The 109,452-nt window shown below is 38.8% G+C and overlaps 4 protein-coding genes across 7 annotated transcripts in view; 2 read left to right on the plus strand and 2 right to left on the minus strand.

Moving 5' to 3' along the window:
* LOC113053991 (mitogen-activated protein kinase kinase kinase 1-like) overlaps nucleotides 1–9,862 on the minus strand; it is a 50,572-nt gene extending 40,710 nt beyond the window's left edge. Inside the window, exon 1 of one of the 2 annotated variants that reach the window (XM_026219188.1) lies at nucleotides 9,453–9,862. In XM_026219188.1, the coding sequence (XP_026074973.1) occupies nucleotides 9,453–9,823 (371 nt within the window). In that variant the 5' untranslated portion in view covers nucleotides 9,824–9,862. The remainder of the gene's footprint in view (nucleotides 1–9,452) is intronic. The other variant, XM_026219186.1, reaches the window with a different exon arrangement.
* A 27,332-nt stretch (nucleotides 9,863–37,194) lies between these two features.
* LOC113053992 (ankyrin repeat domain-containing protein 55-like) lies at nucleotides 37,195–51,466 on the plus strand. The gene is made up of 11 exons (XM_026219189.1): nucleotides 37,195–37,731; nucleotides 38,662–38,781; nucleotides 40,216–40,346; nucleotides 40,520–40,629; nucleotides 41,092–41,152; nucleotides 42,068–42,196; nucleotides 42,937–43,121; nucleotides 43,268–43,435; nucleotides 48,894–49,531; nucleotides 50,629–50,718; nucleotides 50,996–51,466. Exons 1-11 carry the CDS (start codon nucleotides 37,692–37,694, stop codon nucleotides 51,262–51,264), a joined length of 1,941 nt encoding a protein of 646 aa, XP_026074974.1. The 5' UTR covers nucleotides 37,195–37,691; the 3' UTR covers nucleotides 51,265–51,466.
* Nucleotides 51,467–54,013: 2,547 nt separating this feature from the next.
* On the plus strand, nucleotides 54,014–75,793 carry LOC113053994 (interleukin-6 receptor subunit beta-like). Of its 2 annotated transcripts, XM_026219194.1 has the most exons (17): nucleotides 54,014–54,159; nucleotides 56,671–56,745; nucleotides 56,827–57,123; nucleotides 57,677–57,815; nucleotides 57,922–58,097; nucleotides 58,178–58,332; nucleotides 58,781–58,934; nucleotides 59,521–59,597; nucleotides 59,715–59,928; nucleotides 60,424–60,612; nucleotides 61,743–61,847; nucleotides 61,934–62,083; nucleotides 62,158–62,298; nucleotides 62,440–62,536; nucleotides 63,496–63,577; nucleotides 74,432–74,523; nucleotides 75,467–75,793. In XM_026219194.1, exons 2-17 carry the CDS (start codon nucleotides 56,691–56,693, stop codon nucleotides 75,510–75,512), a joined length of 2,169 nt encoding a protein of 722 aa, XP_026074979.1. In that variant the 5' UTR covers nucleotides 54,014–54,159; nucleotides 56,671–56,690; the 3' UTR covers nucleotides 75,513–75,793. The 2 variants fall into 2 exon arrangements, with proteins under 2 accessions (XP_026074979.1, XP_026074978.1); XM_026219193.1 differs by lacking the exons at nucleotides 74,432–74,523; nucleotides 75,467–75,793 and adding an exon at nucleotides 66,000–68,241.
* LOC113053993 (peptidyl-glycine alpha-amidating monooxygenase B-like) lies at nucleotides 71,593–106,579 on the minus strand. 2 transcript variants are annotated; one of them, XM_026219190.1, is made up of 26 exons: nucleotides 106,477–106,579; nucleotides 103,728–104,080; nucleotides 101,459–101,579; nucleotides 99,320–99,377; nucleotides 98,077–98,164; nucleotides 94,920–95,011; nucleotides 94,669–94,752; nucleotides 94,362–94,410; nucleotides 93,877–93,944; nucleotides 93,637–93,717; nucleotides 93,444–93,520; nucleotides 92,557–92,660; nucleotides 91,446–91,642; nucleotides 91,241–91,291; nucleotides 86,076–86,378; nucleotides 82,471–82,600; nucleotides 81,617–81,730; nucleotides 81,309–81,381; nucleotides 79,253–79,463; nucleotides 78,872–79,075; nucleotides 78,481–78,599; nucleotides 77,634–77,730; nucleotides 77,189–77,242; nucleotides 72,793–73,068; nucleotides 72,650–72,712; nucleotides 71,593–72,399 (listed from the first exon to the last, which is right to left on the minus strand). In XM_026219190.1, the coding sequence occupies exons 2-26, from the start codon at nucleotides 103,817–103,819 to the stop codon at nucleotides 72,221–72,223; spliced, it is 2,985 nt and encodes a 994-aa protein (XP_026074975.1). In that variant the 5' UTR covers nucleotides 103,820–104,080; nucleotides 106,477–106,579; the 3' UTR covers nucleotides 71,593–72,220. The 2 variants fall into 2 exon arrangements, with proteins under 2 accessions (XP_026074975.1, XP_026074976.1); XM_026219191.1 differs by lacking the exon at nucleotides 86,076–86,378.
* Between the last annotated feature and the right edge of the window lie 2,873 nt (nucleotides 106,580–109,452).

Genomic DNA, 109,452 nt, shown 5'->3' on the forward strand with positions numbered 1-109,452 from the left:
CAATGGTGCTGACGGAGCTCAAGTTTCTTCTACGGTTATGAACCACATATTCACCTCCAGAGCTCTTTCACACCGCTGGACTGATTCAATGATTTCTAGGTCACACCGACATATTTCATGTCTCAAGGCTTTCGGTTCATTTTTAGGATTTCAGAGAAAACATTTGGTGACAACAGAAGTTACACTTACAGTTAAACAGTGCAATTTGTAAGATTTCATCTAGGATACACTCGACAAAAACAAACTGAACAGTGAATTATTTATTCATTTGTGTTCTACTTTGTGAAAATAAACCGAAATTAAAACACCAACACGACAAGTAAAAAGAAAAGTACATTAACAAGGTCTTATCAAAAGGATATTGCGTCAGAATAATATACCAAAAACCAAGTGCAAATTATTCCGAGCAGAAAATAATGAGTTTGAGTGAGACACGATGGAAATCAAAACAGCTGCCAGTGTGAAATATCTGTCGTCCACATTTCCTTTGGTTGAAACCATAATACCTCAATTTCTGATTTGACGTAAAGCTAGGAGTAATCTTAAATCCATGCTAGCACAACAACAGACCAGCGTGCAACAGAGCACAGCAGGTTACTGACTGTTCCTCCGTCCAAACACAAAGTGCAATCTGGAAAATTGCATGTAAATGTCAACTATTATCATACCAATCCACATTTGTGAGGTATGAACCAACACTACATTTACGAACTGCAATATTTAATCATATTTCGATTACACAGAGTTAATGCACTTAAGTTTAATGTACATAACTTTCTGTGCAAAGCATTAAATGTTCAAGAAATTAGCTCCTTTCTTTACTTTTTTTTTACTTCACAAAACCTGTGTCACGTGACCGTTACGGGCGACTCTTATGAAATCATAAGGATATGAAAACGCTTGTTTGCTGAACATGATCACTGAAACAGACTGCAGAGAACTGCTCTGAGCTCATTCGTTTCATATTCAATGGACCGCATTCATTTAAAGACTGTTTTTGGGAATGGGTCTTAAGATCTGATTCTAAAAATAATTAGACAATAATTTATTTATTTATTTATTGCTGCATGTGGTGAATTTGAACACATGCTTTGCTTTAAAGCACCACTGTAACTGGCATTAAAGTGTGATTTATGATGATGAAGCAAGCGGACCATGATACACTTTTATAACAGTAATATTTCTTGTTTTTATTCATTTTAATATTCAATAACAAAAAGGTACAGTATAGAGATACTGATATAACACTTTTAAATTAAATGATGGGGAAACGGTGTAGCCGCAAAAAAAAAAAAAAAAAAAAAAAAAAAAAAAAATCCCAAATAAATAAACTAATTAGCAGAATAGATAAACTTGAAAACAGCTATAATTTGAACTACTGAAAACCATTTTTAAACTATATTTTGCACGTTATGGTTTTATGGTATTTAACTTTGTCTAATGTTAAATACCAATTCAACATACATTTGACGACTTGTATAATTGCAAATGTTGTAAAACGTTTATAGGTTAATTGAAAATTAAATAAACTTTCTTAACATATCTTAAAAGTTCTCATAACTTTTAAAGCTTTTAAAGATTTGGATGGTTTTGGATCCAGTGACTGTCCAAACCATCTGGGTTTTATTATATTTAACGCATGCTTCCATGTTTATTTATATAGCAGACATATAAAGGGCTATATTTTCCTAAGTAACCATGCACTTCCAGTCAGGGAGTGTGGGCAAGGTCCAGAGTAACAGGTCAAATGACGAGTAACTTTTTGACCCCGGTTGTGGGTGGAGGTCTGTTTACAGCAGATGTCCATGGGGTAACGAGGTTACTAGCTCTAGAGAGGACAGCGGTGACAAAGACCAACTACCAACACAAGTCCTTCTCCATTCAGCATCCAGAGAAACCACCAAACACTGAAGTCATTAAATCACTCTCCACCAAGCAAGGGCAGAGTCTCAGGGTAAAGGACAATCCAGATTAAACAAAAGACAACGGCAGAACAATGTCCCTGTGGAAGCATGGCCCAGGACAGACCCTCCGGATGGACACTGGGAGCGCGTCATGCTAACATCAGACGAACTGAACTGTACTTTAGCTACAGGGAGACAGGAGAAGGCCAGAGGGATTGTGAGGTGGTCAAGAGACACTTGTCCCCAGAGCTGGGATCCTCCTCATTATAACAAAGCGCTGGCGTTTCACAATGCTTCTCTTTGTGTCGCCTCCTAAAGCCCATGGATTCAATCAACTGACAGTCAATCCCAATTTACAGGCCGAATCAAGTTTCCCGCTGATGGAGGCTAACGAGATGCTGGGGAAATCGATAGCCCTTTCTCATGCCGTTACAACACACAGGCTAGTATCAGGGCTCTACGCTCACTTTTCTTTTTAGGAGCATTTCTCCTTCTAAATAAAAAAAATTAAGCACCACAGTCACTGAAATATTCAATCATGTTCATTCATAAACCAAACACTGCCGTGCTTGCTAGGAGATATGATTTATTTGCTCAGCTGTGACTTTGTTTAAAACTATTTTCATTGACGAAACGGAGCAAAAACTAGCAATAGTGTTGTAGGCAGACAACGCAAGTCACTTATTATTTGCTTATTGTTTAATGAACATTTGTATTACTATCACATTTGCAAACTCTCTTAATAATCACTGAACAAAACTCTGGTGCTTTGAGTGTTGAGTGGATCCTGATCAGCATTGCGTTCAAGGAATCAACAGATGTGCCGACACATTACTCGACGCTGCAAAACATGCGAGTGGAAACCTTTAACACTTCCCTGATCACAAACATAATCATGCTGATTGAGTCTGTCACACTGGTGCTCCTAAATATATTTCATAGTCACATACAGTAGTTTTCAAGCGCACTGTAGAGCCCCGGGTGTGCCTACAGACCTCATCTACCGAGGTGGAGACTGGACGGTGTACAATTAACTCCCTCCAAACAAGGAAACCAAAGGGGACTGTTGCACTCGGACCGGTTTAGAGGAGTCCAATTCCTGGTGTGCAAAACTTCTGAATATGAACACAGTGCATTCAGAGAGCGGTCGCACGTGGTTTAAGACATCTCCTTTGTTTCCGAGTGCGTTTGCTCATACTGTGGGGGAGTTCGAGGGTATCTCGTCGAGGCTGTTGTTTTAACCAGTAATCTAGGCCTCATGATGCGTTTACTTTTCACATGTAATCTCCAGCTTGCCTCGTCCTGCTGTTAACTAAACAAAACCTGAGAGGAGGGGGACCCTGTGCCTGCAGACAGGGCCTAATGTGTATGGAAATATCCGGGCCTTTGTGTCCGGCGTCCAGGCGTGATCATTCAGCTAACCCTGGGCTTTAAACACGCAGTTCCTGGTGACCGAGGAGAGGCCTCCGCTCATTAGACAAAACATGCTAAAACACAATATACAAGCCGCAGAGACACAGCGCTACAACACTGTGCTGGAAACTGCATGAAAATTACTATTAAAAAATGTTTAAAATGGTGTGTTTCACTCTGACTTTTCAAAAGTAATGATTCTCATGTTCTCTTCAGAACATAATCTACTGGGCAGGGGTCTGTGATAATGGGAGCCTTCTCAGTGGCGCACGAGATTCGGCGAGGATGATGTTGCCTTTTAATGTTTTTGTTAGTATAGATCCAGTTGAACCCACAAGATGCGCCGCCGCTGCATATTCCTTTCAAAACATTATAGAAATATAGAAGCTCAATGCGGAGTAGATATTGTTTAAGTTAAGACCGAAACCAATGGAAATTTAAATTTGAATAAAATGAGAACTACACTTTTTTTTTTTACTTTTATCCATCAAATTAGCTCATTTCAAATTTGACGCCTACTACAGGTCTCAAAGTTAGCACTGGGGCTACAAAGGGCTGAAAAGGCAAGGATTTTTTAAAGATTGTGCTGGGAGAAAATCTAGCAGCTAAGTTAATTGACATCAGGTCTGTAACATAATTAGCTATAAAGGAATGTCTAATGGTATATACACACGCGGGCGTGATGGAGAGCGTTTCTGAAGACACAATGTGTTCTGGTGTCGCATGAGCGTGACTGGCTAGCATCTGCGCTAGGATATTTGCAGAAGGCCATCTGATTGGTTAATGCCTGCATTGGCGCTTGAAAAGTTTAAAAGTTTTCAACTTCTGCCGCGTGCAATGGACCTGACGCAGTGCAACGGACCCACAATTCATTTCGCCAATGCTTGACATCACTCCATTAAAGTAAACAAGAGGCACTGACGCCAACACCTCGTGTGAATGGGACATTAGAGAGGCAGTCTCCCAGATTAAAGTTAAATAAAGCTCATTTAAAATGGACTGTCTCAAAGTGGAAAAGTGATCTATGGTCAGACGAGTCCAAATTTGACATGCTTGTTGGAAATCACAGATGCCGTGTCCTCCGGGCTAAAGAGGAGGGAGACCTTCCAGCGTGTTATCAGCGTTCAGCTCAAAAGCCAGCATCTCTGATGGTATGATGGTGCATAAGTGCATACAGTATGGGCAGCTTGCATGTTTCGGAAGGCACTATGAATGCTGAAAGGTTTTAGAGCAACATACGTTCCCCTACAGACAACATCTATTTCAGGGAAGGCCTTGTGTATTTCAGCAGGACAGTGCAAAACCACATACTGCAGCTATTACAACAACATGACTTCGCTGTGGAAGAGTCTGGGTGCTGAATTAGCAGATCTTTCACCTAGAGAGAACATTTGGTGCATCACTAGACAAAAAATACATCAAAGACGACTACAAACTCTTCAGCAGCTGGAAACATTTATCAGAATGGTGTCATTACAATTTGTGCCAAATATATTTTTGTATTGTAAAATTGTAATTGTATATACAATTGCAATACATGTGCTACATTTAGTTTATGATCAGCGCAGCATCTTCAAAATCACAATAGGAGAGATCTGGTGGAGAATCTAGTGCTTACTACTTTTTAATGAGGATGGCGTGGTGTCAAATTAAGTGACACTAAACACTTAATTTCATTTGCGCTTGCAGAAGAGACACTCTCTGCAAAATATTTTTTTTAATATACTAATGCTGTAGTATTAGGAAGCAGGTTTTAAACACACACTTTCTTGTTTTTGTTTTGGGGCTAAAATCTTCAGATAAGCGTCTTGAACAACCACATGCATTTACAGTTGGCTGAACTGCATCTAGAAGTCTTAAACAACCTCCACCTCTTCTTTTGCAAGTGGTCAAGTGTAAAAACATGCACACTGAAATGCTCAATATAAATGCAGAACTTAATGCTTTAGGAGACTCTTTACAGACTTACACTACTAATGTCAAAAATTTGTGACTAGGGGTAGAGTTGTGACGGTGAGGAAATTTCCCACTGGTTAATTGATGGGTGACAACACCGTTAATACTGGTATCATCGCGGGGGTGTTCCCCCTTTTCTTCTTTAAATTAGCTTGTAAAAGCAGCACGCGCATTTTACTTTACTCGCCAGTGTGTGAGTTGGAGGCTAAGTGAAAGTTTAGCACAGATATATTTCCACTCGCCAAACACTCTCGGATTGAATGCTGCAGAGTTTCACTCTCCGTCAAGCGGTGTGTGATATTTTCCAGTTCATATAAATGGATGTGCAACACACCTGTATTTGACGTACCGTAAACTCTAGTGTAAAGGCGCACAATGCGCCGTCGATTTGTCTCGCACACACACACATAGAGAGAGAGAGAGAGAATTGACATGTAAACTATATACTTTGTTGTATTTTCCTGTCAAAATAACGGCATTCCTTTGGAATTCTTCAGCTTAAGAACTGCCGGTTTCTCCGCTAGTGGGCGGAGCTATTGTGCAAACAGCAATCTCATTGGCTGGCGCTCACCTATTATCATCACTGTATTGATTTCAGCAAATCAGTTCGAGCGAACGTACACAACCTGATTAAAATCCATGAATTAATCTTTAGCGCGTTTTATATTGTTCTTATTAGTAGAGTTCGTATCATTTTCTCATCAGTATTCTTGTTAGTTTTTTCCCAATATTTTTTCTACAGAAACACTGAATGACCAAAAAAACCACCACCACCAGTCCTAAGTTCAGTTAAAATGACTAATATGCATCCATACATGGTTACAAAGTTTTAATACTAATTACTAAAGTTCTATCATTAAATAATACTTAATTATTAAAATGCTTGACTGACTGATGTTAAGAGTGTGTTTTCGGATATTAAAAAAAACTGTGCCATTTTACAAACATAATACATACTAATACACACACACACACACATATATATATATAGCAGTCCGGTGAAGAGGCAGAGCTGACAAAGAGAAGAGAATCACAGTTAAACATAATGCAGATCATTCTGGTAATAGGATTCATTCTCTTCTGTGTGTTTTCAAAACACTGCTGGAGTTCCTGTGTATTTGAATTCACATGTAAAGAGCACGGTCTCATAAATGTACCTCAGTTCTGTCCCTTTTATATTTATATAAACCTTCGTTTCAATACAAGAAGTTTCCTCAAACAGAGCACCTGCATTCGGTGTGGATAGGCCTTCATTCAGAAAGAAATGTACATGCCAGTACAGAAAGTACTACAAGAATGATAAAATTATCCTCTATTGGTACAGCGCAAGTCTGCACTAAAAGCAATTTTAAGATGTTTCACATTTCACACTCAAACATCAGTGAGAGACTCCCTCAGCGAGTGTTTAGGACACCCCATACTGTACAGATCTTTATTTTAGCCGGCCGCGCTCTCCCACGAGAAGCTATATCTGTCACAATAAAGCTCCCGAGGACCTCACAAGTCTTCGAGAGTCTTCTTACATTTCCAACAGGAACAGTGCCGTTCAAGAGCATGTGTGAGAGCGCCAGCTCAGCACTGAAGTCACTTCGGCCGCAGATGTTGGTCAGGAGCTAATTTGAGGGTTAGAGATCTGACAGGCCACTATTAACAGAGAAAGACCAATGAATCACATGCTCTTTATAGGACACGAAAAAAACTTTAGATACTAGTTTAAACCAGAATGTGTTACGTAATCCCACATTTGTTTTACATGCTAAGAAAGCTAGGGCTCAAAGTTTCACAAAGTCAATCGTTTTTTTACTTCAGAACTTTACCAAAGACTGTAATTTCATTAAAGCTGAAGCATTATTATTTTTTCTTTTTCTCAACAAGGCTGCATTTATGTAATCAAAAATAGAGTAAAAACTGTGAAATATTCCACATTAACTGTGAAATATTTATTGCAAATGTATAACCGTTTTCTCTGTGACTCCATGTTTAAAAAGTAATTGATTCCTGTGATCGAAGCTGTATTTGCAGCATCACTGCTCCAGTCGTCAGTGTCACATGATCTTCAGGAGCAACACCAGCTGATCTGCTGATTAAGAAAAATGTGTGATCCAAGTTCACTATGATCATTTTTTCAGGATTCAGCCTTTTATAATGCTTTTGTAGCATTATAAAAATATTTACTGTCACTTTTAATCAATTTAATGTGTCCTTGCTGAATACAATGGTTAATTTCTATTACTATAACTGTAGTGCACATACACACAATATTTCACCATGAGATGTGTTTCAAGCATGGTCTTTATGTAAAGAAGTTCTCTCTTGATCTTGACACAAAGCCTGTTACATGATCTTTTCTAGAGGCACGATCATCTCCAGCATTGGACCAGCTGTCTCTGCTGAACGAGTGGTCGAACCCCCGCCACATCCGCCGGGAACGCAAACAAATTAATTACGAGCTGGGAACACCCGATGAAAGCACACAAACTGTGTCAGGCCCACAGGAGCCTCCGGTCCCGGGACACACCGGACAACCCTGGAGCACACGCACACATTTCACAATCACAAGCTCGGACTGCAGATCTGCTGAGAGACATGAAGCACTTCGGACCACATTCACAACTGACTACTGGAATAAATCACATCCAACACTTTCTGCCCAAAAAACTAAAACAAAACAAGGACTTTGGAAATCATCTAAAGCATTTAGACTTGGAAAGTTTGCTGAAACAAATGTAAACAAAAATCACAAGGACCTATTTACACTTTTCGCTTCGTGCATTTCCTCTGATCCGGACATCAGATGTTAAAACTTTTTCAATTAGACATCAATGCGTTTCTGCAAAAAATATATATATATAAACCCGATCTTCAATTCCCACGCTATACGCAAATTTAACAGTTGAGGGCCAGATGCATTTACAACTAGCTCCTGAAATGGTTTGTACAATCAGACTGTCTAATAGAAAATTGGGAAACCTGTTCGAAAACAACCATTTTATAAATATATACATTTTTTGTTCACCTGGTGCCAATAGTGGCATATAAATGGCACACTTTAACACGATCAAAAACAGCTGAGGGAACACTGAAAGGAACTGATTGGATCTCTAACGAAAACGGTTTCAGCGGAGGAGTCGTCCGACTCTTGTCCTCCAGCAGGAGAACATCTGCTTCCCCAGCAGTGTCAGAAACAGACGCTTCTCAGCACATTCACACAGTGACTGATGCTCCTGTTCTCACCTGAGGGGAAGCGGCGGGAAATTAATAACTCTGTGACGTAAAACACAGTGTGGAATCACTGCAAATCCCTACATGGCTTATTTAAGAGAAATGCACTAACACTGGAAAAACACCCAGGCTCATTAACATGTGACTGTAATCTTAAAAACACTTTTGTCATATATGTGCTAAGATATCACTCTCAAAATGACACTTGCATGTGTCATTTACTCATTATAGTAAATAATAATATAGGAAATGGCAAGTATTAATACAAAATATCAGTTTTAGTAACACAAGCATCATCATGGAAAACACAGCCCACAAAGGCATGCAGTTTCTCTCTTTTTTTTTTTTTGCAACAGTTTCTTTAGGTTTCAGCTTCCATTCATCTATCATTATCTGTACATTGTCAAAGCCTGCATCTCATGTTGCTCTCGAAGTCTTCCTTCTGAAAACTACTGCCACTCAACCTGCTCTCAGCTTTCTCACATGATCATATTCACACACACACACACACACACACACACACACACACACACACACACACCATGTGTCGAGACTGGGGCTTCAGAAACACACTCAACATGAGCGGAGTGCATCATTACAAACACTGAAGTCATCGAGGGGCGTTTGTTTGCCAGTTATGCTTTTCAAATAACTTTTTTGTGTTTGTCAAAAACAAAACAAACCAAACTGTGAATTTCAAAATAGTTTAGCTTGACTTCAAAACAGTTTCTGATCAGCAAATACAAAGAAACCGCATGAAGAATTTAAAGTCACCTGCTTTATGACTGTCTCGTGCCACAAGACTGTATGACATTTTCTCATACTTGCGTTGCAACATTAATCGTTCACACACACACAGAAACACACACACACTCAGTAATGACTCTGTCAGAGATAGCGTTAAGTTAATTCAGTTTAGTAAAGTCTCTCCAGAATCGCGTCTGTAGTTATTTGTACCTGCTGTGTGAGGCGCTGGGGTCCGCAGCAGCCGCTCCGTGTTCAGCTCTCGGACTCTCGCTGCTGCTCCTTAAAGAGCTCCTCGTCCATTCCTGAGCACTATGGCACAGATGAGCGGTCTGCATCGAGCCGGGACCGGACACCGTGAGGAGGTGCAGCGCTGCGGTCCCGCTCTCGCATTTATCCAGATCCACACTCCTCACCTTCCGCCTCCACTGCGAACTCTCCCCGGCATTTCTCTTCACTTTCCCGCTGCTGATCGAAGGTGTGGAGCCGCCAGAACTGTCCTGAAGTCCGTTCCCGACATTTGTGCCGCTACTGGAGTCTAATAATCCGCCTAACGACGACGTCCGACTCCCCGCCGTCGCCATTTTCTGTTCTGAAGTTTTGTCACTTCATAGATTGTATGAGAGAGAGGGAGTGGCGGGAATATGGGGGAGGACGCGAGGGAGGGGCTTCCGGATAAATAGGAGGGGTTATCTACAAAAGTGGGAGGAGCTAAGGGAGTCCTTCGGGAACTTACCTACGTGCACGGCGTCACATATCTTAAAGGGGTCATATCATAAGAGAAAAAAATGTTCTTGGTCTTCTGAAATAAATAGCCTATCGAAGACTATGAAAATATATAATGAAATGCTGAGTTTTAAAGACAATTTGACTGCTAATCACAGCATGTATGTGTGCTCATATTCCAATCAGTTAAAGACTGTATACGCTTTCTTATGGGCTCATTCTAAAATCAGATATCCTCCTACAGTAACACATACTGTAAGCAATGACTATTTAGAGTTAAGCAGGGCCGTAGCTGGGGTCAGCGGGGCCCCGGTGCAGGCTGTACCAGTGGGCCCTGTTTGAAATTGTTTATTTTATATGTTCATTCTATTTATTTATTTGTGCTAACTGCACAATGTTTAAGTTGTTTCCTGTTTGTAGGTGTCCAGGTACAGAAAACAAATAATTAAATATAAAGTAGCACGGCATACATAGTCTTCATGGTAAAAATTTTATTAACAGTCAAACCAAAATGTATTCAGACACCTTCAACATGTCTTACATTATCACAGTTTATTTGCTCTAGTTTATAAAATGGTAATAAAATATGACAAGAACTCAGAGTTGAACTGTCAGAACAAATTAATCTTGATAATGTCAGATAACTTAGATAGAAAGATATGTAATGGATTACAATCAACCAAAGATTCAGACAACTGTAAGTACTGTATGACAATATTTAGACAACTATCAATACTTTGTTGAACAATTACCAAGCAATGCTTAGTTTTGTTCAGTCTGGGGTGTGAAAAGGTTGCATTAGCAATTCAGGGGGGAAAAAAAAACACATAAGCAAAACATGGTGAGTGTCTGAATAATTTTTGGTCCCATTTTTTTTTTCTATCAATTTCACTAGTAGTCCAATGTATAAAGATTTTTTTGGGTATAATATATCACAGCTTGCTTTGTTTTGCTATACTCTCAGCTAAATTAATTATAGTGTCCTGCACCTACTATTAAAACGTAAAAAATATATATTTCTTTCATTTTCTTGGATTAACATTTCAGCAGCTAGTAGCTAAATTAGGCGAGGTCACTTTAAGAGACGATGAAGCATCCAATATAATACACATCCAATATTTTTCTGAACTATTTACTTTCACTTAAGACATAACCAACAGTTTTTTCGAACATACTTTCCAAGACGGATATTTTGACATATTTTTTTATGTTTTTGTCGGTACAAGACCAATAAGAGGCAAATTCTGTGTTAAAAAAGTGTATTGAGACGCCTCTCTCTGCGTGAGCCCTGAACGCCAGAACACCGTGGTGCTGAATTGGGCTTTTTCACATCCTTTTCTGTTTGTTTAAACTGCGATTTGTATTTGTTTGTTCAGGTGCAGGAGGGAGTTCGAGAAGAACTTCACAAAGGAGAGCTCGGTTTAGTGTCAATGTCTGTGAGATGCGGCTCTGAGACTGTGAGATGCGTGTGCAAACGAAAACAGGGCGCGAGTTGAGATTTTCCGTGTCTTGTGTTTGAATGCTTTAAACTCTTTTGAATGTTTAAATTGGAAAGTGGTCAGGCTTTAAAACACACGAAAATGATAAGCTTTCATGACAACACGCAGCAGTGGCCTGTCAACTGTCATGATCGTCTTTTTAGGCTTAGCTCAGCCAGACGGTTGACATCGCCGAGGGCCCCCCCCCTCGGCCGGGGGCCCCTATAATCGTCACCACCTTTCACCCCACTTGCGACGGCCCTGGTGTTAAGCAACACTTTTCAAACTCATTAGCCATTGTAAATGACCCATCTAATTACAATGAGCAATGAGAAGTTAGTCATTTACTTTAGAATTATATTTTTATTCCTATACATCAGAAGAAAGAGGTGATCTTGTTTCCTGCTGATATAAGCGTCATATGAAAAAGGAAAGATGCTTATAGCACCTAAGACTGCACAGATTTTCTGAAGCACTCAAAATGTAGGTTTGTTCAATTTGCTATTTGACACTTATGATGTCTGGCTGCAACAGTTAGAGATTAATAAACAATTTCAAAGAAGTGTGTAATTGCAAAAGCTATCTGACCCTCAAACCTGCTCTGGCCCCATCACTGCTGCAATGACTTGCAAACTCTAGAAACATCCCTAAAATAGGCATATAAGCAATAATATGAAGTTATTTTCAGTGCTTTTTAATTAGATTTTTTAACTGGAGTTCATGGAAATGTCCACACATTTAATGGATAATCCTGGAGAAAATTACTAGTACATTTTTTTTTTTTTACTGTGATTATTACAAGCGTTTTTTTTTTTTTTTTTTTATCATGGATTTATGCACAAATGCATTCATTTTAAGGGTAGATCTGACCTTTTAGAGGGTTTTTCATCTCCCATGGGAAGCCTCTACTCTCTTTCTAGCAATTTGGCTTACAGTCTTCATTGTTCTGGCCCAGGGCAGAAAGCTATGTAAGTCTGTATGCAAACAGTTAACATTGCAAACACTGTACATCATTTTGTAGATACAGTAGATTCTTGGCTTTTTTCTTCTTCTATTTCTTTCATGTAAAAAAAAAAAAGTTAAACTGATTTGATCAATAATATCCAATGATTTATCTAATCATTTGACTGCATTACACTTTTAAAAAAAAAAGTGCTTTACTTTAAATTCAATAATGGAAAATCATTGGCTGTAATCATTAAATCAGTCATAATTCATCTATTTTTCAAGTCAAATCAAGTCAAATCTGCTTTATTGTCAATTTTTCTCCACATGTACAGCACATACACAAAGAGAAATGAAATTGCGTTACTCTCAGACCCTTTGTGCATACAGATAACACAAACAGTAGAGCCTAAAAATACAGATAGATACAGATTAAATATAAAATACAACTATACAAATACGGGCATGATAAAAAAAAATAATAAAAATATATTTAAATAAAGCAGCACAAGGCACATGGCAGATAGAGTGCAAACCAGTGAAGTAAACAAACAGTGCAAATATAATGATTGTAGTGCAAAAGAGCATATTCAGTCTGATTAACGTGACAAAGGGATCAGAGAGCGGTTCTTTGTGTTAACTGACTGAAGAGGATATTATAAATGATGTCAGTTAAATGCTGTGTGAGGTAGTGAGCAGACCAATGCTGCACAAAGTAACTGGTGCAGGTCACAGTTCGTTGTAAGTCTGATTACCTGCAATGCAGAGGGCTTTGCAGGTGAGACAGGTTCCATACATAAATGTCCTGGAGGGAGGGCAGAGAGACACCAATGATCTTCTCAGCTGCTCTCACTATGCGTTGAAGTGTCTTTTGGTAGGACGCGTTGCAGGCGCCATACCACACAGTGATGCAGCTCGTCAGGATGCTCTCGATGGTGCCTCTGTAGAAGGTGTACATGATGGGGGGTGGGGCTCTGGCTCTTCTCAGTTTGTGGATGAATTAGAGACACTGCTGTGATTTCTTGGCCAGTGCTGTGGTGTTGTCGGTCCAGGAGAGGTCCTCTGTGATGTGCACACCCAGGAACTTGGTGCTGCTCACTCTCTCCACAGTCACACCGTTGATGGTCAGAGGAACATGCTGAGCATGCACTCTCCTGAAGTCAACAACAATCTCTTTCATCTTCTCCACATTCAGAGAGAGATTGTTGTCACTGCACCATTCGGCCAGGCAGTTCACCGAGCTCCTGTAGTTTATAAAATCGCCATCACCTGCTTACAATTGGAGTGGCATTTAATAGACAGAGCCGTAGATCGCTGACAAGCTACACCATATTGCGTTCATTATCGCAGATGAATCGCCTTCGATAATGAACGCGATATGGCGTAGCTTGTCTGAGAGATCTACGGCTCTGTCTATTAAATGCCACTCCAATTGTAAGCAAGTGATGGTGATTTTAGCGGTGATCACGGAAGCAGCTTTACTGATTAGATGCGCATGATCATATCGTTAGATATATCGCCCAGCCCTAGTAGTTTGTCTCATCTCTGTTGCTAATGAGACCCACTAAAGTTGTGTCATCTGCAAACTTAAAAAAGAGGTTGGAGTTGTGTGACGGTGTCCAGTCGTGTGTCAGCAGAGTGAAGAGGAGGGGGCTCAGCACACATCCTTGGGGGGCCCCAGTGTTCAGTGTGATGGTGCTGGATGTGTTGCTGCCGACCCGTAGTGCCTGAGGTCTTCCAGTCAGAAAGTCCAACAGCCAGTTGCACGGTGAAGTCTTGAGCCCCAGCTGGACCAGTTTGTGAATGAGCTGTTGAGGGATGATAGTGTTGAATGCTTAAACTTAAGTCTAAGAACAGCATTTTGACATATTAATCTTTTTTGTCCAGATGTCCCACCCAAGCGGCAACCTCCTGCTCTCTCTTGTGAAGCCCATACGGAAGTGGCTTAAACTAGAGGCTGGCTGCAAAAGGGAGTCCACAAACATATCTTCAGTCCTTTAGTGGAACTGGAAAGGAAGTGCCAGCTAGACAAAACCAACAAGACATCTAGACCCTTATACTCAAGTTTCAGAACCTGTAGGAACCAACTATCACATATTTTGTGGCTCTAAAGAGATGCATGAATTACCAAAAACAGATACTTTAATAAACATTATACAACACATAGCATAAGAGGTGAAATGACAAAAGAACATATAAAAAAGAAAAAGCAAAAAGCAGAACATATTCACAGGGTTAACAAGAGAACTTACTGATAAACAGGTGAACATAATCAGTAACTAAGGAGACTATTAAGGAGACACTGAAGACTAAACTGAAAGAAGTATGAAACCAAGACATGAACAAAAACACAACTACATGAGACAAGATCCCGCCACCAACCAAATACGTGCACTTCAAGAGATTATTCGGTAACACTTTCAATGAAGCCCGTATTTATAGTATATTATAAGGTTATTCTTAAGGCATTATAATGAATGCATAATGCATAAAAAAAAAGTATGATACGTTGTATCATCTCATGAATATTCATAAGAACAGTTTTAATATATTATAATATTTACTTATTTGTGGTTACAGATTTTCAGAGTATGATGATTTATAACAATGAACACGCTGCATCCACTTTTACAATGAATTATACTTCTCATAGTTATAATGTATTATAAGTCTCTTATCTTGACATTTTTCTGATGCTACTTTACTTAAAACGGTCAAAGACCACTTTATAATATTAATATAGTAATATAATATATAATATTCAGTAATAATAATAATATAATTTTTTAAACTTTAAACATATAACAGATCAGATAAATGGGTAATATGTCACATTTGCTTTGAACTATTTTTATTGTAATATCAGTTTGATTATTTTGATGGTACCCTTTAGACAGCTTTTGATAAGTAACTCTGCAACTATATCATCTAGTCATCATTAGAGTATTAGTATGTCTGCTACATTAAATGTGCTAACACTTCAACCAACAGAAAAACTGACTATAAGTGTCTTTTCAAGTACATCAACTTTCTACCATACTAGATTCCTCCATTCTTGATTCATACTAATACTCTCATGAGAGTTATTTGGCATGTAGTTGCAAAGTCACTTTTTGTTCATTAATTAAGGGAACCATCAAAATAAAATATAACCATATAACATTGCATTTTTTCAGTAGGAGTATCAATACTCACATCAATAAATTAACATTAGCTCCCCAGGAAACACTCAACATCTAACCAGTCACAAGCTGTAGTAAGATACTGTGCAGATCTTAAACAATGTCAAGATATGATACAGTCCATTACACTGTAAATGAAGTAGATTTAATATGGTGTTCATTGTGTGTTATAAATAATCATACTCTTAAACTTATTTTAAAAAAAGTACTGATGTATTATAATTGTTATGATTATTCATGAGTTCATATAACATGTTAAAAAAATTTTTTTTATATTTTTTTATAATGCTTTATAATGCTTTATGCATTCAAAGTGTTAATGATTATTCAAATGTGATTATTGAAAATGTACTTTAAAGTAAAACTTTTAAAATAGATATTATTACAAAAGTATACTTTTGTGTTAAGAAGCAGTCATGAAAGTGTACTCTAATTACATTTAAGTGACCTTTTATGTCATTTATATTATATTATCTGCTTTTTGTTTTAAGAAAAAAAAACCTTTTTTATTTGAAGAACACTTCAAGTACACATTCAATAAGTTAAGAACACTTCTTTTTCACAAGAGTATAATGAGAATACAGATAAGAACTCCACATTATGGAATAGACCACATATATTTGGAAGTTAAATGCATTTTTTGAGGGTTTAAAATTCATGTGAATTGATTGAAGTGTGTGATTGAATGTTTTGTTTGAATTGCAAACAGTGGAAAATCACTGCAATCAACAAATTATTATTATTATTTTTTATTCATTTATTTATTTAATTTTTTTTAGCAGAAGTCCAGTTGGTTGAATATGAGCAAGCAGAGTATTAGGGTGAGGGCTGCTGGAAGGAAGCAATTTCCTCTTCAAGTAGATTGACTCTAAAGCGCTATTCTTAGCCAGTCATGCTTCCTGCAGCTTCTGCATTTCCCGCTCATGTTGCCCACAACACAAAAAATGAATGCGTCAATGTGTGTAATGTCAGCACTAATAATTAAAGATGCACCGGTTGCAGTTTTCTTGGCCAATTCTGATTTTTTTTGTAAGTGTGATTTTTAAGAAATGACTCGCATGCAAACAAAGAGCTGTCTTGACTGCCATGTTTAACACACTTATTACATAAAAGACTATATCAATTTTCAATTCCATATTTAAATATATATTCATCTACTGTATGGGTAAAATACAATGAATACACAACATTTGCATATACATATTATATTTACATATTCCTTATTCTTTCATTATACTTTAATTTGTATTTAATTGCACATTGGCGTTTTTAATCCAAAGTCATCACAAATCCACTTATCATTCTAGCTCTTTGGTTGAAAAAAACGTATACTATAGTAAAACACTATGTTAATCCTTCAGCAGGTAATTAATCATAAGGGGCAAATAAACTTAATTTGGAAGAGTGTAATTTCTGCACCACATACATCTTCAAAAAACAAACAAAAAAAAAAAACAGTGTTTTGAAGCACGTTCTCTGACAGCAGGTGTATGAGCCCAAAGACATTGCTCGATGATGCACACAAACACACATAGATTTAGCGCTCAAACTTCATTTGTGTTTAGGTTATTCGCATATTCTTAGCAAGTCAAATTTGAAAATGCAGAAGTGCACATGATATTTGAAAGCTACTGCAGAGAGAAAGATGCACTAGGCACTGATTTACTTGATTCAGTTTGCATTGATAAAGACTGCATGAAATAAAAATTGACACATTAATGCATGACAATGTTCTTAATGCATGATAACTTCATTGTGAATGATTCATCTGTTACTAATGCATCTTTTATTTATTTATTTATTTATTTTTTAAATTATTTTTGTATTTTTGAATCACACAGCACTCCAACAGTTCTGCCACAGAGTATCCATCTGTTATGATCTGATGTGAGTGTACACATGAGTGCTACAAAAAAACATTCAGTGGAAATCTTCCTGTGGAATATGTGCACCAATGCAAAAAATATAAAAATAATAACAGTGCCTTTCCATAGATATTCAAAGAAATGGGGGCCTGTTTTGTCAAAGACAGGAAACAGCTTTGTGGATAGACATTATTGTTTCCAGCTAATGAAAGGAAAAGTGTGACGCAAATAGCTGTGATGTGAATCTAGGCTGGGTGGGTGGTGTACTGTAGGTTTGTGAAGGATTGTGCAAAATTGCACTTGGATAAACTGGACCCCTGATGAGTGAATTGTGACTGTAATATCAGAGAGAGGAATGAGACTCCTGCAATAGGGCTAGCATTACTAAAGGATTCACAACTAAGAAATATAAAATGTGCTCATGTAAATATAAGCCAAAATTATTTGTAAGACATGTATATCACATAATGGTAACACTTTAGTTTAGGGACCAGTTCTCACTTCTAACAAGTTATTAGCATGCATATTACTAGCATATTGGCTGTGCATTAGTTCTTATCATTCTGCATGACCATATAGATCACTTAACCCCATAATTTAACTTAACAACTACATACTAACTGGCAGCAAATTAGAAGTTTACTGAGGCAAAGGTCATAGTCAATAGTGTGGATATACAGTGTGAGCCATATAATTACATGTCAAATCATTGAAATGCACTAATATGACCTTGACTGTAATGCTTGCTAATATAATATCTTTAGTTTTTCGATATTACTGTTTAATAAGTTAAGTGAATAAAAACACTGGAAGGAAAAAGAAGGCTGGTCTTGTTTTGAATAGCTGTATGAAGGTCCAGACACAGACCTCACATAGCAGCATGTCTGAAAGATTCAAGCGACTGTGAGAAATTCCTGAAGAAAACTTGTCATCACCATGCACTTTTGTAAGTTTCAAAGCCTGGATGCAACAGCTGGACGGCATTCAGTGGTCATTTATTAACATGAGCACGGAAACTTAAGTCTCATTGAATCTGCATGTGAACTTTTGTGTTTAGAAGTGGTACAAACATGTATTTTCACTTTTGTTTGACTTTGAAGGAATAGCAAACCATGGTATTTTACAGGGTTGGATGGAGCCACTTGTCACTTTAATCAGACGTAATAAGCTTTTTTTTCTTTTTTTTTTGCACTGAAAATCTTTTATCTGCACTTTTGTTCACTTCATTGATTTGCACTCTATCTGCCATTTGCCTTGTGCTGCTTTATTTTATGTCTTTTTTACATTCCCTTATTGTATACAGTAGTTGTATCTACATTTTATATTTGATCTAGATTTTTAGGCTTTAATGTTAATGCTATCTGTATGCACTGGGGTCTGATTGTAACGCAATTTCGATTCTCTGTATGTATGTACTGTACATGTGGAAATTGACAATAAAGCAGACTTGACTTGACACAAATTGCTGCAGTTAAATTCCTAAAGTAGCTGTGGAGCCAAGAATGGATGCATGCTTTTGTCTGTTCTCTTTGGCCTTTGTGTGATGTGAGTGTTTTACAAAGTGTTAAACTGCTAAATATTTAACACAATGACACTCAAAACCAGATGATGCTGGCTAAACATGGGTATAATTTACACGTACTACATTGTCACAATGAAGAAGGGACAACTAAACCAAGCACACTGAGAACCTAATTACATAAAGTAAAATGAGCAACAGGTGAACATAATTAGACCAACTAGCACACACAAATAAAGAAACTAGCGTTGTGTCCGTAATCGTGTACTGTCTGAGTAGGTACTACTTTTCAATAAGAACTTACTTCCTGACTGTTTAAAGGTATGTTTTCTATAGTATGAATATGGGTAGTATGATTTAAATTCGGATGTACTATGCTGACCATGTTGCCCTTTCCTTCATCATTTGACAGTAAAGTGTCCATTGACAGCGCACTTCAGAATCACACCAGAAGCAGTAAGTCATCTGGGCACTTTTTTCACCTGCTGTTTTTCAAATATTATGAATTCTGACATACAGTACTACTACTGTTTTTTGTCTTCTATATAGGAAGAATGCGATTTACTTCATTCGCAGTTTAGGTCAGCATCCATATGCAAGGAACAGAGTCAAAACAAAACACAATGAAACTAAGCAGAACAAAAAACATATTCATAACCCGTGTATTCTCTCATTAAACTCTCTGCCAAGACCACACAATACATATTGTTAAAAATGTGACATATAGCATGTTTACGTGCACTGTTGTTCACCACTAGTGCAAAAGATTCAGTTATTTTGATATCAGTTTTTGTTTAGCTTTTATTGAGGTTTACTCAGTTCAGTTTGGTTTTTAGATTTAAGTTGAGTTATATTTTAATTGAATGTTAAGAAACCCCATTTGGGTTTTCATGAAAACTATTATATGAGCAGCAAGGTCTGTATTGAAAGCAATCTCATGTTCATTTTGTGTCAGAAAGCTTTCTGTGGACATACTCTGGTATTTTATGGAATAACAGCGGTTGCTGTTTCACTACTCATGGAAATAAGGCCATGATGAGAGAAGAGTAGAGAACTGAACTCCTGCAGGATCCCATGTCCGCATGTGTGTGTGTGTGTGTGTTCAGACTAGAGAGCTCAACAGTACTTGATTCTTGTTGTATTTGTGTATATTCCAGAGCTTGATTGTTTTTAGTCCATCAGTGAATTAACTGAAACAACTGTGGTCGCAGAAGAATGCATATTGTGAATGAACCCATATGGCAAATATATGAGCAATTTTTTTGGGTGGTGGGGGGGGGGGGTGATTTGTATGTATTTAGAAATACATCTTAAAATCTATTCTTTGTCTTATGGGAATGCAGAAAAGGTTCATTTCAAAGCACTGGTATTCATCTACTCCCACCAGGGTTTCAGCGCAGTGCCTGGTACAGCGAGCCTCGTCTCCCTCCTCCTCCACGAGAGTCTGGTTCCCAAAACAACCAGAGAGAGTATGTGAGGCTTTACAGCATATACAGTGGCCACACATCACTGATCTACAGCTCTGTACAGCTTTTGACAATTGCTAAGATGCGATTTCTGGAACTATGGCTCCTTTTCTTTAAACTCTAAACACAAAACACCAAAACGCACACACGACAGGAGGAGGCTATAATTGTGCATCACATTTGCTTACAGTCCCACACACACACACACACACACACACACACACACATACATAACATGCAAAACGTCACACATTTCTTCCAAACACTTCGTTCAACAGTATTTTAACTGTACTCAAAAAGGTTTCCTTGCATCTTAACTCTATAAAATGCCACTATCTTATATCTTCTGTGTGTTAAGTGTGCAGACTCACTTCATTTTATCTTCATTGAATATCAACATTTGTGAGATTCAGTCATCCAAAACAGATTTGAGATTAACTAATAATTTTATGACTCTGGAAAACAGTGACGTTGTAGTCTGTTGAAGAATAATATATTTCTTTCTCGGAAAATTAAGTTTGACTTATGAGACAAATTATTTATAAGTGTTTTTACGCATGGGCACTGTGTATGTTATTTGATAAATGAATGCATTATTTTGAAAGCCAGTTTTCCAATTGCAACACTAGCTGTTTTGAATGATGTGTCTAATGTAGTGAAAAACGGGTTTGAAAACGTTTGTTTCACAATATTGCAAACTGAGAGTAACTTAATATCATGATGGTGCAGTACTGGTGGAAAAGTCATAATTCCTCAGATTTCTGGGAAGGTTGAAGCAGTTTTAGCACGTCACTAAATGTTGAGTAAATAGAAAGGGGATCAGTGAAGAGCTCAAGGGCTGGTTGGGTTTAGGTGGGAACTACAATTAATCAGCTTTAATCACAGCGGTGGGGAGATTCAGACACATAGCCCACAGACTGTGTGTTCTTTTGCCTCGGCCAATTACTAATCTTATCCAACCGGTCCAAACAGATTTATCCCAAAACAAGGGCCATGTATGTCAGGAGGCTTTAATTCCAGCAATCTTCAATGACATCATTGTTGAATGCAACAAAAGGAGCTTTTTTTGTGGAGTTGAGTGCTGCTGATAAACGATTTCTGCTGATATGAAAAGGCTGAAACAGTCTCAACAAACATTACGATCAGAAGATATAGCAAATGAGCAATATTTCTGCATTCAGCAAGTTTTGTCCCTTCCTAGGGGGTTGATCTGGCCTCCTATGGACATCAGCAATGCATTCAGAACTAACTATAATGGAGCTATTATTCTTATTATCCAGATTGTTATAGTTCAAATATATAAAACAACACACAATACACGCTTGGGAAAAAATAATTGAACTTAAGTGTACCGAATGTGCACTTGTAGTGTACTTCAAATATTAAAAGTTTTTTTTTTTTTTGTTTTTTTTTTATGTACCTGCAGATAATATAGTATTACTGTAATAAAATGCCACTTAAATGTGCTTAAAGAGAGTATAATCATAACACAATTTAAAAAAGCGTACTTTGTAATATCAATAAAAAAACTTATACACTCACTTGAGGAGGATACAATTTGTTTGTTTTATAAGAAGAAACACACACAACCTATGATAAAAAAGTTGTGACAAAACAAAACAAATCAAAACAAAACAGGTGTGTTTGCCATTAATTCGGTGTGTAGTAACATCTTTTATTACAATTTAATTTAAGGGCATGAACACTTATTGTGGTGTAATCTGTGAACCTTATTTGTTCAGTTGCAATTATTGTATATGCATGTATTCATTTGGCAGACATTGAAAAGTGACTCACTGTGCAAGGTATGCATTGTTTAAAAGCTGTGATGACTGATGTCACCATTTTTCTTTGAAGCACAAAATGAAAACTTCCTGTAAAAATAACCTTTGCATGCTGATGTAAAACGTGCCTTTCAAAAACATGCCAGAGTCAGATTCTGGTGGTAACGGTGGTTACAGATGTGGCTGGCACTCCAGCTGTGCCTGCAGTGAGGGAGCCCTAGATTGAAAGTATTTGCTTGATTGATTTGATGAATACAAAAATAGCAGCTGCTTCAGTGTTTTGAAACTCCTGGGAGATTAAGTTACAACTTGCATCAGTCTACAGTCTGAGTTTGAGGTTTTGACTTCAAAAGTTTGGAATGCCACAAAGTGGAAAAACTCCCATAAACGTCTGCTTCTTAGCAATTACCTGTTGACACCTTCATTACATTTCCCTGTCATGTCATTTGATGTCATGATCTGTAATCCTTCAGTGAAATATTAATAGATCCCATCTTAAAGGAAAAGTTCACCCCAAAATTAAAATTAGCTTAAAATGTGCTCACCCTCGGGCCATACAAATGTACAAGAGTTTGCTTTTTGTTTCTTCATCAGAAGAAATATTGAGAAATTTAGCACTCAATTGCTCATCGGTGGATCCTCTGCAGTGAATGGGTGCCATCAGAATAAGAGTCTAAAAAGCTGATTAAAACATCACAATAATCCACACCACTCCAGTCCATCAGTTAACAAGAGTACCCTATCCATAATGGTGTTTTCTCCAGTGTAGAGAAATGTACAGATATTAAGTACTGTTAACAAGCTAAAATAGTTTTAAACAAATATGTGGGTGGATTTTGATGTGAGAGTAAACAGGAGATTATAACAGCGTTTTTATGGATTATGGACAGAAGCAACAGATTAAGTTTAAATATCTTAATTATGGATTGGTTTCTTCTAAACACAAAGCTTTTGTCTTCTCAAGACATTAACTGATGGACTGGAGTGCTGTGGATTATTGTGATGTTTTTATCAGCTGTTTGGACTCTCATTCTGACGGCACCCATTCACTGCAGAGCATCCATTGGTGAACAAGTGACGCAAGTGCTACATTTATCAAAATCTGATAAAGATACAAACTTATTTAAATCTTGGATGACCTGAGGGAGAGAAAATGTTAAACAAATGTTAATTTTTGGATGAACTATTCTTTTATTATACTGAGACAACATAGTAAGACATTCAAAGGCATTTCCTGGGAAGTGTAAACACTGTGATTCATGACTTCGGAATTTTGCTTTTGGCTAAATGGAAAAATGAGGACTGCTTTTTTAAGGATGCTAATGATGAAATTGATTCTAAAATTGTGTAATTCTGGTCAAGAGCAGCAGTGGATGCCTGAAATGCTTCAGTTATAGGCATCCAATCGGCATTTCAAAATAAAGCATAATTAATGTGATCTAATTCTGTACTTTGTATATAATGGGGCATTCTTGCTAAACAGTGCTGAATCACTTAACCTTATCATAATCGGGGGGCAGGAGAGGTCAGGGGATCTTTATATGGCTGCTATCACCTATTCATTCTGAGGCCTATACACTTGCTGAAATATTGCTGTGTCAAGATATGTGCTCAAACTCTGCTCTCTGTTTAAGCAAACTGCTCTGGCCTTCTGTTGCTAAGATAGCACCTGTGCTGCTTTTATGGGATGTTGATGAATAACTGGCAAATGCAGTGTTCTCACAGGCACACATAACAGCTTTTATTTGTTCAGCTGTGAAATAAGCCACTGCGGCAGAAAATGGCATAAGATAAAAAGTTACAAAACTCTCTCTCTTTGTGTGTGTGTGTTTGTGTGTGTGTGTGTGAGAGAGAGAGAGAGAGAGAGAGGGGAAGATGTTCATATTTTTAATTTTGAAAAGTATTAGTAGATGAGAGAGGCCGTTATAATTTACATTTAAATTTAAAGGGATAGTTCACCCAAAAATGAAAATTTTACTCACCCTCGAGGCATCCTAGGTGTATATGACTTCTTCTTTCAGACGGATCCAGTCGAAGTTATATTAAAAATTGTCCTGGATCTTCCAAGCTTTATAATGCCAGTGTTTCTGTTCAACAGCTCAAAAGAAGTCCAATAAAGTGCATCCATCCATGATAAAAAAGTGTCCCTCATGGCTACGACAGGGTGTGTGGGTGGGGTTTGGCATGGGGGTAGGGAATAAAGACCTCCTGTAGCGAATCCATGCATTCTTGTAAGCAACATATCAATATTTTGCCCCCCTAGCAAAATATAGGAATGGGGCCCTATACATTTCACACATTTTCTTAGATCAACCTTGAGGTTCCTGTTTTGTTTTAATGCTTGCTGCTGCACAATGGTGCCCCCAACAGTGTCCAATGTTTCTAAATTTTTAATGTACATGTTAAATGGCTTTAAATACATATATCAAAAGCATGCTCACAAATGAGAACAAAACAGCGTTGGATGAGGTGGATTAGAGCCCTGCACGGGCCTCAAAATAGGCCCTAGATCTGGTGTGATAACTTAATTTTTTTCAAAAAGTAGAGACAACTTAATATGCCGTAATTTTTGGCTCGTAAAGGTAAGAGTAATACCTCAGTCTAAACTGTAAAGGGGCCAGTTTTATTTTTATGTGCACTCTCAATATCAACAAAATGTTGTGCTTTTATAAAATAAAGAAAACGATTTCTGCCGTCTGGGGCTTGAACAGGAGAGCCTCACAACGATGAACCTAAATTGCCAACAGGCCCGATTATAATTTGTGTTTTATTTTATAATTGCGTACAATTAAAAAATAAAACACAAATTCTCAAATAGTTATTTAGGTCACTTGTAGTCACTATGTGCTTTCAGATAACTACTAACACTCTGAGAGCACGCAATGTACATCGCAGGAAGGCCTATCTGACAAATCTACAGCCAGTCCCTCTGACCTCTACTACTACCATCTGTATTCCAGTTGGTCTGTTAACAAAGCAGACTTCATTTCTTCTATTGTTACTCATTCTGGTCTCAACCTCATGGCACTGACTGAGACTTGGATTAAACCTGAAGACAGTGCCACTCCAGCAGCCCTCTCCACTAACTTCACTTGTTCCCACACTCCTGGTACGACTGGGAGGGGTGGAGGTACTGGTCTCCTTATATCAAAACAATGGAAAATTGATATTCAGCCATCACCTACAGGTAACGGTTTATTTGAATCACATGCCATTACTGTAACCCACCCTGTTAAAATCCACTTTGTGGTCATTTATTGTCCCCAGGCCAATTGGGAAACTTCTTGGAGGAGTTGGATGTGCTGCTATAAAACATTCCTGAAGATGGTACTCCTCTGGTACTGATTGGTGACTTCAACATCCACCCAGATAAGCCCCAGGCTGCTGACTTCAAAACTCTGCTCGCCTCATTTGATCTCAAGCGAGTGTCTACTACAGCGACTCACAAATCAGGCAACCAACTGGACCTCATCTACACGCGCTGTTGCTCTGTGGACACCTCTTCAGTTGCTCCACTGCACACCTCAGACCACTTCCTCATTACTGCTAACCTACTCCTGAAGCGGCACACACTCCAACGCAGGTCACCTTTCGACGGAACCCATGCTCACTTTCTCCATTTTTCCTATCTTCTATGTTTTCATCCTCACTTCCTGTACTCTCTCAGGTTTCAGCTCTGGACACGAACAGTGCTACAGACACTCTTTGTTCCACTCTAACCTCTTGCTTGGACAACTTTTGCCCACTGTCGTCTAGACCAGCATGCACCACCCCATCTGCCCCCTGGCTGTCCAAGGTTCTCATTGAACATCGCTCTAAACTTAGGGCTGCAGAGAGGAAATTGTCACGTGCGGTGTTACAGGAACGAGAGAAGGAACCAATTGCAGGTAAGTATGATTTATTTAAGGGATAATCCAGAGGGGTAACAGTCCAGGCAGGGGTCGAAACCAAAACATCAATCCACATAAACAAGACACGAACACAAGGCAAGACAAGGCAAGAATTGACGGACATGAATAATACTCTGACATTAAACAAGGACTCCGTAACACAGACTAAGACGGACTGGGTATAAATAGACAGAAGGATAATGAGGGAACAAGAGAATGGTGGGGGACAATCAATTACACAACAAGGAGGAAGGTGACCAAATAAGGGAGGAGGAAGTGATCTGGTGACAGACACCGTGAGCAAGAAGGACATCTAGTGGAACCCCAGGGAACAACAACCCAGACACTGTGACAGTACCCCCCCCACTACGGAGCGGCTCCCAGACGTTCCATGACAAGACACAACACAGAGACCAGGAGGGAGGCGGACAGGTGGAGGCTCAGGGGGAGGGACGGAGGGCCGAAAAAGAAAAACATGGGGAACAAACACCAGAAATGTAAACATAAAACAGGGAGACCAGGAGGGAGGAGGACCGGAGGAGGTTCAGGGGGAGGGACGGAGGGCAAGACTAACTTATGGGAACAGACAGAAACAAAACAGAAACCAAGAACACCAAACAAAGTCAAAGGAGGGCATGTTGAGGCGCCCACCAGGGCGGAGCAGAGGACCACCACAGCCGTGTGGTCAAAGCCAGAGCCCTCCAGGGTGGAGCGGAAGACCACCACAACTGTGTGGTCAGGGCAGAAGCCCCCCAGGGTGGAGCAGAAGACCACCACGTCCTCGTGGTCGCCGCCATAGTCCCCCAGGGCGGAGCGAATGACCACCAAGTCCTTGTGGTCGCCGCCAGAGTCCCCCAGGGCGGAGCGGATGACCACCACATCTTTGTGGTCGAGGCCGGAGTCCACCAGGGCGGAGCAGAAGACCACCAAAGCCATGTGGTCAGGACGAGGGCCCCCCAGGTCCAAGCGGAAGACCACCACAGCCATGTGGTCAGGACGAGAGCCCCCCAAGGTGGAGCTGACCTCTGTGCGGCCGTACCAACGGGACTACGAAACTCCGGTAACCCCCTGGTGTCTTTACTGGACTCCAGAAGATCGGTGACTTGACCTGACTCTGGAGAGTCAGCGGTGACTAGACCTGACTTTGGAGGGTCATCGGCGACTGGCCCTGGCTCTGGAGGATCATCGGCGACTGGCCCTGGCTCCGGAGGATCATCGTACTCCTGACTCGGCTCCGGAGGATAATCGTACTCCTGACTCGGCTCCGGAGGGTACACTGGGACCTGACTCGACTCCGGAGGGTCCACCGGCACCTGACTCGACTCCGGAGGGTCCACCGGCACCTGACTCGACTCCTGAGAGTCCACGGGAAGATGACTCGACTCCTGAGAGTCCACCGGTACCTGACTCGACTCCTGAGAGTCTACGGGAACCTGACTCGACTCCTGAGAGTCCACCAGTACCTGACTCGACTCCTGATAGTCCACGGGAACATGACTCGATTCCTGAGAATCCACCGGTACCTGACTCGACTCCGGAGAGTCCACTGAATCATGACTTGACTCCGGAGAGTCCACCGGAACCTGACTCGACTCCGGAGAGTCCACTGGATCATGACTCGACTCCTGAGAGTCCACTGGATCATGACTCGACTCCTGAGAGTCCACTGGATCATGACTCGACTCCGGAGAGTCCACGGGAACCTGACTCGACTCCGGAGAGTCCACCGGAACCTGACTCGACTCCGGAGAGTCCACCGGAACCTGACCTGACTCCGGAGAGTCCACCGGAACCTGACCTGACTCCGGAGAGTCCACCGGAACCTGACCTGACTCCGGAGAGTCCACCGGAACCTGACCCGACTCCGGAGAGTCCACTGGATCATGACTCGACTCCGGAGAGTCCACTGGATCATGACTCGACTCCGGAGAGTCCACGGGAACCTGACTCGACTCCGGAGAGTCCACTGAATCATGACTTGACTCCGGAGAGTCCACCGGAACCTGACTCGACTCCGGAGAGTCCACAGGTACCTGACTCGACTCCGGAGAGTCCACTGGATCATGACTCGACTCCGGAGAGTCCACTGGATCATGACTCGACTCCGGAGAGTCCACGGGAACCTGACTCGACTCCTGATAGTCCACGGGAACATGACTCGACTCCTGAGAGTCCACCGGTACCTGACTCGACTCCGGAGAGTCCACTGAATCATGACTTGACTCCGGAGAGTCCACCGGAACCTGACTCGACTCCGGAGAGTCCACCGGTACCTGACTCGACTCCGGAGAGTCCACTGGATCATGACTCGACTCCGGAGAGTCCACTGGATCATGACTCGACTCCGGAGAGTCCACGGGAACCTGACTCGACTCCGGAGAGTCCACCGGAACCTGACTCGACTCCGGAGAGTCCACCGGAACCTGACCTGACTCCGGAGAGTCCACCGGAACCTGACCTGACTCCGGAGAGTCCACCGGAACCTGACCTGACTCCGGAGAGTCCACCGGAACCTGACTAGACTCTAGACTGTCTGTGAAGACCCGAGGTGCCTTGGCTTCGGGCACTGCATCGAGAACGGCCTCAGGCACCGCCTCGGTATCGAGCACCACTTCGGCCTTCAGAACAGCATCGGTCACCTTCTCGGCCTACAGAACATCATCGGTCACCGTCTCGGCCTCCAGAACAGCATCGGGCACCGCATCGGGCACCGCCTCGACCTCTGGAACAGCATTGGGTACCGCCTCGGCATCAGGCACCACCTCGGCCTCAGGAACCTGACTCGACTCCGGAGAGTCCACCGGTACCTGACTCGACTCCGGAGAGTCCACTGGATCATGACTCGACTCCGGAGAGTCCACTGGATCATGACTCGACTCCGGAGAGTCCACGGGAACCTGACTCGACTCCGGAGAGTCCACGGGAACCTGACTCGACTCCGGAGAGTCCACCGGAACCTGACTCGACTCCGGAGAGTCCACCGGAACCTGACCTGACTCCGGAGAGTCCACCGGAACCTGACCTGACTCCGGAGAGTCCACCGGAACCTGACCTGACTCCGGAGAGTCCACCGGAACCTGACTAGACTCTAGACTGTCTGTGAAGACCCGAGGTGCCTTGGCTTCGGGCACTGCATCGAGAACGGCCTCAGGCACCGCCTCGGTATCGAGCACCACTTCGGCCTTCAGAACAGCATCGGTCACCTTCTCGGCCTACAGAACATCATCGGTCACCGTCTCGGCCTCCAGAACAGCATCGGGCACCGCATCGGGCACCGCCTCGACCTCTGGAACAGCATTGGGTACCGCCTCGGCATCAGGCACCACCTCGGCCTCAGGAACAGCCTCGGGCACCGCCTCGGCATCGGACACCACCTCGGTCACCGGAACAGCATCGGGCACCACCTCGGGCACCACCTCGGGCACCGCCTCGGGGACGGCAGTGGTCCGCTCGGGAATGTCCTCCTGGATGGCAGCGGCCCGCTTGGGAACATCCTTCTGGACGACAGCGGCCCGCTCGGGAACGTTCTCCAGGCCTCGAGGAACGGTAGGCGCCCGTCTCCTCGTCCTCCGTCCTCTATGATGGCGAGTCGGTGGCACCTGGACTGGCGACTCAGGCGTTGAGTCGGCCATCTTGTGCTGTGGCACTGGGCAGGCGGCCATTTTGTGCTGAGGCGCTGGCTCAGCAGCCATCTTGTGCTGTGGCGCTGGGTTGGTGGCCATCTTGAGCTGTGGCACTGGGTTGACGGCCATCTTGTGCTGAGGCGCTGGCTCAGCAGCCATGACGTGAACCGTCTTGGGAACTTCTAGGATCCTTGATAGCGTAGCAAAATATTCCAAGAATGAGTCAGCGGCCATCTTGGGCGTCGGCGCTGAGCTGGTGGCCATCGGGTACTGTGGTGTGAGGCTGGCTTCCATCTTGCCTCGTGATGTGAGTTTGTTGGCCATGCACCGCAGCAGCGCAGGGTTGGCGGCTATCTTGTGCTGTGGCGCGGAGCTGGCGGCCATCTTGTGTTGTGGTACTGGGCTAGCGACCACTTGGAGCTGTGGCGCTGGGCTGGCGGGCATCTTGGGTTGTGGCGCTACCATGGTGGGCGTGCGCTTCCTCTCACCTCTCCGTCCGCCATGGTGAGAGGGTGGCTCTGATCCATCCCACATGAGCCCCGGGTCGAAGGAGGCCATGGTTGAGAGTGGTGCTGAATCTCCTCTCGACCACTCCCTCCTCGGCGACCTCCCCTGGTCCCCCGGAAAACCACCAGGCGAGTTCCCTCAAAACCGCCTCTGTCCCGCTCTGTGGCTGGGGATGACGCATGAGCAGACATACCGCTGGTTCTTTGTTTGACGGAGTCCTTCTGTCACGTGCGGTGTTACAGGAACGAGAGAAGGAACCAATTGCAGGTAAGTATGATTTATTTAAGGGATAATCCAGAGGGGTAACAGTCCAGGCAGGGGTCGAAACCAAAACATCAATCCACATAAACAAGACACGAACACAAGGCAAGACAAGGCAAGAATTGACGGACATGAATAATACTCTGACATTAAACAAGGACTCCGTAACACAGACTAAGACAGACTGGGTATAAATAGACAGAAGGATAATGAGGGAACAAGAGAATGGTGGGGGACAATCAATTACACAACAAGGAGGAAGGTGACCAAATAAGGGAGGAGGAAGTGATCTGGTGACAGACACCGTGAGCAAGAAGGACATCTAGTGGAACACCAGGGAACAACAACCCAGACACTGTGACAGAAATGGCATAAATCAAGAAACTCTACCAACCTCTGTGTGTATCAGTCTCTCCTCTCTCCCGTCTCTGCAAATGTCTTCACTGCTAAAACATCCTACTACCACAAAAAAATTAACAGCTGTTGTGACAAAATCCTCAGTACTCCTCTTACTGGACCTGCTGCTTTTGACACTGTTAATCACCAGATTCTCCTGTCCACCCTCAGAAAGATGGGCCTCTCCTGTAGGTTAAGTCCTACCTCTCCGATAGATCCTTCAGTGTGTCTTGGAGGGGTGATGTTTCTAAGTCACAACAACTTGCTACTGGGGTTCCTCAAGGCTCAGTACTTGGACCACTTCTCTTCTCCATCTACATGACGTCATTAGGATCTGTCATTCAGAAGAATGGCTTTTCTTATCACTGCTATGCTGATGACACCCAACTCTACTTCTCATTCCAACCAGATAATCCGACAGTAGCTGCTCGCATTTCAGCCTGTCTGAGTGACATGTCTAGCTGGATGAATGACCATCAGCTTCATCTCAACCTTACGAAGACAGAACTCCTGGTGATTCCAGCTAACCCATTGTTTCATCACAACTTCTCTATACAGCTGAGTTCATCAACCATAACTCATTCCAGGACAGCCAGAAACCTAGTTGTGATGGATCATCAGTAAAGTTTCAAAAACCACATTGCTACAACAACCCAGTCCTGCAGATTTGCGTTAAACATTAGGAAGATTAGACCCTTCCTGTAAGAGCAAGCCACCCAACTTCCTGTCCAAGCTCTTGTTCTCTCCAGACTGTACTATCAAGCCTCTGCAACTGATCCAGAATGCAGCAGCGAGGGTTGTCTTCAATGAGCCAAAAAAAAGCTCATGTTACTCCTCTCCTCATCAGGTTACACTGGCTACCAGTAGCTGCTCGCATCAAATTCAAGGTACTGATGCTTGCCTACAAGATGGCCACTGGCACGGCACCAGCATACCTAAACTCACTGGTTAAATCTTATGTGCCCTCCAGAACTTTGCACTCTGCAAGGGAACAACGCCTTGTGGTGCCATCCCACAGAAGTTCAAAATCACTCTCACGGACCTTTTCCTGTACTGTGCCCAGCTGGTGGAATGACCTCCCAATCTCAATTCGTACAGCTGAGTCTTTACTCATTTTCAAGAAACATCTAAAGACTCATCTTTTTCGCACCCACTAATACTATCACTTTTCCTTTTCTTGTCTTTCATGTATATATATAAAAAAACACCCTTGGCTATGCGTTCGGTACTAGACTAACTGAGACTTGTCATGGTACTTGTATACTGTTGCCTGTGCGATTTAATTGGAGTGCAATTACTGTGAAGACAGGACCAGACTAGAGGAATTAAAGTGCCTATGGTGGTCCTAAGGAGAAGTGAGCTCACTAGGGAACACCCAGGAAAACAGAGACTGACAGCGTGACAGCCTAAGGCAGTTGCCTACCTTTGCCAAAGGGGTAAGTCCGAAACCTGGCCACATGCAATGTTTTCATGCTACTTTCAAACTCTACCACTGAACAGTCATTATTAAATTCATCATACATTTACAGCATTAGGGCAGCTTCAGTAAGCAATGATTATTAGAAATGCATTCATCCAGAAACAATGGCTTTCCTGCATTGATATGACCGCTCTTTAATTCTCTGACTTTCATTGCAGGATTTTGTGCTGCCCTAAGCAGCTGTTGTGCTTTGATGACTGTAGATCATCTAGAGGTTGGCAAAGTTTACTGCAGGGGAAAAGGGCCCTTTTCAAAGCCTCCTTTAGTCTTTTCCTTTCTTTCTCCTCCACACCCAGCCAGCGCTCTCTGCTCCCTCCCTTGCCTTTCTTTCTCTGCCACACAAATCACAAAAAAGTGTCAGCTTCAGGTCAGGTCATGTAAAACGAGCAGACATCAGTTTGTTCTTTGTCTTTGACCCTTTCATTGGTCTGAGGGTGCTGCTATTGAACTACGGTGAGCGTGATTTCAGCAAGTACAACATGTTCCTGGATCAACAACATTCCTATCAACCAATCAGAACTGAGATATAATTTTTCAGGAAATATCTATTTTAGGATTACAATCAGGGTCAGGTGCGTCTACACCCTTGCTGATCAGCTACGACTTCTCACTGATTTTAGGAATAAAGTGTGGGTAGGGCTAGGTTTAGGGTTATGGATTTGGTTAAATCTATATTTTTGGACAGTAATGTTGATCCAGGAACATGTCTTACATGGCAAAAATCACTTTGAACTACAGCAAGCATACAATGTGTTAGGGTTGAGATCCACTCTGAGGAAACTTTTCTATCTTTGGAGACTTCCAGAGGAAATCTCTTCAAATGAAGGGAAATATAAATAGATGAGTCACTTGTTGAAGTAAAGTACAGTAATTTCAGGGATGTCCAATCCTGCTCCTGAGAGTTTAGATCTGACACACATGGCTGGATGATCTGTGATAAGCTGGTTCAGATGTGTTTATTTGGTGCTGGACAGCTTTGATGCTGCTGGATGGTGGCTGTCTGAAAGCAGGACTGGATACCCCTGAGAAAAGGTAATGAGGTAAGTATAACATATGTGGTTATAGATCAGACGAATTTGACAAGAAATGTTTGTTCAAGAATTAAGCCAAAACAAACAGATCAGTGGTTTTCAATCAGATGGGGACCCTAACACACTTCAAGGAGGCCACATGATTTAAAATAGGAAGAAAAAATTTATTTAAAATGGCTAAAGATGAAGAATCATTAGTGTTATTTTTAATGGGTTACACACACTAAGTATTTAATTCTAATTTACATTGTTGTGGCGGTTCTTACTGTCTACGTCACGTGCATACAACACACAAAGGTCACGAACTAGACCAAGCTGGACCAAGGTGAGCCTATGTGATAAAACATATATAAATTAATTTATTTATTTCTGAAAATGACTTTTTTTGCTTTCTGAAATGTAGACCTCATGTCTTCTTCAAAACAGAAAATGCAGTTGTTTTTAAGTATGACATTTTTGCAATAGAGGGGGATTTTACTCTTAAAGTCTTTGAATGATATTGTTGTTGTGGAATATTTTCCTCAAACTTTAATTTCTCTTTGGATGAAGAAAGGAAGTCATTTACATCTTGGATTTTTAGTGTGTTGTTAAAATAAGCAGATTTGTCTTTAGAGCAGGACTACCAGAGATATCTTGGGAGGTCTTTAACCTTTTGGTGAACAGTGGTTGAGAAGCACTGCAGCACAACATCCAAAAACCCAACAATATGGCACTTTTCATACAGTCAGTTTTTGCATGTGACACCAAACTAATGCGCAGGAGTGTGCTTGTTATCAGCCTGTTCACACAAGCACATTAGTGCGTCTACAAGCAAGTGGAGCTAGTGTCTAACAGTCACACAAAAGAAGCACAGCTTGTCAGTAAGAGGCTTGGCTCAATCAGCCAGCCACTGAAAAGGGAACAAAGAGCCAGGTGAAGGTGGCTGATTGAGGGGGTTACACAGTGAAGGACACTCAAAGGAAAATAGGAGCTCTACTTTGATTTGTTCACCATGATCAGAAGTTGGGTTCAGCCACTCGAGAGATCAAAAGTGATTGTTCAGCCTCAAATCTCAAACCCATATGGTAATGAACAGCATGCACATTTCCTTGACAGTGACTTGTGGATGTGCATGTCCTTGAGCAGATAAGAGAGAGGTGTGGAGGGATGCATTAATGAGAAGAGGATGTGTGCTACATCCAGCCACGGGACGTCCCTCCACACACTTCCTGATCAGGAGTTCAGCCCACTCCATTTGGCAGTCACTTTGGAAGTATTTTTGTGATGTGCATCCAAAAACGCCCCAGTGGTGCTGGCACTGCCGTTTCAGAAAATGCTTAGAGAGGGAATATCAAAGTAATTTCTGAAAAACAAGCCTGGTCAGATGCAAGGCACTGGAACATTCCTTCCTTGCTCAACTCTCATCTTCTGCTTTTCATCTGAGGGAGAGAGTACCAGGTAGAGCAGTGCTGATTATATACAACATTTGTGAAAAATGTACAGAAAATGCATTCATTCAAGTTTTTTTTAGCGGTGTGCACAGAGATACCCCTTGTGAAAAAGATGTGTGCTCAAATGTACTGAATATGAACTTCTTCAAATCTTAAAAGTGTATTGAAAAAATGTACTTGCAAATAATATGAATAAATATAAGCTCACTTGTTTTCAGTGCACATTGTAACAGCCAAATTAAACGTTTTGATTTTAAATTCTTAAAGTTTTAATAATCTTTTGTTTACTGTAAAGAAGTACACTTAGTATTTTGACTGTGTTGTTGTTGTCAATGTTGACTAACATGCAGTGCTCAATTACTTGATTTTTACACTGTTACATTTAAATGTATTTTCATGTACTAAATTCTAACTTCATTGCAAATGTGTAATTACAAATATATTTAAATATGACAGTGTATCGATCTATATGTCACTAAATGTCATCTTTCACCATAAATGTAAATAAATAAATAAAGTAATAAAAAAAATGCATGGTGATTGAATTTAATATAAATTCAAACTATAATACTTTTTAATTTAATACGATTAATATGCAATTTGGTGTCAGGAATTTTTTTTTGGATACTCCTTTTTATTGTTCATTTATATTTACCAGATTCAGACTCTCATCAGGTCAGTCTTTCAGGGAGTGACTGTCCAGGAGAATGGAAAATGTGATTTTTATCACAAACTTTCTGAAAGTGCACAGTTGCATGTTCTGTATGCCCACTGTCCGGTCTCTGCTGCTCCCATCCCCCTAAAACACACCCACCCTGCTCAAGCCAGACATCTCCCACACCACTGACATTCCCATTTCAAATTCCAAGCAACAAAAGAGGCTGCCCACAGCCGGCACAGACAAACAGCCGGCTTGCAGTGCTCCAGTGGACACAGGGCCCTTGGCAGAAAGCCACTCACTGTAAAGAGGGAAAGAAATAGATCCCCCTTTTTTGACAAACTGAAGAGAACAGGGGTGAGCACCCCCACCTCCTTAAAGGAATGTGTTAATAATACACTTCATAAAGATGAAAAGGCCTTTGATATGATGAAGAGGGGAAAAAGCATGAACATCCAGTATCTCAAAAGTCTCTTTCCTGTGCACAGTGTGCTCTAGACTCCGAGTTACTGTAAGTGACTGTAAGAAGCACACAGAAGAGGCAAAGTTCACAGTCAAGTTTGATCAAATGTGCTGACAACACATTCTTACATACAGATGATTTGTGATTTTTGGAAGATTTCTTTACTTTTTAAGTATCGTTAATTCCTCATTTGCTTTTAGGATATACTTAATTCCATGGTGGGATTTTAGTCAGTGTACCACCTTATATAATTATCAAAAGTAATGCTTACTCAATGTGTATATTATCCTCTCCTTCTTTTTTTTTTTTTTTTTAAATCATGACATCATGATTCAGTAATTCTGTTTGATTTCATCCGTTTACATACAAATGTGTATTCCCCATAATTGCTCAAAATTCCAGTGTGTGTGTGTGTGTGTGTGTGTGTGTGTGTGTGTGTGTGTGTACGCTAATGAAGGCTTGTTGAAGCATCTTCAGCCGTGACAGCAAATATCAAAAAACATTTACGTCTGACAGACAAATACTGAAATGGTGAATGAAATACTGAGTAACACATTTGATTTAAGGATACATAACATCTCTCGACATTTGATATGATTGGCCTTTATCCTTGTGTATCACACCATCTGCTGGACCAATGAGACACTAAACCATTCACACACACACATCTCTCTCTTCCTCTTCAGGAATGCCCCCTATGACGAGCAGACTGCAGCTGCTGTTATGAATGAAACATCTCTTTCTGTTCTTTGCCGTCACCATCTGATAAGTGTGATTAGAATCACAATCAAACGGTCATCCTGTCGAAAACTGTCTTTATTCTGCATAGAACTGATTTGTAAAGAGCATTACGATGAGGAGGTTGTGTGAGACGTGAGTTTATCTGTGGAATCAGATAGACTCATGATGTCCTGGTTCCCATGGAGACAGGCTGCATGATAAACATGAATGAAATGAAAATATGTGTCAAGCACTAAGAATGTGATTCTGTTTTAACAGATGTTGTGATTAGACATAAACACGAGTACAATAGTAAAGAAGTCAAGTCAAGTCTGCTTTATTGTTAGTTATTCCACATGTGCAGATACACACAGAGAATTGAAACTGCGTTACTCTCAGACCCCCGGTGCAGACAGATAACACTGACAGTAGAGCCTAAAAATACAGAGGAACAGAGGAATGCAAAAATTAGCACATATAATTAATACGGAATAGAATAGAATAGAATAGAATAGAATAGAATAGAATAGAATAGAATAGAACAGAATAGAATAGTGTAAAAATTGCCCCTGCCCCATTAAGCGCCGACGCTAAAGTGGCCTTTCGGTCCGATGTAGGTGCTCCGGATCGCAGTTTACACCCGAGGGGGACCGCGAGTGTGCCCTAGTGACGCCACTTCTCCCCTGCCGCTTCGGAGATCTGTGCACGCGCGCGCGCACACACGGCGTCCAGCAGCAGTCCTCTCTCGGTGTTGTGAACAGCCCGTAGTGCTGTGCTGTCAGCAGGCTGTGAAGAGCAGCTTCTGCGCATGCTCAGTGTGTTTCCCGTCACATCACACAGAGCATCCTCCTCCAGGACCTGATGCTGACACCTGCCTCTCCGGCCTCCGCTTCCCCGTGTCCGCCGCGCTCCCGTTCTTTCATCGTTTCCCTGCGACTCTGAGTCTGTGGACCCGGAGCGGAGCGGACAGACATCATGTCACCGGCACCGGAGCCACTTCAATGAAGACTGCGTCCGTCTGATCTGTTATGGAGTTCAACTCGTCATCTGTATTTGAGCAGCATAAAGGTATACAACACTGCACTACACACACACACACACACACACACACACACACACACACACGGTTAGCGCCGCTAACACTGTTGCCATGGTAATGCTTATCAGCGGGCTTTGCCGTAGCATCATTTGCTCGCGGGATGTGAGGGATGTGAGGGATGTGAGGGATGCCATCTGTTTGTGTTCCAGTGACCCGCCAGAATGAAGAGCACTATGATGATCTGTATCACATGGAGTGAGGGTCTCAATCACAGTGTTTCGTGCTCAATGCGGGGGGTTGTATTCGGTGAGCTGTGTGACGGCAGCTCTGTCAGCGGACCCCCCCCCCCCCCCCCCACACACACACACAGACCACAGACAACATATATAACCTTACACAGTCTATACATATAACCCAGAGGAACATCTGATTTCTCAGTGGTGGCTCAAGCCAGAAGGATCTCTCAGTGGCATATTTAATCTCATCAAGTTGTTTTCCTATCTTCTCATCGGTTAATTAATTCAAAGCATCCAATTGTCGCCATAGAGTAGGCTGAGAGTATTGAAGACTAAATACTCAGATCATTTTGAGCAATAAAAGCTTTTTGACATTTTGGAGTTCAATTTGGGATTTCTAACTTTTGATTGCAGACCTCTAATGAGGTTTTGATTGAGATCTCTAAACAAAGACACATTCTCATCTAAGAGAAGCACTGGTGAAATAAGAGAGCTTCTCCTCTTGACCTGTTAATTTATGAAGAATCACATCTTCATTTCAGTTAGTATGCATTGAAAAATTGTTAATCTGAAGCTGACAAGTCAATGAAAAGCAAGACTAAAGACTCGTATGACACTGACGATTGCCTTTATTCTTCGAAAACCTGACATTTCAATTGATCACCAAACATGCCTTAGCTTACACCAGCAGACGATTGATCGTTTCGATTCATTTCCTCTCAGAAGCTGCGGAGGAGGTTGATCTGAATGTGGTTTACCAGGCAGCAGCAAACGGAGATGTGAACACGCTGACGGCCACGATACGAGAGGACCCGTCCATCCTCGAGTGCTGTGACAGTGAAGGTGTTTTACACTTTGTGAAAATGATGTGCGCTTAACTAGTGAATGTGTACTTCAGATAAACTTCAAAGTGCATGTAAAAGGTATCTGTACTTGCAGATTATATATAATATTAATTAATGTCCACTAAAGTGTTCTTAAAAGAGAGTACATTTTCATGACTTTATTTCTTAAGATATTTAAGTACACTTTCCAAAATGAGTTTGTTTCTTTAAATACACAGATTTGGAGAAATGTAGCATTGCATCACTTGCTCACCAGTGAATGGGTGCCGTCAGAAGGAGCCCAAACAGCTGATAAAAACATCACAACAAATGACAATAAAACAAATGTTGTCTTGTCTGAATCGGGAGAGAAATCTGCACAGATCAAGCACTGTTTATAAGCCAAAAGAGTCCAAAGCATTTCTAAACAAATATTTTGATATCAGTGGACACTGAGAGAAATGTTATATTCTATTTTGGATTCCCTGTGGATTATTGTGATGTTTTTATCAGCTGTTTGGACTCTCATTCTGACGGCACCCATTCACTGCAGAGCATCCATTGATGAGACACTGATGCAGTGCTACATTTCTCCAAACCTTTCATCCATCTCGGATGTTCTGAGGATGAGAAAATTAGCTTTTTAGGGGTCAACTATTCCTTTAATTTTAAATAATTGTTTTAATAATAATGTGTCATGTTTTAAAGAAGTACTTATTTTGATGTGTTGACTAACATACCAAAGCTAACATACTAAAATATGTGAAGAATTTGATTGCAATTTTAACTGCTATTCAATATTACACTTAAAATTTATATTTTGCAATATTTGTAAACAAACATTAAAATACAAAATCAATGTAAAGAAAAACATGATACACAAGTTTCACGTATATTATAGTTTTATATTAATGCTTGTACATGTTAACCATATTTATTTTTTAAGACAACAGGGTTATAAATGCACACGTCCTTGTATATATATAAAGAGGTTAAGATGCTTGATTTTACAGATTTTACATTTTAATTTCATTGGAATTAGCATGCAACATTATATACATTTCACACACAAGAATCTCTTTAAAGTATGCTAACATCTGCTTCTTTTTTTCTTGTTTATGATATTCACATCACATAAGTAATACATCAAATGATGCAGTATGCATCAGAAGAGATGTGCTTTACATTGGAGCAATATTTAGAAACTTCAGTCTGATTAAGGGTGGGGTGTTTTGCTGTGCCATGCACAACTCTAGCCATCCAAACCTCTAGTTTTGCACTGGAAAGAAAGCTAAAGAACAGGCATTTAAAAAAGTACCTATAATCGTTGCCATGCAAATCAAACATACAGCAAATCTGAAACAGAGATAAGCTGCCATCATAAACAGTCTCCAGTAGAGCTGGCCTTCATGTGAATCTGAATGAGAGCTGACTGTGAATGTCTTGATGGCAGGCTCCACACCGCTGATGCATGCTGTGTCCGGGAGGCAGGTGGATACGGTCAAACTGCTGCTGAAGATGGGAGCCTCTATCAATACACAAGACGCCTGTGGACGGACGTCCCTCTCTCTAGCCACATACCTGGTAAAGAAACTCTCTGAGCATCACTGAGGAGCTGCACTCCTTTAAAAGTTCTGTAGGGACCGTGCATCATGTGCGCATTTGCAGTCACCGTCCTAGCTTTGGCTGAATTAAATGCTTGTTTAGGTTTTGAATGACTTGTCTCGTAGTTGGTCTGATGGTTTTATCCTCTGCAGGGCTGGCTTGAAGGCTGTGTGTGTTTGCTTCGCAACGGTGCAAAACAGAACATTCCCGACAAGAACGGACGCTTGCCAATCCATGCTGCTACTGCCGAAACTGACTTCAGGTAACGAGGAAGATAAACAGAATTGGTTTTCCCAAATAGGATAATGAAACAAGAAGTAGTGAGTACTCCAGCAGCATTTTCCTGTGCATCAAGCTGTGTGAACAACAACAACAGATACAGTTCAGCGGAGCTTCCTTCGTCTAACTGTCCAGAACACTTACATTTGACAAGATGACAATCAGACGATTCCTAAAAGTGTTGTTGAGTCAACATAAAATAGTAAGATACTAGTCAACATGAAAACAAAACCCGACCCGATTTACATTCTTGGTGCACATTCCATGTTTAAATTAGTGCAAAAAGGGGGAAAAAAGGAGAAATAATGGGTAAAAAAAGATCAATGCCTCTTATTTTGTACACATTAAAAAAAATTGTCCCTGTTGATTATCTGTTTCATGTTATGGACATGCAAAATGGCGTATGCAGTGTTTATAGAGTAATAATGATGTGTGTTTGTTGAAGGCTCATGGCTGTGCTGCTACAGCAGTCAACACTGTGTGAAATCAATCATCAAGACAATGAGGTGAGTCAGAGCAGAGGAGTTCCAGTTTTGAGAAACCCTTTGAGAAAGAAAAGTGCATGTAAAAGAATTGAATGTGCACATGTAGTTGTCATGGATATTGTGGTTTCAAAATAGTGGTTAAGTTTGGGAATTTTGGAAATAAGATTATTGATTGGATTTCAGTGGATATTTGTGGCGATTTATACAAACTGTATCATATACAAACATAAATAGAAAACGAAAGTGTTTTGTTTGGTCATAAGCAGACATGCATACTAATACATTTGTAAAACAAACAAAAAAAGAAGATTTTCGTCTTTGATTCATTTGTGAGTAGAACTTGTTGAAGTTGTATGCTAACAGAAAACTGGCTAGCAGGTGAAACACAGTTGAGCTAGCTAGTATAGCGTCTTAAATTGTTAGTGAAATGGTGTTAGCTAGCTTACATTTAACATATCTGATTTAGGCTACTGTATAGACACATTTTGATTTAGTGTTTGATAGTTAAACTTTAAAACCATAGATTAAATGTATTTACCCTAGTGATATCATCTAAAATTACTTGACTGAATGTAATCTTTGGGCTCAAATGCAGTAATGTGGCTTCAATCGTCCTAGATTCTAGACGTTATCTGTACAACTGATTGAGGAATGCACACGTTAGAAATTCATCTGCTTTGCAGTGCAGTTTGCATTAAATCTGGTTGTCTTAGCCGAGTTTATGATGCAAGATTTTTTATCCAATGTAACAAAATGTATGTTTCCTGTAATTTTGCAAATGTCTTGCTTATTACCATTCCTGTTCATTTCCATATAGTCCCATGTAAAGTCTCCTACTTTAAAAATTGCTGGACTTTTTCAGCCCTGCTGTAGGAAGTGACAGTTATAGATAGTTGGTAGGGTGCAGCTGTGTAACGCTCTGATTGTAACTGGCAGGGAATGACAGCTCTTCATTGGGCTTCTTTCCATAACCGACCGGAGCACGTGCAGGCCCTGCTGCAGAAAGGAGCCGACCCCACGCTTGTGGACAAAGACTTCAAAACAGCTCTACACTGGGCTGTGCAGGTACAAGACGTCATAAACAAATACATAATTAATCTAAAGCGCTACTTCAGTTTTCTTACATACAACATATTCTACAGCAGGTACACTTCTGTAATGACTCCGGTTATGTCTGTTCAATTAAAAAGTCACACTTTTTTTCTAACCGGGGACTACCGAGCTTCTATCCATCTACCAACAGTTTATCTTTGATATAGTCTCTACTGTAAATGATCACAAATAAGCTTTTCTATAATATGTGTTTGTCTGAGAAGAGAGAGATCACAGAGAGTAATTTAATACATGAGCATCACCATGGGCAATGATCATTTATACAGTAAGCAGTCATATAAAAATAGTCCTTGAGTAGCTTGACTTCATTTGAAACACAAATGCGGTCAGTTTACTGTAACAGATGGGTCAAGACACATTTATGTGCTGTAAAGCTCCACAGACTTCCACATGAATTCAGACACCCATTCCCACCACCGCTTACACGTTATCTCGGTCTATTACAGTAATTGTACTTGTACTTATTACAAGTAATTGTATTTTCATTATTTATTGTACTATGTCTTACCCTGTTTTAAGAAATAATCTTTCTAGATCTCTGTTTAAAAATAAATTATATTTACAATTACAGGCAGGTTGTCATTCTTCATCAAGTAATACAATTTATGTCTTTAAAAATTAATTAAAAAAACGGTTTATATATGTAATTGGGTGTTTATTTATATGTCTCATTGTTTTCAACTCTTTGGCAGAGCGGCAGCCGGTTAATGTGCTCTCTCATTCTCGACCATCACCTGGGATCCTCTGTGATCAATTACGATGATGAGAACGGGAAGACCTGCGTTCACATCGCCGCCGCTGCGGGCTTCAGTGACATCATCTATGAACTGTCTCGCGTTCCTGAGACCAACCTGCAAGCTTTAGATGTGGATGAACGGTACATGTTGTGTTATATTTAAGTCGAGGGTCAACTAGGACAAAACTAGTGTGCAACAGAAACTCATTTACTCACACTGTATGCATTACTAAACTGTGTGTTCATGTTTGTTTCTTATTTTACAACATACTCTGTTTTTGTGTCAGCACCCCTCTTCACTGGGCCGCTGCAGCAGGGAAAGATGACTGTGTGCAGGTGTTGTTGGAGCTGGGAGTGGAGCCCAACCCTCGAGATATTAATGAGAATACACCACTCACGTACGCCATGTACTGCGGCCATACTGCCAGCATCAAACTCCTCTCCACTGAAAACAGGTTTGTTGGAAATCAAGAAGCTGTATTTTAGTTGTCACTTTTGTCAGGTATATACTGACATATCCATTACTTTTTTAAAGAAGCAATGTCCCATCAGAGTGAAGCTACCCCACGTTACCAGTGATAAATAAATCCAAAAGCCCCCTGTAGTGGAGTTTCACAGCACTCTGGAAACATTTATAACAAAGCATCCCCAGACCATCACACGAACATCACTCGTTAAGAATAAGAAGGAAGATCCCCAGTCATAGGGGCAGAATTAAAGCTGGGTGGGGTGGAAATGAATGAGAGTCTAAAAATCAACCAAGGGTTAAAGCCAGGACAACAGGCCAGTGATTAAGACAACCTCTCCAAATGACTAGGCAAGTGTAACGTTGAGAGAACTGCAGGACGTCATAAGCAGATAGAGCAGACCAAAAACAGGGCAGAGATGGAAAGCAAGAACGAGCACCAGGACTGAACAGGACCGGGCCGATGGTGATAGGGGCTGCTGTTGCATGCTTCCCTAGACTAAGGTCAGGGAGGTGTAACACAGAAACTTATGAAAAAAAGAAAGAAAGGAAAAAAAGAACTCTTGACAGACATTCAGGGGCTTTTCTTTTCTGTAACCGCACTCCACAAAAACCACACCAATTTTTGTAATACTCGAGAAGATGATTTATTTGTCAAGTTCAAAAGGAGCGCAAATAAACCTTCAAAAGGGGACCAGGCCAAAATAACAAATAAAAAAGGTCTAACTAAGGGAGGAGTACTTTCTAAACTCACAAAGTTCAAAATAAACAACAAAAGTATTACCTTACTCCCTCTCTAACCAAAAACAGGAGGAAACATGAACATCCACCTCATGATTAAACTAGAACACGTCACGTGTCACCTCACTTTCATGATATACCATTTAAAATCATCTCCATCTGAAGATTTTGCCCCCCACCTGTGCTTCAGAACCCCATCATCCCGAAAGCATCCTATCCTTGCCATTAAGAGCTTGCGACTGTCAACTGCAGCACTGATGAAGTTCGCAAGTGTAGGGTCTAAGTTCTGGGCAGCAGCTTTATGATCCTTACTCACTAAGGAAGTTCATCTGGGAGCTGGGAGTCATACTGATGGACCATTTCATTCTCAACATATGACTTCGACTCAACGGGGTTAGGTTGCACAGTCAAGAAAGAATGAGATAGATCAACAACATCTTGAATGTTTCTTGACTTGGACCGCGCAACAGCACATGCTGGAAAAGCAAGAAGAAACATCGCAGAGAGATCAGGCAAATCGCAAACTACTGGCTTGCTTTCATTTATTGTACTGGGAAAAACATTACCATAAGCAAGGACATTTCCCAGTTTGAGGCTGACATTGTCTATGGGGAACTTTTTACACACACCCAACTGGACCAAGCCCGTAACAATGTCAGACTTCAAGTAAATAGTGTGTAACAGGACACTAATGCACCCCATCTCGATATAAATAACAAAGGACATTCACGCCAGTATATGACGCATCAGAGAAGGGCAAAATGAAGGGATTATAGGAAAAGAGCATATTCATCAGTAAGCACATCCGCATAAGGTTTTCACACTTTTTGTTCATTTTAATGAGCGACAATGTTTTCTGGAACAAAAAATCTTCCAGTAAGACCAATTCTTGCAATTCTTCATAAGTGGTAATCTTACTGGCAAGACACCACTTTTCAAAAAGCGTTTTATTTTCTCTGGCGTATTCAACATAATTTTGTTTGGCTTTCTTTGAACACGATATGTCTCCAGCACCAGTTAATATGCTCCCAACACGGCTGCGTTCACAGTGTCATAGTCTCAATTGGCTCCTCTTGTGCTTTGCCAATGAGGTTAAACTGCAGCAGCAAAGCCCACATCTTTCAGCTAATACAACCTTGCAGCAACACGCTCAAAAGCAAGAAAATAAGAGTCTACTTCTGATTTATGAAAGGGCAGTATTAATCTGACATAGCAACATCAAATTCAGATTTAGACACAAAGCTATCAATAGAGGAAGGTGGTCTAGAACAAGGTACAGGTATCGGTTGACTACTTAGAGTCTGCACTTCTAACTCAAGCTTAAGCAACTTAATGTCACAATTTGCTTGGAATTCAAGATCCCAGACAAAGCAGCTGTGTCTCATGCTCCTGCTTCTATCATGTGAGATCAAGCTCTTTTAGTTGCAAGCTAACATGAGGATCTACTGAAGCTGCTTTATTTGGCAAGTTCAAAAAGTGTATAAGCCGGGTTGGTGATGGCGCAGTGGATAAGATGCATGCTATTGGTCGGAGAGACCTGGGTTTGAATCCACTGTGAGACACCAATGTGTCCCTGAGCAAGACACTTAACCCCTAGTTGCTCCAGAGGCGTGCGACCTCTGACATATGTAGCAATTGTAAGTTGCTTTGGATAAAAGCGTCAGCTAAATGAATAAATGTAAAATGTATAAAGAGGGAACTAGACACTAGACATAACAAAGCACAACTCAGACTGAACTAGACTAGACTAGAGAAACATAGAGAAAGAAGACACAACATAAAACAGAAGATGTTTTATCCTTTAACCAGTTGCCCTACTCAGCCATATCCATCTGGACCACTCCCTGGAGTACAGGTTTTGGGAGAAGCAGGCACATCGGTGCACCTTACTATCCTCCAGAGACGTCTGGAAACAACTGTCCCAACTCCCACATCCAACACATCCACCTCCTCAATGAACTGTCTTCAAGGGTTAGTCATCCTCAAGACAAGAGCCAAAGTAAAGTAGGTCCTAAGAGTCTCAAAGGCAGACTAGGCAGAAGAAGACCACTGGAAGGACCACTGCAACCTGACTGTATTCAAATAAAGCAATGATAAAAATCTAAGCAAATAAACTATTGCAAAGTTTATGAAGAAGCAAAACCTCTTAGAGTCAATAACTGGCGCCCTCATTAGCAGTAATAACTTCAACCAAACTCCTCCTGTAGTAGAGTTACACACCGCTGTGAAGGAATTTCAGCAAAACATTTTTATCAAAACATCCCCAGACCATCCCACTTGTTAAGAATAATTTGTGGACCTACAAGATAAATTGAGATCCCCAGTTGTAGGGACAGGGCCAAAGCTGAAAGAATTTCATGTTGATATTCTCCTCTGAAACAATCCAGACAAGATAGTAAGCATCGCAGAAGTGCAGTTTCATGAATTACCTTGCCCATTGCAAGATCTTAAAGGTAGATGATAAAATAGGTATCTGTTTTGAACTTTTTGGGGAATGGGGAGTCCAATACATAAAACACCAGTTTTTCGTTAGGCTCACCGAAGCAGTGACTAACAAGTGCAGAAGCTGTGGGGCAGAAATAAATAAAGATCCCCTCCCAGCCTGAATCAGCTAACTGAAGAAATCACCACCCACATCCAGATACAATAGCGGTGTCTGATTCGAGAAAAAGCTGATTCAAATGAGTCTCCAGTAAACAACTAACTGATTCAAATGATCTGGTTCATGTGAGTCTTCAGTTAACCATCTCAAACATGTATTGGAAATAAAACATAGGCTTAAAATAATGCCCATGTGTGCAGTTTCTAAATGCATTTCAAACTAATATGTGTGAGGAAGGAGTTATCACTGGACATGGAATCCGTTTGCAAGCTTTTAATAAGAAACATTGTGGTCGTCCAGGCAGGGGTCAATGACAGTGAACACAGCAGAGAAGAACAGGCAGAATGTCAGGGTATCAAGTAGAGAGAATCACAGTCCAATAAACAAGCAATAATCCAGTAGGCTGGCAGAAGTAATCATACACGGGAGACAGACTAAATCAGCAACAGGCAGACAACAGAAATAGTAAACGCTCAGAAACGTAAACAGTAGTAAAACAAGATCTCACAATGAACACAAGAAAGCTGGCAGCTTAAATACTAAAATCCAATGAGCTGCAGCAGGGAGTGCAAGGATGGGGCTCGGAGCGCTAACGGGGCAATTTGCTTTGTAATGTAAGTATATTTACTAGTGGTGGGCATAGATTAATTTTGTTTAATCTAGATTAATCTCACTGTAATCTTGGAATTAATCTAGATTAATCTGGATTAAAATGGCTCATTTGAATTCTGCCCAAAGCATTCAGAATATGTGTACTACCCAAATAAAATAATGATTAAAAGTAACGTTAAGTCTTTGAGAATGGGTTACTCAAGAGAGCTGGTGCATTAGACCAGGGGCTAATCGCCTGTTTCCAAAATGCATCAAAAACTGCTTGAGAAAGCTGTAAACGAATTCCACATTGCACAAGGTGCAAAAAAACTTGTTTCACACATAATCCGTCTGCATTGCGTATGCATTTCGTATTTTTTTACGCACCCATGTTAATGGATTCCAGCGTTCACACGATTGCGGTCCGTCAGTGTGTTCCAGGAGCGGTGCGTCTGCAGCAGTGCAGCGATCGTTCACTTAACGAGTAGAGGACTGCAAACGCGTCCTGTGTGAAAGCACAATGAGTATGAGTCCATGCTGCTTCTGGACCACATACGAAATGCACACAGACTGCATACGCACTGCAGACGGATTATGTGTGAAACAGGCATACGTCTTGTCTTGTTGTTTCCATTGGGAAGCCTCATAAAAAAAATTCAGCTAGGTATACATCCACGCTAAAATATCAAGGTGAAAGTCATCATAGCTCGCGTAGTATAGACCCAGCTCCTAACCCAATTTTGAGAATAGATTAACGGCAATAGTTTTTTTATCGCCCGATAAGAGTCTCCCATTAACGCAGCACGTTAACGCCGATAACGGCCCACCACTAATATTTACGTTACCAAACATTTGTTATAACTGTAGTAAATATAAGTAAGTTTAACGTGTTAATACCAGTACAAATTACCACCGTATTGATATTATAACTTTTACAAATTACGTTATTGATGGCTAAATGAACCGGACCTGTCATTTAACAATTGTTAGCTGTTAATTGTGACCAGTCCTTCCAAGGAAGTATCCTTGACATTAAAAATGCCTTGTGTGTGTGTGTGTGTGTATGTGGTTGTAGGAAGAGTGGCAGGTGCAGGGTGAATGGGAAATGGAGCTCAATGGATATTTGAAGTCCAGTTTGGAGTGCCCTCTGGTGGCCATGACGGGCACTCTCACAAAATGTTTACATAGCATTCTTTTTGATACATTCTGCACTACTACTTCTGTTTTTGCTACGTCACATTTAGTTTTTTCTAGTTTATAAATACTGTTTTCTTTAAATACTTATTAACTATTTTTTTCTAATATTGTTATTATTATTTTCACTTGTTTGCATACATTAAGTACCATCTACTTTAATTACTATTTTAATATATGTAATGTTTTGAGTGCATGACAAGTCCCACTCCTTGAGGTATTTTGAGCAGAAGGATGATATAAAATGTATAGATGTTAAATGCTGGAAGAGTTCCCATAAAGTGTTTTTCAGAACTAAAGATGGCAATACTTTTCACAGGTCTGACTCGAACAGGCCACTGGATTCTCAAAACAGTGACTCTTCCTTACGCAAAGAGGGGAAATTTCGCATGCTGAACCACATCTTCAGTAAGAAGAAGAAAGAACTGCATCCTTCTCAGCAGACAGACTTGAGTCAAGAATATCAGCTGAAAGAAGAGTCGTCTGAGGTGGATGACATCATCACTATGTTCGAATGCGTCACTGAACCCAGAGATGAGAGCGAAAACAGCTCTGCTGTCAGAAAACTAAATAATGAGTCTGAGAAAGTCCACCTCGCTGAGGACACATCCAGCAAGGACCTCCAAAGCCTCCCACCCATACGCACACAGAGTCTTCCTCCAATCAGTCTAGGGAAGTCCCTGCTGCTAAACTCTCAGACTTTGGCCCACAGGACCAGCGGAGGTCATGTGGCAGGACACTTAGCGCACAGGTCGCAGAAGAGCAAGAGTGAGCATGACCTGTTTGATGGCAAAAGTAAGGATCAAAAAGCTGCCGGATCCAGTCAGATACTTACTCACAAAGCATGGATCTCAAGTCCATCTGAACGGCTGCTTGACAAGCTGCTGCATGATTCCTCAAGCCCTTTAGACGTGCTGTGCTCAAATCACACGCCATACATACAGAGAAGTGACCCAGGTGAGATACTCAGGATTGGTAGGTGATTCTTCATTTAGGTCAACATGTGTGACTCCTAAGCCTATTTTAGTCTCTTTACTAATTTTAGTAATCATCTAAGTTTTAAAAGAATGTGCAGTTATTATAATGGCAAATGGCTCTGTAAGTATTACCACATCAGCTACTTTTACCCAGTTTTTTAGGCAGAATTTCACAAATTTGGACTTAAGTGCAATTTACTGTTTTCTGACATTTAATTAGCTTTATTTAAATAAAATGCAGTTAGCTTAAAAAAATTTTGTTACCCAATTAAATGCGACTTAAGTACATGTTAACACATATAGGGAACACACAGGAAAAATTGTTAGCCTTAATGCAGTGTAAGTCGCTTTGGATAAAAGCGCCTGCTAAATGAATGAATGAATGAATGAATGAATGAATGAATTATTTTATTTAAGTACATCTTTACATGTTATTTAACAATTACTTCTGTTGTCTTTGAAACATGGTTAAAGTTAACTGCAGAATATTCTGACAAGCATTTGCGATCAACTAAAATATATGTATTTAAATATATTTGCAATTACCGGTAACACTTTATTTTAAGGTGTCCTTGTTACACTTGTTACATGTGCTTACTATTATGACAATATTTACATGCAAGCAACCCTAATCCTAACTCTAGCCAAATAGTAATGTAGTTAATTAATTTATTTCTCAGTACTTAATTGTATAATTATACAGTAACAAGGACACCTTAAAATAAAGTGTAACCCAATTACCATACACCTCTGTAGTGATGAAGTTACAATATGTTACAATTAAAGCATATGAAGTGTAAAAATTAATATCACACTGCTGGTCACAGTGTAATCGAATGCTTTACATGTGCTTTGGTATGAGAAATAACTGCAATTCTTTAAGCTGCATCAAAAGATTATTAAAACATTTTCAAGTGTTAACACATGAAACATTATTTGTTTCAATTGTATCATAATTTAATGTTTAATTTTTCAAGATGTTAAATAGTCAAGTGTCCCTAATTGAAGAATCATCCAGATATATATCAGTGAATTACTCTGTGAAACGTATAATTTTGTGTCGTCTTCTCTGAGCAGCTCAGAATCATCTTTTACCTCTGAGGGTCAGAGAATCTGCTCTCACACGAAACAGTCTTGCTCCCATCCGGGACCACTGCACTCACAGATGTAAGTTCAGTCCACATATCCTCAGATTTTCCTGCTCCGTTAGACTCTGTCATAGATTATTAGGGCCAGATTTACTAAAAGGGCCATCTTAAATGATCTGAAATAGCAGGTTAAATCTGAAAGCATCCACAAGTTTTTCAGCTACAAAAAAAAAAAAAAAGGCTTTCTAGTGTACTTCAATTAGATTTACAAAGATTGCACAAAATATGATATTGTCTAGGGCTGCATTTGTATTGCATCTTCAGTTTAACAAAACCAGCTTTCATGTGGTCCACAGTTTCCTTGCCACCTGACCAGGTCTCTCAGGGAGTGAAGAAGTCCAAATCTTCTTTAGGAGCGGGTCTGGCTGTACTTCCACCTCCATATGCATCCAAACTGCACCGAGCCGGCGTTCCCCAAAGCCAGTCGCTCGGCTGCTTCCCGACGCCACTGACTGGAGAACCTTTACGAAACATTCAAGTTCTTCCCGCCATCCCTCCGCAGAGAAAACGCAGCCCGTCACAACCCAGAGTCACTCCGACAGTACAAACTGATGGCCTAAAATAAGAGACAACTTTAAAACTGTAATACTGTTCAGCCTTTCATTTCGATCATGAGGATGCCTGTTTCATAAAACATAAGTCTTAACAAGGCTGTTTTTCATACAATTTTACAAATATTGTCTTTTTCTATGGTATGCATATGGTTTAAATTGTAAGCGTAACATTTAAACATGCTTTAAGCTTATTGTTTAATGTTACTATTAATAAAGAAAACCATTGACGTATGGAATCGTAATCACTTACTATGATATAAATGTAGTCAGTATAATAATAAAGTCTTAATTTGATTTCTTTATTTTTATTAAGGCCTCAAAGTATTCCTAAATTTTGAAATATTTACTATAACAGCACTTTTTAACTTAAAATAATTTCACAGTGGTTCCCAATCCTGGTCCTGGGGCTCAACACAGTTTGTCTCCCCAACAAAACACAACTCATTAGCTGAGACTTAAAGACCTGAAATGCTTGTGTCAGATGAGAGAGACCTCCAAACTGTGTGCTGATTTTTTTTTCTCTATCATCATGCCATAACAGTATCACAATCATTCTGATGGCACACTTCTAATAAGGAGAAAGGTTTCTGTGTCTCTCACAGGATTCTCTTAAACATCTGATCTGGGGGTGTGTAAGTCTGGTGAGCCTCACAGTGAACTGTAGTGGGCACCAAAGTCACAAAAATACACAAAACTACACATGATTGCTGTAATATAGGGGTCTCCAACCCTGCTCCAACACACCTGTCTGTAAAGACCAAGTAACCTGACACATTGAGGAACTGCTTCAGGTGTTTGATTGGGGTTGGAGCTCTGCTGGAAAGTGTTATTTCAGCACTGTTTTATCTGGTCCTCCCCAACTTCACACCAATAAATTTGAAATTAACATGTTGGACCCTGCACAATAACAGAAATGCTTCGAAAGTCTTGAGGAATGCAAATTACAGCTGTATTACAGAGGAGAACAGACCACCGAGGACTTTTACATGTTATGACACAAGCTCATGCTCAGTAACATGGAAAGCAGAGCAGATGTACTGTTTGAGATCCTTCAGACAATATACAGCATCATACCTGTCAAGTTTTGGATTTGAAAATAAGGGAAATTTTCCAGCGCCCATTGCGAGCAGTCCCACCACCCCAACAAAGCTCCAGTATCCCTTACATTTTAAGACAGGTGTTATAGCCCAAATTAAAACACAAAAGGGTATATATGAAGAGCATTTATTTAAAGTCTTATTTGCATATTTTCTGTTAATTTAACATTGATGTCTTTACTTACATTTTATTTTAATTCCACACATTCTTTTCATTTCATATTGCTTTTCTTTAACAGTTTTTCTTTTCATTTCACATAACTTTTCTTTTACTCTTTTAGTGAGTTGTTGTACCAATTTGTTGCAGACTTTGCATTCTTTAAAAAAAGTAAATTCGCTGTCCCATTTATCACGGTATTTACACATGGGTTTTGGTTTTTTGGCAGGTGTGCCTTCACTCTCTATTGTAGCATCCATCATCCGTCTCTGTTTTTTCTTTTGTTGTTGTTGTTTTTCCCACGTTATAACTCATGTCATCTGACCTCACACCCCTCGCGACAGGCTACTACAGGTGGGAGTTATCGCGAGACTAGTGACAGAGCTCAGATTGGGAATGTTTTTATTATTATTATTTTATTAATTAATAACGCAGGTAAAAAAAATAAATAAATAAAAATACGGGAGATTTACGGGAAAATACTAATACGGGAGGAGGCGGGAAAGAAGGGTCAAATACGTGACTTTCCCGGCCAAAACGGATACTTGACAGGTATGTAGCATACAGAAACCAAGAGGTAAGGTGTTCCTGTGACTCAGTGGTAGAGCATTGTGTTAACAGCACAAAAGGATGTGGGTTCAATTCCCAAGGAACATACACACTAGTAAAAAAAAAAAAAAAAAAAAAATCGATTTTAAAATTATATTTAGAAGTAAGATGTTATTGCTAAATGAAAGTCAGACCACAGATTAAAGGCACAATGATTTAGTTTATTAAAGTCTAATCTGGGTATACATATTTAATTTCGTTTTATAGCCTATTACTCAGAAATTGCTATTATAAAGGACAAACTTTATTATTATTGGCATTTCAGTGTCAAGTTTTATTTTTATTTATTTAGACGTTTCTGTGTTTTAAAAAGAACAAAAGATTATGCCTAAAACTAAACGGTCTTAAAACTCTTTATGGTCTTAAAACAGACTTTGTGGTCTCTGATTCAGAGTCAGAGCATAGTTGAGTAGATTTGTCACTTACAGTTTATTGTTAGGAAATATTTATGCTTGTCAAAACACATCCTAATCTAAAGGCTTTGCCAACAAAAGCGCAGTAACGCTGGTAAAACACACTGTTTTCGCAATACTGTTACAGTGATAGTAACGTTAAAGCTTCAATAACGCCCTTCCAAGTAAATGTTCATACCGAGAGCTAATTCTGTCACTTATTTTCATTTTGCTCTTTATGCAAATACACTGAAAAGCGCGAGCTGCTATTGGCTGCAATGAGATCACTTTACACTGTTTTCGAGCAGTGGGTGATGACTAACGGGAAAAGTAATGCATTCTGAAGATATTATGAATCACTGGGTTGTTTAAATGACTGACAGCTCTGCCGACCAATCACGAGAGGAGTTTCGGGCCGTCGCTCGTCTTGAGTTTGCGCATGCGCACAATGCTTCAATCTGTAGAACAAACGGTCGTCTTCAGTGGTAGTGAGCGCGCTCGCAGGACGTTCCAGATGAGTGTGCGCTTACGTGCAAATAAAACCGGAAATAGCTCGCAAAGGAGGAGCAGAAACGTTAGACTTGGTTATCCGCGATGTTTTATAAGTGTTCAAATTTACAGTAGCTCATATGATGTGATGCCACTCTGAAGGTAAGAAAAATATATAATTCAAATAAATGTATTGTGCTTTGCAATACTAGTCCAGTCAGTGAATACATGTTCTTATATAAATTATTTTTGGGAGTTTGTACAGATATATTGATGGTGTCCTTGCCAGCGATATAAATTTATTGTAATAATTAGGGTTTTTGCTGTTTTATATTGTTTCATTGAATATAGAATTTTAAGTTGTAATTTTTTTTTTTTTTTTTTTTTTTTTTTTTTTTTTTTTTTTTACATTGTTTTAGCGCGCTGGGTGTGAGAAAAGCGCATTATTAATCAAATGTATTATTATTATTATTATCATGGAAAGAAAAGTATAAATACTATATATATATATATATATATATATATATATATATATATATATATATATATTAAGGTTTAAGGAGGCCACACACATTCTCACTAAAACACCAATCTAGAATGTTTTAAGCTTCAGATGATATCAAGAATCAAAACATTGTAATAATCTGTAGTAGAAAATACTGTATATGACTGATAACTGTAGCACTTTTGAAATCTCAAAACTACATGGGGAAATTGATCTATTATCTAAATTTATATAAATTTATCTTAACCATTATCTATTTACAGACAGATTATTTTGTGTCTCTGAAAAATATTTATCTGTGACATTGTGTCATGTTGACTGTCAAAGTGTTTTGTGTCTATTTGTTAATGGACACATTAATGTATTTAGATGTTTATCTAGACCCTCGGGGTAAGATAGCATTTATAGTGTTGCTATTATGACGTACCTAAGGGATTCACAGACTACGAGAAACTAGATTCTCTGGACTAATGTACTTCATTTCCAAGAGCCATGTCTGGTGCAAACCAGGCAGCATCGCATTCGCTGTGTTGAAGCATGGTGGTGCTAGCATCGCCCTGTTTGGGGTGTTTTTCAGTGGCAGAGGCCGGGGAACTGGTCAGGTTAAATACAGAGACATCCTTAGGAGTGTTCAAAACCTCAGACCGGTTCACCTTCCAACAGGTCAGGGACCTAAGTAGCCCTAAGCAAGTCTCCCAAACCCCTGCCCAAAAAGCTGTCAAAGGTGCCTCAGGTAAGCTCTGAGTCTGAGTTAAAGGTAGGGTGGGCGATTTCAGAGATTTCGCAATCGCTAGCTAGCGTTGGAAGCGTAAGATCCCACCCTCCCTGCAAATCACTCTCCAAAGCCACGCCTCCTCCATGCTCGAGGGGATCGTTGACTGGACGAACTCTTTATGGTCCTACACAGATGACATACATTTAGAGCACTTAACTTATTAAAATTCATCAGAATACATTAAGAGCACTTAACTTATTAAAATACATTAGGAAACATTTAGAGCATTTAACTTATTGATTGCTATCGGGATGTGAAGACACTTTCAACCAGCATAACTAAAAATGTTTTTTTGAACCAAATCACCTAGGGTCTGAATACTTATGTCAATGTTTCTCTCTCTCTTTCTCTCTCTCTCTCTCTCTCTCTCTTATTTTTTATAATGAATTTCATCACAAATCTGTTTTTGCTCTGTCATTATGGGGATAGTGTAGATTTATTTGTAGATAGTATATTTATTCATTTTTTACATTACATTATTGGCTCAAATACTGTACGTGTTGTGTGAAGGGGTACAATAAGTACATGAGTCACGCTTGTTAGTAAATATGGTTCTGAATTAAAACTCATTTTGATATTTTTGGTTGGCATGTAGTACAAATATGAAAGGATATCCAATATATCAGGGCATTTGAACTTTTTAATTAAAAGTCAAGATTAGTTCAGGTTAAAAAAAATTGTGCTGTGTCTCTCCAAAAACTATTGATATTTATAAATGGATAATTCATGGTATTTCTAAAAATAAATAAATACATAAATCAATAAAATTAAATACTTTAACCTCAAAAAATAATTGTAAACAGTTAGAATGCACTTTTTATTTGATGTTTACACACCACATGTAATAATCCTAGTATCAAGTATGTTTTAAAAAAATAATTAATGCTTGTGTTGTAATTTAAGGACGTTTCTCAATAGCTAAATTAGTTATATTTGCATAATGGCAAGAAAATAAACAGGCTGGATTAGGATGGAAATGAGGAGCTAAAGTTAGCCATTGCTCAGTGAGGATTATCTTAAGCGAAAGTGCTGACTTGAAGCTTATTTAGATTTTTTTTAACTATGTTTTGAAATGTTAATTTCTGTAATTTTGTCAACACAAACCAACCAATAGGCTTCCAAACCTTAAATCCTACCTTAAAAGGGTGCTACACCACTGGCAAGATTGGCTTTAAATAAAACATGGCTGTCTGTGCGGAAAAAAACAAGGGAGAAAATCTGAAACTGGTGATACATGACTTGAGAAAACTGAGAAATGGAGCTTCCCTTTTGATAAAAACCTCAATAATGCATCTTTGAAGTTTGATCTCTAGTTTAAAAAAATAAAGCCCTGACGCTGTCTGCCAGATGACACAAAATGTTATTATATCTTTTGATTTCCATCTTTTCTCAGATACCTGACTTTGTGTCACAATGGACACTTCACATCATTTACTCTTACTCTTGATGCTTTTGCACTATGAAGCAGGTAAGCCATGCCACCAGTCCTTCACTCAGTTCACACGTATTGTATTGATGTGATACTCGACGCAGTGTTTTGTCCACGCAGGCTTCAGTCACAGCTGTTTGAAAATCCTCCCAGACTCCAACAGTAGAATTGCTCTTGAGGTGGGAAAAAACTTCACCGCGACTTGTCACCTCCTGGAAGGCTCTGCTCATACCTCAGATAACATTGAATGGACTATGAGAGACATCCCCATTCCAAAGCAGTTTTACCACAAAATAAACGAAACGGCTGTGAGTGTAACTGTTAACATCAGCAGTGATATGAGAGGATGGCTGCGCTGCAAAGCCAAGGAGTCGCAGCCAGACTGTTATATCTATGGAATCTCACTCCATCCAGGATGTAAGTGTCTTCATGCCAAAATCACACGTCTTGCTTTAGAATTAAAAGGCTTGGTTTGTTACTCCATTTGGGTTTTAGTTTTTTTAGTACAGATTTTTGGACAATGTGTTGCTCTAAAACTAAATATTGCTGAATATCCAGTGTATGATATTGCAAGTGTTCAGAGACTGTTGTTGTTATAAGCTTCCGCCTTAGTTTTGAAATTGATTAATGCAATTCAAATGAAACATTTTTCATGAATTCTGTTGATCATCATTGGTTTTCTGATGTCAAATCTGGCACAACAGCTTGTCAAACCATATTTGAGATTTTCAAGCAGAGAATTGTATTCTGTTCCCACATGTATGGCTTCAGAACATTTGTTTAATGTTAACAGTGTTCAGTTTGTGATGCAGTGGTTTATAAAGCTGTTGGAGAAAAAACAGCCCTGCAGTGGGAGGAAATCTTTGCATCTCTCAGACCTTCCCATTTTTGAAACCTGATGCATTATTTACTCTTCAGCTTCAAGGAAACGTCTTGCTACATCCATTGTTTTTGTGTTTATGACTTCCAGATCCTCCACTGAAACCAACGAATCTGTCATGCGTTGCTGTGCAAGAGGGCGAAGACATGTCCCCCAATTTAAACTGTAGTTGGGATTCAGGATCACGAAACCCGCTTTTCGACACAACTTACACCGTTTATGCCTATATGTACGTGTTAGAGCATAAGTATTGATAGCAACTTTATGATTTTTTCATGCAATGATTTAAAATGAAAGACTTGAGTGTTAATTACTTCATTTTCTGTCTTTTTCAGAACTATTTTAAACAAAACATATACAGCTGACTGTAAGCAGCATCATCTTGACAGATACTGCGTTGTCAATCTGGAGCGTTTTCCACATCATGTGCGTTTAAAAGTGTGGGTTGAAGTGAAGAATGTGCTGGGGTCAGAGCGGTCAGAACAACTTCAAAACTATTCAGAGTATTTTGGTATGAGCTCTGCTTTTGAATTAAAAAGGATGCATTTAAAACTCAGTGTGAATGCATCACTTTGTGTTTGTTTTTTGTAGTGAAAACAAATCCACCATTGAATATCCAAGTCCTCACTGAAGATAACTTCTCCACTTCTCTCATGGTTACTTGGGAACCTCCCATTCAGGAGTATGTTTTGACCCTCTCTTATGCCATCAGATACCGCAAAGCATCATCCGATGTTTGGGTCGAGGTATGAGAAAGCCAAAAGCAATTCAGATTTTAACATGGTCAGGACAAAAGATAGCATTTTTGTGTATTGTCAATAATGATTGCTAGTGAAAAACGTGGTGGGTTTTGATGTCAGTGTTCTTTCGTTTGACCTATCCAACATTTTATCTGCTTACCAAAACATTTCATAAGGGCTTTTTCACACTAGATGCATAGCTCCTAAAATGTGTATATAATCAATATCATAAGCTTATGAAGACCCAAGATCAATGGTTAAGCCCGGGTAAATTATGAACAGTGTTAAATGTGGATTCTGGGGTTTAGAATGATCCTGGGTTAAACATTTCAGATGTGAAGAGCTCAAGGGCTTAGGAGTGGGTTCATATTTCAAACAATGGCATATTTTCATCTTGCATATAAAAAAGCAAAACAAAAAAGACTGTTTATTCATGATTTCACGAATCTTTTAGGTGCCTGAGAACTTGACCAAAGTGTACACGTTTAGACTGCAGTCTCTGGAGCCTTACACTCAATACGTGGTGCAGATACGATGCATTGGAGAAAGTCCCAGCAGATACTGGAGTAACTGGAGCGCCGGCGTCACAGGACACACCTCAGAAGACAGTATGAGCTCTGTTATTCATCAAGTGATTGGAAATCTCTAAAAAGGTTGATGGAAGGATCCTAAAATTGGGTTCTAAAACAAATATTCCTTTAGAACAGAGTTGGGGAGCTAGCTTACTAAAGTAGTTAAGATGCCCTTTAACAAACTAGTTAGCTACTCTAACACTAGTAAATCTTTACTATTCCTCGTCTGTGTTGTTTGGAGGAGTTTTATCTCTTAAGGACCACAGAGAACAGGCTCTGTTTCACGAAGCATGCTTCCAATTAAGCAGAGATGGAATCTGAACATATGGTTTTACTCGACTCAGAAATTAACTGGATTTCACATTTGAGAGACTAAGCGACTGAGCAGAACAAGTCAGACTTTACAACACAGAATATAGAGGAGAGTGTGTTTGCTTGCTTGCCTGTAAAGTGTGTGCGTACAACATGACATGAAAAACAGGGATGTAAAAAAGCAAGTTAACTATTGTCAGGCTACTGAAATGCAGAGATAAGTTAGTAACATTGCTGCTTAATTACTTCCCAGCATTCGAAAGATATTGACTCTTATTATTAATACTCATCAGGCATTTTATTTTCTCAGAGCCAGCTAGCGCACCAGATCTTTGGAGAATCATCCGGTCCACTTCTAATAATAGAAATGTGACTTTAGTATGGAAGGTAAATTCATTTTTCCACCGTCCATGTGCTAAAATATCAGTAATAGTGTTGATCTATGTGGTGTCACATAGCTGTTTAGGGTTAGGTAAAGGTTTTCATTGTTCTCTTCTGTTGCAGGCTCCTGTAAAAGCAAATGGAAAAATACTGGGATATTACCTGAATATCTGTCACGATTATGTGATGATTGAAAGCCATAATATAACAGCAGATAACAGACTGATGTATTTGATGAAGCTGCCTCCAGGAAAAAACGCCAGTATTGAACTGACTGCTTACAATTCAGTTGGAGCGTCTCCTAAAGCAACTTTGTTCATTCCAAGATCAGGTGAAGGTATGCCAAAGACTGCAGTGTTTTTTGATCAAATTCAATATCTGAACCCTTCTGTTGTCCTTATCATCATCAAACAAATGAAATGATAGCTGCTCTTTAAAAAAATCAATAATATCGACATTCAAAATAAGTGCACACAGTTCTAGAAGGATCTAGATTTTGGGATATTAAAGATTTTTTTTAAGATTCAGTTACATTATGTTGTGTAAGATGGTCTAAAGCCACTGAGCGCTTTCCAAAACACCTGGAGTACTTCACCTCATGGTTTTAAGAGTGCAAAAATGGGCTTGTTGTGTTGTGATGTGCAAAGTGATATGACATGATCATTTATATTGACCTGAAAAAGTGACCCACCAAATCTGACCCAAGGATTACAGAGGGGTGCAGTGTTATGACAATAGGAGGGTTGAAATAGTGTGTGTGTATGGAATAAATCTGCTTTGTCAAGGCCTGTGAGAGTGAGGTGTAATGTGTGGTGCGTTTGTGATTGAGTAGATCTTCCTGGTGTGAAGAATATGAGCTGGTCGGTGCGTGATGAGAAGCTTCAGGTGCAGTGGACTGCTGTTACATCTCTTCCTGTCGGCTTACGTCTCTCCGAATACCTGCTGGAGTGGGTGACCGTCCCCCAGCTTCAGGCCGGCTGGCAGAGAGTCTCTAGCAAAGTCCACAACACCACACTAAACGGTAACAACTCCAGATCTTCTGAAGCTCTGCTGGCTAATAAACTGGCGCACATGGAATCTGTGCATATTTATTTAGTTATTTATTTATTTGAATCTGCTGATTATTGGTGGCACATCTACAGGATGAAGTCAATATGTTGACTTTAGCCAATTCTTGCAGTTATAAGAATAGTTTACACAGTTTTACATAATTTATTTGAAAGAATTAAGAGTAGTTTCATTACACCGTTGAAGATTAGTAGCTAGTGATTTCGTTTTTAGAAGATTAGCTTTGCCCACACTGTGTATAATAGTGTCAGTCAGTAAATTAGTATGAATTTAGTGTGAATTAGAGAGGTTTCATACGTCTGTATGAAGTATTCCTTTATTTTGCAAGCACAGTTTCGCAAAGGAAGCACTGCAAGTTTTGGTGCAGAGTCTGTTCTTGACTCAATGCTAAAAGTTTAAGTACAACATTCAAAAAAAAAAAAAAAAAAAAAAAAGTGATCCTGGAGCACAAAAGCAGTCTTAAGTCGCTGGGGTATTTGTAGCAATAGCAAAAATTATTATCAAAATTATTGATTTTTCTTTTACGCCAAAAATCATTAGGATATTAAGTAAAGATCATGTTCCATGAAGATATTTTGTAAATGTAACTTAATTTTGATTAGTAATATGTATTGCTAAGAACTTCATTTTGGACAACTAATGATTTTCTCAATATTTAGATTGTTTTTTTAGGTTTTTTTGCACCCTCAGATTCCAGATTTTCAAATAGTTGTAATATTGCCAATACGGCCAAATATTGTCTAATACTAACAAACCATACATCAATGGAAAGCTTATTTATATTCATCTTTCAGATGATGTATACATCTCAATTTGGAAAAACTGACTGGGTTTGTGTCCAAGGTTACACATGTGATTTTAATATATAATACTAATATTGGCCCAGTGCCAACAAATTATGTTTACAAATAATTCATAACTGTTATCAAAGAAGATTCTGCCAGATATTAGACCATTTTCTGTGTCAAACCACAGGAAATAAGCTTTCGTTGTGAAAGCTGAACGGATGTCTGCAGTTTCTCTGTGAAACCAAACTTTTTGGGAGCCGTGTAGGTGACCAAATGTCTTTCCCCCCTTCCCAAGGTGATTTGAAGAAATTCCAGCGGTACAACATATCAGTGTATCCAATTTACAAGTATCAACAAGCAGGAAGACCAGTAACCAGACCAGCCTATGTTCAACAAGGAAGTCAGTATCTTAAAGTTAATGCAGTGTTCTCATGCGCTGGAGCACTCTCATATAACAGCGTTATGCTATTGTTGTTGTTTATCTAGTTCCAGAAAAGGGTCCGAATGTCACACAGACCAAATCCAAGAAGAACAGTGCCGAGCTGACCTGGAATGAGATCCCACTGGAAAGACAGCGTGGATTCATCACCAACTACACCATATTCTATGCCATCGGGAGCACTAAGCAATGGAAATGTATGTTAGATGCATATGTTAATTGCATGATGAATGTGTGATGAAATCTGATGTTTGTCAAATGTTTTCGGCAGCTGTGACGGTGAACCCTAATGTCCAATCATATTTACTGATGGATCTGGCCAGTGAAACGGATTACGTGGTTAACATCATGGCGTCAACAGTAGCAGGCTCCGTCAAAGGCATAGATTATAACTTCAAAACCTTGAAGTACGGTATGTCTTTTATGCTCACTTTTCTTCTGAAATTCTTGATGATGCATTGCGATTTTCACAAGAAGCAGACACATACTTGGAGCTGCTGAAGGAAGTGACGTGTGCCGATGCTTTGATGCGAGTTTGTTCTCTTGACTTTAGGTGATGGAGAGGTGGAGGTGATTGTAGTTGTGGTTTGCCTCAGCTTCCTGTTCCTGACTGTCTTTATCATAATGTTCTGCCTTCGGAAAAGAGAAGTGTGAGTCAGTGCTTTTCACCACTCAAAATGAAACACAAAGCAAGAATTCAACTTTAATTCACCACTTCATTTCACTTTTGAGAAATACTTACACAAGATTGGCTTATAGTGGCTTATTGCTTAACCATTCTGTGTAAACTGTGTCATTGTCCACATTGTACGCAATTTAGAGAGTAATGAATTCAAGACAAGTCATGTTTTTCACACATTTAAATGTTTCACTAATTGAAACCAAGAAAGAATATTTGATCATTGCCATTTATATTACACAATACGATAGAAACCGTTTATATGAGAGTTAGTATTTAAGCATTTCTTTATAAAAAGGAAAATGATCATTCTGTTATTAGGGACTGTTATGTTGTTCCATGCATTTGACAAAAGGACAAAAATAAATAAAAAAATAAATGAAATAAAATAATCTGTGGAAAACAAATTAGAAGTTTAATGAAATTTTCATGCTGTGTTTTTTTATAATGACCGTTAATGATAACCAGGTGCTGTTTGGCATTCAAAATTCACCAAAACATACCATAAAGCTATTTATTATTTATTGATAATCTTCTCTGGTGAACCTTTGATTCTCCTTTTTTCTTGTAGTATTGCAAGTCAAACAGTTTGATGTCAGTGGATGGCCTGTAACTGATCACTATGTGCACATTATGTATACTTTAGAGCCAGACTCCTGCACGCTAATTTTAGTATACTTTTTTTAATGGCACTGAATCTTGACAGTTCCTGTTCACCATTAAAAATAAAGCAGGATTGTGAATATAATGACATGCTCCTAAAGTAACTTGCACCAAATGAAAAGTGCATTTAACTCCTGATGATGTTTATGACATTTAGTGCAGAAAGAGAAATAGTTCTGAATATTTCATGAGGATTGGATAGCATGCTAACAGCAGTTAATGGTGCTGTGTGGTGTTAACTGGCATTGTTTTCTGGCCTCTGCTCAGGATCAAGAAGCTCTTGTGGCCGCAGGTTCCAGACCCATCCGACAGCTCCATTGCCCACTGGTCACCTGATTTCCCCATTAAGGTCAGTGAGCTGCAAGGAAATAAAATCATGTGTGAATCTCACAAAAGATGTCCATAAAGATTTCGTTTCATTATGAAGTTGTCGTGGCTGTTAGGCACATAGAAACCCTCAAATTCTCTGTAATGTATATATAGTTAGCTGTTAATAAGAATTACATGTGGAATGTATTGTGAAGACACAACAGACAGTTTCAACGTTTATTGGTTTAAAAAAGACACAAAGATGGTGAAATTGCAAAGTCGGTAACACTTTATGATAGTTAACACTTGTTAACTATTAACTATGACATTTCTCTCAGTAAATTCTTAATTTGCTGCTTATTAATAGTTATTAAGGTAGTTTTAGGTTTAGATATTGGTTAAGATTAGGGATGTAGAATAAGGTGAAGTAGAATAAGCCATTAATATGTTCTTAATTAACACTAATACATGGCTAATATTCTAGTAATATGCATGCTATTAATAAGCAACTAATATGTGTTACCTATTCTAAAGTGTTACTGCAAAGTCATTTCAATAAACGATGACAAGATGTTAATGTTTGTGTGAATTATCCCTTTAACACAATATATACCAATAAGAATGGATTTTTTAAACTTTTTTCCTCAGAATCATTAATCGTTAAAAATAATAATAATAATAAATTGTATTTATAATGTGCTTTTCACACCCAAAGCACTACAACAATGCAAAAAATGATACAATATAAAACACCAAAATAAATCAAATCATAAACCCAATCAGCAGCTTAATCAGCAATTTTAAAGAGGTGGGTTTTCAACAGTTTCTAAGTCAAGTCAAGTCAAGTCAAGTCTGCTTTATTGTCAATTCTTCCACATGTACAGCACATACATACAGAGAATTGAAATTGCACTACTCTCATACTCTTGATGCATACAGACAACACTAACACAACAGTTGCTCATCAAAGTACAAAAAATATAAAAGTACTTAGTGTAGGAGCACTTCAAACATTCAGAGGAAATGCATTCCATAACCTTGGAGCGGCACGAGAGAAGGCTCTCTGTCCCATAGTTTTTAATCTACAGTGGGGCTGATAAAGAAGAAGAGTATCAGCAGAGCGAAGAGGACGAGAATGCATGTAAGGGGTAACTAACTCACATAACATAAGAAGGAGCCAATTCATGCACAGCTTTAGAAGTTAAAACAAGTTTTAAACTCAAGACGTGACTGAACTGGAAGCCAGTGCAAGTTACAGAGGACACCACTGATGTGCTGCCAAAAGGCTGTGTGAATGAGTTGTGATGCATTTCATACTTTTATGTCCTGCAAACATTTAGAAAGGATTGCAGAACAAACTGTATCATCAGACATTGAACTGATGTATGTTTGGTTATCTTCAGCATAAAAATGATTCCCAAGACCTTGTTTTCTAATGATTTTCCCCAGAGAAAGCATATAAATGCTAAATAGTATGGGCCCCAAAACAGAACCTTGTGGGACACCATATTGGACCTGACTCATGTCTGATTTGTTATTTCCCAGAACAACTGAGAATGTAATTGTGCCAAAACAACACATTCCAGAACTTTAGCCAGAAAAGGAGGATTTGAAATGGGCCTGTAATTTGTTAGATCAGAGGTATCACATCCAGGCTTTTTAGGGAATGGTGTGATAGCTGCAACTTTAAGTTCACATGGAACAATCCCAGTAATAAGAGATGTGTTAACAATATTTAATATGAGGGGGCCGATTGTTGACAGACACCCCTTAAGAATGGTAGTTGGAAAAGCGTCAAGGATACAAGTGTATGAGTTCATTGTCGACACAAATTTTGAGTGGTCATGAGTGGTAATTGTTGCAAAACTAGAGAACAAAACCATAGGAGTACTTGGTGGAAGAACCTCAGGGAGCACAGAGCTGGGGAGAGAACCAATAGACAATTTTATTCTCAAAAAAATTAAGAAACTTGTTCCACTGCTGAACAGAAGATCATGTTGGTGACTAGTTAGGTATTAATTTTTTTTCAATGGTCTTAAAAATCTTGTTTGGATTTGCAGCATCATCACTTATAATACATGATGAATGAATGAAATGAATGAAACCAGAATGGATTCAGAACCAGTTTCATTAAATTCTTTCATTCTCATTAACACTAATGCAGTTAATATATATATATATATATATATATATATATATATATATATATATATATATATATATAATTATTATTTTAGTTTTAGTTTTTTGCTTGAAGAATATGAGAATTGAATAATGAAAAATATTATTGAAAAAAAAAGATTTTGTTGTCTGTTATAACCTGGACATTGTTCATGTATATTGCAACACAAAACACGATTCCAACCACGTAATGGCATATTGCTCAAAACTGTATTTCCGGTCTTTTGGGACATTCTTATGGTCTGCCAAACAAAGCTAACAGTATGTGACCCTCTCAACAGGCCGATGTGCCCAAAGAAGACGTTAGCATGGTTGAAGTGGACGTGTTTGACGGCAAGTCTCTGTGCGAGGAAGACAAAGCCGAGCTGCCGCTGAAGAAGGACAAGTATCTCTCTGAGGAGCACAGCAGCGGCATCGGAGGCTCGTCCTGCACGTCCTCACCTCGCCACAGCATCTCAGACAGTGACTCGGGTGACTCGGGACAGACCTCAGCTAGCACTCTGCAGTACTCCTCAGTGGTGGCAGGTGCCCACAAGGGCCAGACTCCCAGCCATCAGCCTCTGGCATTCGCTCGCTCCGAGTCCACACAGCCACTTCTGGACAGCGAGGAACATCCAGAGCATCTCAGCGAGAGCAGCGGCCAGTCCAGGAGCTTGTACATGAGACGAGGCCGAGAACACGAGCTGGGCGTCCTCGGACAGGACAGCAGTGGAGCCTCTCTTACTTTCTCTCCAGTGCAGGAAGAGGAGACTCCTGTCGCAGAGGACCTGCCCGCCTCCGCCTTAAGTTACATACCGCAGCAGAACAGCTATCGACCTCAGTAAAACATGTGAAGTGATGCTGGCGCTTTGGAGACGACCCTAAGCTACTGCATTTAGTGTCACCTTTTCAGGCCATGTTAATTTGACTGTGATGAACTTTTCATTTGGCATTTCAATGGGATTGAAAGCTTCTGCAGACATGTATGATAACCAACCTGTCCTCCAACCAATACGCTCGTATAGGTCGTTTGTCCAAATCCCTGAAATATGACCCATCAGAGCGTATACTACAATTGTGCCCCTATCGGCAAAAGGTCGTTTTCATATTAATGTTTTGTACTCTTTTATTTGCTCTCTGTTTTGCGTTTCGTGTAGCTCAGTTGGTAGATTATTGCGTTATACCTTGATATGTAATCATGCTGTCATGAGTTCAATCCCAGGGAACAGATGTGCATGAAAATGTATATGCTCAATACATTTTAATTTAGCATGATTTCTGTGAGGGTTTAGGTTTAGGGGTGGGGTTAGGTGTGGTCATTCGAATGAATAAGCCACCTAGTAAAATATGTAGGAAAAACTGTGAGTTCGGTGTAAAAAGTCCACACATTGCATTTAAATAAACGTGTGTTTTGATTGGTAATTACGTTATACGTCATTTCATGACGACAGACGCAACGCGATACTGTCATTATTTTTACGCCCGCTAGAGGGTGCTTAACTTTAAACCGTAAATATAAGTCGTAATAAGGTGCTTGCACAAACAACCTATATTGTGTTTTTTTTTTTGGAGGACAGGCTCATGGTAACACTAGACTGCTCCCTTTAAAAAGCTGTCAACAGTTTGAGATGTCACACTGCCATGTGCCTTCCTTTTGCCTTAATGATATAATATGTTGCTGTTGGTTTCAACCATATATACGGTTAGTTGTAGCATTGTGTAAAATAGTTTTCCAATGGATTTCGCTTTTCATGCTTCTGATTTTTTGCCTCAAGCTCAGAGCTGATTGGTCTGTGGTTCGTCGATGTGCCGCTGTAAAACGTTTCCAGTGTAAACAGCTTCAATCTTGCTTGCTTCCAAAATAGACACAGAGCTGTTTAGAAAACTATGACCAGTTAGAGCCATTATGTTATTGACGTGTTATTAATAATGGTATTATGAATATTCATATTTTTAACAATATGCAACAGAATGTCAACCCTAGCTTTAGTTAACCTTGCTTTCATGCTCCTTATGATATTTTTGTCTAGGATAAAACTAGTGTAACACTACATTGAATTGTCTGTTATGCATATATTTAATTGTATGCCTTACTACATGTATTTATCTCTATGTGATTTGTTTATATCATTGCATCACTTACACGTTTATCGATGGTACCAGATTAAATAAAGACTTTGTTCAAATGTTTCATAGACTAGACGCCTTATGGTTTACTAGTGGCACCAAACAATCATTGTGCAAGTCTGCTGCCAAAGGCCATACTGTTTTCTCATTTATTAGTATCTCAGACTTTATTTATACCGTCAGTCTGTGGGTATTGCTTGGATGCATTTCAATGGTAGCAGCGGCTTCTCTGATTGGTACTTTGACTGTAATTTGGCAAGGATATGAGGTTGTAATTTGTGTCCTTGTTTGAACAGTGTTTGCTCTAAGCAATGCAAAATGAAACTACTGTAAAACTAATATGCATGATTTGGTTCAGCACTGTGTGAATTAGACATACACTGATTCTTATTAAAGCTACATAAGTTATTCAGTCAAGAGCAGTGAGTGATTTTCTTTTTTATTTGTTGTTTTAAAAATAATTGGGAGAACGAAATCCAATCTTAAAGTGCCATTTTAGTCACTTTACAGTAGGGCTACATATAAGCCCCAGTAACATTGTTGTTATTATTGCTGTAGAAACACCACTATTTTAAACTTTAAATAGTATCCTCTCGCACAGTGAATTTGTTTAAATTAATGTTGTAAAAACAAACAATACTTGAGTACAAAGTAGATGTGTTTCGTTAAATATGGAGCTGTTTTACTCAAGATGTCTTTAAAGGAGAAACCGAAGATAATCATGAACGATGTCCATCACATATTCAACTTTGTAATAAATGAATAAAAACAACTAGTTAGGTGAGCTTATCACCTTAAAAGTGCACAGATATAACCATCAGTTCATACGGCTGTTAATTACAGATCTAAATTGTTCAAATCACTCTGGATTTTGAATCACATGCAATTCACGTGAGGAATGGGTCAAATGATGATAAATGGAGCAGAGTTTAGTAAGCAGGATGATCTATAATAGTGTAAATGTATCGTAACAAGCTCAACTGATGCTTGAGAAACACCGGAAACAGAAGTGAGCACTCATTGCAGGAAACGGCCTGACACTGAACTCTGGAAACACAAGTCTGTATTCTGGTATTCTGTCTCAATACCCGCACCTGTAGTTTAGGCTGCTTGAGAGTGCGTGCATGCAACAGGAAGTGCACAAGATCACTTAAGTCATTCATAGGAACTACTGAACACAAATTTTGAAGTTTATTTTAAAACGCAAATTATTAAATAAAGATCTGTACAAAGTTTACTTGCATTTTTTTACAACACTATGTTTTAAGTGGGTCTCACTCACTGATTTATATATATACTTTTCCAAATACCCACACTTGCAGTCACACTTGCAGTGCTCTGGATCACTTGATTTCTCATATGACGTATTTGCTGTATTTGGCCCAAGTGTTCAAGTGAGGAGAACTGGAAGTGTGTGTAGAACTTTTCATCACCTGATGGGACACACATTAATTTCTTGTGCTTCTTATTAAGGGATAAAAGGCAGTTGTAAATTAAATAAATATAGGCTACTCACCTTTGCACCAATAAAACTTGTAGCACTTTGTTTTACTACCAAATTATATGTAATATAGGAATTATTATTCATATTCACATTGGAAAGGTTTCGGTGACCTCCCGATCTTGGCAAAAAGTCTCATGATTTATTTCCACAACATGATGCATGATGGGATACCCTAAGCCTTGAATACTGCTCTGGAGTGTGGATTTAGTGTCCATTAAGGACACTGTGCTTTGGCGTTTTTTAAGATTTGGACAGTCTTGCGCACATCCTTCCTGTTGCGCTCACATGCTCTTAAGTGGCTAAGACCGCAAGTGTTGGTATTTGGACAGTCTTCAGTCCAGTTGCGCACTCTGGCCAAATACAGGATATACGTCATGCAAATAGACGTGCACAGATCGCAAGTGTGGGTGTTGGGACAGGCTCAATGTATGAAATAAACTCTCAGTCTCTTGAGTCGGTACTTTTTTGAATAAGTAATTACTGCAAAAAGATTCACTTCAGAATTTGGGCAGAAATAGTAGGTCATCTGGCTATGAAAAAAAGGTACAAATGCTGTCACTGTGGCAGTACCTTTGTGGGGGGGGGGGGGTCTAATTGTTAAACAGGTGCACCTAATAAAGTGGCCCATGAGTGTATATATATATATATATATATATATATATATATATACAAAATAAAATCTTTTTGTAATCTTGACAAACACATATCATTGGAGAGGTCTGACAGTCAAGTTCCATATTTGATAACTGTTTTGAAATATAAGTGATATTGTGACAGTCAGTTATTTATTTGTTACAGAAAACTGCTTCAGAAAAAAATCGGTGGAGTTTGGGCGTCACCCTGGATAATTTTGCTATAGTTGCAGGAACCACATTTTTCATGATAACAACTTCAAATTCGGAACATAACTTGGTTTGACATATGGCTTTGATTAAATATAATTTTAGAGTGCATCAAATTATATAAAATATTTATTTTACATAAAATAATAAAACAACTGTACACTACATTTTCTTTACTGTTAATGTAAACGTCTATTTTTAATAAAGGTGACTTGACTTGAATTGACTAGCACACTCTTGCTTGTTTTTCTTTTGGTCCCACCCAATTCCCTAGAATTTTTTCCTGCCTGAATCTGCATAGAAAATGCACACACACACGCACACACACACACACACACACACACACACACACACACACACACACACACACACACACACACACATTTGTTTTTGTGAAAAGTTCATCCCATAGGTGTAATGGTTTTTATACTGTACAGACCGTATTTTCTATCGTCCTACACCAACCATACACCTAACCCTCACAGGAAACCTTGTGCATTTTTTGATTTTCAAGAAACTTCATTCTGTGTAATTTATTAGCTTGTTTACCTGTGGGGACCTCAATTTAGTGGGGACCTTTCCACCGTGACACGAGTCCCCATGACTCTGTGTGTTCAGGTTTTAGTCCCCACCAGAACAGAAAAACAAGTACACAACTGAGCCTGGTTTCTCCCAAGGTTTTTTTCTCCATTCTGTCACCGATGGAGTTTCAGTTCCTTGCCGCCGTCGCCTCTGGCTTGCTTAGTTGGGGTCACTTCATCTACAGCGATATCGTTGACTTGATTGCAAATAAATGCACAGACACTATTTAAACTGAACAGAGATGACATAACTGAATTCAATGATGAACTGCCTTTAACTGTCATTTTGCATTATTGAGACACTGTTTTCCAAATGAATGTTGTTCAGTTGCTTTGACGCAATGTATTTTGTTTAAAGCACTTTATAAATAAAGGTGACTTGACTTGACACATACACACAAAAATAAAAATAAAAATAAATTAATAAATCAGATTTAATCTGGCCCTTTTACCTGACATAATAAAAATAATAATAAAAGCTTATACTAGCCTTTTATTTAAAAGGCGGTGCATTTTTGGACACCTTATAGATTTGCAGTAAAAAACCTTTTTCAAAATGTATTGTAATGTTAAAGTTAGACCTTGTATAGTTGTAATTCATGGAGTAATTATATAATACTTTCAGATATCATCATTCATGATAACCTGTGGGCTAAAGAAATAAAGGAATCTATTATGACACCGACTTCAATTAGGAAAATGTAGGACTATAATACTGCATTTACTTCTTACATTTTCCCCAACATCAAAATAATGTTTCCCCTGATTAGTAGTGGTGTTTTCTGAAATTGATTCTCAACATACATTTAAGATTCTTCATGTAACTGGTAAAAAGAGCTGATGCTTTGCAGACACTTTATTACACAAATAACATTGTTACTGAAAATAGTTTTCTTGCAATAAAACCTCAGTTTCACAACAAATATCAGACACATCGCACAGTAGCTTTGAAAATGTAGTGAATACAGCCTTAAATGTGTAATCTTTTTTTTTCTTTTTTATCAGATGCAAAAAAATAAAAAACAACTCGAATCACAGGTGACAGTAGCAGCTCTTCAATATGTGGCACATCTGTAGTAATATATACTGTAGGTGCTGCAGAAGGCGAAATACATGAAGGCACAGACATACAGAAATGTTAGGACACAAAACGCCTGGATCAATAATATATTAATTGCACTGCTAAATTACTGGAAGAGATTGAACAGCTGTTCATCATTAAAACTTAATAAATAATCTACCTTTACCCTCCTTTTAAATATAATAATGAGAAGTCTAGCATCAAAATGACCAGTGCTCTGAATCTCCACGTGGTCCCTTAAAATCATCAATTAAAGTGTCAGTCATAGGTCTCAGGGAAAACATTTTCACACCAGATAAAATGTTTCAGCAGCTGATACAAACGAATACAGAGGTGATTAAATTACATCCTGACAGCGCTAGCAGAAAGACCTTTAAGCGTGGGCTCTTTAGGACGAGGGCCCGGGGGCCGGCGGAGCGGAGTACTCCTCGTTCTCAGAGTCCGTGCCGTCCTCCTCGTCTTTCTCCAGGTCACTTCCCTCGGTGCTGAGTCTGTCGAAGCCCTGCCGGGTGTAGCCTTTGTGGGAGGCAAAGAAATTCCCCAGGTTCAAGCTTCCTGCAGCTTTGCCTGTGTGTGAGAAAGAGTCTTACTCTCAACACATCTAACGACGGGTGAACAATATACCATTTTAGGCCTATTTTCATTTGTAGACAGTTTCTGCAGTTGGATGAAAACAATCAAATTTGAATATAGTGGTACGGTTACCCCACAGAAGGTTGTGTTTAAATGCTCCAGGAACAGGCCAAAAGAAAAAGATACTTATGCATGGGAAGCTGAGCGTTATAGTAGGTCTCAGTCCTGAGGATCTCTCTCTTACCTCTGATTTTACCCAGGATTCCTCCTGCTGATCCTGAAGGCTCCGACTTCACCTGGCAATCATCTTAAAAGCAGAAATCCATCACAATCAATCCCACACACAACAGCACATGGAGTTAATTAACACGACTGTAAGACAGTTACCACTGTCCATGCGGCCCCTCTTCCAGCGGAGACAGACACCGATGGCGATGACGAGCACCAGTGGGACGAGCAGTAGAGAGGTGATGATGGCGGTGGACACATCCTGAGCGCTCTGACTGGCCACGCTCTTGAGCGTCTTCTTCTCTTCAGGAGCCACCAGCGGCTGAGGAGACTGCTTCTGTGACGGCTCCTGCATCTTCTGCACTGCAGCCACTGGAGGCCGAGGCGGGAGCTTGGAGAACGGCTTCAGATTGGCCTGCACAAACGCTTCTGTTTCTATTAGAAAGAGGGAATCAGATAAGAAACGGTTAAAAATGTAATTAAAGTTATGCATTTAGCAAAGCGACTTACATTGCATTCAGGCTAACATGTGTTCCCAGAGATTCGAACCCCCGACCTTACGCTTGGTAATGCAATGCTCTACCACTTGAGTTACAGGAACACTAAAAATAGTTATCATGTCTTAAAGGGGTCATATGATACGATTTAAATTTTCCCTTTCTCTTTGGAGTGTTACAAACTCTTTGTGCATGAAGAAGATCTGTAAAGTTGCAAAGACTAAAGTCTCAAATCCAAAGATATATTCTTTAGGAAATGTAAGACTTGTCCAGACTTGTCCCCCTAAAACACCTGGTTTAAACACACAACCACATCTAGATAAACCACATAAAAGTTTGCAAAAACAAAATGTCTTCTGAAGGCTCAAAAATGAAGAAATTGATAACAAAGTTATATGCAGTCCATATAAATCTTTGAAAATCGTTTTTATTTTGTGCACTTCAAAAACTTTTTTATCACGAAACCACAATTGTGGCTCTCTTTTCTGCCGTCTTTTTCTGTGGGTCTAAAACTTTTGTTTGCAACTTTTGGAAGCTGTGTCTCAGTGGGCGGTCTCTCCCCACCAGGACGAAAGGCCTTTTCTATTGGTCACTCTCGACTGAAGTCACAGGTTGACCACACCCACTACGTTTCCCAGAATCAGTCTGACAGAAGAGCGAGCGAGGTTGTATAAAGCCGAGAAACAGGTTGTTTACTGGGTAAGAAAACTAACTTAACATCTTAACAAGTCAACTTAATTATTCTCTCCTCATGGTCTTCCATCAAAATACGTAACGTTAGCTAAGCCCCTTGTAGATCTGATTAGCCAACAGTATAGCTAGCTGCCAGAGCCCCCAATAGTAAAGCGTCAGACCAATATTTTCAGAGATTATAGATTATTAAAGCTCCAGTGAAGTAATGTGAGTAATGCACATTAAATCACTTCCCCATTTGATGGGTTATGATTCATAAATGATGACCATATGCACACTCAAGTCTATTCACGGCACCCAACAGCTGTAGACTGCCATTTAAAGTTTTCTAAAATACAAGGATTTGGGACTGAAGCCTGTACATTCTGACTTCATATATTCTACAAGACTGTGTATTGGGCATTTTAATACCAGGTTTGTTTTGTACTATATTTAAGACCTGTGCAATGACAACCACTGCAGCCTTGCAGAGACTTTCTTTTAATGAACTAACTTCCACAGTTCAATATGCCCCTGACCTCTAAGGGGAGTTTTTATTTGTGAATACTATTTGTGAGCAGCATAGACTTCTATCAGTTCAACATCACATTTGTCTTTTCTGTTCGCAGGAAGAAGATCTGGTGTTGATAGAGGCTGATTCTTCAAGGCAAAACCTTAGACCTGATGCAACGACATCCAATGTTGCAATCACTCTCAGGAGGTACACAAGCAAAAGCTAAACATTGCCTATTATACATTCCTGTTACAAAATATGCCTTGCAAATTTGTCTTTAATGTGTAATTGCAATAGTGAAGTTTAAAAAACAAAAACAAATAAAAGATGCTCTGGATCATATCTTTGGATCATATCTCATGGTAACCTACCTGACTATGTTCATTACATTTGGTTCAAAACAGTACATTGCAAAGGTCATAAAAAGATCAGACGAAATGTATATATACTGCACATACGTACACACACAAAGTTGTTTGGAAACATTACATGTTTTTATTGTTTTTTTTATATAAGTCTCTTTTGCATATCAAAGCTGCATTAATTTGATTAAATATATACAGTAAAAACTGAATTATTGCAAAAAATGTACCATATTACCAATATTACCATAAATCTTTTCTATTTGAATACATGTAAAAAAAATATTTATTACTTTCAGCATCATTACTCTTCAGTTTCACGTGATCCTTCAGAAATCAGTCTAATATGCTGATTTGCTTAAAAACTGTTATAATTGTCAATGTTGAAAAAAATAATTGGGGATTCTTTGATGAATAGAAATTTATCTGACGTAATAATGGTTTATAACAGTATAAGTTTAGTTACTGTCATTTTTGATCAACTGAATGAATCCTAGCTGAATAAAAGTATTTCTTAATTTCTTTTTTTTTTAAAGGTCTTACTGTCCCCAGACTTTTGAACAGTACTGTATATTATTAAAAAATCTATCCATTACAGAAAAACTTTATATTCAACAAAGAATCTTGAATTTTTTTTTTATAAATAAAATTGATAATAATCATTGTTGAGCAAAAAAATAAGCTTATCGTTATATTGTGAGACTTATGACTGGAGTAATGACGCTGAAAATTTTGTTTTATTGTTTTTATATACATATACATATAATTGTATTTATTTATTTTTACAGTGAGAAGAATGTGATTCGACATGCTGCAGCACAGATAAACACCTGACATCTGAAATATGTGAGGAGATAATACGTCTGAAGTTGTGAAAACGTCAAAAAGCTGTGGAAGCTGTACCAATCCGTTGAAATCACCTTCCTTGGAGAGCTTGTAAAAATGAATAAATACAATTATATGTATATAAAACTAAAACAAATAAAGCAAAATTACTCCATTCTTAAGAGTCCCTTTTAGATGTTTTCCAAGCTTTTCTTTTTCTTTTCTTTTCTTTTCTTTTTTTTAGTTTAGTTGATTGATGTTGCATCAGGTCTAAGGTTTTGCTTTGAAGAATCAGCCTCTATGAACACCAGATCTTCTTCCTGCGAACAGAATGTACAGGCTTCAGTCCCAAATCCTTGTATTTTAGAAAACTTTAAATGGCAGTCTACAGCTGTTGGGTGCCGTGAATAGACTTGAGTGTGCATACGGTCATCATTTATGAATCATAACCCGCCAAATGGGGAAGTGATTTAATGTGCATTACTCACCTTACTTCACTGGAGCTTTAATAATCTATAATCTCTGAAAATATTGGTCTGACGCTTTACTGCTAGCTAGCTATACTGTTGGCTAATCAGATCTACAAGGGGCTTAGCTAACGTTACGTATTTTGATGGAAGACCATGAGGAGAGAATAATTAAGTTGACTTGTTACGATGTTAAGTTAGTTTTCTTACCCAGTAAACAACCTGTTTCTCGGCTTTATACAACCTCGCTCGCTCTTCTGTCAGACTGATTCTGGGAAACGTAGTGGGTGTGGTCAACCTGTGACTTCAGTCGAGAGTGACCAATAGAAAAGGCCTTTCGTCCTGGTGGGGAGACACCGCCCACTGATACACAGCTTCACTCGCAAACAAAACTTTTCAACTCGCAAACAAAAGAAAGCCGGTGTCTGTTTCTATAAAGTGGGGGCACTTCTGTCTCACAGTCTGTAAGTATGTTTTCATATTTAAAGGATTCGCCACTGATGATTCAAACGCCAGTTTTGAGCAGTGTAGAGTAGCGCTTGTCGTTTGTTGTTTCTCCGATCACAAATGCAGACATGGGTTTATGTTTATGCAGCACGATACGCAACACAACTCGTAAAAACATAGTATATTAAGTCATTATTATCAGTAATTATGTCCCCACTGGATGCAACAAATGATTCGTTTGTAATGAGTTTTATTGGCTTTGTCTCATCGTGCCGGGACACACGGCATCACAATATGTTAAGGGGCGTCACATTTCCGTCACACGCTTGAGGTATTCGACCAATCAGAACGCAATGGATAGCTGGCCAATCAGAGCACACCTCGCTTTTCAGAACGATGAGCTTTGTAAAAAACAACATGTTTCAAGAAAGGTGGGGCATAGAAGAGCAACAATAATATACAGTATCTGGAAAATAATGTGTCCCATCAGTTATATTCAGCTCTATACTGCCTCCTGCTGTTGTGTAGCTTAGAGCAAGGGTTTCCAAACCTGTCCCTGAGGACCCCCCGAATCGCAAAACAATTCAGGCAATTTTGCAAACTCCTTCGACCAATTCACTGACTCAAAAGAATGATAAGGAAGCAAATTATTTATTTAGATCACTATGTCTGATTTAAATATTGCTGAAATGCTCCTGGTAGAGTTTGTGAACACTCTCCACGTGTGACTGGGCCAATGAAGCTTGAGAAAACACAATCCAAACAACCTACCTTCAATTTCTTGGACCTCGATTCCTCCTTTTTTAACAGAGCGATGTTCTTCCTCTGAAATGAGAAGAAAAATTCTTAGGTTTCAATTTTTGTTATTAGAATAGACAAAATCATAGGATGAAATTTAGGGCTGGGTAGAAAATCGCGATATTTCCATATTAATCGATTATCTTTTTTACGGCAACGAAATCAATTCTCAAATCCCAAGAATCGATCAGTGAAGCCTGGTTTTAGTTAATGGATGGAACATTGAAGGGCACTTCCCATCCAATAAATCTCATTAAGCATTTCTTTTGATTGTGAACAACGTGTAGCAAAATAACAATTTAACTGCATTAAACTGCATAAAAAAAGTTTTGTATAAACACATTCTCATATTTTTATTTGAAATGTTATACTGGTATTTTCATACATTCATACATATTTTTAAACAAACAATACTTACTTGCAGATACAAACTTTATTACAGAATCTGATGCTGCGTCTCCAACAAAGACGCTCCCGTCTTCTGTAACAACAATGTCGTGTGGTAATTTAAATTCCTGAAGTGAAAAACAGAGGGAAAAGACTTCAGATATCAAATAAGAACAAGAAAGAGAATGTGCAAACAGACCCATGACAAGACATGGCCACAATAAACAATCTTGCTAATATTGGCTGTGTTTTCCCTCATTTGATCAAAACTGAGGCTAACTACAGAATCAATAAATGTAAGACATAAAGATTATCACTCTTCATCAAATCAGCAGCTTTATGAGATCAGATGTCATGAAGCCTGAGTGCTGTCTGATGACAATGAGCCTTAACCCTGAACAACAACTAACTCATAGATACATAATGATAATGGACAAGTGTTACTTTAAACTGTCTCTAATTGTTCTAAAAAACATTTACCAATAAAAGGCTTTTTTTCGCAAATATGTTGCATGAATGCATCCTTCAGCTAATCACCAATCTGTCCTTTTTTTTCATTTAAGTTTCTATGATTCATGAGCATCATGCACCGCTTTGAGCTCCACATGAAATGAGTTATGTAGGATGCATGTACAGGATCGGACTTACATCCTGCATTCATGGTCACTCTAGACACACAAATTAGCATATAATGAATCACTGTGCTTTGTAAGGTCGATGACAAATGGAGTCAGATGTGCACTTCTGGGCAGCACTGATCCTTTACTCTATAATACAACTAACACACAACTCTCAGCTCTCACATCTACTAATATGAGTGAATGCTGAGTTGTGCTCAGCAGGAGTGTGTAAACGTGAGTTAAAGCTGTTATTAGCACCTGTGTGTCTGGACTGAAGGAATCCAGGATCTCTTTGGTTGAATAATTGATAACAAATCCTTGAAGGGGGGCGGCCTGCCCATACGGAGGCTCTCCATTCACCGCATACATGAGACCACCTGAAAGAGTCAACATTAGCACTGGTTCATGTTCTGCATCAGTCAGCAAAATATCAGTATGTTTTTAACATGTGTTCACATTATAAATCAAAGGCCAAGTCAATAAACATTCACAAACTACAATCACATTTGACATAAAGTGTACCCTCATCCATTACTGAGTGACCTAACATTAGACAAAGTGCTCACAGGTAGGGGATGATATCCACACTCAAATTGATATGACATGATGATACGATACATTGACAGTGATCTGGTCTCTTCATGCATACCTTGGGCAGGCGAGTATGCAATGGCAAACACTTCTCCTCCAAACTGCTCTTTTTTGATCTCCTTCACAAACTCGCCAGTATCTGCCATGAAGCACTGAATCCGTCCGTTCTCTCGATCGGCCACACACAGCTCCCGTTTATCCGGCAGGAAGGTCAGGCTGTGTGGGATCCAGAACGGGACACGCCGTTTTCTGTCTGAGGAGCCTGAGCCATCAGCAAAGAGCAAAATGGATCACTAAATATCCAACCAGTGCTGAAACATCAACCAAGTGTTTTATCTGCCAAACTGATTCAATTCTAATCAAACTGTATCATACCTAATGTAGCTGCGATATCAAGTAAGTATCAATATCTGATAAAAACAGATTATGCAAAGTGTACCTGCTCCCCAGTGTGAGATATATTTGCCCTCTGGTGAGAATTTGAGGATCCTGGAGTTGCAGTAGCCGTCCGAGACGTAGATGTTTCCAGTAACAGGGTCCACGGTCACATCTGTAGGCTGGCAGAAGTGTTTCTTGTCACTTCCTGGTTCAAAGGCTTCTCCCAAGACCAGAAGCTGCTGATCTTGACCGTCGTTGCTCAGTTTGAACACCTATATATGGAGAAATAGATGTAGAAGCCATATGCCTTATTTTTGCTCGACCATTATGTGTTTATTAAGTTGGCTTGAGAAACTTAAACTTCTGCTTCTTCTTCTTCTTCTTCTGACCCAAAATTTTCTACTTTAACTCCTCCTAGAGCTTTAACTCTACAAACTCCAAACTCGGGTCAGACTTTCAGACTGTTTTGACTTGGTGTGCTATATCTTTTCAGACTGATTCGACTTTCAGTTTTCTAAAAATATTATATAAAAAATCATTAAAAAAAAACTATAGACTAACATTGCAGAGTACTCAAATTGAGCCAAGACTACGTTGGCCCATTAGTGCTAAGCCAAAAATTCAAATCTAAACTTCCTGAAACCCTAGACTAAATTAAACTACCATTCGATGTCTATCTATCTATCTATCTATCTATCTATCTATCTATCTATCTATCTATCTATCTATCTATCTATCTATCTATCTATCTATCTATCTATCTATCTATCTATCGTAGCAACATGCTAATCATGGTAGAAAAACATGCTAGCAAAATGCTAGGATGCTAATCATGCTATAAACATGCTAGCGACATGCTTCCATCATGTTAATCATGCTATAAACATGCTAGCAGCATCCTAGCAGCATGCTAATCATGCTAGCGACATGCTAGCAAAATGTTAATCATGCTAGCAACATGCTAGCATCATGCTAATCATGCTAACAACATGTCAGTAGCATGCTAATCATGCTATAAACATGCTAAAGACTTGTTAATCATGCTAGCAACATGTTAGTGACATGCTAGCAAAATGTTAATCATTCTAGCAACATGCTAATCATGTTATCAACATGCTAGCAACATACTAGCAACATGCTAATCATGCTAGAAAAATGCTGGCAAAATGTTAATCATGCTAGCAACATGCTAATCATGCTTGAAACATGCTTCTAACTTCTATCTATTTATCTATCTCTTTCTAAGTAATCTATCTTTCTTTCAAACTAATCTATCTATCATTCTTTCAAACAAATCTATCTATCATTCTTTTGAACTCATCTGTCATTCTTTCTAACTGATCTATCATTCTTTTTTAACATATCTTTCCTTCTAACTAATCTATCTATCTATTATTATTTCTTTTAAACTAATCTATCATTCTTTTTAACTAACATATCTTTCTTTCTAACTAATCTATCTATCTATTATTATTTCTTTTAAACTGATCTATCATTCTTTCTTTCAAACTAATCTATCATTCTTTATTTTGAAATAATCTATCATTCTTTCTTTTAAAATAATCTATCTATCATTCTTTCTTTTGAACTAATCTATCATTCTTTCTAATATCTTTCATTCAACTAATCTATCGATCTTACTTTACTTTAAACTTCGAACTACTTTAAACTAGTAACTTCTTCAAACTTTCTGGTCAGTTTTTCTCAAGCCAACTTAAAGTTTGTCTCAACAAACTTTTTTTTCTAGTTTTAATTGTATTGTTTATCACAGATACATTTAATTTGCAATTCACCTTTTCAGGAGTCTTATTTTTCCTGGAACTGTAATTAAAATCATGATGACATTGCTGTACGAGTTCTTCCAAAGTTGAGGCAGAATTTGAACAATACAGCTGAACGATACAAAGTGTGATTTGATAGATATTGAAAGTGCCACAACTTCTATTGTGTTACCAAAACAAGCTGCTATGTATTTGCAGATTAAGAGGGCTTGAGTTTACGCTGGACCAGTTTAAACAGCCATACAATACACTTTTAGAGATTATTTCCCTATTAATGTAAGTAGACTGACTCAAGTGCAGAAAGAGTCATGAGTTTCTTGATTTGAGTGTCTTTACCTGATGAAGTGCTACATCGGTCAGCCAGTAATTATCGTCCTTGTCAGTAGTTATTCCATGCGGCATATAGAACCTGTTCAAACAACCATTTCATTAACAACAAGCACAATGAATCAAAGATAGGAAACATAGCAAACAGCAGTACCTTTTCTAAACTGCTACTCAAACACTTTCAATAGAATCTTTCTAGAGGGCAAATGCAGCTTCATTAATTAAAAATGGGAAATTTCCAGTCTGTAAATTGCATTGGGGAATTCCACATGAACATGAACTGTAGACACGGTGCAAAAACACTCTGATGGACTTACTTATTTCTTCCTGAGGCTTTGAGCACTTTTCCTTTGACTGGATCCACCACCATGATGGTGGACTGCTGGATGGGACCCAGATCCTTCTGCTGATAGATGCCATTAATGAAGGAGCTGCAGCAGAAAATGACTTCATTAGACCATAACAACATATCCTGTATTTAGAGGAGCAGTTCACCCAAAAATAAAAGCCTGTCATGATTTCCTTAGCCTCTTGTTGTTTCAAACCTATATGAATAACTTTCTACTTCTACTCTTTCTATTATCTTCATTAGTTTTCTAAGGATGAACAAAAGTGTTATGGGTTTGAATGATTGAAACAAATTATGGTAAATGGTAAATGGACTGCATTTATATAGCGCTTTCAACAGACCACATGGCCATCCAAAGCGCTTTACAATTTGCCTCACATTCACCCATCCACTCACTCATTCACACACCGACGGCGGTGTCTGCCATACAAGGCGCCATCCAGCTCGTCGGGAGCAGCTGGGGTTAGGTGTCTTGCTCAAGGACACCTCGACACTTGGTCAGGTGGAGCCGGGGATCGAACCACCAACCTTCCGGTTTGTAGACAACCTACATGAACCACTGAGCCACTGCCGCCCTAAGTTTAAATTATGACAGTTTTTTGAGTGAACTATCCATTTCAACTACAGTACACAACGTTAGACAACATTTAGACAATGACAACTTCATGAGCAAAAAGTCAGTGTTCATTGGATGTCTAGATAGAGCTCAATTCTACATCAGTTAATCACTTCAAACTTCATCACCTGCACAAATGACTTTTTTCAGAGCCTCTGGATGAGAATGCGTATATGTATGGAGCGGGTTTATAAACCATAACGTACTTAATTCCCCATATGTGATCTCCTCTGTGGAAGATGATAAGGTCACCGTTAGAGTTGAGAGCCAAACCAGACACCTGTCCCAGCTGCAGATCTGCCCCGGGCCAGTCTGACACCTCCACCAGATGAGCACCTGCACACACACAAACCACAGGTTAACACATGTTAACACATGTTGCCCCTTGGTAATGTTATTAGAAAATACGGGATTAGTTTCCACTGTTATGCTGATGATACTCAACTATATATCTCAATGAGACAAGATGAAACTTCTAAATTATCTAAGCTAACAGAGTGTTATAACAATAATTTTCTCCTATTAAATTCGGATAAGACAGAGATATTAATTATTGGACCAAAAAACACTACACAGGATCTTGTAGATAACAATCTGCAACTAGACGGATGTACTGTTACTTCCTCTACAGTCAGAAATCTGGGTGTTATATTAGACAGCAACTTGACTTTTGAAAACCATATTTCCAATGTTACAAAAACTGCATTCTTCCATCTTAGAAACATTGCCAAGCTATGAAACATGTTATCTGTTTCTGATGCAGAAAAGCTAGTTCATGTATTCATGACCTATAGACTGGACGATTGTAATGCACTTCTAGGTGGTTGTCCTGCTTCTTCAATAAACAAGCTACAGGTAGTCCAAAATGCATGATCATATTACCCCAATTTTACATTCTCTGCACTGGCTACCTATTACAGTAATTTTCGTATCAGTTACAAATTATCATTACTTACCTATAAGGCCCTAAATGGTTTAGCTCCTGCATACCTAACCATACTTATACCACGTTACAACCCATCACGCACCCTAAGGTCACAAAACGCTGGACTTTTGGTCGTTCCTAGGATAGCAAAGTCCACTAAAGGAGGTAGAGCTTTCTCACATTTGGCTCCCAAACTCTGGAATAGCCTTCCTGATAATGTTCGGGGTTCAGACACACTCTCTCTGTTTAAATCTAGATTAAAAACACTTTGACCATTGACATCCCGTGAAACTAGGATTTACACATGCTTCTTCAGTCTCAAACCCCTGAGAGGATCTAAGATGATGCCAACCCTGAAACAACAATCACAACTACCAAAAAAATGATATAAATTTGATTGCAAAATATACTATTTGCTGTCATTGGTGTTCATCATCTATTTGATTACTTCCTTAATTGATTAACTGATTAACTGACAGTACCACGGATAAGCTACTACTAAATATATTGTAGAAACTTAATTTGAATTTGAATTGAACTTCTGTTTATCAAGTTAGGTGAGCTCTATGTATGTGTGTTTATCAATGATTATGTGTGAACAGAAGCCTAAATTAAATCATTTGTCATATAAATCGATCGTGTCTCTTCAGAAGACTTGGACTACATTACTCAATTCACATGGATTACTTCTACGATCTCTTTATCTACTTTATGTAGAGTCAATGTTTTAGTGTAATAAACTTCCAGGGAAGTGACAGAAATCTCTTAGGAAGTTTATATCCTCACTTGTGCTTGAAGATGAACTAAACTAATCCATATTAAAATACGTGTTGATGTCAAGATGCACTTTAAGGTTGGGATACATTTCAAATTAGTTTTAAGTTTAATATTTATTTATATATTTTGCAAAAAAAGCTGAACACATTCTGAACACAGCCAAAGATGTCAATGATACAATACGCTGTGAATAAATCAAGTTGTTCAGGTATTATATCTGGTTCAGATAAGATTCAAATGACGGCACATGTGCTCTGATGAATGACACTCTTTCATTATAATAGCCTCCAAAGCATGAAGTTATAGACACATTCAACACATCCTAAATAAAACTGATTCATGAAATGTATATGGCTTGTTTATGAATGAGGGCAAGAGCAATGACAAACTATGCAACATCAATGCAAGATTATCAATCTACAGTACATTCATTCTGTGCATTCACTAAAGAACAACACCAAACACATGCATATAAAAGGAAACACTGTTTGCATTATATATTTCCATCACTCTCTGGCCCATTCCAACAGAAACAGAAAATTGATAAGAAATATCACACCGACATAAGTATTCAGCCCCTTTGCCACGGCACTCTTAATTACATCCAATTTCTCTGGATCATCTCCACTGATTATGCACATTGACTGGATCTGAAAAACCCAAGTGTGCTTCTCAAAGCTGCATCCTATTAAAGCTGTGTCCTTCCTAGTCCAGTCATGCATTGAAAATATTATGTTGGGGCAAATTTTTATTAAAGCAATACAGTGAAAGACAACCAACCATCTGTGGTCTTAACACAACACAAGAAAACAATGCATTCATCTCCGAAAACACTTTTTAGGGCAAGCTCAGACTCATTTTTCTTTTTTTGTGAATTGGAATATGTACAATGGATTGTGGGTGTTTAAGGACAGGAGGATTTATAGATATGCCATTAAAATGTGCCAGATGAAGGTTGTGAAACAAAGGCTTCAAACTGAGATGGTTTACGACGGCGCTTGTTGATGTGATTGCTGAAATATGCAGTGTTACTAGGATGAAGCCTTCCAACTTAGAAACAGCCCAAGTCATGAGGTCACAGGAACTGCCTGCAGACCTCAGAGACGGACTGTGATGTGCACACATGAAACTCAGCTGCACTGACAGTTTCCAAGAGCACAGTGGCCTCCATAACTCTTCATGTAAAAGGAGTAAGTTGGTACAACTAATCCTGAGCAGTTGGTAAGAAAACCTGATGGTCATTCTTGTTGAGCTCCAGTGATCATGTGTGGAGATATGAGAAACTGCATAAGGACAACCTACACTGCGACACTCTACTGATCTGGGCTTTATGGCAGAGAAGACAAAACTCCTCTTTCTCTTCAAAACCAAATATCCTGATGAGTCATCTTGCTCGCAGGGGGGACTGAGTTTGGTTTGTCCCAAGGTTTATCTCTATTTCTGTCGCCGATGAGGTTTTGATTCTTGCCACTGTTGCCTTTGCCTTGCCAAGTTGGGGACACAATTTCTGGCAACATTGTTGACTTTATTGCACAGACAATATTTGAAGAAAGCTGAACTAAGTTAGCAACTTTGTTGATTGCAATACAATTTCCCATTGACAACCAACCAAGTTGCTAACTGGTTAGCAACCATGCTTTTGGGAAACGCACCCCTGGTCAATGGGATCAACGATGATCTGACTTTAAACTGACTGTTTTCTTTTGCATTACCAGAACACGTTTTTCCTGTTTGACACAGTAAATCTGCATTGACACAATCTGTATAGTATAAAGCTTGATATAAATAAAGGTGACTTGACTTAAAAGCTTTCAATGCATCTTGAAGTGTATTCTACAGTCATTCTCAAGTTGCACATGAGGGAATTATTAACACCACATGGTATAATATTACACAATAAGCAAACACTCTCTGCAACCCAAAGCATGAATGATAAATGTAGCACTGAGATGGGTGGAAACAGGCTTTAAATGGAAAACAAATGGATATGAGCGAGACAAACTCATTGTTGGCCTATGTGTTAAAAGCTCAGTGTCCACACAACACTTGACAGAGATACTTGATATGTCCTTGTTTTGTGTTGGGGTAAAATATGAGGCGGAAACCCACCTTGTTGGTCCATCTGAGCCGCCCCTGTGGCCGGCTGTCTGGCGGGTACCGTCCTGCTCCTCGAGGGGCTGACAGTGGACTCTAACTGGTGAAACTTGTGCACTCTGTCCCTCACCAGAATTGCATCCGCTTTTGTTTTGTAGCCTAAACGTGGCCAGCCCAGTTCTTTTTTTTGCATTATGCTATCAATCTCTGCCATCAGACGTTTCTGGGCTCGGGCCGCCTTTGCAGAGTTGTACTTATGCATGTGGACAACGTTCTCCCTCTCCCCCAGCAGTTTAGAGAGAAGGGAATAGAGGTCACCTGCACAGGAAGAAACAGAGGAGGAGAAGCGGAAAGACAAAAGAGGAATGGTGGCGTGAATAGAAAAAGTGAAAGAACCATTGGAGATGAAGAAAGGAGGTTATGCTGGTGGTGTTACATGTATTGGATAGACTGGTGGTGCTTATTTTTGCTTTGGAGATTGTATGACAGGACCGGTGAGATCTCATGCAAATGGCAGGCTGTGCAACATATACAGCCTTTTATTTCAGACAGTGCATCTATTCTGGAAAATAAAAAGGCTGTGCATCATTTATCAAGCCTCAAAAGGTTATATCCGGGCTTTCAACTTATGTAATCACATCTGCAGGTATCATTTTAATACCCATTTCCAAACCTTTTATACCCTTAAGACCTGTCACTTCAATCACAAATGTGATACATTAGAATGATGCATTACAAAATGATGATACATGTTCATGCACGTATTCCACTGGCTATTATTTGGTTAAATCCCCCATCACAATGGTTACATCTGAATAAACAATTCCAGAGAACTCCTGTTTCACACTGCAAGCGTGAACAAAGCATAAGATGCACGTTCCCAGTAAAGTTATATGCATAAAATATACAGTCGGCCCTATCACTACACTACATTTCACTGTAAGAGAGACCAAACGATGACTAGAATATTACTCCTTTCTATGACAATTTGTCAAGATAAAGTATGTTTTTGAGGATCTGGGGCACTGGGGAGAGAAGGCACATCATTTCATACCAAACACAACCCTGAGACTCCATGACTCATGTTACTATGCCTATATCAAATTATGATTAAATGGCTTCATTACTGAATGGAAGTGTTAGGGCCAGATGATTGCTATTTTAAGGAGCTCAAAATAGACTGCGCTCAACCCTGGTCTAAAGTCAATGGTGCATTTTTTTTTTTGTTATTTAAAGAGCGCATTGGTAGAAAATGCGCCTCTGGACAGGTCCACAGTGTGCGTTAACTTTGCTTATTACACACAGACTGTTTTTCCATCGATGGGGGGGGGGGGTGAAATGCAGGTTTTCACTCAATATCCTGTTAATCTTGAGTACCTATAGAGTAGTACTGCATCCTTCATAACTCCAAAAAGTCTTTAGTTTTATTATATTCATAAGAGAAAGATAGTCTGTACCGATTTTTCCTGGAAAAACACGAGCGCCTGGAGGCGTGACGTGTGGGCGGAGCTAAAGAATCACGAGCGTGAGTAAGCTTTTGCGTCGAGAGCGTTTGGAAACTGTGACATTACCATGAGAAAAAAAACATCATCCAAAACAAACCATGGCTAACAGTCAGATTCAGTGTATATTTATGATCCAGAATCAGATCCCGAGGCTGAAATTGAAAAATTGATTGCAGCAGCAGCAACGACATCTCTATGTGGTATGTACTGAAACTGTATATATTTGCTTAGCGGGTTTGGAAAATGACTAAGTTCAACTTTATGTCGTCTTTTTAAATTTTTTTAAGCTGTACATGTGGAAAGTGCAGTTTGATGACAACATCGCATGTTGTTTACTTGATGTGCTTACGCGCCGATAGCTAAGTTAACAAAACAGAGATATTTGAAGCAGTTTTACTCACCGCCTGCGGTTCCAACACACGATCGTGACCCTTTTTCGTTAGGACTGCATTATCCTTAAGAAATAAACGATGTGCAAATCCGGCGTCAAACTGGGCCTTGTTTGTTTTTTTTGGTAATCTGTGCAGGGTTGTCTTGCCCTGGCAACCAAAAACACACTCCTTTTGTGACATTTCCCGACGCTCTCGCTCTGATCAGTGAAGTCTGTTGTGCTCTTAGTGCTGTGCTATACGGGAGCTCGTGCGCTTAAGTGCCCTCAGGACCCATATAAGGAAATTCTGCTCCTTCTAACGTCACACAGAGACATACTCGAAAAAAACTTTCCGAAACTTGTGACAAACCGGAAGTAGTATTTTTGGAACAGAAATACTCCTTCAAACGTACAACTTAATTTTTGAAACTTTGTCCATGTTTAGCATGGGAATCCAACTCTTTAACAGTGTAAAAAACTCAGTATGCATGAAATAGCATTTCAAGCCCCCTTTAAAATAGCAAAAGTGGATATGTACACGGCCTGAGTGTACCTTTACACTGTGTGTTTAGATCGTTAAAATAGGGCCCATAGACTTCAACTTGATGATTAATAGAATATTACTGCACATTCTAGTAATCTATTTTAAGATTTAAGAGATGTGTCAATTTTTATTTTTAATTTAAAGACTAATTAGGTCTCCCATGGAAATTTGCAGAGCTGACAACTGTTTGTGGGAGATGGGATAACATTTTGTTAAAATAGCTTGAAGAACTGATCACTAGAATCTCAAAGATCTGCAGATGAAAGAGTCTTTTGTAAAATAAATCATTTCTTCAAATATTGTCTGTGCAATCAAGTCAACAATGTTGCCAGAAATTGTGTCCCCAACTAGGCAAGGCAAAGGCAACAGTGGCAAGAATCAAAACCTCATCGGCGACAGAAATAGAGAAAAACCTTGGGACAAACCAGACTCAGTCCCCCCTGCGAGCAAGATGGCTCATCAGGATAGTTTTTCATTAATGCAGGGATATCTCTGAGATGTACCAGCGAACTCATCGCAGGTTAGAGATGGTTAAATGCTGTAGGTCATGATATATATTTTTTTATATTTCCCCTGTGGTCAAGCTATGCTAATATTTTCCCACAAAACAGTCATAGCTTAACAATAATCAACCCTGTCTTTGATGATGAGAATGAAACATCTGGTTTCATTCACATTCAAGGTGTTTTCAAATCTGTTGATAAAGGGCTAAACACTTTGAATACAGTCTTATGTTGAATTGTGGTGGATCAGTAATGAACTGCACCTGGCTCCCGGTGAAAAACACCTAGAGTTTGAGATTTGGTGATAATATATATATATATATTATATGGAATATATATTTAATGGAATAACTTTAATCCATTAAAACCATTAGATAATGGTATCATGTAGTGAGTTTTTGGAAAATATTACATTAGGATTTAATGGTTTTAAGAAAAAAGCCACCAACAGAAGGCGACCAATTACCAGCAGAGACCAACAGGCACCATTACAGTTTCCATTATAACCAGTAAAACCATTACAAATTATGTTATGGTTTCTATTTATTTATTTATTTTTTCTTTGGGGGATTGAAATAAATGTATGATTGTATGAACTAAAATAGAAACCTGAAAAGGGAAGAGTCAAAAGTACCAATTATTATAATAATTTAAACAATTAGGTTATTATTAGACAATTCTTATATTAAAATAGATAAATATATATTAGTTTCTTAATTGTTTAGACTTGCATTCGATTTTTTTTCGATCCACTGGTTCACATTTAAAAATATGTACTAGCAAAAATTGCAGACGGGCTTATTGAAAAAGCAAATTAGTTTTCTGCCAAAAGTGTGACTTTCAGAAGTGCAGAAATGTAGGCTAGCAGTTTCCCCTCAACCAGAACAAAGCCTCCGCCTGACTCTGAAACATGCAGCGCTCAAGTTTATTCAGTGAAATCATAGCATTTCTAAGTTTAATCTACATACTAATCTATATTGCAATTTTTGTCTTTCTGTCCCTAAATTTAAGACCTCTAATAATTAAGACATTATGTATCATTTTAGAGTTTACATGGCCTTAAATTACAACGTTTTAACTGAAGACTTTTTAAGCCCCCGCGGAAACCCTAAGAACATCGGTCAGTGCATTTCTGTCATGCTTTCAATTCACATAAGTAGCCTTTCCCCTTGGTAGAAATATAATCTGTTAACCACCTTGACTGGAAAATCATGTTTTCATGGTCAGTTTTTCATTTATTATTTGCTAATGTTAGTGAATGTGCAAGACCTACTACAAGTAAATTAATATGGGAAGCAGCTGGAAACTAGCGACCTCTCCTGGTTGGAGATATTAAACTGAAAGCAATCTTTACATGACTTACATTTCAAATATTTTAAAATTGATCATCCGAGTCTAAAACGACCCAGCGGGCCGTATACAGCAGTTTCGGTTTCTTATAAGCACAGACTTCTCCAGAAAAATCTGAAAGTTGCGGTGTTATTTTACAAGCAGACAGATGAAAGAAAACTAGTTTTTTCATGTCATGACCCATTTATAACAAAACTTTGAAAAAAAAAAAAAAAGTCTATGTACATAAGTTTATTTTCACTGGCAGCTGTGTGAAGGGTTTATCAGTTTATCAAGCCTTATGCCACTCGAAACCTGTATGATTTATTATTTTTTATTTCCATGGAATACAGAAAGAAGAAATTGTGCAGAATTTCATTTTCCACATAAGGAAAGAAAACGAAGATGTTCTTAAAATCTGAATGAGACCCAAACAAAAGAAAAAAATGTGACAGCAGTGTGAGAGCTCTGTCAGAAGAAAATATTTTCAGTAAATTATTTTTGCATTATTATTAATTTTTTTTTGTACAGTGTATTTTATTATATTATGTTTTTTTTTTGTTTGTTTACTATATTATATTTTGTATTGGCAAATTATTTTGATATTGTACATTTAGTAAACTGCACTTCAGACTGATGATGCAGTGATGCAGTGATACACTGCTTGTGTTTTTATGTGTTTGTCCTCTCTGGAGTATTCAGTGTATGAAAAGAGCGACAGATCTCTCATCTGACACACTCATGTCTTGGAGCCTCTATTCATGAGTTGTACTACAGCTCTACTATCAACCCATTGTGTATTTCACATTAAATGAATGTCATTCAGCCGCTGTGTCAGTCAGATGGGATTTGTAATGGTATTCCAGCAGTAATTGTGCGTTTCAGTCTTGATAGTCTCTGTAATTTGAAATCATTTTTAAACATCTTACCCTGATCCAGAACTTGCTCTTCTCTCTTGGGCTCCTGCAGCTCCACAACGTCTGCGCAAATCACAAAAGACAAATATAGACTTTATACCAGGCTTCTGGATTCACAGTAATAATGCAATCATCCCACAGTATAAGATCTTGGTCGCTCTGCCTACTCAAAGTGTGTTGCATGCAGAATCTCAGAATGTTTATTTTTGGATGGTACCTTTCTGAGGAGCTGACTCCTGCTTCATGGACATCATGTGACCTGGACTGACCGGGATGGGGATATTGGCCTCAGGAGGGATGTTTCGGAACAGTTCACTACTGCCGTCCTCTCTGCAGCTCATGTAGGGCACAGCACGGGTGTTGTCCATGTAGTACATGATGTAGAAGTTACACATCTCATCACTGGAGGTGCCTCTGAGAGCAAGGAGATAAGGACACATCAACAAGCTGCTAGGACAAAATGCCAAATTACAGCTCCGAGGATGAAATTAAACTGCAAATAACCCACAGAACAGCGTTTGTCTCAAATGACACACCACCGACCACCAACTCTCTACACACTGCAGAACGGCAAGCTCCTGTTGGGTTTCTATTGTTTTTGCATTTTTCTCAGTAAATGAGTATTAACAGCTATATATAATTAGTTGACAAGTTTCTACATGATTCCAACATGCTTGTTGCTTGAACTCCTAATTACACTTACCATGGGGTGCACTTACTTTTTCACAGCAGTGCATGTGTAATGGGACCAAGCATCTCCGATGTATTCATGTGTGTGCATATGTCTCTGGCCTCAGTGGGCAGTTCTTGGAGCCAAAGGCCAGACTGTACGTCAGCAGTCATCTTTATATTTTTATCTTGTGGACTTGAGTTGGCTGCGTGGGTGAAAGCGTTGGGCTTCCTGCGAGATGCGTCAATGCACTATTATGAGCTCTCTATATCACCATGGCAACAGGAACGGCCGGGCAGAGGAACACATACGTCTAAGGAGTCACGCTCGAATGGAAAATGATGAAACCCAGACATCGATGAGCCAATCACGCGCTGTGTTTAATCACTCTTTAAACATCACCCAGTCACCAGCTGTCTTACAGCGTGTCACTTTAACAGACAGGTGTTCAGAGACACTACAGCATGCAAACACAGAGAAACACCAACAGCACGCACAACATCACTCATCTAACACACGTACTGCCACAGGAAACAAATCAAACGAAAATAACAGGTGAACTCTCCCCAAGGAAATCTGACATCAGTTATGTGTTTTAAACAGTCTGGTTAAAACAACAGCAAACTGAGACTCAATTATTGGTAGAAGATGAACTCACCCGATCTGGGTGTCAGTGGTTCGCCCTTCTCCTGTGAACACACAACGGGCCGCCAGTGTGTCTCCATTTCTTACATCAATGGTGTTGGCGACTGGATAAAAAGCCTAAACACGAGTGAAGGTTAAAGTTGTTGTTTTTTGCAAGCCAGAGAGAAAAACATAGCAAAATAATAATAACAGAAGCTCAAATGTGCTTGCTCGCCAAGAAATATCTTCACTTGTGTTTCAAAGATGAACAAAAGTCTTGGGTTTTTGTGATGACAAGAGGGCGAGTAACTGATGACACATTTAGCTTTGACATGAACCTATTTGCACACCAATTTGCAGACCCAGACCCATGAAACATGTTATTAGTTTTTGCATTATTGACACACTGTTTTCCAAATGAATGTTGTTCAGTTGCTTTGACGCAATGTATTTTGTTTAAAGCACAATATAAATAAAGGTGACTTGACTTGACCCAAACCAAATGGCATTCGTATTGCCAGTTATTTTCAGAGCTCTACTCATCTCTGCATTATTGCAGCTTTATGCATTAAATGTATATAATTAGAAAATTTCAGGTGTTATCTAAATTAGGGCTTTAACTAGTTAGCTATTAATATAAATAGGTAGTTATAGATAATGTGACTATGGACCAGGGAAAACACTGATGAGTCTTTAACATGACTGACATCTCTTAACAGAAACAAATGATGCATTTCCTTCTGACATGTTGGTGTTATATCTTTCACTTGGATGTTATAAGTAAATACAGCTGGATAAAACAAAAACTGTGTGCATCTTCATTCAAAATGTGATTATTTTAAAGGGGACTGTTTCTTTTCTACACCCGAGACTGTATTAACCCATCATGCTCGACCAGGCAGAGTGGACACATAAACACACCTGTGGCAATAATGGAGACTGGCGTCCAATCTGAGTCCACTGTCCATTTCGAACCCTGTACCCACTCACAACTTTACCTGAAGACACACAAGATCATGAAAATGCATGTTACTACCACAAAAAGAAAAGGAGAGTTTGCAAAGACTGAATAAGAACTATATGCACATACATATTTTATTAAATGCAATCTCACCGAGGCTGTGTGTGTGCGTCCTGAAGGCAAATGGATACATCGGGGAGGATGTGTACGTGCAAGCAATGTCTGCATTGGTAACTGCAAACACCAAAACCATCAGACGGCATAAATAAGACGACAAGCATTCATATCCAATCACAGCCTTCTAAGTAAAGCTAGAAACCGTTCACAACCCCAAATGCCTGCTTTTCAGTGCCAAACTGGTAAATAGTTGAAATGGTTCCCATGTTGGTGTACCTTTCTTCCCAGGAGGAATGACAGTGTCCACAGACATCATCAGATACATGCCAGCAATAAAGGGCTGTCTGCACAGAGCACACAACACAGATTCAGTTACACACGCTGAACTGATAAAACACCACAGAAATCTTGAGATGAAGGAATGATGATTTATACTGTAAAAATGACCAAAGAAGTACTCCATTCGGAATAAAGCAAAAGTCTTCTGAAGACATAGCTACATTAGAACTTTGTGTTATAAGCCGACCCAAATATAAAAGTGTTAATTCACTGAAAATCCTTCATTTTGCGGCATCTCTAAAATCTCATTTTGCAATTGTGTTCAATTCACAAAGCTCAGTCGTATCAGGTTTGACACCACTGACTGAAGAAAATCATTCTCGTTTGGGACAAGAAGAAGAGCAGTAAATGGTGAAAAAATGAACCAAATACGTCTTATGAATAAATCACAGATATTATTTGATCTAGCAGCAATAACTTACGGTTTGGAAGTCATTCTTAAAGTGAGTCCTGAGCAGTCTCTGTGATGATCTACAATCAAGACAAGATACAGAAAATACCATCTAAAGACGACAAAACACTGCTCTTTATCACCGTTACACCTGCCAGACCTTGTGCAAACACTGCTGCTTTAAACAGCACAAACACACACACAAAATGGTAGTAAATGGTAGTAAATACATCAAAATGGTAGTAAATGATGACAAAATGTTAATTCTGGACATACAACTCATCCGACACAGGCCATTTCTGATCAGCTCTGGATCTGCTGTGTTCTTCTGTACTCACCTCTAAAATATGTAGCATCACCATAGTGAATCTGAAGCACAAAGTAGTTAACTCTGGTGTCTCCTCCAACTTTAAAGCCAACATCTGAAAAAAAGAAAAGAAATGCAAAATAAGACCAAACTTTAGTCTTTTATTGTTTTTCAGAGAATATCCATTTACTCATGATCCCTTATGAGTTACACTGTAACAGCTCTGGCTGAACTCCGAGTAAAACGATCTGAGACAGAGACGAGAGACAGAAAGGAGGGCACCTTTGGGGAGTTTGGTTGGAGGAGCGTTCCTGGCCCAGGCGTACATGATCTTGGCCTGATCCCGACACGTCCCCAGCTCTTTCCCACAATCCCTGAACAATGCAACATACGAAAACATGTCAGAAATGTTCCTTTAGTTAAGAATGATTACTCATCACAACAGACATTTACAGTAAGGTCACTCTGTACCAACTCAACCGGAGGTCCTCAGCAAAAAAATGTGTATTTAGAATTATTTTATGTATTTTTTCTGGTATTTTTTTTTTTTTTTTTTTTGCCATCTTCATTTTAAGGGCCATATATTATTCTATTCCACAAATGTGCGTCCCACATTTCGTTGTTCTACCATTGAAAGTGGGCCAAATTGAATAATTTGTACATGGAGATGCATTGAGAGATTGTTAATCCTCCTTTACATTTAATATTTTGTTTTTCACTAGTTATGTTTATCTTTCTGCAGGATAAATATTCCCAAAATCCATCATTCTAGCTGGGGAAGTTTCAGAAAATTTGGTTGTTTTGACACAGAATGACCCAAAAGTGCAGTTTTATTGTTTTCTATGAGTCAATCTATGAGTACAACTGGTCGGGATGCTCAAACAAAGTATTTTTCAGGAGTTTATCAGAAAAGTCTTTCCAGGATCCAACACGTCATATATGTGTATCTGTATCTTTTCTTTACATTTACAACATCTCTCAGTTTCTGATGTGTACATTTCCCCACAAACTTCTCCTTCCACCTGACAGAAACATGTTTCTCATAATACACATTTCAGATTTTTCTGTCTTCACCCTTGTAACACCTCTAGTTTTAGTTTTAAACATCGAAGTGTATCCAGATATCCCATCATGCCTCTGCGCTGGGGCTGCCGATGACTCACGGCATCTTTGAATTCAGCACATTTTCTGGGTTTGGTATAATCAGCCTATTTTCATGCATCTGAAGCTTCACATCTCACACTATGAAAGCGTGCAAGCCATGAGAAAACGCCCTGCAGCATCTGCACCATGAATTTTTCATAATACGTGAGTGACATTAAAGAGAAAAGCATTGGGCTATGGCAATGGAAAACTGCACGGTGAAGACTGATAACAGGGAAATGAAGCGGCTGTAGTTAAAATGAGACAGAGACACTTTATATGTCCGATATGTTTCAGCTTTGAGGTGTGTAATAAACGACCCTGGCTTTATACATGCCTGTTTGAGCAGATTTGGTGTATTGAGGTTTGTTTATCAGGTTATATAGCTGTAGTGTATTTACAGCAATGTTTGTGAACTCATTCTTTTGTTGTTCATCTAATCACACGACCCATGGAAAGTGAAGAAAGGATGAAAACCAGGTCTACATCTCGCCTCTTCAGGTCATCTCAGATGCTGTTGTCAAGGTGCACACGGTTGCCACAGTAACAGGCAGTTTTCTCTCCTGCTCTATAGAGCAATGGTAGGTTTGTAAACTTTGCTTTGCAATCCTTTAATTTGTCATGTTTGTGTGCTGCTGTGTGTCCCTGTGTTTAAAAAGCAGCGTGTATGCTCTTAAAATAACAAAGAAAAGACACTGTGCCAGACTTTAGACCAGGTTTGAGTTGGTCTATGGTGCAGTCTATTTTCACAACCATGGGCGCACAAATGAGCGCAAATGCTTTTGCTAATTAAACGACGTGGTGCTTGACTGACACTACCAAAACACAATCCCGATGTGCCTTACGCCGAGTGTATGATAGGGTCCTCACAGTTCTGATATTATATCTCACATTTCTAATAAGGAAAAACATCTCGTCATTCTCTCTTTTCCCCTCAGATCTTCTGTTTTTTCGCGCTCTGAATTGACGAACTCAACTCAAACTGTTTTTGAGTTAAGTCAATTTATAAAGTGTGAATTTGGATATATAAACTTGCATTTGCAAGTAAAAAAAAAGTCAGAATTGTGAGATAAAATAAATAAATGTTATGTTAAAATGTTAATAGTAAGGTTTGTATGGCTAATACAATACATCATTGAACAGCAAATGTGAATATTATAGACCTATTGTTTAAATCAAATGTATGCTTTAAAAGTAGAGTAATCATAGCAATTTTCATCCAAAATATGTTCATTTAACCCTTTAACTGCCTGCTCAACCAAATGGTTGATTTGTCACTTTATGGTAAACGTAGAAAAGCTAAGCTAATGTTTTCAGATAATCCTTTCTGCTGTCAGAATGTACTATTTGCTGAGAAATATAACTTTCTGATCATTCATTATAGTTCATATTTTCTGATTTCCATAGTATGTGTATGAATTCCGGTACTTTTTCCATAAAGTGACATATCAACCATTTGATATTTTAAAAATTATGGGACGTGTTGAAAAAAAATACATTGAGTGTGGTAACTAATGACATAAGGAGATAAGAAATGCAAACAAAAAATTTTTCAAATGCTTTTTTCTTGGTGGGGCAGTTAAAGGGTTAAACATCAGCATATTGCTTCAAATGGCGTCTTTGATGACAGTATTCTATAAAAAATATTTGCATTCCGATCTTTACATCAAATGGCACAAATATATATATATATATATATATATATATATATATATATATATATATATTTTTTTTTACCCATGTACCTCCACTTGTTCCCAGTGTTTTTCTGCAATCACTGACATAACTGTGAGGTTTACTCTGAATTGGTCTGTAGGGAAGCAGCAGTTGTTGCACGCATTATCCAAAGCATTGAGATTAATTTAGGTAATGATGCAGAGTTGTCCAAATAACAAGCTTTAATGACACATTTACTCAAGCTGTTTTAAAAATTGTATGATTTGTACATTGGATGAATTCTATGGTGAATGGTGAATTTATATATCTACACGAATATAAAACTATTACACATATACTATACAAATACCTACTGTACAGAGACAAATGTCATCAAACATGCGACAGAATGTCAAAAAAGAATTAATAATTGTGCCACTAGAGTAACTATAAAAGTCCACACTGTCACTTTTGATACTGCATCCTTACTGCATAAAAATCTCTTAATATTTTTCTAAAAAAAAAAAAAAACGATTTTGTGCAACTGACTAATTTGTGTCAGCAAATCAAGGAAAGTATGGTAACAGCACAAAAACAACAACACATCAGTCCAATTCTGCAGGAGCCAGGAGTGACTCACCAGTATCCTTGGGTGGCATACGGGGTTTTGCAGCCGTATAAAATCATGTGGTGGGCTGTGTCCATACTGGCATGGGGAACAAAGTCCACTGAAAAGATAACAGTGTTAGAGTCAGTAATCTTAGTGAGAACGTAAGATAGAGAGGAAAGCATCTTCAATGACAGTCAGCTGTTTCAGTGTCATAACATTTCTGCTCATAAACAAATGCAAAGCCTCTTTTTGAATGTGGTTTCACACACAAACAATTATTAGAAATGTGCACTGAAAATAATTTGATGTAGGATTTACTTTTGCTAGTCAATAAAGAAACAGCAAGAGACACAGTGAATTAAACATGACTTTTTAAAGCAGAAAGACAGTATTGTAATCATTTAATTTACAGCTTTTTTTTTTTTTTTTAAATGCATGTTTAACAATTTATGTTTGCATGAAACCTGTGAGGCGTTGTAAAGGGTGAATGGTGTTTGCTTGGCTTCAACCACAATCTACCCATATAAAAAGTGATGGATATCTCCCGGAAGGGCCTCTCTTTCTATTGAAGCTATGAATAATAGATGGGATGATGATTGATGGTGTTAGTAACACAGAGATAATGTAACTCTCAGAAACATGCAGACATCTGGGTGGACCTGTTACTCTACAAACTACAGCCTTTCTTCTCTAAAGACCACACAATGAAACACAATCCACTAAAAGCTGAAGTCAGTATCACACAACCAATCAGCTGTTACAATGACTGAGAGCTCACACAACGTGCTTCATTTCAAGATGGATATCAGTGAAACGTATGATAACGTGTGGTTTAATGGCCTGGTAAGCACACAGCAGGAGAGAGACCTTATACTTCAATGTTAGCAGAAGCAGATGCAGTCTCAGGAGAGACCGGCCTGGACGAGATTACATCTTTAAAGCCTGATCAGATTAAACATTCATTTCATCATCAGGATCAGTTAAATACCGAACAGCATTCACGTATATGAATTCAAGTTTACTGTGCACACAGACCCAGCAGACGGTCCTTGTTCAGACATTACAGTGCAAATGCACTCGTAAAAATGAAGCGGCCCGGTTTCATTCACTGTGTTTAAGCCCTCAATTCTTCCTTGTTCAGACTAAAGTCTTTGTCTTGTTCATAGATGGTTCATGGTGAGACTTCCCGTTCTCTCATGTTGTTGACTGACTTTAGATGATTATTTAATAAAGTCAGGACTGAGACGATGATTAGAGATGATCATGTGCTCACCTATGTATGCCTCCCATGGCGTGGGGACAGGAACAGCCGTGCAGTAGTAGCTGTCAGACTGTTTTAAACAAACACATGTCAGACAGTTTCTATCACAGACACACATATTCACTGCTGGCCATGTTTACAAAAGCAGAACGAGCACTGAATATATACATGCAACACTTTGAGAAACTGAATTACACGTCAGACTAGACGTTGGTTTGTGACGCTCCAGTTCAGTGATAACAGAATTAAATGCACCAAAATAAAATATCTAGACATTTAAAAATATTTATTTCATGCAATATCTACACAAGTGCTTCAAACACATTTTAGGGGCAGCTGTTATTTGGCCATACAAGCATGCTGCAAAGTAAATACTGACTATTTTATAACAAAACATAAATATAACATAACACTATATTGCATGTGTAATTTGCTAAGTGCCCAAAAGGTGAGAATTTTAAGCAAAACTGAATTATATATAAAAAAAAAAATCCAAGATTTATTATTTGCACCACACTAATAGCTTATGATTATATAATGCATATTTTATATATGTGAATATATAAACTGTGAATTATAACTGTGAAACTTTTAGTCTTGCACTCTATTTATTTACTAACTGCTTGTTTTCTTAAAAAGTATATACTGTATTTTTTTGTATTCTATCTATTTTTGTTTTCTTTTTATTTATTATACAATTAACCCTAACGAAAGGAAAATATATTTACCAATATATTTCTTAAAATTTATTGTGATATATTGTAATATATTATTTTCCCTTTTTATTTTCTAATATTTTATATATTTGAATACATTTGATAATATATTGATGATACATATATTTTATAATATATAGCAAAATATTCAAATGATTGCCACTTTCAATATATTGCAATATATATATTATAATAAATATATATAAGAATATATGCCTAATATATTACATGATATTTTCCAATATACTGCAATATATTTTTGTTTCACAAGGTAACAAAAGCAAAAAATGCCTCTTTGTCTTTATTATATACGTGTACTGTGTGAAGCTCTCTGAGACTTGTTATAGCACTTGTTTATCGTTGCTCTCCTGTTGATTTCGATTGCTTCCATTGTTTCACTTGCAAGTGGCTTTGGGTAAACCAGGGTTCAGCTGAAATACTAACTAACTAGATCAGCTATATTATGAATTCTGCTGTATTTTAATGTATTGTATTACATATGCTGCAAAAATTGCATTAAATATTTAAACAAGTTAAACAGGAAATATTGAATCTCATTTTCTTGTTTTTTAATCTTTGACTTAGGCTTGCTCTTTCTTCAGCTGCCTGAGGAACAAGGTTGAGTGCAATCAGCACCGTCACACACACACACACACACACACACATACATACATGCAAATAAAACTGCAATAATACTGCGCTACAATCTGATTTTTAAAGGTTTATGAAACTCTGAACTACATTTTCTGAGATGTTAAAAATGCCTTTATTTGCTGCACATCAATGTTAAAATCAATTAATTAAAAAGAAAACTAGTTACTTTTGTGCTTATGGGTTTCAAACATTCATTATCTCTACAGTACACTGATGACTCATCTGTGTCTCATTATTATTCATGAGATGCAAATGCATTTTTCTATGAGAAGATGTTTCTCTCAGTAGTTGAGAGACGTGTTTGTTTTCGTTGGTTAACAGTTTTTGTTCCAACACAAACATGACCCATCTAGTTTTTACACCTCGATGTAACCTTTCGAAAGCAATGAATAAACAGCACAAAATAAGAGTCTCTGTTATTAAATAGGCAACAGCACACTCATATAGACTTTCCATGCAAGTGCAGATGTAACTGGCTGTGCATTTGTTTTCTGTAATAAATCATAGCTGTGTCAGGATGTGTGTGTTTGCACAGTGTTCTTACCAAAGCATGCATAATATGTTCATTTTGATGCAAGGAAATGATGAAGTGCAGCATGGGTTTATGGGAAACTGTGCTGCTTTTAGCTCAAGGAGAGTGAAATCAGACAGAAGCCGTCTGTGCTGCCGTCTCTCCTCTTCCCACGCACACTTTCAAAGCATTTCCCAAAACTGTGCTGAGAGCTAACCGGTGATGAAGCAAGGGCTTTCATGAGCAAATCACAAAGATGATACGTCTTACCTCTGTTGGAATCACCCCAGGTACACGAATATCGAGGGAAAAGTTGTAAGGATTGGACAGCACAAAAGACTGTCTGGTCCTGGAGCAGTCATTGGGGTCTGACCAGGCCCTGTCCTGAAACCTGTCACCAAAAAGAGATGTGCGTTGCTATCTGTTCGCTAGGATGCATATCTGACAGACAGTGAAGTACTGATTTGAGTTGAGATGTTGAGTTTGTGTTCAGATCAATTTACTACAAATAACTGTGGTAACATCTTTAAATGGTTAACACCTAAGTTGGGACTCCTTAAATATACTTTCACCAAACTATTTTCTGCTTCTGCGATATTTGATGATATAAAATATTCTAGTCCTATTACAGAAACTTTTTGATGGCATTAAACCATACAATATATTTCAAAAAAATGAAAAACAAAACAAAAATGCTGATTTAATATCAGGTTTAAGATCAAACAGAATTTGGGAAACCACAGAGCATTTCATACGGCCTTTCTTTATTTGATAGGGTTATTTATTTATTTATTGAACTGCTTTATCATCCGTCATGTGTAATCAGACTGATTAGAAAAGAAGAGAACAACAGCCCTTAATTTAACTAATGCAGAAGGACAAAAAAAATTATATAGAAAAATTATATAAAGAAGTGATGCACTGAAATGTTGTCTGAGGCCCAAATCAGTGACGTTTAATTAGCTCTGTTTTGACTGTATTAGTGTTTATTTTGCACACAAAATGTGGTTAACTATAGCAGGTAAACATGCCAGCTGTGTGGACAGTGGAAAATAATGCTGAGTTGACAATTTAATCGATCAACTGACATCAATTCTTAAGCCCCAAGATCAACCTTTTAGTTTATGATGTTTGAAGAAACAAACAGTGAAGAAAACGAACAGTATTTGTAGCGTGCTGAACATAATCCAATAATCTCAGTAAGCTTTTCATGTTAAACAATGTCTTAGCTTTCAGCTGTCATTATATCACAAAAAAAGTTAAAATGCTTAATGTAAATATTACTGAATGTTTGTGCGTGTGTGCATGTGTGTGTGTTTCAACCACTGAAAGATGTTAATGAACATCTTGTAAACAATATATCACTTAACATTACATTGACCTCTAGAAAAGTAATTTAACGTCCATAAAGCTGAGTCGACTAGAAAAACAACTCTAATAACATTTCAGTAAATAGATGCAGTATATTATGTATTTATTATATTTACCTTAACCTGTTAATGATTTATTTATTTAATGTATGCTTGAATAAATGTGTCAAGAAAAGCTTTTATTATCGTCACTGTTTAAACAACGAACTGGAGCTGATAGAGAGCTATAAATCTGCCTTTTGTGCAACCTTGTGTTTGTCTACAGCTCATCAGCTTTATTTGAGTGAAAATAGTGATTCTGTTTATGATATGTAAAAGAAGCAGATCTTTGCAATAAGCTTAAATACTTATTAGATGCTATTTATACTTATAAATACTAGTTGCACGTCAGTATTGTTGTACATCAACAGGATGCATGTGTAAATGTATTTATTTATTAAAATTATTAAATAGACGCTGCCTTATTGGAACAGCAAAGCCCTCCCTTTGTCCTACCCACTCGAAGTGTTATGGTTTATTCTTTTCTCAAAAACAATGACTTTATTCTTGGAATAAACATTTTATTTATCTTATTTTTTTCCATAAAACTTTGAGTTTAATCCATATATTTAATCAAGCATTATAATGACTTTAATCTCAAAATGGTTTTACTTATTTTTTATTATTATTATTATTGCTTGGCCCTAATCCTCTTCCGTAGGTTTCTGTTGTCTGTCAAATGAAAAATATATTTTTTTATATTTCTGTAAAATATTCATTTCAGGGCATCACTAAAATAAAACTCTTGTTGGATCACTTGTTTCCATATAACAAAAAAACAACAAAATAAAATAAACATAAATAACAGCCCTAAAGTTAAAATATAAAAAGGAAACAATTCATGGTAACACTTTATTTTAAGGTGTCCATGTTTCACATGTTACATGTACTTACTATTATAATAACAATAAATTATGCATAATTACATGCAAGTAACCCCAAGCCAAACCCTAACCCTAGAATAAATACATGTAGTTAATTAATATTACTCAGTACTTAAATGTATAATCACACTGACAAGAAAAATAAAGTGTAACCCAATTCATTTTAGTGAAATGATGTGTAATTAATGTGCTAATTTTTGACTCAGTACTTATAATGAAGTATGATTTAAAAGGGACCTGGCTCACCTCTTGGACCTGAACATGGGGTTTTGGACACTGAGGCTGTGGCACTGAAAGAAGAGCGCAAACATGAGCACGGTGCACCCCAGAGCGCCCATCTCTGACCGGGACAGAAGAGAGCGATCAACAACAGAACTGAAGAGAGCCGATGTGTTTCAGTCCATCAGCCACAGAAACACTGCTCCGGATCTGCTGCTCTCTTCACTCGCTCTGTCTCTTCAAAAAAGAGCCATGAAACAGTCCTGGGCGGTCGAACACGGGCACACGAGATGAAGAGGAGGAAGAGGAGGAGACGGGCTTCTTGCGTCTCACGCTGGGCAGCACATATCACGACTGCAACATCAGGCTTCTCTCACAACCTGCAAAAACAGCAGCCAAAAAAGAAGAGGAGAACAAACAGATGACAATAAAACAAATGCACATTTCAAAATATAACCCAGCACTCTCAGAATAATCAGAGAGATCAGTTCTCACATCCCTACCACCATTCATGAAATATACATGCAGTCCGACTCTGAACAGAGACACAGAGAGAGAGAGAGAGAGAGAGAGAGAGAGAGAGCAAACACTGATCTAATCAAAGAGGACTCCCATAACAATACTCTCCAGGAGACACAGGAAGTGAAGGGGATCAGCACCATACTCAATATCTTAAGCGGGATTCTCTGCGAGACGTAGAGATGAACAGTAAATGAGCAGACCTGAGCCCCTGGGAATTATGGGAGGTATCGACAACATCCCGAGATTACCATCACAATACGTCTACATTCAGTGCCTCAGTCCAATCAACGAGACACACAAACAGTGTACAGGCAGATGTCTAGTGATGAAGAAGAGAGGCCTATCCAAATAAGACGAATAGAAACAAGCAGACGGGGAGGAACTGAAGGCTTACGCTCTTTCAGTGTAAGCTGAATTAATCGCTGAAATGATCCTCTTGACACTGAGGGAAATTAACATCTTGACAAGGAGCTGCTTGGTCTTTCTACGCATATGAAATCAAAACGCAAACGCAGTTTAACAGACTCTTACCTCGCATCATTTCAGGAATGAAGTAACGTTTTTTTAACAAATCTTGCAATTTTCACACAATAAACCAGGATTTTTATGCTTTATCTTTATAAATCAGTAATAAATAAATGACAATAAATATTAAATAAAATAATAACGCTATCGATTTTTTTTTACACAGATCTGTTGTTGTCTTCAAAAATGCAGAACGTTTCTGTTTTTAGTACATTGTTGTCGTGTTAATGTACCCAAAATAAAATGTTTAAGTTATTTTTTTTACTCCATGAATCTAAAAACATTAATGTTTCCACAAATCCCAAATAGACACAAATTCAGCATAACATCCCATAATGATTTTCCAGAGACACAGAATTAGATCAATTAACCTCAAAACTGCTTTGACTGGCTACATCAATCTTACAGATGGTAATATTCAGATGAAATGAAAAATCAAAGAATAGCATATCCATTCATCAAATGTGTTGTGATGAGATTTTGTGCTAGATATGGTCAAGAGGAAACCTCTTAGCCTACTTTCTGAAACAATATTAAACAATAAGGCATGACAGGCCATGCTATATTGTGAATATTGTCACAGCTAAAGGCTGGTCGAACAGAGAAATTCTGCAAAAGTCAGTAACCAATGTCAATCCACCTTTTTTTTATTTTACATAAAATCTCAGTTTGGTAAACAGCAGCAGTTTTCTATAAGTTGATGTGAATGATGGGAAACACTGTATTTACAAGTTGCATCAAATGCATTTGCTAAGTCAAAGAAAACAGCAGTCACATGTTCCTTAGCATCATTTCTGTAACTTTCAAGAATAATGATGTGATCTATAGAGCTACTTCCTCTCCTAAAACCACAGGGAGCATCACTTATAACAGACTGGACTCCATTATCCATACAAGTCTTGTATATCTGAAATATGAATCATTTGCACTTCTTTTAAAAAATTTTTTTTGCCAAAAACAATGCCAAACGACTGTGTTTAGGATTTGGTGATCTTTTTGGAATGGCATCCTTTTATATATTCAGAAACAGCATTTATCCTCTTACAAAGAGACTAAAAAAGAGGTAAAAAAGTAAAAAAAGAAAAGAAAAGCCATCTATGTACACTAGGCCCTTCCTCTTTTAAGATTTAGAATAAGTGGAAATCAATCGTTTGCACTCTTCATTAATCTACATTATTGAAGCCAAGTATTGATTAGGCTATAAAGGAACAGTTGTTTTTACAAATGATCCATTCATAATGTTCATTGTTAAAAGAGATATAAATACATGTGTACATTTGCTTAAATTCATCCCAAACTGATCCCAACTCCCTTTTTATAAGATCAAAACAGAAACTGGAAACAGTGCCATCACTAGGTCAGGTTATCATTCCCAGCATGAATCATCTCGCACGTCATCCATACCTGCTGCCAAATATAAACTCAAAGAACTGAGAAGAACACCAGTGTAATCCACAGAAACCGCTCACTTTTCATCAACCAGTGATGATGCTCATCCCAAACAGCCAGTATTTATTATGTGCATGGATCACGGATGAAGGGAGACAACTATCTAATGCTCTCCTGCACTTCCTCAAACATGCACCATTGATCATCCTGAAAATATCGGTCTGCACATGACAAACAATAAACTCTCACACCAATCTGCTAACACTAACACATCCACTGCATTAAACAGAGAGCACGAAAGAGTGCATGAGAAGACAAACATTCATAACAGCCTGCCTACCTCACTCGCTCATCACGTTAAGATCTGACGCACGGCAGAGAACGAGAGATGAAGTGCTGCTGTTTCAGCGCAGCCTGACTCACTGAAACAGAGAAGGAGGGAGGAGAGAGAGAGAGAGAGAGAGAGAGAGCAGCATCATCATCACACCCAAGAGCTGAAGAGAAGGTAACCATGGCAACCGCTGCACACCCACAGGGACTCACCGTCAGTTACCATAGTGACGTTCCCCAAGAGTCTCTCTCTCCTCATTGATCCATCAGTGTTTCAGCATCCGTTATACACAGCATCTAAACATCGCAGCTACGCCCACGCAGGCAGCCTTTGGGTCAAACTCAATTAGAAGAAACCACACTGCAACATAATCTACTCATTTATGTTTGAATAAAAAAAGCTAAACGTTATGAGTTTATTGCTTTAAACTGTACAACATGTAAGTGGGAAATGCATGGGAAATGACATCATTCACAATACAATATGGGAGAGGGCAGCTGCCGAGCTCTTTTACGCAATATCCGTTTCGATGCTAACAGTAGCCGCTCTGATGGAGCTCTTGGGTGCTGTGGTTCTTCTTTGGGAATTAGGTTATCATTTTTTTATTGTTAAATTAAAATACCATACCTGTATATCACCACTTACATTCAGAGCTCATGGTAGGACTTCATTGAAAACTATACATTTTCAGCACAAGTCAGTTTACAAGATGCATAGAGTACAACCACATATTTAAATTCAATAGCAATACAGAACTGCAAAACATTTAGCAGACCCTTTTATCCAAAAAAAAGGGTATTTTAAAATCCATGATATATGCTCATGTTTAACATTTACAGTTATATACAGAACTATGTTTTTTGATGGTAATTTGGCAGTGCATACACATGCACATGAATTAATGAAATATCTAAGATAAAATGTATTTTTTGCTGGTCCTGTTCAAACTGAAGATATTAAATGTTAATACAGTATATTATTTCTATTGACTCAAGTAAGGAGTTAAAAAAAAATAACTTTAAAAACATCTCACCAGAAAAAAAAAAAAAAAGATTTTCTGAGATTTTAACAGTAAACATATATGTCAAAACATAGAAGACATGAGCATTTATTCATTTTAAATTTAGGTTTAAATGTTAGGTGGTGGTTCATTTTTTCATTTTTTATTTTTGTTTGTGTGCAATTTCCATCTTCTCTGATAAAACTGCATTGTGTCAACGGGATATGAAAGCAGTGTCACTTGCCTGTGACAGACACTTTAAACTGTGAGAGATCACAACACAGTGAGTTTGAGAGCATTGCATGGCTCTCTCCACAGTCACTGTTTCAATCCATCTATACTCTGATCAAACGGATTATTTGTGAACGCACAACAATTGTTTTAATTTTTTCATTCAGTGTTAAACTGAAGTGTGATATTTATGGGAACTTTATGTTTTTTACCCTTGAAATAAAAAAAACTGATTGGATCAGGTGTTGTTGTTGTTCTTTTTCTTTTCTTTTCATTCACTGCAGAGGATCCACTGGTGAGCAAGTGATGCAGTGAGGGTCTAGGTCTTCACCCCTGATCCTGGGAACCCACTGTGATGCAATGTTTATTTCCAGCCTGCTTCGACACACCTGGCCTGTGATTTTGATGCTGAAGTCTTTTATTCGCTGGTTTGGGTTTGCTTGATAAGGATTGTACCCAAACTCTGCAGGACAGTGGCACGGCTGAAGTCCTAGTCCTGAGGGTGAGTCAATTTTGGGGGAACTAAAGTTTTTCAGCAAGCATTTCACACAATTTGATTCCTTCTCACAAGTTCCAGACAGTCATAATGCAAAAGTCTTGGCAAACATTTATTCACTATAACATGTAACTTGAATAAGTGAATTACTCCACACAGCTGGAGCTGAATAAGGACAGAGTTGCTACTACAGCAGCAGTCAAATCTGTCTAATGCTAATGTCTGATGGGGGACTCAATATAGTACAAAATTCCACATTATTTTCCACATACTGTGCATTATTGTTGTTCCTCTATGCCCCATCGGTTTTACAAAGCTCATCGTTTTGGAAAGCAAGGTGTGCTCTGATTGGCCAGCTATCCAGTGTGTTGTGATTGGCTGAATGCCTCAAGCGTGAGACGTAAAACTGTCAAACAACTAGCACTACTCCACACTACTTAAAACTCACGTTTTAATCATCAGTGGCAAATCCTTTAAATATGTAAACGTGCTTACAGTTTGCCAGCATTGTAGTCTTCTCTCCCAGGATCAGGAAACAGTCCTCCGTATATTGCGCTGCACACATCTGAATATTTGTTTTGTAAATACAACTAAACCACTGATTTCTAGTTGAGTTCTCTTTTGGAAGATCAAACAAATTAGATTCACTTTCACAACAAAACAGCATCTCAATAATAATAAGACCAATAACAAGACCAATAATAATAAAAAAACATTTAATGAACTGGTGGCCTTCTGGAAGGTATGTTCATTAACTCTACATGTACTCAATACTTGGTAGGGGCTCCTTTTGCTTTAAACACTGCCTCAGTTCGGCGTGGCATGGAGGTGATCAGTTTGTGGCACTGCTGAGGTGGTCTGGAAGCCCAGGTTTCTTTGACAGTATCCTTCAGCTCATCTGTTTTTGGTCTCTTGTTTCTCATCTTCCTCTTGACAGTAATCCATAGATTCTCTCTGGGGTTCAGGTCTGGTGAGTTGCTGGCCAGTCAAGCACACCAACAACATGGACATTTAACAAACGTTTGGTGCATTTGGTAGTGTGGGCACGTGCCAAATCCTGCTGGAAAATGAAATCAGCATCTCCAAAAAGCTGGTCAGCAGAGGGAAGCATGAAGTGCTCCAAATTTCTTGGTAAACTGGGACTTTGTTTTCAAAAAACACAATGGACCTACACCAACAGATGACATCGCACCCCAAATCATCACAGACTGTAGAAACTTAACCCTTCACTTCAAGCAACTGGGCTTCTCCACGCTTC

This window comes from Carassius auratus, chromosome 35 (genome assembly GCF_003368295.1).
Source record: "Carassius auratus strain Wakin chromosome 35, ASM336829v1, whole genome shotgun sequence".
Lineage (NCBI taxonomy): Eukaryota > Metazoa > Chordata > Actinopteri > Cypriniformes > Cyprinidae > Carassius > Carassius auratus.

Coding starts and splice junctions, on each gene's coding strand:
- LOC113053992 (XM_026219189.1), top strand. CDS start 37,692: ATGGAGTTCAACTCGTCATCTGTATTTGAGCAGCATAAAG. Junction 43,436..48,893: donor CTCCTCTCCACTGAAAACAG/GTTTGTTGGAAA, acceptor TACTTTTCACAG/GTCTGACTCGAACAGGCCAC. Junction 50,719..50,995: donor GGACCACTGCACTCACAGAT/GTAAGTTCAGTC, acceptor TGTGGTCCACAG/TTTCCTTGCCACCTGACCAG.
- LOC113053994 (XM_026219193.1), top strand. CDS start 56,691: ATGGACACTTCACATCATTTACTCTTACTCTTGATGCTTTTGCACTAT. Junction 59,929..60,423: donor CATTCCAAGATCAGGTGAAG/GTATGCCAAAGA, acceptor GTGATTGAGTAG/ATCTTCCTGGTGTGAAGAAT. Junction 63,578..65,999: donor CACCTGATTTCCCCATTAAG/GTCAGTGAGCTG, acceptor CCCTCTCAACAG/GCCGATGTGCCCAAAGAAGA.
- LOC113053993 (XM_026219190.1), bottom strand. CDS start 103,819: ATGGGCGCTCTGGGGTGCACCGTGCTCATGTTTGCGCTCTTCTTTCAG. Junction 98,165..99,319: donor GCCATGGGAGGCATACATAG/GTGAGCACATGA, acceptor TTATCTTTTCAG/TGGACTTTGTTCCCCATGCC. Junction 93,718..93,876: donor CATTCCTCCTGGGAAGAAAG/GTACACCAACAT, acceptor TGGTGTTTGCAG/TTACCAATGCAGACATTGCT.